This window comes from Vespa mandarinia, chromosome 2, assembly GCF_050613455.1.
Source record: "Vespa mandarinia isolate Hongniang chromosome 2, ASM5061345v1, whole genome shotgun sequence".
NCBI lineage: Eukaryota > Metazoa > Arthropoda > Insecta > Hymenoptera > Vespidae > Vespa > Vespa mandarinia.
The window spans coordinates 16,354,697-16,490,809 of NC_140811.1; the positions used below are offsets into that span (position 1 = coordinate 16,354,697).

Here is a 136,113-nt window from a genome sequence, read left to right on the forward strand (position 1 = left end):
GGGTGAGGAAGGTAACTTTTATATTTGATACTTACACTTTATATATATTAATTTGACTATGATTCAACTATGATTTATTACATTTCCTGCTAGTTTTCCCCGTCGATGTGAATGAAAATAAATTTGCATCTTTGTCCTTTATTGTTATACGAATCGCAAGTAATTTGTCGATTATCATATCAAAGGTTATGTCGTTCGTTATATATTTACGTATTGAAAAAATATACTTAACATATAAAGCAAGTGTTTAACCTTTAATATTCATGTCTGTATGCGATGTATCATATTATGTAAGTTGATATTAACTTTAAAAAATATTTTAATAAAATAAAAAAGACGCAAATATTAGATATGACATATTTAAGAATACACCATTGTGCTTTGTGCTTTGTACTTCCTTATATGTACTTAAAACTATTTATCATTTCTTTTCTTTATTTACATAAGCATGGAAATTAATTAAAATATTAGATTTATATAAAAAAGCTTTCTTTTATTTTATTATTATCAAAAGATTTTATTTATTTATATTATCAGAATAAATACAAGTGATGATGTTTTTCTTAATTAAATGTTATATATTATGAAATTGTATATGATTGTATGTAGTTATTTTTCAGTGACAATGTCAAAAACTCATATACCTGCTCGTTTTAATGGAGAAGCTGACAATTTTTATGATCCCAATTTTACTTTGGACGTTAATAAGAGAATGAGAGTTCCTAAAAGTATTAGAGTAAGTGGTGATTATACAGATGAAGATATTTCATCAATGAATGGTTCTGCTTGGAATCAAGCAAACTCAAATGAGAAGCTTGAAATGCATGTACCTGATAGGATTCTTGTTGTAGGTAAGTAATTCCATATATTTTTTTACATAATTATATTACTTTATATTAATTTCTATTATTTAAACAGGTCAGGAGCAACATATTGGTACAAAAGCTCCACCAAGAGAAATTACTCTAGAAAATGCTGTAATGCCACCTGAGCCAAATATTATTAGAGTTCAGGTATATAAAAGAAATTTCTATAATGAAAGGCAAAAATTAATAATTAATATAAATTATATATCCGTATTTCTTTATCCATTTAAGACACCACCAAGAATCTTAACGCTGGATGATCATTATTTTCCTACGGTTGATGAAGAAGATCCAACATTACTTGCTACTGAAGTTAAAGACTCATCTAGGATACATCCCCAATTTAATACAGAAACACAGATTGTTAGGCGTGGAAGGTATACACAATTTTTATATAAATATATTGAAGATATGACTAAAAATTAAAAAAAAACAAGTGAATGCCTATATAGAATTATATTTTTATGTTCCACAATGTACATATGTCTTTACTATATATTTCAGAGAACAAACAACATCTTACAGTTCAGTAGATGTATCTCTTCCACCTAATGAAGAAGTACAACACTTACGCCGTCAAGTGGGAAAATTAAATCGTCGAGTCATGGCAATTGAATTGGAAATGTTACAACGGCAACAAAGAGATAAGATTTTGTATACACTAACTTTAGCATATTTCATATTGAAAGCAATTTCTTGGTTGAATAGAAATTGAAGGTTCTATTTAATTGCATGTAGAAAAAAATACATCTTACACGGATACATGCCATGGTGCTCTTAACAGCATTCTATATGAGCTATTTGTGCTCTCGAACTGTATAACCAAAGATTTATTATTCTACTTGCAAGAATTTATCATCATTACAATAATAAAACATATTACTTAACTATTTTTAAATCATAAGAAAAATTCAAATACATACTAATTTCAAATTCATACTGCATTATAAGAGCAAACAGTGATAATGCAAAGTAACGGCATAAAATCTGTTGATCGATATTATTTGTAATATTAATTATTATTATTACTATTCTAGCTAAAGGACTGTAACTGCCAAAAGATAAATAACATTGGAATGTATTTTGCACTTCATATTGAGTTACGTATTAATATTTATTTCTGGTATATATACATATTATAATGAGTTACAAAACCAAAATAAATATTAGGTTTTTGAAAGTCTTTAAGATGATATATCACAAAATAGTATACACAAGATAATTATGTATATTGCACATCAATAGATCTTTTTTAACAAAACTTTTGATTTGAAGATATTTAGTAATGTTACTTAGATTTTTCAATAAATATGACATATATTTCAGCATACCTTTTTATGTATAAATTTCATGTCAATTTATTTGAATTGTTAAATATGTAAGAAAACATGGAATATTCAAGTAAATGATTAAATAAATAATAAAGTATTGTCGTTAAATATTTTTGTTTGGATACAATTAATAAAGGGGATAAAAATTATTCAAGTCATTTATAAAATCTAACAGTACCCTTGTTGAAAGAACTATTTAATTTTAATTATTTTTATTTAATATATTTACACAGCTTCTATAAAAGCAATATCTTTCACATGATATATATCATTTTTATAACAATTTCATAAGATAGATATAGAAATATATATTTATCTTCATTCTTACTCCTTTTTTTGAAAATATAATAGCATGCTTCACATCAGAGATAATTAATTTAAATTAGTTTAAAATAAATAAAATTAACATACAGTGTTAATTATTTATTTTTTTAGTTCTCACTAAAAAATGTTTACTCCCATAATATTTCTAATATTTACGTTATGACTATTAAAACTATACTTTTGGAGATACTAGGCTAAGTACTTTTCTTCTGACAGAAGATATGTTCAGCTCTATATTATATAAACATGAAAAAAAATTAGAAAATGATTTAAAGATCTTCTTTTAAGTGTTTTTTACGTTTTGGCATATTTTCATTAAAATTGATATTATTCCAGAAGTCCTGATTTTTTAAATTAGCATCATTACTCATATAATATTTTCCTGGTCCTGCAATGTGAAGAAAACGAAATTCTTTTTGTGATGGATCCACTGCAGTCCATTCAGTGATACCAATTTGAGGAATACTGAAAATATTTGATGTTAAATTCAATGAGAGGAAAAGAGGCCATGCATTTCAAAATATTGAATCAATAAACAAATTATTATCTTTTACTTGTTGAATAATAATTTTTCAACTATAGAATATTGTTCTTACTCTTCTTTGTCTATATGAATTGTAATTTTTTTGTGAACAGAAACTACTCACTTATTTATGGCAAAAGAAACCCAAAGATTAATTAATTCTTGTTGCATATCAATATCATCTCTTGTCGTCACTGGATTAAAGTAAGGAGTGTCCAAAACAAGGAATGCATCATCAGCATGACTAACTCCTATAAGAAAAATATAAATAACGTAAATGACATATCATAGGAGAAAACTTTTACTATCAAAAATCGGTTTTTTGTTTTTCTTACCAAAATTTTCTTTGCTTCCACTCATAGCTTCGCTTAAACTATGTGCTCCTCTGTATGTGAAATAATAGTACCAAACAGGTTGTTTATTTACTTTTGCCTGGATCCTTGCAGCTTTTATGCTATCGAATACGAAAAATCGATCTCCAGCCATTTGTATTAAAGATTTAATAGTCGTTTTATTAATATGTTTAGAATCAAAGTAATGGTTTCTAATAAGTGTAGCTGTTTCAACATGTTTCTCTTTTGGTATGGTATAATTAAAATCAAGGAAATGAGGTGCAATTCTATTCCAATTCTCATCAAGTTCCTTAAGATGTCTATCATCAGTAATAAATTCTGTATATTTTATATACTGATTATATTATTTATAAACAATTTTGTAGATTTTGATATAACTTCCAAATATTTAAACCCACCAGCTACAGGATAAAGTCCTTCTTCACTGGTAATACTTGTAATCCATGGAATATCTTGAACATTACCGCTTTGAATAATATCTATTGGTGATTGATCAATAAAAGGAGAATCTCCATGTTTCTCAACAACAGGTCCAAATGGTGTAAAGGGATTGTAAAGCCATGGCTATCAAGAAAAATTTACATCATTCGAAAGTAATTTTATCAAATTGTATTATTTATTATAGAAAAATGATACTTACTTGGAATTCTCTGGTTGCATGGACCAGAGTTTTACCTGGTCGATATCTTAAACAATGTACCATATCTCGAGTATTATTGGTAGGACAACCCATTATAGCACCTAATTTCTTGGCTTTTTCTAAGGAATTTTCAGTTTGTGTCCAACAATCAAATGCCGTACCACTAATAGATATACCTCCTATGTATTAAAAAGATTTATATAAAACAAATATATATTACATAAATATGTACAGGATAGAAAAAGAAAAAAATCTAGTATTGGTTAAACATATAAATACCTTGAAAAAGACCAGAGCTTAAACGAGATAAATAATGATAATGTACACTGGCACCACCAGCACTTAGACCTATTAGTGTTATTTTATTAGAATCACCTCCAAACCATTCAATGTTTTCAAAAACCCATTTCAATGCCATATTTTGATCCTTAAGTCCCATATTACCTGGTAAAACATCATCTTCTGTGCTTAGAAAACCTGTAGACAATATTTATTATGTAGAAACACTATAGTGGAACTAAATAATAAATAATCTGTGGAGATGTTGAATTTTTTATCGAACATACCTAACAGGCCTAAACGATAATTTATTGTGACAAATATAACATCTCGATCCATTAAAAATTTAGGACCCATATACATTCCGCTACCAAATTGAAAGGCCCCTCCATGAATCCAGAAAATTACTGGTAATAATGGTAATTGAGAATTATGTTCACGTGTAGGGACATAAACATTTAAATAAAGACAATCTTCTGAGCCTTGAATTCTATCTTCAGATTCAGTAATTATTTGAATATATTGTAAACACGGAGAGCCAAATTTAGTTGCTAAAAGTTCACCAGGCCATGCTGGGATTTTTTGTGGAGGCTATAAATCAAAACAAAAAAAAATGGTCAATTCAAAATTATAAATAAATGCATGAATGGTAAATAATTATAAATAGTATAAAAGAGGACATTAATGTTTAAACTGAACTTAAGAAAACATTAGAATCTTAACTATTTAAAATACAATCATAAACAGGAAAAAATTGATTTTATAAGTTGAAAGAAATATTCTTTAAAAGATTTTGTACTTTTACCTTAAATCTTAACTTTCCAACAGGAGGTATAGCATAAGGAATTCCTTCATAAGCTTCATAGGATCTACCATCTGCAGATATTTTATAATACCCTTGAATACCTCCTAAAGGTGTTTTAACTTTGGGTGCAATTCCTTCCGTATGAACCATACTTGTTAATCCCAAAAATGTCAAAATAATCGACAGCTTTGATGAAATCATTTTATTGCCTTTATAGATCTTTTGGCACATTAATTTTATACTGCTATTGTCCTTTATGACGAACAATTATTAAAATCAGCTTTACGAAGAAAACTATAATTTTACACTGATTAATTATCATAATAAAAATTAAATGATACCAGTTAGATATGATAAGCAATCATACAATGTAAGTTTCCGTTTCTATGTTATATATGTTCATATTTTTAACGTTCATTTCATATTGTTAAGATAATGTTCGATTTCAGAAATAAATTATATTACATAAGAAAATTGTGCAAACTTACAGTCAAAGAATAAATAATGATACTACTATTGTTATCTAATTGTTTCTATTTAAGTATGTTTACTCTTCCAATGTTTTCAGGTGTTTTAATAGAAATGAATAATGAACACATAAGAATCCTTTATTGATAGACGAGACACAGTATGTTTAACAGTATGATGCGCAATGTAACATCAGTAAAAAAAAGTTGAAAAAAAATCGACTAAAAGAAAATAATAAAAAAGTGGGATTATAAGTTCTGTAAACCAACTCAGCATATTTCTTGGAAAATAACACAAGCTATCAAAAATGTTTGACCTTCCTTATCAAGTGCAACTTAATTATATACGATATCGTTGCCATTATTTAAAGTAATTAAACATCCACAAAAAGACAAATTATTGTAAAAAACAATGCTACTTTATAGTATACAATTATTGATGTAAGCCATCAATAAAATTTTAATTACAAATAAATATCTGTGTATAATAATAATAATTCATCATTATATTTACAATTTGTCTCTTTTTGAAAGAGAAAAACATATAAGAAAACTAGTAATTAATAATATAATATATAATAATTTTGTTACAGATAACATAGAATTATTATTATCAAAGTCAAACTTTACCATTGCTTCTATAAATATCTGTTAGAATAATTTGCCATCTTAATTTTTTCTTTTACATTCTGATATTTTTTTTTGCTATTCTTGGCAAAAAATTTTTACAATTCCTATGCTTAGTTGACCTTAGATAATATTTAGGATTGAAACTGTTAAAACATTTATCGCTTACGTAAAGGGCATCTACAATTTATTATTTTAAATATTCTGATAAACATCAGTGTTAAATAAATAGCAGAGGTCAGTCGATTTGGTCCGAAATGTTTCGTTTTATGTCTGCCGAGTATGCTGATATTTGAGATACCCTTGAATTTAAATAACACTTATTTCACTAAATAATAAACTTCTAATTTCAGACTTTGATTTCGTCCATATAAAAGATATGAGAGTATCTGATTGAAATTTTTTTCAAAGTCTGATTTTTTTAGACGATTTTTTTTCAGATATAGACAAACAGCAGGGGAACGAGAGATATACATTTTAATCTCTCTAAGATTTTCTTGGCAAGGGATTTTTACAATTTGCCTAGAATGTGAATTCTACACATACTATCTTATTAAAGTGTATACATTCTTATGTACTGTGTATCTGAAATATAAACAAAAAATCCTTAATCTGTAGGAGTAGAATTCTTAAGTAGAAACTGATTAAATATACAATACTTATTACGCAAACGAAAATAATTTCGACCAACAAGGTATCCATATTATTATAACTGCAAAAAATTGATTTAGAAATGCACAGAATTATTATTAATTTCAGATACAACTTAGACATAGGAATTATCTGACCAAAAGTATAGCTCTATTGTTATCACATAATAAATCTATACATATATTTAATATGTATCTAGATATGTTTATTAGAAAATTATTTATGATTATATTTATTTATAATTAAATAATAGTGTTCTTAGATACAGAAGATCGATTTAAGTTGGTAATGAAATAATTGTTTGTCCAGAAAAATTAGGGATATTTATTGATGCTCCTTTTTCAATAAGTTTTTGTGCTATTGCAGAATGCTTGTTTTCTATTGCCAAAAAAAGCGGAGTTCTGCCAGATCTGTTTTCTCTTAAATTTACATTAGCACCCATATTTATTAATGAGATAACTCCTTTTAAGTTACCATATAGAGCACAGTAATGTAATGGAGCAAAACCTAAAAAGTAAAAAAATATATACGATTTAATTAAAATAAAAATATATAATAAAATCCATTCCTGTATAATTAGATTTTTCAGGGCTAATTTATATACTATTAATTATTTACCTGTAGAATCCATATTATTTAGTAGTTTAATACATGGAACATGTTTTACAAGTTCAGGTAATAATAAAGAATTTGTTTTACTGGCTATTATCAAAGCTGTCTCATGTATTGGTTTTAATGATACTGGATTTGCACCAGCTTTTAATAGTAACTTGACAATTTCGATAGATACATTATGCTTAACTGCCAATTCTAAACTTGTCTGCAAATAAATGTGTAAAATTGTTTACTATATAATTTCTTTTATAAATCTTTTATAAAAATTCATAAATTATTATCAATAAGTAATTTACATGCAAGTATTATTAATATTACAAAAAAAATTGCAAAAAATTTACCTCGTGTGACTCTGAAAGTATGTCTATATTTATATTACAAGCTTCAAGTACCATTAAATGTCTTTGAACATCATAAATTCTATTACTAATAACAGCTCTATGTATATTTAACATTCCGTTTTCATCCCATTGTGCAGCAGTTTCAAAGTCTCTTTGTAGTTGTTTAAAGATTTTGTTATAAAATGGATTTGCTTGTAATAGAATTTGTTTAACTCTATTGGCACCACTATTTTTATTACACACATCATCAGTAAATTTTTCAAGATATATATTAGACTCTTGTGATTGATTGAAAAGTGAAAAAACTGAATTTTCATTCATATCATTCAATAGATTCGTATTTGAATTTTCTATTGTGTTTGCAGGATATGATTCTTTTAATTTTTTTTTGGGGATACCAAATGTATTTTCCTTTTTACTAGTAAAATTCTTTGGTTCAAATAATGAATTATTTGTTTGTACTTTAATGTCACATACTGTTTTTAAATCTGTTGGTAAATGTGAAGAAATCTGTTGATTTATTACAATACAATCTGCAAGGGCTTTGAATGCTTTAATTCTCATTTGTTCATCTTTTATAGTCACTATATCTTTAAGAGTACTCCAACTAGAAGATAATGATTTTTGTAATGGTATATTATCATCAAAATGATTTTTTATTGAATGATTGTTGACATTTTGGGATTTAAAATGTTTATGACCATTTTTTGCTATGACAACAGGAATACTATCATTATTATATCTTAGAGAAACATTATATTCATTATCATTATTATGTTTTGCATCATAATTATCCTTTATTGTAATGTAGTTATTTGATAATGATATTCCATTATCATGTACAGTTATGTTTTGTTCAATCATATTTTGATGGTCAGAAATATTTTTAATCTTCTTTTTATTGTACGTAGTATTTGGAGTTTCCTCAAAGGATGTATCTATATCTTCATTATTCATTGATAATAAATATAGTTCTTTTTTTGTATTATTAAATAATACATTATCATCAAATATAGAATAACCTAAATCAGAATTTTTGTTTACTATTTTAATTATATTATTAGACATATTCACAGATTGATTTGAAAATGTATCAATAACATTTTCAGATTCAGAAATTAATACATGTTCTGATAATTCCGACAAGGAATCTGTATTTCCTAATTTTTTTATATTTTCTAATGCACTTTTATCTAAAAAAACATCTTTTGATTTTGTTTTTGTAATCTGATTACATTCGGATTCTTCATTCTTATAACATTCATTATTTGTAATAATATCTATATCCATATTTGTAGTATTTTTATTTTGTCCTTCTTTATGATTTTTATCAGTAGTGACAATATGTTTTAAAAAAACAGTTTTACCTTGGCATTTTTCATCGATATTACTATTGTCCTTTTTAGGAGAAACTGTATTATCTAACTTTGATATATTAATATTTTTGTTAACATTCGTACATCGAAGGGGTACAATAGTTACCAACTTGTTTTCTTTATCTTTTAACATTATATTTGATAATATAATAGATTTATTTAAATTTTTACATTTATTTTGATTTATAAGTGTCTTACTTTTTACAATGTTGTTATTAAAAGACAACATTTGTACATTAAATTCTCCTAAATCTTTACCACTTGGTAATTTTAGCCGTAATTTATGAAATCCATCTTTTTTTTGTACATTGATGGGTAACGTACATTCTGTATTTCTAGGTGATGATTGTAAACATGTCTTTGTTTCTACCCTTACTTTTGGTAGATTTTTATTTTTTTGTTTCGGAGCTATGCTTGGATACTGTTGCCGTAATTTAAATTCTCTTATGCATTCTGTTAATTGTTTATTATCCATATTATGCAACTTTTTGATAGTAAAAAATCTAATATATTTAGTTATTTACTTATATGGTAAATATATATATGTCTCAATATTTGTATATATGTATAGATGATATATCCTGTTATATATTCACCGTATAGTTCATTAACATATTAATAACATATAACTGATGAAGTATAATATATAATTTATCTTGATTTAACCTACGAATAATATTAATAACAAAATAACACTTCTAAAATTTTGTAAAATATTTCTTTTTGTACTATGTATTAAAACGAATCAATAACAATATCGTCAGTTATAAAACATATTATATAAATTGAAACAACAAGGAAATCACATATTCCAACTAAGAAAACTACTGATAATGCAAGTAATACGGGACATCCCTATGTTTAGATAAAATACCATTGCCAACTTAATCTGTATTAAACAAGACAATCTTTTATCAAATAGTATATACGTTCATAAAGATAATGAATTTTTATTGGTCGCTACGTAAACGTTAAAAATGATTAAATAATTAGATCTTTAGAACTTGTATATAATATAATACTGCAATGTGTACAGTATTTCCGTGAAATATTTCATCTTTATTAATATCTATGATATTAATAAAGTATATATAGCAGATAGTCATAAGAATTATAAAGTAATGTACATAGAAAATAATCATTAGAACATTGAATAAAAGGATAAATAAATGAAAAATTTTTATTTATTTATTTACTTTAGTTTAATTTAAATTAAATTTGATTTAGATTAAGATCTTCATTCAATATGATAAATAATATTAAATCCATTATTAATGATTTTTTTAAAAATAACAATAGGATTAACATACTATTAAATGTGTTTTTTTAAGTAATTTTGACTATTCATTCGACAGATTACTTTATATATTTATTCAAAAAATATATGTTATGCAAAGTTTGATCACAATATAAGATAAGTTTACATTTGCTTCAAACATATAGTACAAAAAAATGCGTTTAGCAGAATACGTAAATACGCATTGTAGATAAATAGAATAAGTATCGATGAAAGACATAATACGTAAGATGTAAGGAAATCCTTTGCAAGTTGTAAGCTATGAGAAATCTACTAATTAGAGTCGATTATTTCCCTCTACATTTTTTGACTTTGCTAACAGCATACGATTAAGGTCATATAGATGCATCTATCAAAGATTTAAACATAGCCTATGATTTCTTCTAGTCGAGGCCCTAATATGTATCTAGTAAGATGTAAGACCTAAACCATAAATCATTACGTAAGCGCTATTAAATATTTTGTTTAATTTTGCATTTTGACTCTGACGACAATACAGAGAGAATGAATAAATGGAATGGTCCATTTTGATTTTCTTACGGCTTACATATCACGTATTACGTTGATACATGTATGAAGGCCTTAATCCAATTGTTTGTTCTGCTGAATGCAACCAATGAATGATCAAAGAATAAAGCTTTATTCACTGTCGAGTTGTGTCAAATTTAGTATTATGCACAAAGTTTCCAATATATTATTCACGATTGTTAAGGTTGGTAAGATGAAAATAAAATGACGAAAGAAATTATCTTGTTTTAATATAAAAATAATTGTAATAAAGATTATCATAAATTAATTGTAATAAAGGTCTACCTCCTAACCTTCAATGACTGCGAGTGTTCCATTATGATAGATTAGGATTAATTTTAAAAAATTGATACATATACAACAACACATGAATTTTTTCAATTATTACTCACTTTTTTTTGTATTATATTTTTATTTTACTTAATTGTATTTTTGTTAATGTTCTTTGTAATTTTTTTTCATTAAAAAAAAAAAAAAAAAAAAAAAAAAAAAAAAAAAAAAAAAAAATTGTTGCCCTACTCTGACAAAATAAATGTAATAAAAAAAATTCTTATGAATTCGGTAAAAATGAAAAAGGATAAAATATGGATTATGAAATAATAACGATGTCTTATTATTATTTTATCTTTTTTTTTTTTAGGCGGGAAACGCACTCGTTATTAAAAAAAAAGAAATTGTGAATTATTTACTATGCGTTTATCAGGTGCGCATGTGCCAAATAACAGTTAAATGTAGAATCGTTTCATATCGTATCGTATCATAATATTATGTTATGTAGCGGCGCTCTTGACCGCCCTGTTTTTCTTTCTAGTTAGAAGACATGTTAAACGTATTGTATTATAGATTAATCTTTTATAAAGATGTAAACAAATTGCTATATAGGTGACTAATTTGTACAATGATCCATAGAAGATATGCAATATGTACGTAAATATACAAAGAGCAATTTATTGGAGTCTTCGAAGGTAGGTACATAATATATCAGTTTAACAAAAAGAACTTGATACGTGTCCTCTAAGAGTAGTCAATACGTTTCATGTAAATATTACTAAATATTGTATTGTGCGTAATATAATAAGGGTTTCTTCTACGTGACATATAATAATAGGATCGTGAAAATTCTTAATGACGTTCTATTTCGCCATATTACTTTTACGGTTATACAGTTCAACATTGCTGTTGTTTATTTTGTAAGATCGATGTTAATGATGATTTGACACCGACAACTTTATGTGTGCGTATGTGAATAGACTTCTTAAAGTATTCATAATCAACGTGACAGGTGATTTATTTTGTGAGAAAAATTACAAAATCTGGCATTATTCGATCAATCATATATTTATTATTTTCGTTCTCATTATTTTTTGTCTTTTGTTTAAGAAATTTTTTTTTTGAAATCATTATTAATAAATTACTACTGTATGAATTATTTCAATAATATAACAAATCATTAACTCTTACAGAAAGTAATAAAAGTGCAATTATTAAACAACAGCAATATTATTATCATAGAAAATTTCCAATATTATATGTTTGCTTTTACTTATCTTCATATGACCCAACATTTCTCGAGATATCCAGTATATACATCGATTTGATTCTGTGACCAATTTTTATGTCTAAAGTAAACAAAGAAAATTAAAAATTTTACAAATATCTGTACGTTTAAAAAGTAATATTTCTACTATGTTACTTATCATTTTTGCAGATGAATATTCGGCTGTATGGAATAGTTGGAGCCATCATAATATTTTTGATTGCCATTTTTGGCATAGGCTTGATCGTAAAACTTTTTGTTTGTTTGCTTGTTTTAATCATAGGGTAAATTTGTATTTTTTTTTTAACAATATTAACACCAATATACAATAGAATATTACAATTACATATAATATTGTTATCCTACATTAATTTTAGAATAATGATCTGTATAAATAGAATATCTACTCTCAGCGATAATAATGCTCTAATATCAGAGCGGGAGGATATAATCAAAAAGACTGATCACTTTCGGCAGGTATATTAATATCATAAGATTATTTTTTTTTCAATTTTATCTATTTTAATTTTTATCATTTTTGTTATTTACAGTATATTTTTAACTTATCCAAGGAAAAGATTAATTTTACATTAGATAGAAGAATTACTGGCAGTCGTATTATCGATGAATCTCTGCAAGTACATATACAATAATTATTAAAATCTTTATTTAGTTCATATCAAAGTAGGTTGTATCTTCATGTATATATTTTTTAGGAAATTTTAGACTTTATCCTCAGAGATTATGTGCAAAGTTGGTACAGCTCTATTACAGACGATAAAGAATTTCTCTATTCAGTTCGCAATAATGCTCAAAAAATTGCCATCAATATAGCAAATCGGTGTGTAAAATATTAAGGCAGCAAATACAAAAAAAAAGGTTAAATTGGATAGTCGTTAATTATCTGTGATCGGTCTTTGCATTATTCAGCATATTTTTTTCTAAAATAGGGTAAAAGCTGTTGACTGGATACCATATTTAACTACGCGTCTTGTTGATGATGCTGCTTCACACATGAGATTATATCGTCAAGCTCAACTAAGGATAAAAGAACGTAGAGCGCAGAAATTATATAAAGGCAGTGCTAGTTCTAGTACTTCAGGTGGAACGCCCAAAAGAATGCCCACACATCGACGGAATAAAAGTGAAACTGATATATCTTGGTATACACAGTCAAAATTTTATATTCCAAATTTATCATCTCTCATTGAACCTATTGAACTTGGAGACCAAAATGAGGAGGAATCTTTAGAAAAAATATTCTTTGATCTTGAAGTGCAAATGGAAAATAATTTGATATGTAGAGATGTCGTATGCACAAATAAAGCTCAAGAACGAGAATTATTATGTGAAATATCAGAAGGTCTCTTACATTTAATATTGCCAAAGGAAGATTACGATTGCTTAACTGTTAGATATTTTTTAAAAGAATTATTAGCAAATGCCATAATTAAACCATTACTGAATCTATTCTCTGATCCTGATTATATTAATCAGGCATTTATATGGCTGGTAAGCTTTAAATTTAAGATTAATTATAATAATATATTGTTTTTATATATCTTTCTCTAGTGAGTTTTAAATCAAAATTTCAGTGTAGTAAAGAAAGTGGATTGCCAAGTGAAATCTTTTTAACAGTAATTAGAATAACTGATAATTTGGAAGAACTAATGGCAACAAAAAATATTATTTCTAAGGAAATAACACATTTACGTTCAAAAGATTTAACTGGGGATGATGATTTATCAGCAAAACAACGATTAAATAGTTTACTTTATTTTAAAAAAATTTTGGAGGCAAGAATTGTTGGAATGCAAGAGGGTTTAGAATCAGAGGGAGATGGAATTGGTACTCAACCAGACTGGAATAGATTAATTGTTCCTGGGCAAAAATTAGTTAATCTGCCTTTAGATGAATTGTTGAAGAATAACATTGCACTTAGTTATTTTATTGATTATATGACTTCTATAAATGCTGAGGCATATCTGTACTTTTATTTAAATATATATGGTTGGAGAGTATCAGCAGAGCAACAGATAGCAGATATTCATTTACAAAAAATACAAACTGGTCCTTCAACCTCAAGTATCGTTAATACTAAACGTAAAAATATAGATCTAGAAAATTTAAAGGAGGCTGCTTTAAAAATTTATCAACAGTATCTGAGTGATAAAGCATCATCAAAGTTACAGTTAGATGATTTATTAGTAAAAAATTTAGTAACAAAAATAAAAACTGAAACTGTTAAGGAAATATGGTTTGATGATCTCTTAGTTTGTTGCTATGAAAAGTTACAAAATGAGGATAGATTTTTACCTAGTTTTAAAAAATCACTTGCATATATTAAACTTCTTGCTGAATTAGATTTACTGAAAGATCCAACCTCTGAGGATGATACAAAATCCTTAAAAAGTATAAATTTAACTAGTGTTAATGATGAATTAAATACTTTGCAAAATTTAACAGAGAGCTGTACTAACAGTGAAGCAAATATAACAGCAAGAAAAGAAGGCAAGCTAAAATCAAATTCTTCATTAAATTTGATAGATACTCTTGAATCAAGTGAATCTAAATCATGCAGTGATATTGAAAAAAAATCTTTAAGTAATACAAAAGATACGAAAAATATTCAAAAGGTATCAAGTATAGACTTGGATCAAATTAACGAAGGAAAAGATGTAGCTTTTTATTTAGATTCAAACGTAGATCAATGTATCGCGTTAGATGAAAAAAACTGTGACTTAAGTGTAATTAAAAAGCTCCAACAAGGTCGTTTTGAAATTACTGCAAAGATAATTGAAACTGGTATTGTTAATGATCGTGGTAAAACATATGGTATATATGCTGTGGCTGTTACCAAATGTTATGATTCAGGTTATCAAGAGAAATGGCACATTTATAGAAGATATTCTGATTTCTATGATTTGTATCAAAAAATAAAAGAAAAATATTATGATTTGGCCAAAATTCCATTTCCTGCTAAGAAAGCTTTTCATAATATGGAGAGGACTGTATTGGAAAAAAGAATGTTAATGTTGAATGCTTGGTTATATCAACTAACAAAACCAGCAGTTGTTGATGGCCACATGGGTTTACAAAATCTCTTATTAGCATTTTTAGAACAAGGAGATTACGATAAAGGGGTTACTGGAGGTCAAATTTCACGAACGGTAAATTTCATTTAAATAATTTTTATGATAAACATATAAACGTTTAAATTCTATTTTTTTTGTTTTTTTCTTTTTTTTTTACAGTTAGATAATTTAATGAATCCCCTAAAAACATCCATGAAGAGCGTGACGCAAGCTGTAAAGACTATGCCAGATAATATGTTGAGTACAGTAGACGGTGTTATGGATAATATAAGTAAATTTTTTGGTAATCCAAGAAAAAGTAATGTTTTTTATGAGCATACTAAAGTTGGTGCTAGCCTGGATGTAGAAGTAACGATATTTCTTTCATTTGTTGTATAACTCACCACATAACTATGTTATATAATTAATTCTCATGTCTTTTGTTTTTAGACTAATGATAATATCCCATTAAGAATAATGTTATTATTAATGGATGAAATTTTCGATTTAAAAGTAAGAAATCAGTGGTTAAGACGAAGGATCATTACTTTATTAAGACAAATTATTCGTACGATGTTTGGTGATATTGTGAATAGAAGAATAATAGAATATGTTTCATTAATAACTAGTCCCACAAAAGTTGCAGGATATTTACGTTTCATTAAGTAAATAATTAATATAACAATTAATGAAGTTTTCTGATACACATTTTCAATCAAACTAATGTATATAAGTTTTCAGGAATAGTTTATGGCCCAATGGTATAAAAGCTGAAAGTAAACCTATTCGAGATTCAGAAATAAAATATAGAACTCGAGTAGTAGCCAAAGTAGCATTGCTCTCTTGTTTTTCAGACGATTTGAAGCATATCATAGGTAGTGAAACAACAAGACATGGGCTCCTAAGGGTGTTTGAATTATTTCAACAACCTGTATTAAATAGAAGACTATTATATGTATTACTTGAAGGGATTCTAGAAACTTTATTTCCAAAAAACAACATAGGAGATATATTTAAAAAAGTCTACTGTACGTCTTCTCGTTTGAAAGATAAAATTAAAACGTAACAGGTTTTCGATGAGTGAACCAGCCAGATTGATAATGTAATAATACAATCCGGACGCAAGTGCATCTAATTTGGATTCGATACAAAGGTCTTGCATTATCAGATAATGAAGTCTAAATAAAATAAAATAAAGTTACACTTTATAGAATGAATCTTCAATAACGATCTAATATATTTATATCAGCTACGATATATTGGCAACGACCAATTAAATATTTAAGATAGATATATTGAAATATATGTTATGGTTTGTTTAAATTAACAATATCGCGCTATATTGATTTATATGTTTTGTTTCCTTTGTTTTCTTTTTCTTCTTTATTGTTATCTGATATTCGTATTTAGTATTTTGGCATTTAATAATAATTAGATTATAACATAAATAAATTCAGTTGCAAGTATAAACATAAGGTGAATATAACTGAATTTATTTATGTTAAGACCCAATAGAAAATTAAATTATCTAAAAAGTAATATCGTAGCAGCTATTGTTTAATCTAACGGGGATCAATGTAAGAGTCGGATAATCTTACAATTTTGGTAATATATATATATTTAATAGGAAGTAAGTACTTGTGAACTTATGGCCAAGAAAGTGTTATATATGAGTTGATGCCATCTGAACAGATCTTTATTGGATTATTATTCTAGATGGTATGGTGTAATAAGAATAACACAAACATTCCATTTGCATTTTAATATAATTATGGTTATGTAACAATCGTTTTCTTACAAATAATCATAAGATAAAAATATATGTAACTGTCCATTCAAACTCTCATGATATATGCAGAATATGTGATTATAAAAAATAATTTATATATAGGTATTTATTAAATTCATTAATTTATAAGAATACCAGAGTGTGTGTGCCATTAAGATAGCAGCAATAATTTTATTTATTAAGCAAATTACATGGTCTTCGAAATGATGTTTAAAAAAATTTACAAAAAAAAAAGAACAAGCATAGCATATATTTAAAGACTTATATATAATTTCTGTACAAATTGTTGTATATTAATGTTATATGTAATTTCTCATGTATATATACAATAATTTTTATTGCATCAAAGAGCTATGTTTAAAACATTTTACTTATTAAATGAATTGTTTATAATTTATAAATGTTTTATTTATGATATTTATGAAACTCTGCAAAGGTATATAAAATATATTAAATATTTTTGTTTTATAAAAAATATATGTAAGAATAATCTGCATTATTAAAACTAGAGGAATAGTATATCAAAAGATAAATTACACAAATTCTTTTGCAAGAACGTTTCATATACCTTTTCTTTCAACTAAAAACAGATGAAAAAAAGTATATCAATTTTTTAAACATATTTTTTTTTTAATTTTCTAAATTTTAATACATTAAAAATTATAAAATAATATATTATTATATTTGGTGAAAAATATATTATAGAAACAAATATTTTTGTACATATATAAAATCAAAATTCATTAATGTTCCTATTCTTTTTGTGTGATTTATCTTGTGGATAAAATATAAACAAACAATATTTTCCATTGAATGTAGTAATTTATATTTTACATTTTTTATTAGTAAATTCTTTTTCTTTGGCTATGCAATACAATTAAATCAGAATTATTCAAAATATCTTAAGAACTTAATTGTGTCAAGTATAAATTTCTACTACGTACAATACAAAATATACTATATAATCATTATTATTTGTATCGGCAATATGAAATGCTTCCTACTGAATGTGAAGGAAATGCAAAACTCAGTCTTTTGCCCATTATTTTAGACTAGGCGTGAGGTTCTTTTGGAGTATTTTGTAATTATTTTATTACTATGCCTGTGACACAATTTTTCATTTACTTAAGAAGAGTGTTAAAGCAGTCTTAGCATATACACTCTACTTAAGTTAATGGGATTCACCACCACATTAAGATTTAACTGTACTTTGCACATTTTCAACTTCAAATGACATTACTTACTTATATTGTTGGACAAACGCCCGCAATGACTCGTCCATAAGCTCGTTCTGGACCCAAATGAATGGAATTCAAATTAATGTATACATTATTTATGCAACCAACGTATTGAGATTGTGACGTGCTGCCACGTAATCTTCTACCCAACATAGGATGACCACCGATGAATATCGGATGCTTCGACAAAACTGCTGCTACGTTTTTACCACCAATTCCTATTGGAGCGGCCTTGTGATCAACGGATAAAAGTACAGCATTTTTCTGTTTTACAGCTGTTGCAAAAAAAAACAGAAGATAAGTATTTGAGAACAAATAAATAAATAATATATAACACACACACACACACACATTAGATATAAAAGATATATTACCTCGGACATTGTGCCAATTACCATCGCATAAAGAATTAGATTTGGATGGTTCAAACGAGGTTTCTATAGAACCCTTAGTCGTTTTAACAAGAAATTTAACAGTACCATTAATCATCTCCAAAACTAGATAATCTCGTTTACCATGAACCGACAATAAATGTCCAGAAGTTGTACGTGGTTTGATATCCATCTGTATATCCATAGTACGTCCAACGGTAAATCGATCCACTGAAAAGATTTTTCATGATTTTTCATTATTTTTAATAAATGAAATATGTACGTATGTATGTGCATGTAAAGTTACATCACTTACTTGCTTTGAACAGATTGCTACCATTCCCTGGGAAGAAGAACAATCCTGGCTCTATTCGCTTTGAACATGGTATTACACCTACTTTCATTGTAGGTTCACCAACAGATTGACCATTCATCATAAAATTGCTTAAACATCCGCTGAACATAGTACTTAAACCCTAAAAAAGTAATGGTATTTTATATACTTCTATCATGATATCATGATATATAAGTATAATTAAAGGTTGATTTAATACAAAAATAAACAAAAAAGTTTATATTAATATTCTTAATTACTTTAGTGTGTTGACACTATATCTAAAGTAATATTCACTTATTATAAATTACACTGTATATATGTGTATATATATATATATAAAACATAGTAATATATAATATCATTGAAAAAATATTGTAAACTCTTACTATTCTTGACTGTGTCGCGCTAAATAATTCTGGTAGTACACCTCCTACAAAGAATGGTGGATTAACATTGATAGTTTCAGTATGTCCTTGAGAAGAGCCAATTATTGGTGCTTCATTATCTACAGAAAGTTGTCCGATTTGTTTATTTCTCTTAAAAGCAATGTAATGCCATTGATTATCATTTATTTGTTTTTCGCTAATAAGTACAGCTGGTCCACTTCCACAGTCAAACTTGTGATGAATCTTGAAAAACAAGATATTATTTTTTATTTTATATTTGAATTAGAACAAAATAACGATTAAATTATTATACACAATTCCTCTTACCTTTCCGTCTAGAATATATAAGGCAATCACATCTTGTTTACTTAAATCCGAGGCAAAGAAAACAATTCCATTATCAGACATTGTTTTAATGTTAATTTGGAAATCATAATAGTCTCTGTATCTTCCATTTAAAGATCTATATTCCAATCGACTATTGTTTGTAGTACCTAGATATAATAATGAAAAAAAAAACTTTATTAGAATCCATAGAAATAATGTTTTCATGGATATTAATGTCTATGTACCGAATCTCCATTCATTTTCGAGATCAGGATCAGTAGCTGGATAATAAGGTAAATGACATTGGTCTACAGTTTGAGGTAGAATTGGTTTTGGAGTGGATGTTATAATTGTTTCAGTTGTTATTTCAATGTGATGACTGCGTCCTTCCAAAGTAGGTTCTTCGTCTTCATCTTCCTTTTCTAATTCAATGTCTACCACATCTGAAAATAAATAACAAATTTATTATTTCTAATAAATGTATATTTGATTTATGAAATTACTAACTAATCTGTGTTGCGCCTTCAGTTGTATCATCAGGACTTTCTGTAGGAAGCAGAGGTATCCAAACATTTACTTCTGGTTCGTCAACTGGAGCAATAGCTATAAAAAAGAACGTTTATTTAATAATATATTGTTTTGTAGTCACACTTAAAAAATTATTAAAAAGATTAAACATACGTGATTGTTCACCGCCTTTACACTTTCCCAAAAATGCATGAAGTTTTTCTGTCGTGTTAGCAAAATTAATAATAATTCCATTCAAAGTAGCGTCGCCAATACAACCGACAAACGGTGTTCTTGCATTATCTTGAGATCCTTGGAACAATATTGGTATACCGCCAATGTAAAGATCCCCATAAAGAATATGTAATGATGGAGGTGGTGAATCGGTGCTATAATTTTTAATATCATCAATATCAAGTCTTAAAGATGATTCATTATGCGTCGCCGTGACAACATGCCACTCATTATCATTGAATTTTATTTCAGTTGGATCAGTCCTTAATTCTTCGCCTTGACTTTTAAATATTAATACACCGTCAACCAGTGCCATGTAACTTGTAGATGTTTGATCTGGATTAGTGACATAAAATATAAGACCATCATTTGCCAATGTTTTGAATTTCAAATTAATCTGAAGGAAATTGGACGCCGAAACATTATTCCATTTTACATATCCTGGCATATTATCTTCAAAAGATACGAGACTTGCGAACTAAAATTAAAAATTTCTTGATATGTATCAATCATAGGATTAAAATAAGATAAATTTCGAAAAAAAAAAAGAAGAAATAAATAAATAAAAAATATATGACATACTCTAACTGGACAACCAGGCATAACTCCAAAAGCTTGTATATTACTACTAAGATCAACTGATGTATCGAGAATAACAACATCATCGATACATCCTTCGAAACCATCATTTGTAACTGGTTTATAAGGATGCTTAGCATTAGGTGGATACCCTCCAAAATAAATGTAATCCAAGGATAGAAGAGTTTTAGTACTGCCCTTAGCTTCATCTCGTGCAACCATTTTACCATCGATTTTAAGAACACCAATTTTTTCGAACCTCAATGCTTCTAAATTGTGCCAATTACCATCATTAAATTTATCAAGCGATTTTAGAGATATTTCACCATCATCAAGATCGTACTGATACAGTACCTATAAACGATCAAAAAAAGATATTTATTTTTATATTTTTCAAATATTATATAAGTCTAAAGTGTAAACAAATATTTATAGCCATACCTGACCATCTCTCATTTCCAAAGATAAAAACTGTTTACCCTTGCCCATTAGATATATTAAGCCATCATCCGCGAATGTTTTGAAATTTAATTTTATACTGAACTTTCTACTATCTGATGATATTTGAGAATTTCGTTTACTTAAAATCGCATATCCATGCTTGTCAAATCTATATCCTGTACTTGGTTGGAAATTTATCAATTTGTCCCTTTCCATAGCATCTTCTCTATTATTTTCACCATCTACAAAGTTCCAGAAAGAAACAGGTATATCGCCGATTACTAACTCTTCCATTTCACCCTCAAAGGAGGATGCCGTAACTGCATCTTGAATATTAAAAGAAGAAGGATATCCTCCTACAAATAGTTTTGAATGTTCTTGATCAACGTTAAATATAGAATAAGACCCTGGTAATACTTTTTCTGTTTCATATTCCTTATCTCTTCCCTCGCCAATATCCTCGCGTACTATTAATTTCACATTTTTTCCAGTCCTATTTCAATGATTTATTTGATTATTGACAATAATTTATTGATTTATTTATTATTCGTTTCATATTCATTAATTATAAATTTACTCACCTATCAATAATTATTTGACGCCAAATATTATCAGATACAAATTTGTTACTAATGACCTTTGTTGGTCCAGAACCAAGATCTAATATAAGTACTGGATATCCACTTTCTATTAGAAGTGCCATAAAATCATGCTGTAATAAAATTATGAATAATTAAAACTTATTCTAATATTGCAAATGTTGTATGATTTTTAAATTAATGATATTACTTACAGTTTTTGCACGTGGTAATTTTATTTTTTCTTCATTTCCAAGATAGAAAAGGAAGCCATTGGTTTTATTCGTACGGAAATATAATGAAATTTTGCTAGATGTTGCTAGTAAAGGTAAGCTTTCTGGATTTTTCAATTCCAATGTAGTATTTCGATAAAAGGTTAAACCTGTTTTAAATCTGTCTGCTAATTCTCTAGCATTTGCGATCTTATTCTTTAGCACATCAATTTTACTTTGAAGATCATTTCCTGTTCCTTCCATTGCTTTTTGATTTTTACTCAAATTATTTAGAAAATTATTAATATTAGGAACAATTTTATTTACAACATCCAATTGTTTCTTAGCTTGAGAAATATCTCGTATCGATTCGGACGTATCCTTTGTAAGTTGTTTAGTTTTTTTGAGATCATTTGGTATATTATCAATTGTACCATTTATACTTTGAATAGCATTTGTTATATTGGCTACCGTTTTAATAACTTCATCAACTGCATTGTGAGCTGCTGATGGAGATTGTGATGGAATATTTAAAAGTACTCTAGAAATCGAAATCACATTTGATATAAGGACCTAAATTTATCTACATATAGGATGTTGCATAATACACGATATATTTTTAACGATTTGCTTTCTATGAAGAAAATATGTTAATTGATAGAAAATAAGTATCTCTTACTTATCAATATAATCTAACAATTCTTTATTGTTTTCGTTTTGAGAATCTGTAAATGTTTCCTTGGTTTGTGCAATCTGAAGAATTCCCTCCGATTTTCCATCAGTTTTCTCAAATACTATTTCTGCAGAGGCAAGCAAATCTGCAGATTGATCACGAGAACTTCTTATTTTTTCTTCAATTCTCGAAGACTATTATAATAGAAAAGATTATATCATAATTAAACCACAATAATTGATTATAAATCATAATAAAGGAATATAAAAATAATGAATGTATTGTTAACTTACTGATGCCGTTGCATTTTTAGCAGCATACACAGCATTCAGAGCAGTATAGTTGGCAACTTGGATAGCCATTTCAATATCCCTATATGCAGAAACAGCACGTACAGCATTTGTATTGCGTGTATCTGTCAAGAGATTGTCCAATTCCAAAGAATGACTGTAAAGAGATTCAGCATGATCATGTGCCTTTTGTAAAGAATCTTTTAAATCATTAAGCATTTCGTCATTTTGCAAAATGGTATCATTTAAACGCATTACCACTTGTTGCAATGTATTAGACTCTGTGAAAATATAAATTCTCTAATGAATAGATATATAGTTTTTTGCAAACACTAATAAAATTAAAGTGAAATTGTAACAATGAATCTTACCTAAAATATTTATATTCGTATTTGTTTCGTCTAAAAGTTGACTTGCTTTTTTATTAAGTTGCTCACCAGCTTTTAGATCTTCTTCAGCCTCTAATGTAATATTTTTCACAATATCAAAATTTCCAGATTCTGCAGCTATTCTATTATCTTCGTTAAGATCTTCAACGTCAGCTGCTAACGCTTTAGCTTTTCCTGTGATTTTAAGTAAATCATCCATTTTTGTACTAATATTTTGTATTTTGTCATTTAAATCTGATGCCATTGAAGTCAGATTATTCACTGGAGAATTATATTGTAGCATTTCTGATACAAGAATATTTGCTTGATCAGCTTGATCGATTGCTTTATCACGGAAATTAACAAAAGATACCTCTTTGATTTTTTTTAGAATTTCTTCTGTCTTTCTTACAGTGTTTTCAATTTTACCACCTGGTCTAAGCTCTATATTGGAAGCTAATGATTGCACTTCAGATACTATAAAATTGACTAAATTTATTTCACGAATTACATCTTCTTCTAAAACATTCATATCGTTAAGCGTATTTTGAGCACCGTGTTTCCATTTGATGCTATCTTCAGCAGCATAATCAATATGACGTTTTTGACTCGACACTTCTTGTCCAAGACGCGATAAGTTTTGTTGTAGTGGTAAGAAATTAATTCTCTTTGGATCGAGTAACATAACTTCTGAATGAAAGTCATTTACTGTATCATTAATAAATTTTAGACGCTGATTCGTAAAATAACTTTCAGCTACCATCTGTAAAAATTATACAAAGTAAATTGAAGAGAATATAATGATGAAAAATTATTTATAAAAAATATTTTCAACCATGTAAAATAGTTTATATACAGAAAATAATAATTTTCGTATATAAAACTTACATTGTATTCTTCAAAAACTGGATTTAGAAGACCTGAGAGTATATCTGTGACATCAAGCAGATCACCGGTACAAGAATCACATGCAAAGCAACCTTGTCCTGGGATCAAAACATGACGATATGGACAATGATCACATTTTTCACCAATAACACCAGGAAGACATGTACACTGTCCAGTAGTTGTGTTACAGGATACACCAACAGAATATCCAGTATTGCAACCACATGCTGAAATTATAAGAAAAACGAGAAAATCAATGTATTGTTTCCAAAAATATTTCTTGTAAAAATTTATAATTATGATATATAAATATGTTTTATTATTTATTTCGTTTATTATACTTACATGTACAACCATCTGGACCAAAATTCCAATAACCAGGAGTGCATTGATCACATTTCCGTCCAGTAACACCAGGTTTACATTGGCATTGACCAGTTTTTTCATCACATTGCTTACTATCTGAGGCAACATCACAATCGCAAGGCTTACAACCTTCGCAAGAATCAAATCCGTAATGATTTTCTTCACATTGATCACATTGTTCACCGACAACATTTTCTTGACAATAGCATTGTCCATTATGGCTATCACAATGTTCCATTCCACATTCATTACATGAACAACTTTGACAATCTTTCCTTTCCACTGCATCTCCGAAATATCCAGGTGCACAATAATTGCAAGCTTGTCCATATGTATTGTTCAAACAATGTAAGCATTCTCCAGTAATAGAATCACAAGAATCAACTTGATTGGTATCAATATTACCAGAACATTCACAAGGTTTACAAAAATCACCATAGACTTCTGGATTTCCATAATATCCGGCAATGCAAGTTTCGCATCGTGCACCATAATAACCAGGAAGACAATTGCAGCTAATTTTGTTACCTTCTTCATTCACTTCACAATCAGATGCAAAATTATTTGATGCAGTAGGAAGTGGACAAGCACAAATTAAACAATCTGAAGGAGTACCAATAGTTGCATTCCCATAATAGCCTTGTTGGCAAAATTCACAATGATCGCCTTTAGTACCATTTTTACAATTCTGTAAAAAATTATTCATTTATAAATTTATTTATATAAATAACTTTTTCCTAATTTATTATAATTTGGGAGTAAATGTTTCTTTATATGAAAAATATGCAGAAAAGATCTTAAAGAAAAAAAGGAAGACATACATGGCACACGCCGGTATTCACATCACAAGTTTCTGCATGACCATTGCACTGACACCGTACGCAATATCCTCCATAAGGACCTGATTGTACTCTATAATATCCTGGAGCACATTCTTCACAAGATAATCCTTGATAATTTGGTGGGCATTGACATTGCTCCACACTACTGGCTGGAACACTATACTGAGCTGAGTATTGTTCTGTTGTAACATCAATGGTAACATAAGATAACCTAAAAAGATATATAAATACCAAATATTAATTAAATAAAAAAAAATATAGAATGATTTATAAATAATGATACTCACGATGCAATGATACTAGGGTTCCAATATGTTGCTCGAATATATATACCTTGAAGATTTTCAAGAACTACCATAATCTGTTCTCTAGTAACACTTAAACGATTTGGTGTAAAAAAGTTAGCCTCTATGAGTTCGACAGATCCAGCAAAATTTGTAAAGGAAAGTGGTTGTTCATCACCATAAAAAAAGAGAACTGTATCTGCACCTTGAAGAATCACATCAGCTGCACTTACTGCTTTTCCAAAGGGTCCAGTATCATAGCTTACAGTATAATTTAAAAATCCACCATATGAAGTCAACTTTTTGCCAAGATAACTGGCAGGAGCTGCAAAGTACACAACATTTTCAAATGTGTCATTAGTCGTTAGACCAATGACTATAGAAGTTGAATTAATTTCTTGAGGTATTGTTGTTAAAAATGTTAAATTTCCAGTATTTTCATTTTGTACAACAAGCTCCCAGTTATTCATATCCAGAATATGAGTCCTGTAGAGATTTGCAGAAGCACAACGTGTTGTCTTTCCAAAACAAAAGCATTTTGTGCAGCCTTCTTCATTGCTTGCTTGAATGTTAAAGGTTCCTTCTTTACAAACATCACAAGCAGAACCTTGAACATTTTCTTTACAGAAACATTCAGCTGTATACTGATCGCATATATCCAATGTTGTTCCTCGTACATCACAGTCACATTTTTCACAGTGAGGAAATTGTGAATATCCAGGTATGCATTTATCACATTGTCTTCCAACCACATTTTCTTTACAGCTACAGTTGCCATTAAACAAATCACATTGCATATTACCATCGACTACACCAAGAAAAGAACAATTACATTCTTCACATCCAACTATAGGATCAAATCCATAGGTGCCTGGTTCACATAGATGACAACGTTCACCTGTGACTCTTGTAGGACAAATACATTCACCTAAAAACATGAAAAAATTTGTATATTGCAATATTATAACATAAATTAAAAATAAATTATAATTAATATCATAATTATTCAAATAATATAAGAGAATAATTTAAAAATGTTCATTTTATTAATTGTGGACAATACTTACCAGTTCCAGGTCTACAAAGCACTGAACTAGGACAAGCACAAGTTCTGCAATTAGGAAATCCATAATATCCTGTTTTACAAATCTCACATCTTCTACCAATAATATTAGGTTTACAGGGACATTGTCCTCCAAACTTTTCACATTCAAAACTAGTTGTACCATAAATGTCACAATTGCAAGGTAAAGCGTGATTATTATAATTAGCAGTCAATGAAAAAATGGAATCTTTACAAAATCCTTCTTCTGTTACATTTACATAGAAATGATTATTACCACACTTTTTAAGGAATTCCTTAGTCTGATCAAATTGTATTTTTGTTAGGATTTTACTATTATATTGGTCTGCAGGTACGACCAAAATGTAATCCAACCAAATACCATTTCCACTGCTTTCTTTGAATGTAATCACAAAATTTTCGATTAACTGGAATCGAGTATTACCATCTACTTGTTGAACAATACTACGACAACCACTGTTACTAGGGCAATGAGGTACAGAAACTTTTGCTTCATAAAACTTTCCATTTTGTACTAGAACATCCAACTCAAACTCTGGATGATCTGGTTGATAATATTGTACAATGAAAACGTATTCTCCAGGTTCAGCAACTTTTGCATGAATATCTACCATTGCATCTTTATCATTCAAATAAATTAGTTTTGTAGCATTATCAAAAATACCAGATGGCCGACTACCCACTTCAAGAACTGCATTATTAGATTCAAATTCAATCTTTTTAGAATCAGCTGCACCAGGGAAAAATCCTTGTACACATTTACCATTTTTTCGAACACAAATAGATCTGGGTTTTATATAATCTAAGGACCAGCGATGATATGGAATAGCAACAATTGAATGAATCGCAATATTTGAAGTGGGTTCTCCAGTTAAGACTATGCTTACATAATTTGACTGAAAGTTCATAACAGCCACTCTATCATATGTATCAGTTACTACTTGTCGACAAATACTTGTATATTTGCAGGGATAAAGCGTAACTTTGCCTTTGCCGATGGTGTTTGCTTCAATCAACAATACAGAAGTCTCACTATCTTCCATAGAGGTAACATATGTTATAATAAGCACATGTGGGCCTGGTTTAGATATTCTAAGTTCAAAGTGAATTTCTTCTTGACTATCATTTATAAGCGGCATTTCATCTACATCAATCTCTCTAAGAGTATCCTTATCTGAGAAATATTCTGTTAAAGGTATTCTTATGTTGTTCTCATTCAGGAAACCTCCTGCCCCACGAACAGAATCAAAATTCATCAAGTTGGGATATCCATAATGACGACAGAGCTCTTTGTAACCAACTTTACAAGGTATGTTAACATCTTGAGTTAAAATAGTTGCTTCATAATATTCTGAAGGTAATAGAACGAAATAGTCTACGAAAAGAGTTTTTTTATTAGCAATACTAACAGTCCAATGTCCAGGATTCATCACCATAGGTGAAGGGTGATTATCATGAATCCCTGCAACTGTAACGAACGATGGTTTCGTCGTAGGTTTAAATTGAACTTTAAATTGTTGTTCCACTTCGACAGGACTATCTGGTGTAATTTTAATAGTTCCAAGAATTGGTTCATTGTTAGGGTTTACATACCGTATAACCATACGGTATAAAGAAGATTTATATATATAAACATTTTGGATAATTTCGTCTTGTAGAGCAGAAAATACAGCATATCCCTTCCAACTATAACCTGGGAAATACTCTTCTAAGAAACCATATCGTACTTGACCGTTACTGGAAGTTCTGCCATCTTCTACTTCATATTGAAATTGATGAAGAGTAGGAAAATAATGTGCTTTTAAAGGTTCTTTACATGTTAAACCCGTTACACGAGGCTGACATTGACATTGTCCAGTTTGTTTGTCACAAATAGAACTGACTGATCCACCAATATCACAATTGCAATCTATAAATTAGTATTTATAATATTAATGCCTACTTAAAAATATAATAAAAAATATGTTGACTGGATTTAAATAATTATCATAATTTACCGGAACAACCAAATAAATTGTTCTCTTGAAGATTATAAGTTCCATCAATGCATCGAGTGCAACTTCTATCAGTCACTCCAGGTTTACAAATACACTGTCCAGTTTTCACATCACATTCTCCAATACTTCCAATAACACCCGGAATATTACATTGGCATTCTAAAAAAAAAATAAATATTTAGATCATATAACTATTATATATTAGATATAATGGTATTAAAGGCTTGAATTACCTTCACATCCTTCTGTATTGTGCGGTTGTAAATTCCAATATAAAGGTTTACATTTATTACAAATTCTGCCTTCTACACGATCCTTACATTGGCAAAGTTCTCCTGCTGGTAAACTACCACATCCTTGAAAAGTTTCAACAATGCCTGCTGGATCACAATTACATCCTTCACAAGTTGGAAAATTATAAAAGCCCTCTTTACACTGATTACATCTTGATCCATCAAAGTTTTCTCTGCACTGACATTTGCCTTCTGTATCACAGGATACACCAATTGCTCCATGACTATCACAATTGCAAGCTACAATATGAAATTCAATAAAATCCTTTATATAAATAAGTACATATCCATTTTTATAAAAGACATCACAAACAAAAATTTCTATAAATTCAATTCGTACCTATACATTCTGGATACATATAATATCCTGGACTACATTGATCACATGTCTTTCCTGCAAAGTTGGCAAGGCATGAACATTTTCCTATACTGTCACAACTAATTGAAGAAGAACCGATCAAACTGCAGTTACATGGTCTACAGTTAGGATATCCATAATATCCATTGATACACTGATCGCACCTACTACCACCATAGCCTTCTTTACACAAGCATACGCCATCACTCTTATCACAAATTCCTTGTTTTGTACCTCTTGCGTCACAGTTACAATCTAAATAATATAGATAGTATTTATATTAGTTTTTTTAAAGTACCATATCTTTTTTAACATTTGTTTCATTAATTTACATACATGTGCACGAAGGATAATTGAAATAACCGTCCTCGCAGATACTACAAGTTCTTCCACCATAATTATTTTTACAAGTACAATTTCCAGAAACAACATCACAGACATTGTTCAGGGAACCAAGTGAATTGCATTCACAAGCTGTAAATTTATATTATTTTAACAATAACATTTTTACTTAGCACATTTGCTATCAGCATCACATATGTAAGATACATTGATTTCGATTGACCGTCACATTTGTGATTGTAACCAATGTAAAAAATAACAAATGTACTAACATCTTTAATATATTCATGGATGTATATTTTGCCGAATAAAATAATTTAGAAATGTTTTATTAGACATACTTACGTAAGCATTCAGGAAAATTATAATAGCTTTCTGCACATAGGTTACAGTAGTGACCTGCATAATTTGTTTTACAAGGACAAGGACCATCCTTTGCTTCACAATGATATCCATTGGTTCCTTGTAAATGACATTCACACTCGCGGCAATTAGGATATCCAAAGTATCCATGATTACAGGTATCACAATGAGGTGGGGTAAATTCCTTGCGACATTCACATTTACCAGTAGCATCAGCACAATTTCCAGTCGAATAAAAGAAATCACAGTTGCAGGCTATAGCAAAATATAATTGTTATAATCAATTATAATATAATTCAAGTTCCTTTAAAGTATAGAATTAACTTACGTTGGCATACATCAGTAGCATTGAAAGGTTTATTTTCTGGTCTATAAAATTTCGGTTTACATTGATTACAGTTGATACCTTCCGTATTATCCCTACAGTTTTTACATACTCCACCACCTTCATAGTTTCCATGTATATCCAGAGATAAATGCTTTTCGTCAATTATCGAATTATAAGTACATTCATCAGAGTGACCGAAACAATTACAAGCTAAAATATTATAAATTATAGCCAATATACAAGTATATATTTAATTTAATCAATGATACATACGTTCGCACATAAATTTTTTAAAAGACGTAGATTGTTGCCATTTCTTCTGTTCAAAACCTTTACAACATGTTGTACATTGAGGTCCACATGTATTGTGCTGACATCTACAGACAAGTTTATTCGGCACAGTAGGATCTTGGATATCGCAGGTATCCGCATGACCGTTACACATACATCTACCACCGATACTGATGTCTTTGATGGAATAAAAATACTAAAATGTATAGAAAATAAAACATTCTACTGTGTGTGTATATATATATATATATATATATATATATATATATATATATATATATATATATATACCAGATATATATATATATATATATGTATATATATTACTCATAGTAATAAGATAATAATAATAATAATAATAATAATAATAATAATAATAATAATAATAATAATAATAATAATAATAATAATAATAATAATAATAATAATAATAATAATAATAATAATAATAATAATAATAATAATAATAATAATAATAATAAAGTTAAGATAAATTTTGATCAATGTTAATAAGTATTTTTAATCTGAAGGAATTACAAAAAAGGATTCTTACTCGTCTTGTCACAGTAGGATCCTGACGAACGACCGACATAAGATGTCCCAGTAAGTTCTTTGTTCTGAGAAAACGAAACCGCACGTTGGTTGCCCTCGTCCATTCTTGTAAAATTGTTGAATTGAAATAATGCTTTGCCGATGGACGATTATTTAAGATAGAAATTGGTATTTCACCACCTTCTAAGGGTACTATCTTTGAATATTCAGTCGTACAAATTACACTATCATCTCTCGTAATAGGTTTATGACTGTCGACACCAAAATATGTTAAACAATCACTATCGGAATCCGCAAAATATTGCCAAGGTAACCACGTTTTTCCATAATCTGTCGATTTTTCAAGAACCCATAACTCGGGTCTTGGTGAATTTCCCATACGCACGTAAACGTACGCTACATGAAATTCCTAATAACGGAACAATAATAATACATTTTATATAATATAATATAAATATAGTATATAATATATATATACACGCATACACATGTATACGTACATATGTAAATGCAAACATATATGCGTACATCTTTATTAATTAAAAAAAAAAAAAAAACAAGTTCCGATAAGTGCGTAAAAAGAATGTTAACTTCCATTTTACTACGAAACTTTTCCTTGTATCGTATAAAATCATGACAATAGCATTAATAAAGATAACGACAAGAAGAGTCATTGATAAGCTACCATTGACCCTATATTATGATCTTCTCTCGTTACATTTCTTGCGATAGAATATAACCAAAATATAAGGGGATAACGACGAATCCTTCCGACAAAGAAGTTTTTTCGTAATAAGAAAAAAGAAGCACACTATCTTTAAACGGCAAATATATAATACGTTAATTTGCGAATATATCCTACGTGTTAAATACATGTACCGTTTGACAATATTCGCATCATGATTAGAAACTCATTACTTTCTCTCTTACTGCGGAAATAACACAAAGATAATTATTTCCGGCCTGCAGGAAAACGCCTACAAGATGATAAAACTTTTTGTTATAGATAAAATACGGTTGCACAGTAAATTTGTATCGTTTTCCTTCTTGTTAAGCCCGTCATGCTTGAGGATAATTTCTCGTAAGATTCTTTTTTATGATTATTAATGTTAAATATATATATATATATATATATATATATATATATATATATATAAATATATATGTATAAACCAAAGAAGGAACGCAAATGTGAATATATAGGCTTACTTTTTCTTTTGTATTTTATATTCATTCTGATATTTTTATAACTTACTTGACCCAAATTAATTGTCAAATTCACTTCGTTGTACTTCATGCCTCTAGAAAGTGGTGGTGATTGCCACCAAGTTTCCATACCATCGACGGCATATTCGGGAGGGTGCTTTTTTTCAGGACTATCTGGATCGCAAACATCGCATACCTAAACGAAATATATTATATACCAGAATGTATTATATTTTACAATATATATATAATCAATTATTCAAATATTTGTTTTCTTATCAAAATTTAATTGTAAATATAAAAGAAGAGCTATGAGAAGATTAATAAGAATTTTTTTGAAATTTATGGTGGGCCATTGATATTCTATGAAATTATTTGGATTCGAAGGAATGAAACTTTAAAGTGTATCGAGAGGTCATCCTTATCTCTCTTTTATCGGCCCTCTTACTTAAGTAAGCGTTTTAAACGTTTTATTTCGTTCGCTTACAAAATGGTCTTGCGATAACTATTCCATGAATATCTTCCTCGTTGAAAGTATAAAAGAAAAAAAAAAAGAATGTTCCAGATAAACATCGCATAATATTTATAAGATTTCGTTACATAAAATATATCATCGGGAAAGATCATTATTGAGTTCTAAATAAAAAAAAAAAAATGTCGCAAAAACTTTATTCGTTATGATCATAAATTATTCTATAGTATAAATAAATATAGACTGGTTCGTTTATTATCATAGAAATGTATCTACTTCATAAATACAATTTATAATCGATCGTTCGTATATATGATATCTACATCTATTGATGTGTACAAAAAATTGTTTAATGAATGAAAAAACTTGTTTGATGAATGAAAAAAATTGTTTGATGAATGAAAAATGTACCCTTTCTTTTTTATGTTTTTCATTCACACACGTTCTTCATGCGAGATAAATACTGATCTTTTTCTCTTATCATTTTACCAAGAAGTAATACGAATGAAACACGAATATTATTTCGTTTCAGATAATAATTCTTTATACAAATATTGTTATTATATGTTATTATACAAATATGTTATTATTATATTGCCTTTATTTATACGATCGTTCTTTTTTTTTGGCGGATGATGACTACAAAAAATAAGGAAGTAGTTGAGCAAGCAATCTATAGTCTCTTCTAACCGATAAACTCTTGGACTCGAAGAATCAACGTAGATAAAATTCAGTTCAATAGCACGAAATAGATTTCTGTTAATAACTATATAAAAAAGGGAACTTGTATAAAGAAATTTATTTATATTTAGTAATGGATTCATTTAAACAAATTGATTTACAGATTTAAACAATTAAAGGACGACTCAAAACGAAATTTATAAATTTAAATATATGTAAATATAAATAATAAATATAAATAAATAAATAAATATATATATATACTTAATTGATTATAACTTATCTGATAAATATATGACAATATTTTTCTGATAAATATTTAAAAATCTTTCATCTTTTAAACCCTTTAGTTTTTTTCCGGTTGTTACATTATTCGCGCTTACCTGTCCTTGAATCAAATTGATGTCTTCATCTTGATCAGCATTCGCGCCAACGAGTTTACAATAAAGTTCAGGTCCAGGAGTATCGACACCGCACGTGGCGGAGGCGATGATGTCCTTGCCTTCGGCAAGATTGAAATACGGTGGCGTTAAACTTTCGGCCCTGGAATTTTTTACCAATAGACCGATTAGAAGATGTATTACAAGTAACCACCACCCTGACATCGTGACAGAAACGATGAACGATCCACCACTGCCGGTCCGTCCGTGGACGACCGACACAGAGATCTTCGCTTTTCTCAACGATTCTGTTAAAAAGTAGAGCTACTACGGGCCTTTTCTTTCCTCGCTCTACCCACACTCCACTCCCTTCCGTTCTTCTTTCCGCTCTCTCTCTCGAGCACGTACCGAAAATTGTGTGAAAGAAAGAGAAAGAGGAACCAACGCGAAGCGTCATGAACGATAATATAAGATGTTCGAGCGGCTTCTCGATGCAGACTGTCAAGCGCAAGGGGTCATCGAGAAGCAAACGTTTCGAAGGAGGGTGGGGGTGGCTCTCTCGGAAGATGGTCCACACATGCTGGAACCACATGGTATCCTTCGTACACGTGTGTATATACATATCCTCTTATGTTATAGCCATTAAACTATATGGAGCATGTACTATACCAATATCAACCATTATCCTTTGTTCGTTCGTTCTTCTTTGACTAAGTTCAACCTAGTTTAAGTTTTAATTACAAATTATGACGTACAAATGTTTTTTTTTCTTTTTTTTTTTACAATGAAATGTATAAATAATAACATACATACATTCACACACATACACACGCGCGAGCGCGCTATATATATATATATCAATCAATAGATCGATCGATTTCATATTCGATAAAATCTTTGTGATAACGTTGAACATCTGATTGCACAGCCATCACGAGTTATTATATTTTACAAATTTTATTTTATTTGTCACTTCAAATAAAATCTTCAATACTTTGTTCTTCTCTGTATTGCAAAAATCATTAGCCTTTTACTGTTAATAAATGTTAATTGCACAAAGTCACTAAACGGGAATGTCTATTCAATTTTACTATACTGTCCATTCGAGTTAATTAAAATGCGTACAATTCCAATTATTCATTTTTTAAATATATAAATTATTATTTTTATATTTCTCACCAAAGAAATTCTGTTTGAAATATTTATTATATAAAAGCAATTTTTACATTTTAACTTACTTGCTTACATTTTAAAGATGTCTATTTGAAACTACTCAGGTATACAGAATAATATTGTTCTTTTCAATCCTGTTTTACATTATAATATCTATAATACAAGGAAGAAAACATAATACTAGAACTTAAAAGAACAGATATGATAAAATTTCCTAATAGTAGAAAGTCAGCAGAATCCATCCATATAGTAAACACTCTTGCTAAAATTGCAAATATTCAGATTTTAGTTTAAATAATTATTTTCAAATTCATTATTAATCTAATTGTGCAAAAACTTACTGGAATTTGTTAAAGCTGATATAAACCATGTAAGAGGTGAAACGGAATCAGCATTTTTAGCTCTGACAATTGCCAGCAATTGCATTACTTTACTTGACACAGATATTGGCGTGCACATAGGCTAAAAAGTAATATTTTGATGAATGAAATAATATAGAGACAAATTTGCAGGCAAATATTGCATAACTATACTAACCATTACGAATGTAAGAAGAGTTTTTGGTATAATCTCTAATAGAAAACAGAAGCTTGTTGTAACATAAACAATTGTAATCAATAAGCTCCATATATTAGTTTGTCTCGAATATATCATTACCAGAAATATTAAAATATATTCTTGTATTAATATAATTGGATATTCTAAATACGATAATAGGGAATAACCATTAACATAATTATAACTTGCCGTGACTGTATAACTGCAATATTAAATATAAGTATACACTCATATACATACGTATATTATATGCGTTATTAAAATAAAATATTTTTCTTCTGATAAAATATTATATATATCCTTCAATACAGGATATAAAGTATGATCAAACATTACCTTGTAATTTCTAATAATAGTCCTAAGGTAGATATTTGTTTGGCAGACTTTAAAGAAATTAAATTAAAGATTTGTGGAACTTTTAATATGAAGCACATAGCTATGGTGAAAATGCTTAAGAGATCCGCAAATTGATTAAGATTTATTTCCATTTTATTATTTTTTAGACACTGTAACAAATCAAACCTTTTAATTTCAATTAAAAATTAATGTTATATATATATATATATATATAAAATTTTTAAAACAATTCTATTGTTATAATATTGTAATGATTAATAAATATATTATAAAATATTTATTAATATTTATTAAAAATTATAATAAAATTAATATTAAGATAAAACTAAATAATGATAAGAATTATCTACATTATGTAATTAATTATGATAAAGATTATTATCTATTAACTCACAGTATTAAAAACCTATATACTTTTGATATATTAATCATTTCACTTTTTCATTATACATTAAAAAAATAGATATCCATCCTACACTCAATTATACCTAACTTTTAATAGTGAAGCCCACAATATGTCATATTTAGAGCTATTTTTGGAATTTCTATATGGCATCCAAAAATATGTAATAATAACTAAAAAAAATCTATATAGTGGCGTAATAATGAAATTACATTATATATAGTCTTGTTATCAAATTTGAATATATAATGTCATAAATGGCTATGATAAAATTTTTGTCAGACATCTTGACTACATAGTACACGCACATAATATAATTTAAATCAATTTATTAACATCAGTAAACGCGGCAACTACTACAATAGTCATCAACAACTAATAATAGCTGGTACTATGTTATGTAGATTAAATATAAATATAATTTAATGTAAGAAACATTTTTACGTATTTTTTTTTTTCAAATTAATTATGAAAAATATTGAACGAAAATAGCAATTTATATCAAACTCAGTAGGTAAATGAGTCATTAATTGTAACTAAAAAAAAAGCTTCGGGAATTATTGCCTTGTGAAACCAAAATACTGATATGTAAAAATTTGTCTCATCTATGATTGAAATGACCAATCAATTTGATACTAAAGTCATCAAGAGATTTGATTGGATGTTGGAAATCTACTCGTAAATATAAACTTTTCAAATCATTTTCTGATTTTACTATATCTTTTACTATCAAAAGAGTTTTATTATGTCCTTTTATTACATACCATTTATATTATTCATATTTAATAAAATGGCTTCATATAGTTTAGAATAATAGTTAAATAGACTATATGAGATGTTGAAATACACACTATAGACATATTCTCCCTTCTAAGAAATTCATCTTTATTCACCGAATGTACTCGAATGGAATCGCTTACTTTGGATTATACTTGACACAGGGAATGTAGGAACAGAACTGACATGGAGTAAGATGAAATGTGTAGTCCTCGCGGTTGTCTTTTAAATATTGATTTGTCTCGCGAATGGAGATCGTGTGGCAATCATAAGTGTTATTTTAATATGCAGCTTGGACAAGGAGAATGTTATAAATATGAAAAGGCTATAAACAACGAAACATAAGTACGTAAATGTATATTTTCTGGCGAAACGTCAAAGGTGATCTACTACCTACGATGCAAACATTAACCCTGCCGGGATGTGAAACTTATTGTAGTACGGCATGCCTTTTGATCAAGACATTTAAAATATTTGAAATAATACTTCGTTATAACGTGAAATATAAACGTTAGAGTATTTTGATCTTTCAAATGTTACTTCTTTATCTCTTTAATCTTTAAAAGAATTCATATTTCTCACTTATGTTCTATAGTACAAAGCAGATAATTTGGAATTTGTATGTCATGTTTAAATATTGTTATTAACACGATATTGCGTAATATAATGATCATACTATCAGTATTATGTTCTTTCGTATATATACATTACAGTAATCCTATATAGATTTTTATATTTTTTCATATTTTGTAATATCAATCAATTATGTTCGATTGCATTATAATAGATCTTAACAAAAATAATAGATATGAAATAAAATAATTAAGCCATAAATATTCTTTTAATAATTTATAATGTTTTTATAAATTATCTTATTATCTTATTTTAGATATAAATACTCTACTTTGCAAGCTTTATGGCTTATAGATCTTGTATCAAAATGGACCATATAATGAGTACAATTGGATATGCAGATACGAAGATGATAAGGTATTCGTATATTGTTTACAGTTGCTATTTTCAGGTAAGAAAATAGATCATGGTAATCTGTCTTTGATTATAATCTTGTTTAATCTTGTTTTAGAAAAAATGATTAATTGTGTTGTAGGGAGTTACTTGGGACTTCCAGAAATTTTGGTTATTATAAAATTTATAACAGACATTTAAATACATTTTGAAATGGATTCCCCACCGTCATGTTCACTCAGTGCTACCGGACCTTTGAGCGATCTTGGTAGCAGTGGACTAGGGGGTTCCATTTCTAGTGATTCTGTACGTGCTCATCTTGCTATCGAGGTATAATTTTTTATGATTTTAATAAAATTTTATAGAAATTGAATTTCTATAATTACAGATATTTTTACCTGTAACTATTTTTAGATGCAAGAAAGCGATATAGAAAGCAAATCTTTATCACAAGATTCCTTTGATTATTCAGATGGTATGTGTGGAGAAAATTTTAATACATTAAAGAAGGGGCCAGGTTGGAATGATGCTGATGGTAAATTAGAGGTTGAGGTTGTCGATGTTGCTATTAAACCACCACCAGAATTTCAAGATAGTCCTTCACCAGCTGATTCTGAATCCTTTTCTGCACCCATTCTTAGTTACGAACAATTGTTGCAACATAAGGTTCCACAATGTATAGATGAATTTGCAAATAATTTTGTACAGTCCATTATTGAAGAAGCATTGGTTATATCTTGTAGAATATCATGGCCAGAAGGAAGGATAGTAACTGCTTCACATCCTGTTCCTGTGGTAACACATAACATACATAATCCTAAACGCATATGGGCAACAGATTTCCTGACACCTTCTTCATGTCAAGGAACTACAACCATTACGATCACTCCATATAATACTTTAAATCGTCCAAATTCACGATGTTCTTTAGCTTCTTCACGTTTGTCCAGTTCGCATAATTCTATAAATACTACTGGATTAAGTCATAAAGCTGATGACAGCAGTTTTATAACTTCTGCTATGTCTCATGATGTTTTAACAACAAGTGAAATCAGTGATATGTATAATGTGCCCTTTGATTCTGATATTTACACTGTACCGATAGATGTAATCAGGCCATTGCATGATCTTAAGACACCACAAAGGCCTAAGCGTCATAGACATCATCGTAAGAGAAGAAGAAATGTATCTGCTAGTTCACAAAGTGAATTAGAAACGCACATTCAACAAGCCAGACATTATTGTGGAAAATCTCGTGCTATAACACATGTTATTAAGTCACAAAGACTGTTGGCTGAAATGTGTTGCAATGAAGCTGGGAATGGAAAACGTCATAGTGTTCCAGGTACTTCTGGTCGTCATGGATCTAGAATATCAAATGGACATACACATAATATTGGAGAACCAATTCATATGACATTACATGAAGTTCGGCAATATTTACAAACATTGTATTCAAGCTCCAGTGATTCTAGTGAAAATAAAATTAAGCGTGATAAAGCTCCCATAGGTCATACGCCTATACATCTTGCAATGCCAAAAGGTGTTACTGTAAATAATAATAATAGATATAGTAATACACATACTGATTCTTCAACTGACACACCAATTTCTAATAAGAGTAGTAATGGACTGATTCATAATAATAATAATAATAATAATAACAATATTAATAATAACAGTAATATTAAGAAGCACAAAAAGAATTCATTTGTCAGTATTAAACATAAGAAGGTAAGAGAAGAACCACATAAAGAGAAGGGTGATTCTGAAAGAGATAAAATAAAAAAGAGTCAACGAAACTTTTCATTAAATTTAAAACAAACACTTTGCAATATCTTTAGATTCAGACGCTTGGGTTCACCTGATCATTTTGTAGAAAAAAGAAATAGTATTGTGCAGGGTGAAATAGTCGAAGAAGAGGAAGGAGTTGATTCTGATCAACATGCAAACAATAACAATACTACGTCAGAAGTAGATACATCTGCACAAAAAATGCCTTTTTTTAAACGTGCATTACCACCTCTGCCAAAAACTAATGGTCAAGTAGGAATAGAACAAGCAGAAGAAGCGCTTACAGCTATGGTATCTAAATCAGAATCTCCGAATTCCATACAACATATGCCAACTTCTGCTCCTCGATCTGAAGAAGAAACAGTGGAAGATACAAGTATGGATTTTGCCGCTAGTATTGAAAAAGTTAAAGACGTAAGTTAAACATTCATTTAACATGCATATATATAAAGTAAATTTAACTTTAAATAAGGAAAGGTGTAATTTATATTATATTTTTCTATAATATTCCTTGTTTAATAGTATGGCTGGTATTGGGGACCTATATCAGGTGAAGCTGCAGAAAAAATATTGTCTAATGAACCAGATGGATCTTTCATTGTTAGAGACAGCAGTGATGATCACTACATCTTTTCTTTATCATTTAGACTTAACAGTTGTGTGCGACATGTTAGGATAGAACATGATCAAGGTAATAAAAAGTTATTTTTCATACAAACTAGCTTCAATAGCTTACTCACATAGTTTTATTGTTTTAGGTAATTTTAGTTTTGGAAGTTGCACGAAGTTCAAATCCCATACAATCGTCGATTTCATTGAAAATGCAGTAGAGCACTCAAGAAGTGGGCGTTATCTTTTCTTTCTTCATCGACGACCAGTGTTGGGTCCAATGCGAGTGCAACTTTTACATCCAGTATCCAGATTCAAACAAGTTCAAAGTTTACAGCATACATGTAGATTTGTCATTTTAAAAATGGTACGCAGGGATCTCATCCCCACGTTACCTTTACCTCGTCGCCTCATCGATTATCTTAGCACGCCTCATTACTACAGTGAACAATTGGCTGAACAAGATGAACGAGCAGAATCTCCTGTTAGTTCTTCAACTGGTGAATTGGAAAAGATCTGTTTCACACCGCAAGGCCTATCGTGAGGTACAAATATGTAATCTTACTTTTCATCTTGGTGTGTATATGCCAAATGTTTAGTGCTAACAAAGAAACTTAAGACAATGTTATCTTGTGCAAGAAACATAAGTATTATAAATTAGGAGTTGCCGGTAAGGGTAATTGAAGTATGCTTCATCGTTTACATCTGTGATTATTGTTTTTACAATTTTGGTGTATGACTTTATAAGTGGATATTGTGATTAAGGAATGTTCATGTATACTGCATATTGACCTTCAATTTTCTAATATCGAAACAATTTTTATTTGTATTGAAAGGTAGTAAATGTTCTCTGTATGAATTTATAGAAAATAATTTATACAATTATTTATGATTAAAAATAATAGAGGAAAATTACAGAGTACTATAGAAAGACTACATATAGCCTATAAGACGCGTAAGATGCGATATGATCAGCATCAATCTTTTAAAAAGTAATTTTGATCTCAAATTGGCAACAACATTAGTACATTAAATGTACGTAATTGGGCTGTCAGATGATTGTTAAATTTATTATAATTTATCTATGATAGTGCTCATTTTTCATTTTGATTAGCAAACTTATAAAATTAGTATGGCCAATTTCGTATAATGATTTATGTTTAAGTTCCTTTTTTTTTTGTCATCTATGATAGTTGTCTAAGATAACATTACATACGATATAATAAGTGCACAATATTTATTTATAATAACAGATCGATGATTTGATGATAACTCCTTTTGTGCCATATTTTAATCCTACCTTCCAGTCTAAAGGGTTTTAACTTAAGAGTAATAGAATTTCATTGGCTAAGCAAAATTTTCAAGTATATAAATATATGCAAAGAGCACATTTTATGGACAAACTTGAAACATATTTCTATTTTTGGATTATTTCATTTTTTGAAATAATCATCTATGAACAGTTGATTACAGAATTCCGATTACGATACATGTACAAGCTATTATATAACATTTTAGATCAATACTATGTTATAACGTTTCTCGAGATATATTATGTCATGAAGTCAACTGGGGAAAAAAAAGAAAAAAGAAAAAAAAAAAGAAAAAATGTGCTTCGGACTTTTCAAAAGATATTCTCAAGATTTACAAACGAAATAATTTAATGAGAAAAATTCAATGAAAAAATAAATAATAGATTTAAAGATATTGTAGTCATCAAAGATAAAACAAAATTTAACAAGTGAACAGTTTTATCAAAGCTTGGACATAATGGTAAATTAATTCTAAAAAAATTAATGATTGGTGCTATATAAAATTAAACAGTTTTTATTTCTTATATTAAATAATTTAATTAAAATATCCAGAGTTATCAAATGCTTTTTATGATCAATGGAAGTTGACAAAAAAACAATGTGATACATTTGATTAATTTTTACTAAGTTATATCACTAAAATTATAAATTTCATGCACAACTATTCCTTACGATTCAAATTGGTAATACTTATTTAAAAATATTTCTTTTCCTTTCTTTTAATTTATTTTGTTAAATTAAATTTTGAAAATCTATATTAAATTGATCATTTATGATTTGCAAAAGTAAGGAATATAATTAATTAAATAAGTAAACCTTCTATAACTTATAATATTTTTCAATATCTTATATTTATTTCAGAAAAGGCAAACTCTGTAAATCAAACTTTCCTCTTGTTATGTAATAACATAAGTTGTGATTGTTATAAACCCCTTAAAAAGGAAAAAGTTTTTATTCCTTGATGTTACATAGAATTTACACAGAAATATGAGTAGTATAATAGATTTTTCAAAAAAAAGTTTTTATACAAGATGTACACTTGATGTTGAAAAATATGCTAAATCATGCGTTGTTGTTTTGTTGCATCTGTTTAGTATGATAATGTAATATCATATTATGCATTTATTTAATTTATTCACTTCTATAAGATCTATATAATTAAATTTATCATAATGAAATCGCAAATTATATGTCCAGATTTGTAATCAAAGAGCAGCAAGGCTATACACATATATTGCTCAGAATTTTGTTTGCATCTCATGAACTTTAGAGTAGCACATCGATTTTATACCCAGTATTCGTGTGGTAGATTTTCCAATATGATCCATATTATAAGATTATCTGAAAGGTCTAATTCTAACAAATATGAGAAGCATGTACGTATAGTTAATGGTTACAGGCACCTGAGTACCTCAACCACGAAGGGAGGTATATAGAATGAAATTAGTAACATTTTATAGTGACTGTAATTGACATTAATATATGTTGCACATATTTGTTCTTGTACGAAACTTAGTGTTACTAAACAGTGTAATTATTTTATTTAATAGTACTTGTTTATTATTCATAACATCATAATATGTAGCATTCTATGCCAAGCAGTAAGTTTTTTGTGTTTTATTTTTTTTTTATGTTGTACATACATATAAATATTTATAATTGCAATATATCAAAGTAGAAAAAACAGATATTAATTTACAATTGTATTGTATAGATTATTTATAAAATTTATAAAGCACAAAATGTAGTAATTGATATAAATAAATTTCCTTTAAATGCAGAAGAATCGTATATTATAAATCTTAGTTACAAATTCTTATTTATCAAATCATGTAACTGTTTCTTACTGCATATTTGTTATTTACTCATTTTATTGAGTATATATGTTTTAAATTAATAAAGAAATACTTTTGCAAAAGGATATTCATTGTATCATTATAATTGCTTGGCACAGAATAAAATTTTATTCTTGAACAAACCAAAGTTAGTAACTGTACTCAAAGTACAACATTTTATTAATTTAATATAATACAAATACAAAGGATAATACAAGTTAATTACAAAAAGTTTTATATTTTTATGTTTTTAAATTCACAATATATTTTTTAGCATATTTCTTGATGATCATATATGACTTCATATGGTGCATTAATTAGATTATTATATATATTTGAAATAATTAAGAATTTTTACACAAAAGTGAGATATGAAACTTATTTATTATTTATTACACAAGAAATTAAAATTTGTACTTATATATATTTTATTATTTGTCTCTCTATAATTATAAGAATAAATCGTTCTTTAATACACAACGTATAATAAAAATGCATACGTAACATTACATATGAAGTGGAAAGCAATAATGTGTTCAGACATAATATATATCTAAAAGAATTTATTTAATACATGCAAGGTGAGTCACTAATTACTATTGTTTGGAATATTTTTGTTATTTCGTGTATATTATTTTTAAATACAATATAAAGAGAATATAACTTTATTTATTATTAAAAGGATAAAATGCATATAAATAAAAATATGCAAAAGTTTTGCTAAGTGCTATATAAAATATTTTGAAATAATTTTGGTCACTTCTTATATCTGTTATATATGAATATTATGATTAAGATGCAATGCATTTTTTTACACATTTACAAAGTTTTTTAAATTAAATATTAACAAAAATAAATTAGTTTGAAATTTATAATACAGATTGATGAAAACAAACTTATATAAGACCGAAAATAATATAAACATTCCAAATAGTAATAGTGACTTGTTTAGCAATTGATTTAATTGATAAAAATAAAAATGGTTTAAATGCATGTTGTACTTTGACTAGAGAACTGATAACATTGATAATCGTCTGTTAAGTGTAATCAACAAATGCTAGTCATAAATATTGCATTTTAAGTTGGATTTCAGTATTGTTTCTTAATAAATATCTATATGCAAACTTATATTTATTTTCAATTATTTTGTAAACACAATCCAAAAGATATCATAGCTTGTGCGAAAGAAATGAAATAAACTTTTAAAAATATTAGTGTTGTCATTATCTTAATAAGAATTATTTTTAACAAATAATAATAATAATAATATCTTAAAGTTATATATGTAAATGTAAATGTGGGCTTCTCTAGTCTAATATATTTTGTCACCAAGTTCGATTGTTGTCAGGGTGAAATACATAATAATCGGCTTTTTACGAACGGAGTGTTAAATTTTTTAGGGAAAAGTAATACATTAAATATAAATTATAATATATATATGAGATAATAACAAAATTGGCAATCAAGTAACTTAAGTTGCACAAATAAGTTACTATAAAATTGCTAAAACTATAGAGTAGAATATTTTTATTAATATAGCATGAAGAAGTATTTTTTATTTTTCATATTATTGTATTGTTTCACTTGTTCCTATGATTTATATTGTTTCTGCTAAATACATAATATGAATATTCTGAATTTGTATCTGACTCAATAAGTTTCTAAATCAAATTGTGACAAAAAATTTGATGTTATAATTGCAAGAAGAATATTATCGTCAACAGTTGAGTCATAAAAACTATTAAATTATATAAAATATATTATATGAAATAATAATTAAAACAATCCTGCTTCAATAAAATAAGACCTATGAGAAATTTCAATATATATGACATCAATTTTATGTCAATATTGAGAACAATAATTTTTAAACTTTAAAACTATTATCTGTGTAATTTATCTTTCTTTGATATTATTTAAAAATATGATTTTATTTCAACAAAAATGTGTATTTCAGCACAAGTTATAAGTTGTCTGTTATTAATACAATATTAATATAAAACAGAAACACATAAAACATAAAAAATGGTATGTATTTCATTATTCACATTTGTATTGTAATGTTATCATGATGAAAATAAAATACAATTTTCAAAATTATAACTGTTTATATTTTATAATAGATAGATAAGAATAGTTACATCAAACACAAAATGTACACCTTCCTATATATACGTTTATACAATTTACAACAAACAAAATAATATAATGAACTATTAAGACAATCATTTTTTACTTTATTATTTTGCATTATAATATACTACATAAAATATAAAAGCAATTGTATTTAATTGGAAAGTTTAATTCACGCATAAAATAATATTCATTGCCTAATAAGTAATAGACAAAATAATCATTTAGTGTATAATTCCAATAATTATATTTGTATTAATAAAAACATTTCTTGGCTAGTTGAATTTTTTTAAAGTGATTTATATATCATTATATACATAAATAATAGACAAAAGTAGACAATGGTCTGCTTCATATTTATTTAAAATAAATATTATTATATGGATTCAAACAGAAAATAGTAGAGAAAGATAAGCCACTTTTCTTCAGTATTACTTCTAAATAAAATTAAATTAACAAGATAAATAATTTATTAAGATGGAATTCCAAGAGTTTTTCTAACGAGTTTCTGTGCAATTCTCTCGAATTCAGATCTATCTTCTCTCCACATTTTTGCAGCATCAACGTTTGCTCCACTTTCATCGTTGGGTTCAGCTAGCATACTCACTACGCTTAACAATATTTTTTCTACACTTTGTACTGGACTCCATCTTTCTGCGCTACTCTCATATCCCATAGGATCATCGCCAGGAGCATGTAAAATACTTATACATACTCTTCCATCTGCATAAACTATATGAAGATAAAATATTCATAATAATTATACATATACATTACCTATAAAGCAAATTTATTATTTTATACGACAAGATACTAACTATTTGGATGAAATATTTCACAAGTAAACTGCATTTTTGGTGGACTAAGTGGATAATCGGATGGAAATATCAATTTCGCTGGAAATACTCCACCTTCAAAACATGTCCCTTCTGGTCCTCTACGAATATATTTAATATTCTTAAAAAATTGTATATATATATATATGTATATATCTCATAAAAGATTTTTTTATATATTCACTTTTATGTTTCTATAAAAACATTTTTATAAGAAAAAAGAATCTTATTTTATACTTATTTTATATATCTTTTGAGAATATATTTCATATATAATCATTTGTTGAATATGTATCTACGGCAAATGAATGATTCAGCACTAAATTGTTAGATAATATTATATTATAAATACGTACGTAATTAATGCTTCCCATTCAAAAAAATTTTCTTCGCTTAATGGTCCAGCAATTATACCTTCTGGTGGATTTAAGGTTAATTCTATAAGGATATTGTAACGATATCATTGATTTTTATGCACGAGTATAATGCTATAAACATTTTACAAACATATGGAATAGACCAATGTAATACGATTAAAATAACGAAACAATTATTATCTTACGCTTATATTCGGCCATTAATCGTCTTAACGCAGATCCAGCCATTGTTTTGATTATACAAATGACACTCGTATCATCGAACTGACTTACCGGAGTATTATATACGATTGACACGAACTAAAAGCATGTAGTTGATACTTTATATTTGATAGTAGAATTAACTCAGAGACAAATTGATTATATTACTGCTATTAATTACATTAACAAAAACTTTTTTTACAAAATCCTTAACAATCTCAATTATTGATGAAAGAAATTATCAATATTTAGTAATATTAATGAAAAGATTGAATAAAAAAAAATTGAAAATTGGAGATCTTTTCTAAAGACCGTTCATCACCTTTCGCTCGAAGCGTGTGCGACTTCAGCGACAGGTATGGATAAAATATGAACTACAAGCGCAAATGGAGAACATTGTATCGACCATGCATTTATCGTGTCGGTGTACAGGCTTCGTCTTGTAGGTATATTGGCATCGCGTTGTTTAAAAGATATCCACGAAAATAAAATCGATGATTTGATTTATCCTGTGGAGCTATGACGTTATATTTATTTTTCGGATTTTCCAACTTTATTTTCACAATAATGATACTTTTTTTGTCTTCTAACGTTGCTCTAATTAATAGTTTTCCGTTAATTAATCGTGTTCGATTGTATTTCGTCGTATATACGATTTTCATATACGTATACGTATAGATATCTTTTTTAGGAACAAATATAAATATTGATAAATCCTGTACGCGTATAAACATTCGTATGCAATTAATTTTCTACTTTACTAATATCGATCTAATATTTGTCAGCTTTCCAAGTTAATTTACAAAATAAGAAAATTTCTTACGCTTATGAAAACACTTAGTATGCTAAAAAATCATTGAAACACAATTGTCTTATACACACACGTAAATTTATTTGTTTTTAAATAAATATTCTTAATAGAAAGAAAAAGAGAGAGGGAGAGAGAGGAAGAGAAAGGAAGAAAGGGAAAAAGAGAGAGAGAAAGAAAGATAGTATTAAGATATAGATAACACTTTAAAAGTTTCTCCATTAATGTTTATTAATTTCCATTCTGACAAGTACAAAAACAAGAAACAATTGCCATTCATGTGTTTGTATACATATTATTACGTGAACTTAGAACGAAAATACATACCGGCAAAAACAGATGTAAACAATCAAGATCGCTCAGGAACCTTCACATAGGTCTTTCTTGTTCGTTCTTACTAACATGTTACGCAATTATCGCCCGTACAAGCAGCTTTCCAGACGTATTTCAGACATTCCGATCTGTCTAGTTTTTCATTTATAATATAATTTATTTACAATATAATATTTTAATTATATTTATTAGTATTTCTGTATTTATCGCAAAACAAATACATACCGATATCGTATTTAGCACATATAACATACATCGGTACAACCCGAGAATTATAAATAACAATAAATACGAGAAAATGAGAATAAATGGGAATGTTTGAGAACATAAGTGTGATAGAAAAGCTTTTTGTGCTTTTCTCTAAATATTCACTCTAGTGTTCTATTACATCTAACCATTTATTTATTTGAAGTTCTTAGAAATGTAAAAGGGAAGAACGTTAATGTTTAGTTAGAATTAGATTTAAAAAATTATGGAAAAGTAATACAATATGCAGCCATTCGCTCGGTAATATTTGCATTATAAGATTTACAATTAGACTTTGCAAATATTAACGACCCAGGTCTCACTACGTGGAAGTTGCTGCATGTGGAGACCCACGGGCTGACGGTGACTCTACTCTAAAATCCGCGTACCACGATACCGATCCGCGATACCTTTCCGCTTCAATGCACTGGCTTCTTAACTAACAGGGTATGCGTAGCTTAGCTACTACACACCTCTTACAGATAGCTCCACCATTTGCACCGTCTGCTTCAGACATAACGGATTATTAAGCACATTCGAATTCGTGCTTTCCGAATTTCGAACAAACAAAGCGCACTCAGAAATACTAATCGCGTCGCGACACTCACGTGTGTGTTATAATTACGTAGATTCTACTGTTAAGCCGAAATTCGCGAAGTACCCCCATCGAAATTTTGAAGAAATCAAACGAAGTCCACGGTAGGACCTTTAATCGCGCCCGAACACCCACGCGAGTGTTAGGGAAATGGTGACTCTACTCTAAATTCGCGTTTTCGATTCGAACAATCAAACGAAGTTTAATCGCGCCCGAGAACACCCACGCCTGTGCCCGCCGACACGCGCGCCAGTGTTCTTCCTATCCTTCCCGTATTCGCGCGTAGAAATCGATGATGAATCCTGCCATGCGACGAATCATCCCGCTGCTGATGAACTTATCCCTCGATGACCTATCCTGTAAAAGAAAAAGATAAAGAGGAAATAAAAGAACAAAAAAATATATAAAACAGAAAATAATATATATACACATATATAAAATACAAATAGAAAATAAAAATATATAAATACATAAGAGACCTAGAAAAAGAAACGAAAAGAAAAGCAGCATGCACTAACCCATGGGTCCTACCTAAAGCTAATAAAACATAAGTAATAAAAATATATTAAAAACATAATTAAAAACATAAACACATAATTAAACACATAAATAAATACATAATTAGAAAGATTCAACATAAATAAATATTAAGAATACATAATTAAAAGGAAATAACATAATAATAACATAATTGAAAACATAAAAGAAATCAAAAAGAAAAATATGAGATAGAAACAAGAGCCGGAGAAAAAATAGAGAGCCCCAAAAAGAGAAAAATAGGGAGTCCCAAAAAGATAAGACAAGAGAAACAGTTCTATATGATGCTGAGACAGCAACCCGCACAGAAGCCCTCGCCCACAGGCCCCACCCGTGGGTCCCACCCGAGATATATAAAGGATAATTAATGAGAGTAAATAAGAATTAATAGAAATGACAGTGGACGTAAAAGAGAGATAGAAAAATTTCCTTTTCGTTTCTCTGAGAAATTATTGTACAATAGAATTCTGCCATATTCCTTCGTTTGAAGTATTATAGGCGACATAAAGTCAAAAAATATTAATGTTCAGTTGGAATTAAATTAAAAAGATATTGGAAAAGTAAAAAAATATGCAGCCATTCGCTCAGTAATACTTGCATTATAAGATTTACAATTAGATTATGCAAGTATTAACGACGCAGGTCTCACTACGTGGAAGTTGCTGCATGTGGAGACCCACGGGCTGACGGTGACTCTACTCTAAAATCCGCGTTCCACGATACCGATCCGCGATACCTTTCCGCTTCAATGTACTGGCTTCTTAACTAACAGGGTATGCGTAGCTTAGCTACAACACACCTCTTACAGATAGCTCCACCTTTGCACCGTCTGCTTCAGACATAACGGATTATTAAGCACATTCGAATTCGTGCTTTCCGAATTTCGAACAAACAAAGCGCACTCAGAAATACTAATCGCGTCGCGACACTCACGTGTGTGTTATAATTACGTAGATTCTACTGTTAAGCCGAAATTCGCGAAGTACCCCCATCGAAATTTTGAAGAAATCAAACGAAGTCCACGGTAGGACCTTTAATCGCGCCCGAACACCCACGCGAGTGTTAGGGAAATGGTGACTCTACTCTAAATTCGCGTTTTCGATTCGAACAATCAAACGAAGTTTAATCGCGCCCGGGAACACCCACGCCTGTGCCCGCCGACACGCGCGCCAGTGTTCTTCCTATCCTTCCCGTATTCGCGCGTAGAAATCGATGATGAATCCTGCCATGCAACGAATCATCCCGCCGCTGATGAACCTATCCCTCGATGATCTATCCTGGAAAAGAAGAAGTTAAGCAGAAAATAAGAGAAAGAATAAAAAATACATAAAAGAAAATATAATATATATATATATATATATAATATAAACAGAAAATAAACATAATTAAAAACATAATTAAAAACATAAACACCTAATTAAACACATAAATAAATATATAATCAGAAAGAAACAACATAAATAAATATTAAGAATACATAATTAAAAGGAAATAACATAATAATATAAAGGAAATAACATAATTAAAAGGAAATAACATAATAATAACATAATTGAAAACATAAAAGAAATCAAAAATATGATATAGAAACGAGAGCCGGAGAAAGAAAAGAGAGCCCCAGAAAGAGAAGAATAGAGAGCACCAAAAGACAAGAGAAACAGTTCTATATGATGCTGAGACAGCAACCCGCACAGAAGCCCTCGCCCACAGGCCCCACCCGTGGGTCCCTCCCGAGATATATATAGAGTATAATTAATGACAGTAAATAAGAAAAAGAATAAAAATGACAACCGGACACAAAAGTGTGATAGAAAAATTTCCTTTTCGTTTCTCTGAGAAATTATTGTACAATAGATTTCTGCTATATTTCTTCTTTTGAAGTATTATTAGCTATATAAAATGAAAATATGTTAATGTTTAGTTGGAATTAGTTTGAAAAGATATTGGAAAAGTAATACAATATGCAGCCATTCGCTCGTTAATACTTGCATTAAAAAATTTACAATTAAACATTGCTAGTATTAACGATCCAGGTCTCACCACGTGGAGGTTGCTGCATGTGGAGACCCACGGGCTAACGGTGACTCTACTTTACTCTAAAATCCGCGTTCCGCGATACCGACCCTTATACCTTCCGCTTCGGATATTTTGGGCATGGTTCAAAGCTAACAGGAAGTATCTAGCCTTAGCTACAGGGACTCCGCTTACAGAAAGCTTTACCGTTCAACACCCTCCGCCTCAGGTATAACGGATTATTAAGCACATCTGAATTCGTGCTTCCGAATTTCGAACAATCAAAACGAATTAATCGCGTTCGCGACACTCACGTGTGTTATAATTACGTAGATTCTACTGTTCTATCCTAATTCGCGAAGTAATCTAATCGAAATATCGAGGAAATAAAACGAAGTCCTCGTTAGAACCTTTAATCGCGCACACGAACACTTACGTGAGTGTTAGAATAACGGTGACTCTAAGTTGAAATCCGAAGCGAACTCCGAATTTCAACACTAAAACGAAGTCCATGATAGGACTTTTAATCGCGCCCGGACACCCACGCAAGTGTTCGAAAAACGGTGACTCTACTCTAAAAAAACTAATCGAATATTCGAGCAAACAAAACGAAGTCCCCGGTAGGACTTTTAATCGCGCACGCGAACACTCACGTGAGTGTTAGAATAACGGTGACTCTAAGTTGAAATCCAAAGTGACATATGCTAACCGGTATTTAGACTGTCCATGATACTTGTCGGGATTTCCGCCCCGCTACCAAATATGAGGATTGTCATAACATCAGCCAGCTATGTACAGCACTACAAGGTAAACCGTTCGCGCACCCCGAATTTCAACACTAAAACGAAGTCCATGGTAGGACTTTTAATCGCGCCCGGACACCCACGCAAGTGTTCGGAAAACGGTGACTCTACTCTGAAAAAACGCGTTCGCGAGGTAATCTAATCGAATATTCGAGCAAATATAAACGAAGCCCCCGGTAGGACTTTTAAATCGCGCCCGCGTTCATTCACGTGAGTGTTAGAAAAACGGTGACTCTACTCTAAATTCGCGTTTTCGATTCGAACTATCAAACGAAGTTTAATCGCGCCCGAGAACACCCACGCTTGTGCACGCCGACACGCACGCCAGTGTTCTTCCTATCCTTCCCGTAACCGCGTAAATATCGATGATAAATCGTGCCCGGCGATGACGCATTCGACCAGAGATGAACCTATGCCTTGATGATCTATCCTGAAAAAGAAAAAAAGAAGATGAATAAAAGAAAGATAAGAAAATAGAAGTAGCTCTGCACGCTGCTGAAACAACAGTCCGCTTCATCTCATGGGTCCTACCTAAAACCTGTAAATCATAATTAATAAGAATATATTAATAACAAACCTAAAAACATAAAAACATAATTAAAAAGAAATAACATAATAAATATCTGAAAAGACATAATAAAAAGAAATAACATATTAATAACATAATTAAAAACATAATTAAAGAAAAAAAATATGAGTAATAAAAGAGAGCTGCTGAAAGATAAGAAAATAGAAGTAGCTCTGCATGCTGCTAAAACTACAGTCCGCTTCATCTCATGGTTCCTACCTAAAACCTGTAAATCATAATTAATAAGAATATATTAATAACAAACCTAAAAACATAAAAACATAATTAAAAAGAAATAACATAATAAATATCTGAAAAGACATAATAAAAAGAAATAACATATTAATAACATAATTAGAAACATAATTAAAGAAAAAAAATATGAGTAATAAAACAGAGCTGCTGAAAGATAAGAAAATAGAAGTAACTCTGCATGCTGCTGAAATAACAATCCGCTTCATCTAATGGTTCCTACCTAAAACCTGTAAATCATAATTAATAAGAATATATTAAAAACATAATTAAAACCATAAATCATAATTAAAAAGAAGTAACATAATAATAATCTGAAAAGACATAATGAAAAGAAATAACATATTAATAACATAATTAGAAACATAATTAAAGAAAAAAAATATGAGTAATAAAACAGAGCTGCTGAAAGATAAGAAAATAGAAGTAGCTCTGCATGCTGCTGAAACAACAATCTGCTTCATCTAATGGTTCCTACCTAAAACCTGTAAATCATAATTAATAAGAATATATTAAAAACATAATTAAAACCATAAAAACATAATTAAAAAGAAGTAACATAATAATAATCTGAAAAGACATAATGAAAAGATATAACATATTAATAACATAATTAGAAACATAATTAAATAAGAAAAATATTAGATAGAAAAGAAAGCTGCAGAAAGATAAGAAAATAGAAGTAGCTCTACACGATGCTAAGACAGCAACCCGCACAGAGGCCCACACCCATGTCCCCATCCCATGGGTCCCACCCGAGACTAATAAATCATAATTAATAATAGTAAATAAGAATGCAAAATATGAAATAGAAAAAAGAGCCCCAAAAGAAGAAGAAAAAAGAAGCAGCTCTATAAGATGCTGAGAAAGCAACCCGCACAGAGGCCCACACCCATGTCCCCATCCCATGGGTCCCACCCGAGACTTATAAATCATAATTAATAGAAGGAAATAACAATGAAAAATATGAAATAGAAAAGAGAGCCCCAAAAAGAGAAGAAAAGAGAAGCAGCTCTACAAGATACTGAGAAAGCAACCCGCATAGAGACACACACCCATGGGCCTCTCCCATGGATTCCACCCGAGATATATATAGAGGATAATTAATGACAGTAAATAAGAAAAAATAGAAATGACAGTAATTATACGAACGATAAAATGTTGTATTTAATTTGATTAAACTTAAGAAAAATAAAAGATTAATTAAAAAGAAATGAAATATTCTGAACACAGATATAAATAAATATTATTCTCTCTGAAAGAAATATTAAATTTATTAATCGATAATATATGATAATATATGTACATGTTGTCTATAACTTTGCTAAGAATATCCTATTGTTTAAATATTAATTAATTATTCCTTCACGTGTTTGGGATCCCACGACTCGGACCTAGCTGAAAAGAAATAAGGAAAGAAAATAGAATTAGTATATATGTATATTAATTGTACGAACGATAAAATGCTAAATTTAATTTGATTAAACTTAAGAAAAATAAACGATTAATATAAATAAATATTATTCTCTCTGAAAGAAATATTATTATATCTATTAATCGATAGTAAATGACAATACATGTATATGATTTTTATAACGTTGTTAAGAATATCTTATTGTTTAAATATTAATTAATTATACTTTACGTATATTGTACATTGTTTAAATGTTAAGATAATCCTATTTATTAATTATTCCTTCCCGTGTTCGCGATCTCACGACTTAGACCTAGCTGAAAAGAAATAAGGAAAAAGAAAAAATATGTATATATGTATATTAATTATACGAACGATAAAATTCGGAATTTAATTTAATTAAACTTAAAAGCTAAGAAAAAAAAATATTAATTAAAAAAGAATGAAAAATTCTGAATACTAATCTAAAGAAATATTATATTACTTTTACATTTCATAGATATGTGATTTTAATATAGAACTCGATTTTATTAAAATTAAATTATGAATTGAATTGAATTTTAGAAAAGAAGAAATGTGCTAAATTTATCAATCGACTTTAATGTAAAATTTGATTTTATTAAACTAGAATCATAAATACAATTAAGTTTTAAAAACAAGTTTAATATTAAAAAGACATAAAATATGAAATAATCCTATTCGCGTACACGTGGCAATGTGGGAATATTATTTACGGAAAGTTACTTCGTCTCAGTTTTTTAAAGTTACACCCCTACACCCATCACCATAAGAGCATTTTGAGTGACAACATGGTAAAATTAAAATACTAATATAGTAAAACTAAGAGCCATTCTCGAAGGTTCTTAGTGAACCTTCGAAAATAACTCAATAGCCTAATAGTTGTCCTCTTGAGCTACATGTTGTCTTCGGCATATAGCCTCTTCTTTGTTTCGTGCCTCAACCTAATCGATTATCACTCTAAAACTGTAACGACAAAATTTGATTCCGAATTCTAAGATATGAAAGAAAAACCTAATACAACCCTAACAAATCTGAAAACTTATTATTATCCTTTCGAAAGATACTTTTTCGCTGCGTGGGAGAAATTAGATATTAATTATAAAAAAATTAGAAATTAAATAATAGTATATTAATTGCTGAAAATCCTGAGCTAAAAATTAATTAATTTATCATCTAGGCTTACGGATTACGTCTCTTTGTTTTTTAGCAATCATTCTACTCGATTTTTCTCTTTCAAAACCAATGACTCTATCGAGACTTTTTTTGTATCAATTTAAATTGATTAAATATTTAATTAATAATTGTTTAAAAATATAAAGCAAATCCTTGGACGTTCCTTCTTACAAACGAATATTTTAATTATTGTAATGAAATCATCCACAGTTTCGTTTGTAATCCAGAGACTATCCATCGCGAGTGTCTTCTTACTCGTTCCTTATTAGAACTTATGAATATCGATTCATTACTTATTTCCGCGCGAGTAAAATATTTAAAAATGTATTAAAATATTCAAAATCTCAAATAATTATAAACGCGTTTGAGTAAGAAGACCCTATCCTGATCTAATAAATAAATGAAAGAATAAGAAACCATTCACGAGTAAATCTCCGAAGAAATTTACTCGTGGTCACTCAATGCTCTTCTACTAATTAATTACAACCAATCACCCGTGTCGATTCGGACCTTTCGTCCACGACATGATTGAGTGATTGGAGGGACTTAAAAATTCACTCACTACTTAAGAAGTTCTGCGATGGCTCCAAAACACTCGTTCAGATCAAAATTCAGAGTGCATGGTTCGTATGTGGTTGAAAATTAAGTAGGTCGACATCGAAGTTCATCAAGAATCTCTTCAATGATGCACTGACTCTATATCGCGATAGTTATTTTTTAACAAACGGTCACTGAATTTACTTCGCGAAACTCTACTGTCTTTTATAAATACAACCTATGCGACTGTTAAAAAATTAATAAAGTTTGCGAACAAACACTGACTCTAACGACTGCATTGCACGCAGACGTTGCAAAAACTTTTGCTTTTTAAATCGCGAAACGCGAACGAACGAACACTGCTTCTACTTCGCGATATTCATATTTAAGCGATATATTCGATTACATCATTGGTTCCCGAGCGATTGCAATGACGTTCTGAAACAACAAAATAAAAACAAAATTATTAACATCACCGTTATAATAAGAAACTGTATAAATTATTGAAGAAACGTAAGATATAAAAATATATTTACCTTAATATTCGTTGATACTTATAGAGAAGACATCCTGAGACACTTTAGATGTTTACTCGTCAAAAGACAAAGGAGAAATGATTCGGTAATCGCGATTTAGAATTTTTAATGTTTAAATACATGTACTATTGTTTCAATATTACTCTATTCTATCCCGCGTGCAATAAAAAACGTATAAATAATTATAAAATTACCGAAAATATTAATTTATAGGCTTCAGCGGTTAGAAAAGAGGATCACGATGTACACAGGTCGGAGAGCAAGAGAAAACTAAGTCGCGAACTGTCAAAGTGAAGAAAAAGGCGTTGATGTTTATATTACACGAGGCAACTACACCGAAATTAAAATTATAAAGTACTAAAAGTTTATTTAAAAATTATTCAAAGACCCGTGCGAGATCCGGACTTTTTAATGTTTAAACGAATGAACTATTCTTTAAATATTATTATATTGTACTATGTGTACATTCAAAATTGTTTAATTAATTGAAAAATTACCGAAATTATTGATTTATAAGTTTTCCCGATTAGAAATAGAGAGTAATGATGTTAACTAGTCGGAGTGCAAAAGTAAACTAACTCGCCAATCGTCAAAGTTAATCGAAGGTTCGTTTACGTTTATATTACACAAGGCCAACAACCGCGAGATCAAATTTTTAAGTATTGGAAATTTATTCTAAAATTATTTTTAGTTTCTCGCGCGTTCCGGTCTTTTTAATGTTTAAACGAATGAACTATTCATTAAATATTATTATATTGTACTATGTGTACATTAAAAATTGTTTAATTAATTGAAAAATTACTGAAATTATTGATTTATAAGTTTTCCCGAATAGAAATAGACAGTAATGATGTTAACTAGTCGGAGTGCAAAAGTAAACTAACTCGCGAATCGTCAAAGTTAATCGAAGGTTCGTTTACGTTTATATTACACAAGGCCAACAACCGCGAGATCAAATTTTTAAGTATTGGAAATTTATTCTAAAATTATTTTTAGTGTCTCGCGCGTTTTGGTCTTTTTAATGTTTAAACGAATGAACTATTCATTAAATATTATTATATTGTACTATGTGTACATTAAAAATTGTTTAATTAATTGAAAAATTACTGAAATTATTGATTTATAAGTTTTCCCGAATAGAAATAGACAGTAATGATGTTAACTAGTCGGAGTGCAAAAGTAAACTAACTCGCGAATCGTCAAAGTTAATCGAAGGTTCGTTTACGTTTATATTACACAAGGCCAACAACCGCGAGATCAAATTTTTAAGTATTGGAAATTTATTCTAAAATTATTTTTAGTTTCTCGCGCGTTCCGGTCTTTTTAATGTTTAAACGAATGAACTATTCTTTAAATATTATTATATTGTACTATGTGTACATTCAAAATTGTTTAATTAATTGAAAAATTACCGAAATTATTGATTTATAAGTTTTCCCGATTAGAAATAGAGAGTAATGATGTTAACTAGTCGGAGTGCAAAAGTAAACTAACTCGCCAATCGTCAAAGTTAATCGAAGGTTCGTTTACGTTTATATTACACAAGGCCAACAACCGCGAGATCAAATTTTTAAGTATTGGAAATTTATTCTAAAATTATTTTTAGTTTCTCGCGCGTTCCGGTCTTTTTAATGTTTAAACGAATGAACTATTCATTAAATATTATTATATTGTACTATGTGTACATTAAAAATTGTTTAATTAATTGAAAAATTACCGAAATTATTGATTTATAAGTTTTCCCGAATAGAAATAGACAGTAATGATGTTAACTAGTCGGAGTGCAAAAGTAAACTAACTCGCCAATCGTCAAAGTTAATCGAAGGACCGATTATGTTTATATTATACGAGGCCAACAACCGCGAGATCAAATTTTTAAGTATTGGAAATTTATTCTAAAATTATTTTTAGTTTCTCGCGCGTTCCGGTCTTTTTAATGTTTAAACGAATGAACTATTCTTTAAATATTATTATATTGTACTATGTGTACATTCAAAATTGTTTAATTAATTGAAAAATTATCGAAATTATTGATTTATAAGTTTTCCCGATTAGAAATAGAGAGTAATGATGTTAACTAGTCGGAGTGCAAAAGTAAACTAACTCGCGAATCGTCAAAGTTAATCGAAGGTTCGTTTACGTTTATATTACACAAGGCCAACAACCGCGAGATCAAATTTTTAAGTATTGGAAATTTATTCTAAAATTATTTTTAGTTTCTCGCGCGTTCCGGTCTTTTTAATGTTTAAACGAATGAACTATTCTTTAAATATTATTATATTGTATTATGTGTACATTCAAAATTGTTTAATTAATTGAAAAATTACTGAAATTATTGATTTATAAGTTTTCCCGAATAGAAATAGACAGTAATGATGTTAACTAGTCGGAGTGCAAAAGTAAACTAACTCGCGAATCGTCAAAGTTAATCGAAGGTTCGTTTACGTTTATATTACACAAGGCCAACAACCGCGAGATCAAATTTTTAAGTATTGGAAATTTATTCTAAAATTATTTTTAGTGTCTCGCGCGTTTTGGTCTTTTTAATGTTTAAACGAATGAACTATTCATTAAATATTATTATATTGTACTATGTGTACATTAAAAATTGTTTAATTAATTGAAAAATTACTGAAATTATTGATTTATAAGTTTTCCCGAATAGAAATAGACAGTAATGATGTTAACTAGTCGGAGTGCAAAAGTAAACTAACTCGCGAATCGTCAAAGTTAATCGAAGGTTCGTTTACGTTTATATTACACAAGGCCAACAACCGCGAGATCAAATTTTTAAGTATTGGAAATTTATTCTAAAATTATTTTTAGTTTCTCGCGCGTTCCGGTCTTTTTAATGTTTAAACGAATGAACTATTCTTTAAATATTATTATATTGTACTATGTGTACATTAAAAATTGTTTAATTAATTGAAAAATTACCGAAATTATTGATGTATAAGTTTTCCCGAATAGAAATAGACAGTAATGATGTTAACTAGTCGGAGTGCAAAAGTAAACTAACTCGCCAATTGTCAAAGTTAATCGAAGGACCGATTATGTTTATATTATACGAGGCCAACAACCGCGAGATCAAATTTTTAAGTATTGGAAATTTATTCTAAAATTATTTTTAGTTTCTCGCGCGTTCCGGTCTTTTTAATGTTTAAACGAATGAACTATTCTTTAAATATTATTATATTGTATTATGTGTACATTCAAAATTGTTTAATTAGTTGAAAAATTACCGAAATTATTGATTTATAAGTTTTCCCAATTAGAAATAGAGAGTATTGCTGTTAACTAGTCGGAGTGCAAAAGTAAACTAACTCGCCAATCGTCAAAGTTAATCGAAGGTTCGTTTACGTTTATATTACACAAGGCCAACAACCGCGAGATCAAATTTTTAAGTATTGGAAATTTATTCTAAAATTATTTCTAGTTTCTTGCGCGTTCTGAATTCACAATGTTTAAACAAATGTAGTATTGTTTAAATATTAGTTTATTGTACTCCGTGTACATTAAAGATTGTTTAAATAATTAAAAAATTACCGAAAGTATTAATTTATAAGTTTTCGCATGTAGAAAGAATAAGAGGCGATGTGTAATAGTCGAAGTGCAAGAGGAAACTAACTCGGTAATTGTCAAAGTTAATAGAAGGACCGTTTGTGTTTATCTTACGCAAAGCCAACTATACCGAGATTAAAATTTTAAAGTATCATTATTTTATATTAAAATTTTTTTAAGTTTCTTTTACATAACCATTTTGTGACATTTGACATGAATATTGTTATTTTTCCCTTAGAATCATGTCCAAAAAATGATCGAACTATTTACCGCAACTTCTCCGTATAATAATCGTGAATTCCATTTCTTTGCGTTTGAAAATATTCAAATAATCTGACCATAAGCTTTTTATGGAGCAACCAAGTAGGCAATCGCTAATTCACCGACATAAACCATACATCATTCAAGCCTCATATTAAAATCAGTAATGGTGGCACGAGCTTCATCTCTTGCCGCAATTTTCGAAGGGCGCCACAGTACTAAAGTTTTACTTTGTAGAAAAATGTCGAAAACAGCATTTACGTCATCAATGAGAACGGAAGTTATTCATGATCAATTGTGAGAGTCATGATCTGATTTTATAGTCGAAATCTCATTCTAGATCATATCTTTTTCGAATCTTTATAATAGTTTTTTATTTGTGCATAAACTATTCTTCAATAATATCATTTTTTAACATGGTTTTATTCAAAGATAATGAAGCTTTTTCGAAAATTCGTAGAAGATATGGTCTAAATTAAACCTGCTTCTTTAAAAGTAGATCTTGTTTATCAAAATCAATTAAATGTTACGCCTTTTTTGATTGTTGGTATAAACTATTAAAAAACTAGCGGTGATAAACAGCCTTAATTTTTTAGCCAATCAATAATCAGCATAGATTGATCACTGATTTGTAATTAACATAAATTAGCATATTATCATTTAAATAATTGTTGAACTGATAATAAGTTTTGTCAATTTCAAATTTTTGTGTATTATATTAAAAAAAAATAGTTCCTACATTTTATCAGATGATGGTAATATTTCGTTTAGTGTGATTATATTATAACAGAGAGCGTGGATAATAACAATATTAATGTGTTTCTAAAGCCTACCTTCTTATTATAAAGTATATGAGGGAGTATTTTGCATTCTTTATATATATATATACATATATATATAATCAGTCAACAATATTTGTAATTTGAGATAGATGTATAAAAGTAGATGATGATATTCGGATTTTATTTTTTGCTTTTATGTACCTTATTTTATCGGTAAAATTTTATTATATAAAATGGCTTATATTGAAAGTATTCAAATTGATACTAATTCATGTATCATTCTTCAATTGAAAACAACTGAATGTTTATATAAACCTTGAATTAAGTTTATAATGTTCTCTACGTTATAAGACGATGATGTGATTGAAAGGTCGAATAATATAATATTTATAAAATATTGTATTCATCTATATATACTGGGTATATAAATATACGCAGTCATTTATTCTTGTGAAGGTGAAAATTATATACTACGAATGTTTTAAAAAAAAAACTACCTTCGCTACGCTACTATTATTTATGTATATTTTTACCAAATGTTGATCCTATGTCACTTTTTATTGTAAAGAATATTATTTCTTTACAAAAATATAATCATATAGTTGAACTTAAAGTACTTTCCCGCTAAATTTAGAAATAAAATTTAATAATTATTTCAGGTTGATAAGAAGTTTAATATATCATGTAAGTATAACAATTGTATAAGATACTTGTAATATAATATGTTCTTAAAATATAAAAAAAAAAATTAACATTTATACGTATATTTATTTACTAGAGAAAAGTAAAAGCATTTGTTACAATGTCAATCAACGTTGTGAAGTTTACTAAATTAAGAACATCAACAGACCCAACATTCTGGGCAAAATTTGCTGAATTGAAGATAGATAAACTTCGATTGGATGATAAATCTGAAGTTAAATTATGGGGAAGGTATTCTTTTAATGTTCCAGAAAGTGAAAAAAATAATCCTTTAGTACTGGATTATATGTCGTTTAATGAGTAAATAAGAGTTATTAAATATGTTTTTGATATAATTTTCTGACATATACATGACATATTAACTTTTAACCATTTAATTTTTAGAAATGTGGAATCGAATTCAATTAATAACTCAATAATATGTTATGGTTATATGGTTAATACCAATACGTATGAAGCATTTCGAAAGATTAATCCGCAAAATTTTATTGATTCAGTGGGAAAATGTATTATTAATGATATTACGTCTGGTGCAGCATTAGCAGAACCTTGGAAACTTGCTATATTCTTAATATTTTCTTATGCTGATTTGAAAACATATAGGTTTCATTATTGGGTAGCACATCCAACACCTTTGTCTTTACCAGAAATGTATCATGAAAAAATACAGAGATCTATAAATGACAATTTCAAGATCAATCAGTTGGATAAATTGTATGAAGGTTTTCAACAATTGGATTATAAACAGAAATCATTTTTTTCTGTTTTTGTATTCGGTAATGATAATGTCAAAGTTAATACTTTAAATGAAGGTATAAAATATATTAATGCACAAGAAAGTACAGTTGAGGTAATATATAATTTATATTACTTATAATAATATATTCATTATGACATAGTATTTATAATAGATATAGATATAGATAGTAATAGATTATTTATGTTTATGTTTAGACAGATTGTGAAATATATTTTGCATTCTATAATCCATGCAAAAGTTTAGAACCTGGTTGGCAATTAAGAAATCTTTTATGTTTATTATTTTGGCATTGCTCCACATTTTGTTTTACAAAGAGTATACAAATATTATCTCTAAATAGAGATGATTTTAAAACGGCTATTGTATATACTTTGAAATGCAAAGATTATGCAGAACAAGAAATTGTGAAAAAATCTATTTTTGACAGTCATTTAGTTGGATGGGAACATAATGAAAATGGTAAAATGGGTCCTCAAATTGTTGATTTATCTGAGACTTTAGATCCAAATAAGTAAGTTCTATAAATATTATTATTTTCTTAATCTGTAATTTGTACATTATTATTGTTATTAATATTATTATTATGATCAATAACATATAACACACAGGCTAGCAGAAAAAGCAATTAATTTAAACTTAAAACTAATGAAATGGCGCCTTGTTCCTGATTTGGATCTAGAGAAGATTAGCAATCTCAGATGTTTATTGTTGGGTGCTGGAACATTAGGATGTTCAGTAGCTAGAGTACTCATTGGTTGGGGAATTAGCAACATTACTTTTGTGGATAAATCAACTGTTTCTCACAGTAACACAGTAAGACAAAGTCTTTACATTCATGAAGATGCTGTGAAACGAAAATTCAAAGTAGATGCAGCTAAAGATGCTCTTCTTAGGATTCGTCCAACTATGGTAAACGTTTCTAATATGTATTAGTTTTAGTAAATATATTTTCAAAATATCATATATTTAGTTTATGTTACTAATGTCTTTATTCTATAGAATGTACATGGCATTAAATTACAAATTCCAATGCCTGGACATGTCGTTGGACAAAGCATGTTAAATACAACTAAAGAAGCTGTGAAAAAATTAGAAGACGCTATTGCTCAAAACGATGTAGTATTCTTATTACTAGATTCACGTGAAGCTAGGTGGTTACCAACTTTATTATGTGCAGCAATGAATAAAATAACTATCAATGCAGCTTTAGGTTTCGATTCTTATATGGTACAAAGACATGGTGTAAGAAATTTAACAGATATTCCAATATCAAATGTGACCTCACAAAATCCTGATGGAAAGAATCTTGGATGTTATTTTTGCAATGATATAACACAACCAGGAAATGTAAATTTGTTTCTTAAAAATAAGATAATCATTAATTCGTATGTTTCAAAGAATGATTGTAATGTTATTCCAGTCTCAAACAGATAGAACTCTTGATCAGCAATGTACAGTAAGTCGTCCAGGATTGTCTCAAATTGCTGCAGGTTTAGCAGTTGAATTAATGATCGCAATAACTCAACATTCACAGGGGTTTGATATTTTATTTTTTTCTTATAAGTAATAAGCATATCAGTAAAAATTATTTAAAAACTACAAATGTTTATGTAATTTATAGTTTAGAAGCTAAGGCACTAACACCTGGAATTAAAAATAATGTCAATTCAAATATCAAAGATAATGCATTAGAAGGATTACTTGGAGATATACCACATACGATAAGAGGATCTCTTTGGGGATATGAATCCTATTTAACTATTACACACAGATTTTTCTCTTGCACTGCGTGTTCCATACCTTTGATATCAGAATACCAAAAGCGTGGCTTTGAGTTTATACTTGATGCTTGCAATATACCAAACTATTTGGAAAAATTGTGTGGTCTAGAAGAACTGTTGAAAAGACCAGACTTGGACGAGGTAAGAGAGGTAATCGTATATAAAAGAAAAAAAGAAAACATGATTTTTATTAGAAAGTTTGTTATCTTTTCAGCTTTGTAATTCTATAGATGCTTCTAGCGAAGAAGAATAATAGAGCCAAATTGATAACAATCAATTACTTTTTTATCCTAATTTTTGTGTATATCTAAAATATATTTGTATATTTACCAAATTGAACGTTTAAATATTAATTATTACTTAGACATTTATTATATTACCTGTGTACTTTATATACTTGCGATATATTGTATAACATGAATGTAAATATTGTTTATTTTAATCGTATGATAATAAATGTGATTAAGAAAAATAAGAAACGAATATATAATTATTCACGTTTAAAAATGTTTATATTAAAAAACAAAGAATACCAATATTAACAATGTCAATTAATGTTCATCTATATACATACGCTAAACATGAATACAAACTAACTCGTCACCGTCTGTGGGTGGTATTAGTGGCTTCTACGTACAACTTGAAGATTTTGCCAGTAGAGTGCGTTAGTTAAGCTTGAATGCCATGCATTCCAGTGTAATGTCGAGTATTGGTGGGGGTAGTGAGCCTACCTCTCGTGTCAAACGGGTTGGACTTCGTGTGTCCGCCCGCATACCATTAGATTTCCATCGTTTTCAATGAAAATACATGTGTACGGTATTATTATAAAGTGAAAAATAGTTCGTCTCAATGGTTTTAGTTTACGTTTATCTAAGCATCATTGTAATCGTTTTGGGTAAGTGACATTATCTATCACGAAAGAATATAAGGTACTCCGACTTTACAACGAGGAATGCGTGCCTTGCTTTTTTATGGCACGCCACACCGCATTCCTCTTTCAATTCCCGCGAACGCATCGTAATTGCGAAAACGATTATTTTTTAATCGTTCAAAAACGATTTGATTCATCATTTTCAACGTTGAATTTACGTTAAAGTTAATTCCACACACGGTATATCAATGTTTCTGAAATAAAGAATTATCTTCGATCATTGTGATATTAATTCTGACTTACAAGGATAGGTAGAACGCAATGTTCTGTAATCGATTGCAACGATCGGCGCATCAAGATATCTAAAGAATGTGTATTTTAACGAACGTGTAAGAAAAGTATCATGCTTTTAAGATAAATTTTTCTATTGGAAAATAAAAATTAAGAATAATATATCCGTATGAAATTTGTCCTCTTGATTACAATAATCATCACATAATAATAATTCAAAATACAAAGTTCCTTTGTGATGTTCCACAGTTAAGATTATAGTATATAAGATTATATACGGGAACAATGGGTTATAGTTGAACTTGAAAGAAATTAATATTACGAATAGAAGAAAGAGAGAAAGAAAAAAAATTTAGATAAAGTTTTGGAGGGTGTACAAAAGGAAAAAAAATAGATAGTAGGAAGAGAGCAAACTAAGTCTAGACCAATAATGATGATGAGAATCGTCGATACTCTAACGAAGAGAAGGAGGAAGAAGTGGGGGAGGAGGAGGAGGAGGAGGTAGAAGAGGTAGAAGAGGTAGAGGAGGTAGAGGAGGCAGAGGAGATAGAGGAGGATGAGAAGGAGGAGAGGGAGGAATAGGAACACGATGTCGGCGAATTGGTGGAAGATTGGTGGAGGGTCTGAGGGGGTACCAATGGGGGGACCAGCGGGGGGTCGAGGGAGCGATATCGCGTGCGCGGGAGGGACGGGGGATCGGGGAAGAGACGGGCCTCGAGTGGTGAGAGTCCGCATTCCACAGACAATGTCACGTTTTTTAATCCCCGTTTTACTTTATTCGTGCTATCCTCAACGCCCGAGTAAACGTTCAAGAGGATCGTTTTAAACTTCATTTTCTACTTCCTTCCTATAGCTGAGACTTCTATTGACCATTTGCGTAAACAAAGGAGATAAAGGTCACCGAGGACTATCCAAAAGCTAGCGTGCGAAGACCAACTAACTACGTTTCCTTTTAAGAGGCGCGCCAATTTTCGCGCCTTTCTTGTCATAAGAAGAGAAAGAGAAAGGGGTTAGGGAGGTGGAAAGAAGAAGAAAGAAAGAAAAGCAAGCTATAGAGGGAAAGAAGAAAGAAGGAGAGAGAAGAGACGTTCGCAATTGTCTGTGCAAAGAAAAAGTGAAAAATTATCGAAAGTGATATGTCGGCCCTTGAGAGTGCATTGGATGTCCTATCCAGAGCGGCAACGATGGTGCAAGGTCAGTTGAAGTTAATAATAAATTTTAGAATTTAATAATAATATTTTTAATGTCTTTCCCTATTTAATCTAATAACCAGTATTTGATTTATTTTTATACTATTCCTCATCTTCGTTTTTTATACTTCTACTCGTTCATTTATTTTTCTTCCTATCGCGATTCTTTCTTCTTTTCCTTATCTTTTCGATAGAATCGTTTTTTTTTTTTATTTTTTCATTTATCCATTTCTTTCAATATCCATCGGATAATAATCCATGTTTTGCAAGACGATTTGAATTTTTTAAATTCGCGGGCAACAAATTGCAGCGCTATCTAGTGAAGTAACGGAGAAAAACTCTTAAAAACAATTTTGCCTATATTAAGGTGTTCACCCATTATCAAGAATTTTCGTGTTTCAATGCTGACGATTACGAATGACTTTACTTTTTCATAAATATATATATATACATATATACATACATATATACATACATATATATACACACACATACATATACATGTATGTATAATAATGTCGATAATGAGAGGCAAAACGATTTAACAAGCCATAACTTTGCTCGCACAATTTATGTATATGTATACATATTTATTTTTAGGCAAATAACGTTGCTTTTTTTTGTCGATAATTTGCTTATTATCTTTTCAAAACTAATATTTAGGTTTCTGATATTTCACTTTAAAATAACGCGAGCAATTAACGATGAATTTTATTGAAAACATATCTTCTAATGAATAAGGGACAAAAGAATAATCATATAGTCGAAATATTAAATGAAGGGCACAATCGAGATAAGCGTTTATGGAAAATATTGACATTGAATGTTAGAGAATAAGAGAGAGAGAGAGAGAGTAAGATAAAGAGAGAAAGAGAGAGAGTGAGAAAGAAAGAAAGAGAGAGAGAGAGAGAGAGAGAGAGAGAGAGAGAGAGAGAGAGAGAGAGAGAAAGGGAAATAATGTTATCTAGGTTTAAATTTCGGTATTTATATTTGACTATATAAAAATAGCACAACAGACGAGAGATTAATTATCCGTGTTCCTTTAAAAAAATATACATACTTATGTATGTATGTATTATAACGAGAACACACTATGTTAACTTCCTAATATCATTCTTACATATATATGTATAGTTAACGTAAGAACGCACGTACGAATTGGCAACGAATTTGTTACGTGATTTTGTAATATTAGTAAATCTTTTCTATGGCATCAAATGTGTTCTGTCTAAAATATAATAAACATGTTACTTATTTGCAGGTTAATGCCTGCTACCTTTATACATCATCATATTCTTCCTTAATATGTAATTTTATACACGAGATCTTTCATAAACGTTTGTCCGTTTTGATTCGTCTATTTCATTGATATTTCGTTCAAAATGATTATTCTTTTTCTTTCAGAAGAAGAGATTCGTGAGAATGGATAACTCCAGTAGACGATGAATCGATCGCAGCTCTATCGAAGCATAAATCTGTGGCAACGACAGCCATAGTCATGCGGGTTGTCTGGCTAAATGATAAACAACCACTACGGTCTGACTTGAGAGAAGATATTTATTTTTGTAAGTAAATTGCAGGGCTTACGAGACATTAATGTACACTTATGTACAGTGTTTTTATCGACCAAAATAATAGAGTGTAAAAAAGGAAGACGTACATCTTCTACGTTGATTATAAAGAGATTACAAAATTTGTGTTCTGTATGCCGAACAATAAAATTATTTTAATCATATAAAATCAAATGTACGGAAAAATGAATAATTTAAAAAAAAAAAAAAAAAAAAAAGAAAAAGAAAAAAAAATTTTCAAATTTATCTTCATTACTTTTTGTTATTTTTCGATGGATCTTCGCCCTGATCATACTATTATTTTTCCTAGAATTTGTCGTTATTATTTGCATTGTTATAGCAACAATATTGCTATGTTCTTGCATATATAAATAATAAATATGTTCTTTTCAAAGAAATAATAATGTTCGAAGGTGCTAAAAGAGTGACAATATAGTGAGCGAAGATAAATGAATTAGAACGGTAAGGCAGATATTTACTTTTCCTTTAAAGAAGCTCGACTGGCACTTACAGAATACACTGATATTAAGAGATTGAATGAATTTAACTTGTTTATTTTTTTTTTATTTTTTTTTTTTATTTTTATTTTATTTTTTTTTTTTTTATTAACCGTAATTCGTGATTTTTTCTTCTTTTTTCTATTTTTTTTTCTTTTTTTTTCTTTTTTTTTTTATTTTTATGAAAGATAAGAAAAGATAGGACAAGTAGGATGAGAATAGCACGATAGGTGTATTTCTATATAAATTTTAGGCGACACATGTGATATTTTCAAAGTTCGAATTCTGCGGTCTTGCGTGTTAGACAATTCGTGAGATGAAACGAACGAATAAATCATAAAGTAATCGCAGGGAAAGTATTTACGAAACCGCATACTGCTTTTGAAAGGGTCGTTCGACAGAAAGAGATATACCAAACTTCGTATACTTTTATTCCACATTTTTACCGGCATTGTATATCAGATCTTTGTCATTCACAAAATCCCACACGATCTTAACACAGAATTTAAAATCGAACTCTCTCTCAATGCTGGATATTCTCATGGCTTTTGCGTCTTTTTATTCAATTTCGCGAATTTGATATTTGCAGAAAATTGAGCCCGCGGAACATTACGTTTTCGCACATTGTGGTTGTTAAGATTCGATACAGAGCTCCAGCTTCCACACATCCACATTACTTCGTTCTCTTTAGCTTTTTCCGCTCTCAAATGCTGGTCCTTTGCCTGTAAACCTGTTTGGTTGTCTTTCTTGACGATCCTCTCACGGCTATTAGGCCGTTTCCTGTCTCGTCTTGAGAACCAAACTTGTTCTTTCATCCCCACCTACATTTTATCGGTCAAAAGGACCATAGTTGCGTCGATTTTTAATTTAAGAATGTTCACAATTCAGATAAATTTAATTACACCCATAAATTCTATCGATCGCTTGTCATTCTACAAATGTCTATATATGTATATATGTACATTTTTAATCCAATTCAGCAAACGAAAGTCATTCAGTCGTGCATGCATTGGAAAGAGAAGAAAAATAATATCGTTGCTAAGACAAATAAAAAAAAACTACATCGATCGATTGGAAAGAGTTTTTCTCGATGCAAACTTCATGAACATTGTCGATAAAAATTGCAGAAATTATTGTAATTTTTTATTCATGAAAATAATATAATATATTATTAACCAAGTTCATTCGCTTTACAGAAGGAGGACCAAAGTCAATGGATTTGCATCGTAGGCAAAGCAGCACGAGGCGTAAAGAACGCCGAATGGATCCTATTCAAAACGAAGCACTCGATATGTCTACGAATAAAACCGTCACTACGACGTACCTCAGACCCAGTGTGATTATATCTTCTACGTCGCAGCCTGGTAAGAAATTAAATAAAAAAATTGATGAATATTAAAAAATAATAAACATTTTATTTTCTTTATTATTTTGAAAAGCAAAATAATATTTCTTTTGAAAATCTTCATATTCGAAAGATTCGATTGATAAACGTTAAATACTTTTATAATTTCGTATCGGAATATTTAATCGCTATAAAAAACAACACATAAAAGAAGTTATCGAATTGAGAACAACGCTCTGCTCTTTCGCCTTTGTAACGAGTTCTGAAGTTTTATTGTCCGTCGTAAGGGTGACATTATGGCTCGACTGAATACAGTTTGCCTGGCTGAATACAACGTACTGTACGTAATGCAGATGTCGATTACGATGAATAAAAACATGATTAGATATTCTTACGATAAAAATGTTTGTAGGGATCAGTGCAGAAAAATTAATATAATTTTGTATATTTCTGTGATATGAGAAGAACAAAATTTAGAGATAAGAAACGAACAAAATTGTTAATTCTTTTTTTTTTTTTTTTTTTTTTTTGTTCTTTTTAGTAAGGACAAATAATTGGGATACGATAAATAGGTCTCAATCATCGTCGACGTCTGACACCGGTAATGTTAGAAAAACGTGCAGTATTTATGATTCTGCAATAGACGAACATTTTAAACGATCGTTAGGTCCAGAAAAATATGCGGCAGTTTTTCATGCTACCGGAGCCGATAAAGAAGTCGGTTTGAGCGGTAAGTTTCACAATATTTGTATCATGTCGTTGATTTTCGTAGAATCATATTACATCTCTCATTGCAGTTGACGATCACTTTGCAAAATCGTTGGGTGATAAATGGACAACATTGAAGGAACCAGTGGATCCAAGGACCTCGTCTAATCACGTTTCAGTTCCCACGAGAGACATCAATTCGTTTCCTTCCTTTCACTGTTGCCCTTCTTGCGTTTTCCCCGATAAAGTCGGGCCACCGTAATGGAACTTCTTCGCTTTGATTCGTTATACGGAAGGGTAGAACTGTTATACATTACCCGTACACTAAATATTTTAGAGAATGAATTTTTCATATAGTGTATATAGTAGAATATTTTGATAAGTCGCGTATTTGTTGAAGTTATTATTTTCATTGTTAACTCTCGTGCAAAAGTAAAAAAGTATTTATTAAACTTGTCGGTGAACGACTTGTATATGTATTTATGTAAATAATTGCATATATTGCTCACGCACTTAGTGTATATCACAATATATATACTCAAACGTGTACACACACACACACACACACAGAGAGAGAGAAAGAGAGAGCATATGCATACACATTTACACACAGATACATAACTCTGACAACGAAAAAAGTAGTATATAAAAGGAGCACTGCACAATTAAACGTACAAATAATATACGTTTTATCCGTCGTTAGATTAAACCACGAATCGTATGTTGGAGAGATACAATTTAGAATATACAAAAGAACAGTTTGTATATCTATTGCTGACCTATCAGGTATTGTTCAAACATTAATCACGTTCGCGATACAAAATAATGCTTCGTTAATAGATGCCGGAGGTTGTAGTTTTCTTCGTCATACCCAAAAACTTGTCGTTTGAACGTCGAAAATGTAGATTATTTAAAAGGAGGAGTACTGATTTCAAATGGTGCTAGGAAGTCCGACACAAACCCCAGCACACATAGAAGTCAGTGCTTCTATCCTTCTATCCTTTACGATGTTATATCTTCCTCATAAAGATATATTTTTTCATAAAAACAGTAATTTCTAACGAAATGACACTCCTCACAAATTCCATATCATTTCCATTTTATATCATAACGCGAAATAAAAGGAAATGATTGAAACGTTATCGTCGTCGGGTTGTATGTGAATAAATAAATAAATATTCATTTGAGTAGCTTTTATATACGTGCGTGTTAACGCAATTATTTAAAATGACCATAAAGCTGTCAAAGCAATGTGTATCAGAGCACATCGTATATTCGTGTTTGTCGCTTTCAAATAAAAGCTTTAAGCTCTATATACAATATTTTCAAATGTGATTTATATATATATATATATATAAACTGATATCGATGGATATCGATGGATATCAATGGGTTTATTTATAATTGTTACATTTGGCATGATGTTCTTCAAAGAGAAAAAGAAAAGGAAAACTGCTGGGATATTTAATAACTGTACATATTTATCATTCACGTTGATTGGATGGAAGCGAACCCGCTTACGTCGGCTACAATGCAACCTTAAAAATTCTTACCGAAAAGATCAAAGGGCATCAAAACGATCGATCGACTTAATCGAATCCTCAAAATAAGAAAGCAAGACATATCTAATCGACACAAGTATGTGAAGTCTTTTCAATAAGCAGTGCCAACTAATATCGTATCGAGAATTAAAAAAGAAATCTATAATGTTTCCCGTTTTGAGTCAGCCGCAATCACGATAGACTGCAATGATCTACCAATAATTCTCATCTAATTTATTTCCCTCTAACTTGGTACATGCATAAATCGCGTTCGTGATTCGTAAATGAGTCTTCACTACGTATGTACGTACCGTTTCCGGCGATGCATGCGATTCGAACTTGGAATCGAAGGAGAGGATATAGCCGCGAGAAAAACGAGGACGTAGGGATATCGGAAAGAAAGAATTCTTTTTTTGTATTTCTTTTTTTCTTTTCTTTTTTTTCTCTTTATATACGAACACGAAGATATAGCGGATGAGCCGAAGAACGACAGAGAGGTGCTTGGATTTAAGTATCGTCGGTGGGCCCAAACTAACGAGCCAGACTGTCTCAGGAGCGCTCGGATGGCTTCCTATATGCAGGCAGCCTGTTCACTTGCCGTAAAGCAAAATGGTAACTTAATATTAGACTTGAATATAAGTACGGTAATCCCACACCAGAGTCCAAAGTAAGTCTACACCTACCCCGCCCCATATACGCGTCTCGTCGTTCTGCCATCTCTGTTCTCCTCCGCGTCCCCCTTGGACACGAACGCCCTGAAGCGTAATAATGTAGCAGGACACTAGATATGTCTGTGCTCTTTCTTTCTTTTTTTTTCTTTTTTTCTTTATGCTAGGTGTAAATTCCGATTGCCGCAAAAGTGAAAAGTGTAACGTGCCCGAATTAAATCTCATCGATGACGTATTATTACGTTAGGAAAGTATACGAGACGATAAAAAGAAGTAGGAATAATAACAGGGAGCATGCACGATTGTTTCTAGTAGAACCGAAAGCAAGGATATGCGCATGTGCGCTCGCGCAAATTCCGCGTTGTTTCACGCGTGCCGAGCTAATAAAACCAATCCAAACGTGCTTTGCGACATCGTGTATATATATGTATATATGTATATTCATATATATATATATATATATACATATATATGTATGTACATATACACATATATATAATGGGATGCGCAAAGCGAAACCACCTGTTATTGCGTTTCTCCTTTTCGTCCCGCTTTTCCATAGACTCTTTTTCATTACTTCTGCAAAGAAACTGACACGGTAATTAGAGAACGCAAGTTTTAAATCTTTTTTCTTTTCATCTTTTTTTTTTTAAGCTCTCTTACAAAATGAGAGCCATTCCTTGATGACGCTGTAAAACGAAAGACTGTTCATGCGTATGTTCCTTCGAAAATAAAATGAAAATATCAAAGTGCATATGATTGTTTAAATTCTCGTATTGAATGTTTTTGAATATATATTTACCTTCGAAGTTACATCTTTTCTCCAGAATATATATTGTACGTATATAGATTAAAAGTACGCGTGAACGTCTGTGAGTATTATTATTCGCGCGGAAGGTCGCCAATACGCATCAAACTATTATTACCTACGTAGAAGTACCGATACTACTGTTTGTTCGTTTTAAGTCTCAGGCGTATCTTGTTTCGGAGCCAAACCCAGCCGACCGCAACTTGGCATCGTTTTCTCATTTTATTCTCTTGCATTACATCGATGTTAGTGCAAATTAAACGAAAAAAAAAGAAAAAATGCAGATACCAAGAAAGAACGAAAGACGAGAAGAGATTGAATTAGAAAAGCGTTAGCAAAGCGAGGTGAAATTTTTTGCCTTAGAACGGCTATTATCGAAGGATAGAAAGAAACATTTGTTAGATCGATGCGTTCTGAGAAAAATTTGTAAATAATTACTTGTGAAGAATTCGAAAATAATTATGAAAGTAGAAAGAATACGAGGAACGATATCTCGCTATCAAATGGGGATAGCAATAGAAGTGACGGCGGCGCACGTTGCTCGCCTTGCATCGAAATCCCTAAAGTACTTGGTAACGCGAAGAAGCTCCCGAACTTCTATGCGTCGTATTCGAAGAGGGTCTGCCAGATGCGAATCGATTTGTTACGAGAGACGACACGTGCCTCTTCGAACGATCGATTTTTTGGCTGCTCGACGAAGATGCTCGACTTTCTCGTTGCTTTCTCGTTTCCTCGTTCGTGAAACGAAGCGTTTCTCGTCGTGTTAAAATTAAAACAAAATTCTTCGACAAATTTTATTCGAAGATGAGAAAGTAAAAGATGTGTTGTCAATATATATGATATGTATATATATACATATGTATGTATGTATGTATGAATGTATATGTATATATATATATGTATGCGTATATATATACATATGTATGTATATATATCTTCTTAAAAGGAGTTTCTCCTCTTCAGGGAATATTCCAATTCGGATTTCGTTGTAAAGATAAAGCACAATTAAGACAGTTGAGATAAACTCGGTTTTCCGCGGTTGTTCGCGAATGCGCGCGTCTACTTGGCCATATATTCGAATTCGCGGGAGGCGTTGGCGCGCGCCGTTTATCGCGTCGTCGCCTCGCGCGCGTCCTGACGCTTCCGATTTACGAGAACGAGAGACGTTTGAATAGCGTGGAGCTTATAACGCTGTGGGACTTCGGACACGACTGATCGAGTGACCGAGGGGGTAGCATCATAGGAATACCCCTCTTCCTATCCTTGTGTGTTTCTCGTCTCTGTATAGAATTACGCCTCTGTCCGTAGACGCGACCGCTTATTCCATCCCCACCATTCACCCTTCCTGTACAAACGCAAAGAGGATGAAGGAAGAGAGTCTCTTTTTCGTTCTCTTTCGCTCTCTTTGCACCCTACATCCTACCCTTCTTTCCCCCTCCCTTTCTTTCCATAGTACACGCATAAAGAAAATGCGCTCGCACGCACGCACGCACGCATTCATGCACGCACACACTTGTTTTCTCTCCCTCTCTCTATCTACAGTTTCCCCTTCTCCCTATGTAAGAACCCTACCAAACCCTCCACCCCCTTCCAGTGACTCCTCGCGTGCGTGAATCATGCATATCGATTTTGTTTCGTTGGTACGCCGTTCGGTATTCGCATACATACATACGTCTCTTTTCGTGTGTATCACGTCGTCCACCCGTTTTCCTCCTCCTTCTCTTCTCTCTTCTCTACTCTCTCTTCTCATCTTTTCTCTTCTTTTCTCTTTTCTTCTCTTCTCTTCTCTTATGTTCTCTTCTCCTCTCTTCTCTTCTCCTCACTTCTCTTCTTTACTCTTCTCTTTTCTTCTCTTCACTTCTCTTCTCTTCTCTTCTCTTCTCGTCTCGTCACTTCTCTTCTCATTCTGCAAAGCCCCGGGGTCCACGCGTTTTCGACCCCCTCTAGTAAACTATGCGCGCACGGCGAACGTGCTTACGATGAAGCGGCATACTATTCTTTTTTCGACAATGCTCCCCATTCCTTCTCTCTTTCTCTCTCTTTCTATCTGCCCCCCTCCCATCATTACCCTCTTCGTCACCCTGCTCTCTCTATCTAACGTACCCCTCGAGTCGTAGCTCCACTGCCCCTTTTATTTTACTACCCGGACAAGATGTCCTCGCGTAAAACGAAACGTGGTCGAGAGCAGAAATTCTCTAAAGTAAGAAGCTGAGGAAGGATAACAAAAAGAATAGAAAGGAGACAGGGGAGAAATATAAAAAGAAAGGACAAATTTCGTAATGGTAAGAAAAGAAAAAAACGTTTTTAAACTTGATCGTTTTATTTATATTATTTTTGAAAAGACGATACGAGAGAGATAATGCAAGGACGACATGACCAAATATAATTTCAAAAGATACAAATAATCTTTTGATACTTTTTTCGATACTTTCAATGTCATCCATCGAATATAAGTATTTCTTGATTCATTCGATTTCAAATGGACCATTCGAATCTACATACATACGTGTACGTATTAGAAACAGCATTTCACGACGTCCCTTTCAGCCCTTCGTCATCATATGAACAGAACCGCTGCAGTGCTCTACGCTTACTACTACTGAACTTCGTAATGAACTTCTTTTGTCTTTGTTCACCCTCTCTTTTTTCTTTTGTCCTTTTTGTCCCTCTTTCACGCGCTTTCTCTCTCCTCGCACAACTACTTTACTCATCGACTACCATCCATTCATTCCTCACTTTCCAGCCAAACCAAACCTCCTTTCATTTCGTTACACTTTTACTTTTTATTTCTATGCCTTTTCTTTGCTTTTCCTTTTTTTTATTTTTTTCTTCTTTTCTTTTTTGCAAATCCAATTATTCGATAAAATTTCAATATAAATCTTCGTAAAATATTCAAAAATCATGATACAAATACAACTGGAAAGAAAATTTTCGATGCTCGATAAAACAATAAAGGTCACGCCATTTTCTTCATAATTTTGTCTCTTCTTATTAGAAATAGAATAAAGTTTTTTTTTATAATAAAATATTATCTTTTTAATCTCATGAAAATATTCTCGTCTTAACGTATAATAAATTACAAATATTATAGCTTAGAAATTATTTATAGTATAATAAGATGTTAGAGTTGCAAAAACGACTTTCTTTCATATTTCGAAAGATTTTAAGAATTATCAAATAAGTAATTAACTAACTAAATTGACAAGTTGACAAGAAGGAAAATTAATTAGTATGATAAATTTATGAATAGAATTTTATTTATATCGGTTTAAGATACAAGCGTCTTGTATACAAGTACAATTATTCGTACATAAAGTTAACGTATAATAGAAAAATTACGCCTGAAAATCAGCAACGATCTATACATCTATGTATACATGATATAAGGCTGTGTTACATACTTTCAGGTCCTATAGTCGCATATCGATATTTCGATGTATCGATTAAAGGTCGATATTACTATCGATATCTTTTCCTCACGCTGCACGGACATTACTATGTGTATATTGGACCAACGGCAATGCATTTGTATATATAATACATATATTGACTGATATTGACATTATGGCTAGTCCACGTACTCGACAAATTTTAAATCAATTAAAAGTCAAAGATGAAAATAATGTAAGACATTAATATACAAGTTTATCTGGAAAAAATGATTCCATTATGTACTATATCTTTTTATTTCTCAGAAATGTTTCGAATGTGGTACACATAATCCTCAATGGGCTTCGGTTACATATGGTATTTGGATATGCCTTGAATGCTCAGGGAAACATAGAGGACTTGGAGTTCATCTGTCATTCGTGCGATCTGTTTCTATGGACAAATGGAAAGACATAGAATTAGAGAAAATGAAAGTTGGTGGAAATAAACTTGCTCGAGAATTCTTTGAAGCTCAACCGGATTGGAGTAATTCCATGTCCATTTCTCAAAAATACAATACCAAAGCAGCTGCATTGTACAGAGATAAGGTCATATATTTTAATAAGATTTTATTTAATACAATTTCTATAAATCATATCAAAATTAATGTTATAATTTATAGATTGCTACATTAGCGCAAGGAAATTCTTGGAGTCCTACTGAATCTAAGATAACGGTATTTCAATCTCAAAAACAATCAGAACTACAAGAAAATTCTACTTATCAAAATGATTTGACTGCCAGTTACCAGAATGCTAATTCACCTGCCATTAAAGCACAAACAGAATCCTTTTTTGCTAGAAGGCAAAATGAAAATGCTAATCGTCCTGAGTAAGTAAATATTGTATCTTTTTATCGTTTTATTCTTATTTTCTAATTTTGTAGAAACATTCCGCCCAATCAAGGAGGTAAATACAGTGGATTTGGTTATCAAATGGAAGCACCTCCAAAAAGTATGTCCCAAGAATTCTTTGACAATGCAGTATCGTCTTTAACAAGTGTGAGATAATTTTATATCATTAAATTATTTTTTAAATTTATCTGTTTATGAATTACTTATCAAGTTTCCATAAGTATTCAAAAAGTTGTCATTATAGGGCTGGCAAATATTTTCTTCTAACGCATCAAAAATAGCATCTAAAGCTACAGAAAATGCTATTAAAATTGGAGAACTTGCTGCATCAAAGGTAAATACATAAAATTTTACATCATTTATAATAACGTTAAATATTTTATAATTAAAAATATTTGACAGGTAGGAGATTTTGGAAGGAAAGGCTGGGGTGATATTGGTGGTACAAATACAGCAGAGCAAAGTCAATATAGTGTTGGAGAACATTATCAAAATTCATCAAACACTTATCAAAATAATATTGATAAACAATCATGCTCTAATGAAAAATCATCTTTAATAACTGGTTCTAGTATGAAGTAAGTATATCAAGAAATATTTTATTTTATAAATTTATACATACATACATACATATGAAAACTTGAAATCTGTTTTAGGAATTCTCCCACTTATCCAAGTTCAGATAATTCTAATTGGAATTGGGGAGATGAATCAGAACAATCAAATGATACATCAGCTGATATAAACTTGTCTTCAAAAAGTTAAAAATAGAAATTTGATAGCACTGTAAAAGTATAACTGTCTCTATTTCTTAAGCAGATAAATGGAATTCCGAATTTAAAATAATTTCATAGAATGAAATTTAAAAAAGCTAATTGTATTATCTTGTGTAAATTATTTTATCAAAGTTTATAATATTTAGTTATTTCTTGCATTTATTATGAACAGCATTAGACTAGATTGAATATAAAGTATAATTTATTCTCTTATAAATTCATGTTTTTATAAATATGTAATGTATAACTTACTAATATATATATATATATACTCATTTTGCAGTGCATGTACTTTACGATAATTTTAATGGTTTTATGATAAATATTTTTAAAGATAAAATTATAATTATCATTTAATAATAATAGATATACAATGATAAATTAATATAGTTATTTCATCTTAATCATAAAATCACTTGCATATGTAATCTATAAAAAGAAATTGTACAGCCGCATGAAAGTAAATGTTAATGTCATATAAAAATGTTTATTACAGTTATAAAATACATTATAATATCACAGTTATCAAAAGTAATTACATTTTATTATAAGTCTATATTAAACACCCAATGAATGGTTTCCAATCATATTACCATTATATTATAATTCACTTACAACTTTTGTATAATTTTGAATACAACTTTATTTTTTATATAGTTTATTTAGAAGTTTTTCTGTAAAATAAAGAAAGCAATTAAATACATATATTTTATACAAATTTCAAATAAATGAGAATAAAATATATCAACCTAAAATTACTTACTTGCCCGAATAAGTTTTTACATTTTTCTTTTGGTTAAGAAGTTTTTCAAGATATAATATGACATCTTGATGATGTGTATTTGTAATTTTTTGAATTACTTCTGACAAACTCTCATAAAGTATTTCTTGATTCTGTTCTGAAAGTTTAGGTATTTCACAGCCACAAGACAACTTATAAAGAAAACGATAAATTTCTCTGAAAAAAAATATAATTTTGATAGATAATAAAAATAAAACAACTATTTAAAACTATTTAATTATAATACCAATACATTCGAGTAGAATTAAACCTTAATAACAACTTAATTAAACATAATATTTTCTATCTATATAATCACCTATAATCATATATCCTGTCTGTAGAGGACGAATGTTTCTCAAATAAACATATAAAAAGTAATGCTTGTCGAATCAATGTATTTTTGTTTTTAAATGGTTCACTCTGTAGCCAATTATTTATTAAAGGTTGTTTATCTTTCTTTATAGCTTTTGATTTAATCTTTAATTCATTTATCATAGCTTCAATATTTTCTTGAGATCTGTTTGGTATCAATGTAGATATACTGGCTACATTTTTATGACTATATAGTTTAAGACCTTTTAACAATAATAATTTTTCACTCCTAGTCCATCTTTTTTCAAGTGAGGAGCTGCATCCGGCATCCTTATTTACTGTATCACTCATTTTAAATATTAAACAGAAAATGCCACATATAATTATTTGTTTATAATCAGCTGTTATACTATGTTACTGAATTGTATCATGTAATTATACTATAGTATACTGAGGCATACTGACTAAGATATGTTCCTTCTTTCACATATTATAGAACTTTTAAAAAACGTCAAATAGTCGTTAGAGTCTGCGTAATCTAGCGGCAAACTGTAAAACTTTTTTACAAGACCTCAGTATACGAAATACAGAATTTTTCGATAGTAAATTAAATTAAGAAAAAAAATATCCATAATGAAATTTTAAACGATGAATATTCGCTTGTTTAAGACTCAGAGCCTATATCAAATATTACTAATAAACAACCACAGTTTATATAACAACTTATGATAAATAGAATATCTCTTATTCGTAATAGATGAAGCTTAACTAATTTTAAGGATTGTTCTCAAAAGTCACAAATGAACGAATGAGATTGGTGACTTAAATATCTTATAAAACAATCACTTTCGATCGATTGCACCACTCAGGAAACAAAATTAATTTCAACATTCGATAATCTCATTAATTTGATACTATATTACAGAAAAATAAAAATAAAATTTTGTACATTTTTATCAAATATATAATTAAAAGAAAATTATCTTAAGAATATTACATGATCACTCGCATGAATATTAGCATGCGCAAGTGATATGCGCAGTAGAATTATAATGCATTGCGCACTCGCAATGTAGCCAGAGGATATGGACTGCAGTAGCGAAGAATACTTTGATCATCTTTCCTCACTTGACCGGCCATGATGTTAAGCGCCGTATCGAGGGCAGCCGCTGGAGCCCTAAGGGCCGTCAAACCCACCCTTTTTCAAAATGAAGTTGTGAAAGTAGCTACTACTGTTTCAGTAGACAGTAAGTACATTAAAGTTTCTTTTCAATACTTTATGATATCTTATAGAAAATTATGTTAACATCCTTATCCCATTTTCTCTATTTCGTTCGTCATATAATATTGTAAGAAGAAACGTAATCTATTTGAAATGTATTCTAGTTTCTGCTATTATCGTAAAAAAAAGAGTTATGCGAAAAGAAATCATAATTAAAATTGTCATTTACGAATGTTAAAAAATGTGTTCTGTGATTCGATTATATAATCTATATTATTTGAGCGGATCAGTAAGATACTATTTTACCAATATGGCGATTATATAGTCTTCTGAATTATTCTCTTAAAATAATATTTTTGAAACTTATTGAACATTGAGAATATTTATAACTATCTGCGATTTCTTTAAAATTCGTTATGTTGGAAATATTTAATGTACTGGTTTCATTTTTGTCGAGTGACAAGTTAAGTATTTTTCATTTGTTTGAAATTTAAAATCATTATAACTATATATAAGAAAAAAGAAATAAATTATTTATCATTGATTATAATAACCAAAGGAAACTATATAAAGAATTCTAATAAAAAAAAACACTGTATATGTTTTGTATTATGTAACAACATTTTCACAAGTGTTATGTAGTCTATTTCTTTTTTCTAATTATCAGATTACTTTATAAATTTTTTATATTTATTAATACAAACTTTTACATACTGTTGATTTCTAATATTATATTAATTTATTTTATTTTTTAGAGAAAAATTATGCCAAAGCAGCAGCTTCTAAAGGTGGTGCTCAGGGTAAAATTGTCGCTGTCATTGGTGCTGTTGTGGATGTACAATTCGAAGATGCTCTTCCACCTATTCTTAATGCGTTGGAGGTACAGAACAGAAGCCCTAGGCTAGTACTAGAAGTAGCCCAACATCTTGGAGAAAATACTGTGCGTACTATTGCTATGGATGGTATGTATATATATTTAAAACATGAATATATAAAACAATCATAAAATGTATGTTATTTTTATATAACGTCAAATAAATAAGTTGATATATGCGTATCATAAACTGTTCTGCCCCGATGTATTTATAGGTACTGAAGGTTTAGTACGTGGTCAGGGTGTTTTGGATTCTGGTTATCCCATCCGTATTCCTGTTGGTGCTGAAACCCTGGGACGTATTATTAATGTAATTGGTGAACCAATTGACGAACGTGGACCCATTGGTACAGACAAGTTAGCCCCTATCCATGCAGATGCACCTGAATTTGTAGAAATGTCCGTAGAACAAGAGATCTTAGTTACAGGAATTAAAGTCGTAGATTTACTTGCTCCTTATGCCAAAGGAGGAAAGATTGGTAAGATTTAAATTCTAGTTATAACCTTAAATATATTATAGTCCTCTTTATTATACATCTCGCTTATACTTTGCTTTTGTTAAATAAAGGTCTATTTGGTGGTGCTGGAGTTGGTAAAACTGTGCTTATTATGGAGCTTATCAACAATGTTGCTAAAGCTCATGGTGGTTACTCTGTATTTGCTGGTGTAGGAGAAAGAACGCGTGAAGGCAATGACTTGTATCATGAAATGATAGAATCTGGTGTTATTTCCTTAAAGGATAAAACTTCTAAGGTAGCACTTGTCTATGGTCAAATGAACGAACCACCAGGTGCTCGTGCCCGTGTAGCTTTAACTGGTTTGACAGTAGCAGAATATTTCCGTGATCAAGAAGGACAAGATGTACTATTATTCATTGACAACATTTTCAGGTTCACCCAAGCTGGTTCAGAGGTGTGTTGCTGGTAGTTATGTATAAAATTTAAACACAATTCAATTGATATTTTAATATGTTTTCTTAAAGCTTATTAAAATTATTTGTTATTCTCTTTTTTTTATTCTTTTTTTTTTTTTTTTTTTTTTTTTTTTTTTTTTTTTTTTTTTTTGTAGGTATCAGCTTTGTTAGGACGTATTCCATCAGCTGTAGGTTATCAACCAACCTTAGCAACTGATATGGGTACCATGCAGGAACGTATTACTACAACTAAAAAGGGATCTATTACTTCCGTACAAGCCATTTATGTACCTGCAGACGATTTAACAGATCCTGCTCCTGCCACTACCTTTGCCCATTTAGACGCAACTACTGTACTGTCGCGTGCTATTGCTGAGCTGGGTAATAATATTTTTGTTATAATATATATTTTGCTTAGGACTACTACATGACATATTTATGAAACCTTATATATATATATATATAATTTGTAATTATTTTAATTATTCATAAATAGGTATCTATCCAGCTGTGGATCCGTTAGATTCGACATCTCGTATTATGGATCCCAACATTATCGGCCCTGAACATTACAATATCGCTCGTGGTGTACAAAAGATTTTACAAGATTACAAATCCCTTCAAGATATCATTGCCATTTTAGGTATGGACGAATTGTCTGAAGAAGATAAGCTTACAGTTGCACGAGCACGTAAAATTCAAAGGTTCTTGTCTCAACCCTTCCAGGTAAAAATTATTTCGTTTATTTCTCTTCTTTCTCTGTATTATGAGATATTCATCGAGAAAATGTCGTTAAATAGGTTGCTGAAGTATTCACTGGCCATGCTGGCAAATTAGTACCATTACAAGAAACCATTAAAGGATTCCAAAAGATTTTAGGTGGAGAATATGATCATCTGCCAGAAGTTGCATTCTACATGGTGGGTCCGATTGAAGAAGTAGTAGCTAAAGCTGAATCATTAGCGAAACAATAAATTGTATTTGTTAAAAATCACCATAAACATACCATAAGTCTATGAAAATCATCCAATAGTTAACGTTTATCTTTTATTTATGGTAAATAATATGGCATTTTCGCAAAAAAATAGTTAATATTTTAAAATTGTTTAGTTTTACTTTAAAGTAAAATATAATATTGAAATATACTATATATAATAAAATTCATAAAATTGTTAAACTTTCAAAAACATAAGTAAACAAATTTTATACAATTCGCGATGTAAATTTTGTTTTAAAAAATATCCTTATTCATATATCATCGCAGTGATCATATTACCAATAACATATACAATTTTATAGTATATGTTAAATATAAATAAAAATAATTAAAAAGAATACGCGTTTGTAACTTTGAACAAACCTATATAACAAACCATAATCTTTGTATTTATTTCTTTTGGTCCTTTTTGATACAATATGGATATACATAAAAATATGTATTTTGAATGATACAAGGTGATTATTTCTTATAAAATTACTATATGAATTTATTCATATTTTAAGAGCGAGAGCAAGGAGTAGCCCCAAAATCAAGCATAGGTTTCTCTAGTCTGTATGTATCCTTTAGAATCTAAAAAGAAATCGGTTTTATAAAATCAAAAATTTTAGATTTTTATTTGTATATAATTAGATTAATGCTAATAATTACTTTCCATTGCTCCATATTTAAAGACATAATATTCTGAATATTCATGTGTGTCCCAATTTGTTTCCTTTGTAATGTCATTTCTTTAGAACATAGTTGAATGACAAGTATTCCTGTATTATCTACAATAATAAAATATAAATATGATTTCTCTCATAGAGAATAAAATAATTACCTCTTTCCAGTTTTATAATACCATCTCTAATAAGAAATGATACATATAACATATTTTCAATTGTTTTTCCAAAATCATCTGGATGTAAAATTAAACAATAAAAATCCAATGGCTTTTGATTTATTTTGTAATAATATTTGATAAATTTCTTAATTTTATCTACTGTCTCTTCTACACTTTCCTCATCTTTATTAACAACTACCACATTTTCTGGTGATTTCATTATAGCTTGAGCTTCTTTAATTGTTGATTTTTTATTAACTATTTCTTTTTTTTCTAGTGGTGTCAATAAACCTAAAAATAAATAAAATTATTATTTTTATCTTAATTTCACAATTATTTTTATATAAGTATCTTATAAATTACCAAGTAAAGTAGTATATTCAGGTATCCTTTTAAAAGATCTTGTTACTTCTGTTTCTAAAACAGACCAATCTGGATTTTCTAATAATTCATCTGGGAGCTTACGTGTATATTGTAACTGAGATATAAAAATATATGTTATTACATTCATGATACTATCCCTGTATCTGTTTATTATATTTCATTAAATACTTACAATCTTTTTTGCAAAATCTACATGATTATATGAACTTATATTTTGCGTTAAAGATTTAGTACATCTTGTCAAAATTTTGGATGAAATATTTATTGCTTCAGAATCCAAAAATATTTCTTCCTGATTGTTCACTGAAAAAACAAGCTACATTTATATTAAAATATTTTTCTTAATAAGATAAATCTTTATAAAAAATAATACTCTTTTCATTAAGGCTTGTTTCTAGAACAGCATTATCGCCTTCTTTCATAACTTCTTCCAAAGCTCTAAGATCATTAACACCTAAATGTTCATTCCTTTCTCCTAAAAAAATAAAATAAGATTACTAAGAAAATTAAATTAAAACAAACAAAATATTACTTACGAAGAGACAATGCACAAGACAAAGCATTCCATAGAATTTCTTTCCGTTGTTGAGGTGATCGAGTTACCGATGACCTCTCTGATTGATTGGCACTATCTGGCATATTTTTATAACTTATTTTGTGTACAAAATAGAAACTTTATATATATATAAGCATATATAATCCTTTCTGTTGATTATTTAGGGACCTGAAAAATTATTGAAAATACAAAGATTATAAATAATATTAATAAAGATTGTTTATTTGTATATTGTAACTTCCAAATATATAATAAATGCTATAATTAGAACCTTCCATATACCCAATATAAATATTTTAATAATAAATGTTATCACAAATTAACAAATTTAAAAATTAACAAATTTTATCGAAGTTTATCAATTTTATAAAGAATCTTAACAATATTATAGAATGAGATAAATAATAAATGAGGCAAATGTATACTTAGATGAATTTTTAAAAACTATGACAAAAATATGCAACTTTGTGATTCTTGATTACATCAATTTATTTTTATCATAAAAATGAAAATCGAATAATTAATTAATTTATTTATTTAAATTAACAAAAATAGATTTAAATATACTTGCTAAATAATTATTTTCATCTGATTCGATCTTCATCGATCTATTGTACTTTTTAACGACTTCGAGAATCAAAATTAGATTCTCGAATTGTTTCTAGTTAAAAAATTATAAATAAGAGAATATCAATCTAATCAATCTTATGATTTTATTAAATTAATAAAATATAATCAATCGAAAAAAAAATTAAATATCGTAAATTATATACTCACACGCTTTGTTTTTAATTGATCGTAGATATATTATAGAAAGGAACGAAGTTCACAAAAGCAGGTGGGCTTGGATGGAATCAAAACGTGCTGCAACTTTGACAGTTCGTCGTTTTGTCGTGCGCATTCGAAGTTTTATCGATAAAAATTAAGAAAAAATAATGGAAGAAAATAATGCTAAAGTAATATGTTTCGAAAAAGATATTAATGAAATAATAATAATATTATTTACAAAACGTTAATAGGGCGTATTTTTAACAAATTGAATTTTCAGACTGATCAGAACAATCAAGATGACTCAGATTCCGAGGTGGACGAAATTGAGCCAAAACTTAAATATGTTAGAATGCGAAATGATTTGGAACATATTTTACAAAATGATGCTGCTAGTTGTATCGCTGTGCATCCTAAGGTATGAATAATGCCTTTTCAATAATATGTCTTACGTAGAGAGAAATTATTCATAAATATATTTGATTGGAGAGGTTAACTATTGTTCGTATATTTATCTTCGCCATAATATATTTCAGTTTCTTTGTTTGGGATCACATTGGGGAATGATACATCTTTTAGATCATCAGGGCAATAATATACAATCAAAAACTTTACAAGCACATATTGTTGCTGTCAACCAAATTTCTATTGATCATAATGGTGACTTCATTGCATCTTGCAGCGATGATGGCAAAGTTTTTATTTATGGTTTATATAGCACAGAAAATAATCATAATATAAATCTTAGTAGACTTGTCAAGAGTATAGCTATTGATCCTAATTATTATAAAAGTGGTAGTGGAAGAAAATTTATTACAGGTATTTCAATTTGTCTTATAAAAAGTATTAAAAGTAAAATAAAGAACATTATAAGATAATTGTATTAATTTTTAGGAGACGACAAATTAATTTTATATGAAAAAACATTTTTATCCAGAATGAAGTCAACAATTCTTTCTGAAGCAAAAGATGGAGTAAGATCTATAGCATGGGCTGGTCAATTCATAGCTTGGGCATCTGGTACAGGTGTCAGAGTATATGATTCAAATGCTAGATGTTCTTTAGGTCTTATTAAATGGACTAAAACCGAAGAGTAAGTAGTATATTCTAAATTATTTCACTTGCAATCTATATATAAAGATATTATTTCAGAAATGTTTTCAATGCCATGTTTCATATAGAGCGCTACCAGAACACTATAGATGTAATCTTCGTTGGTCAGATGATCGAACATTACTAATTGGATGGGTGGATATAGTGCGTATTTGTCAAATAAAAAAGAGATCAGTACAGGAAATGGTTAATAGAGATTTACCTGAATTCGTGGTAGATCCAGGTAAATTATTTATTATTTATATTTGTTTAATAAAAAAAAATCATAAACTTATATTTTATAATATGATTTTAATTTTAGTTTCAACATTTCAAGTGGATTTTTATATATCTGGTATTGCACCTTTAGACAATCAACTGGTATTGTTAGGATGCTTAAAAGAATTAGATAATGATGGGAAAAGTCAAAGACCAATTTTGCACATTGTTGAGCCAAAGTGCGAAGACTTTTCTGTAATTTGTGCAAATCCATTGACTTTGCGAGGTTATAAAGAGTATAGCTGTAATGACTATCATTTAGATTGTTTAACAAATGAAAACAGGTAAGAAATACTTCATAATATTTTTATTATAAAGTATATGATTTATTATTTAATAGAAATAACTTAAATATTTTATATATCTAGGTTTTTTATCGTAAGTCCAAAAGATGTAGTTGTAGCAAGTTTGTATGATTGTGATGATAGGATTGAATGGTTAATAAGCCATCGAAAATTTGAACAAGCATTAGAAGTTGTTAGTGGTAGTGATGGAAAAGATTGTAAAAGATATACTTTAGTCAATGTGGGTCGTCTGTATTTGGATCATCTATTGGCTTGTGAAAAGTATGATGAAGCAGGAAAATTGTGTCTAAAAGTTTTAGGCCGGAATAAAAAATTATGGGAAGAAGAGGTTAGTTGTTTTACATGATAATTAAATTTTTGTCATGCTTAGAATTAAAAATATTTTATGTTAACAGGTATATAAATTTGCAAGGGTTCATCAATTAAGATCAATTTCTTCTTACCTCCCACGAGGTGATGTAACTTTAGATCCATTAATTTATGAGATGGTTTTATATGAATATTTGAAAATAGATCCAGATGGTTTTCTTGAATTAGTTAAAGAGTGGTCACCAACATTATACACAGTTGCAGCTGTTGTTAATGGTGTTTTGGAACATCTTATAGTTCATAATCAACGACAAAATGTTCTTTTAGAAGCTTTAGCAATTTTATATATTCATGATGGAAAATATGATAAAGCATTAGCAATGTATTTAAAACTTAGACACAAGGGTGTATTTTATTTGATACAAAAATATCAATTATATTATTCTATATATGATATGATTGAAAAATTAATGGATTTAGATGCAGAACGTGCAATACAATTTTTTTTGGAAAAAGAAAAAGATGAAACGCAGAAAAAAAAAGAAAAGTTCAGAGTACCACCTGAAATTATTGTTCATGAATTGCGACACAAATATTTTTACTTATATTTGGTATGTTAATAATAAATATATAAATTACGAACAATTGAAAGAAATTAAACACATTTATAATATAATTATATGATTTTTTAAATACTACTTTATAGTATCTAGATGCTTTAGACAAAAAAGATACAAATGATTCCAAAGGCAAATATCATGGATTACTGGTTCAACTATATGCAGATTACGCTAGAGATAAACTACTTCCACTTTTACGTCGTTCTGATAACTATCCGATACAGGAAGCATTAGATATTTGCAGTCAACGAAAGTTCTATCCAGAGATGGTGTATCTTTTAGGAAGAATAGGAAATATATCTGAAGCTTTGGCTCTTATGACTAGAGAATTAAATGATATGGAAAGTGCTATTGCTTTTTGTCAGGAACATGATGATGAAGAATTGTGGAATGATTTAGTAAATTATTCTTTGGATAAACCAAGTAAATAATGACTTGCAATATATCTTAGATTAATGTTTTTTAAGTTTAATTAGATTCTTTAGATTAAGTAGATTCTTTTTCTTCTAGAGGCTATCACATTTCTTCTTCAAAAAATTGGAACATATGTTGATCCTAGATTAATGGTACAGAGAATAAATCCATCTTTAGAAATACCTGGCTTAAAAAAAGCTTTGGTTAAAATGATGTGCGATTATAATTTGCAAGTATCTATACAAGAAGGATGTAAGAAAATTTTATCTAATGATTATTTTGATCTTCATGAAAGATTGGTTCGTTGTCATCAAAAAGGTATACTTATAAACGGTATGTATTTTGAGTAATAGTTCGTATATCTATAAGAAATATTTGTAATATATCACTATGCTTTAATTAATCTTTATTTTTTATTCATTTAGATGATCAATTGTGTGGAGCTTGTCATAGAAAAATAATTATGGGAGGTATAAATGATAAATATATCTTCTTTAAAATAATTTGAAAAATATTTTTTGTTTCTTTTTTATAAACAAAATAATATTTGAATTTTTATTGCAGAATCAAAAAATTTAGTCATATTTTATTGCAAGCATTCATTCCATGAGGACTGTTTACCAAACTTCAAATTAGTGGTATGTAATGTTATTGTACATTAATTATAATATTTCTTTTTGAGAATTATAAAATTTTTTATATGGTTATTAAATGTTTTAGGAAAATTGTGTAATTTGTAATTCACAAAAAGAGACTTCACCAGGTAGGAAATGATACAGGTAAGATCTTTCAATAAATATTGTTTAAATCATGCATATAGGTAAGACACATTCACATAGCTTAAGAATATGTTAATTTGTTTAATAACACAGTCGACTTTTTTTGATAATTATCATTGCTTATATTTATTTGATATAAATGTTTCATTTCGAAATATTTTCTTCATTGTGAATTAACTTATAAGTCATAATCATACCAATTAATAAATGGTTCTTTATCAATTATTATAATTAATAAAAAAATATATTTTCTACTTCATAAGAATGAATGCAAAACAAAAATAATAAATTATAATATATATTTTGTTTCGCATATACAATAATAATACATATAAAAATTATTTAATAATAATTATTTAAAAAGTTTATGAATCTTTAGAATTATATTTGAAATTCTTTTTATCATTTTTTAAATATTTTTATTCTCTATGGAAGTATCAAAAGTTAATATAGGTGTGTTGTCGCTTTCGTTTTTTTTTGTTCGGTAGAAATCATATCATTTGAGGACAGTGAATCAATAGAATAATGAGAACTTGTTGATTCTTTGAATAATTGATTTTGCTATAAATATGTAATTAACAAAGTATAGCATATTTTTCTACTACTTTAAAATTATACCTAACTATGATAAATACTTGCCATTCTGCAACTTGTGCATAAAGGATAAAAATCACACATATTTGAATGTCTTTGTTGTGTAGGTATAGTGATCTTTGAAATTTGTTCCGTTGAAATAAATTCCTGACTTTCTGGACATACGGAAAATGCCTTAAAAAATTGTATTGTAAAATCTACTACATGGAGAGGTTTCACTGCAAAAATTAAAATAAAGTATCAGGGCGCTTGAGATAAGTATATCAGTAAATCTCTTTGTGTATTTGTATAATATATATATTAATTAATGTAAAAAACACTCTATATCGAATAATATTATAAATATTTTATTGTATTATATATATATATATATATATATTCTTGTATAGACTGAATTATTCTTGATATTACCTTGCATAAATTAAATTATTGCTAAGTTTGCTTACCAATTAGTAATGTTTGTGTATAGTCAGCTATTAAATGCTTTACTTCAACATGATTAATTAAATATTCTATGAACTTTGTTACTTCATTACACTGTAAAATAACTATCAATCATTATACATAATTGTATAATCAATTGTCTAATATACATTGATAATGTAATCTATACTTTTTCGTCTAAATATTTAGAGAATATCTCCATATCCTCTGCCCAATAATTATTTCGTATCGCTATTCTAAGTTTTTGAGTCATTGGATTTACATTTTCTAAAGATTTGCTTTTTAACATGTAAGATGTTGACAACCAATTGTGTTCTAATATTTTTCCTTTTGGTGTTAAATACGTTTTCATACTTTCTACATTTCCATTTTGATTTTCTATTAAACGTTCAATTGTGTACACTTTTATGTAACTTTTATATAATTTCATACATTCTGCAGGAGTGCACTTCTATATTGAAAAATTGAAGTAATTCATGATGAATAGAAAATTGGGTATTAAAATAAATATAAATGGAACAATGTAATAATAAAATGTATAATAATGTGTCTAACATATTGACATGTAGTGATATTTCCATCAATCATTATGTTTTGAAATGTTAATGTTCCATTATAGTTAATTATTGTGAGATATCTCATAAGTAATAAATTTGTGCCTTCACTTAATAGTTTTATATTCTGTGGATATATTAGATTTTTACAATTCCTAAATCTGTTATGTTGATATGTTTGACTTGTTTCTACATAATAACTATTGTCCTGAATTCCCATAAATAATGTTTTTTCATTTAAGCTGCCTTTATGATATACATATCTGGGAAAGAAATTATTTTTATAATAATAGAAAAAAAAAATAGTAAAAAATATTTATGATAAACCAACTCTGTCCTTTTTTCTTCCAGGCAGTTGAATTTGTCAGTTGATGAACAAACGACTTTTGATCCACCAAAATAATCATCAGTATTTATGCAGAATTTTGTATTAATTAAAAATTCATGTTTTTGAGGACCGATATTTTCTACAGAAATGCAACAATTTCCTATCGAATTTATCTGCGTGATTATTTCATTTTTGAGACAAATCAACAAAGTTTCTTTAAAACACAATGCTGCTAATCTGTTATGATCTAATGAAATATAACAAGAGTATTAACTTTCTAATTAACATTTTCTTTTTACATTATATTTCTAATTGTATATTATTCACAAAGTATTTCTATATAAAATAGATCTTATTTAATTTTACATATATTTATATTTTTTTTTCAATCAAATATAGGATTAATAAACATATCTAAGAGTTTTTATTAATTCTGAATTTAATATTAAAAAATTATTTCTCATGCAACATGACGAAAATAATATAAATTAAATTTACCAATGGGAAATTTGAGAATCCATTCCTGTGGATTAGACGATTGAATAAATGTATCAGCCATTGAAACAAAAATGAGGTTTGTTGATACACTGGTCTGTTCTAATCAATACTATACGGTTTATATTAAAACAAATGATGTTAACAGTAATTCTATTGTTTTCAAAAGTTAAAATTGTGGACGTGTGTGTTCTATATATATGGATGTAAGAAGAATAATTGGTCCAACAAACATTGTTGAAGTTCAACATTTTTTTATAAAAATTAAAAAATAATTTTTTTATATTCTATTTAATTTTATATTATTTCACTTATTAATACTGATCTATTTAATTATAACAATTTTATGTATTACAAAAAAATAGAAAATCAGATGTTTATATTACTTTGAAAAATATTTGAAATTCAAATAATTTCATCATTAATAAATTATAATAACCATTGTACATAAAAGTTTTCTACATAAATGGATTTCTAAAATACAGTCATGTATTAATTGTACATACAACATATAAATTTCTACAACAATTTTGTATTCGACAAAAAAATCTCCCGCCAAATGATTCAAATCTTTTCATATTGATACAGTAAAATCTAAGAACGAAATTATTACTGTATTATTAATAATTTATAAAAATAGAAACAAAAAGTTTATCAAGAAGAAACAATAAAATTATTGTAGAATACTGATATTAAAAAAATTATTTCATAATATTGACTAGCCAAGTAAAGTGACATGACTTATGTAGTCTTGTCATATTTTGAACGGAGATAAAAAATATGAAATGAGAATTGGAACATCGTGAAGTATTTCAAAAGTAAAATAAAGAATTTAATAATTCTTAATTATTAATTTGAGACAGATTAATTGATTCAGAGAAATTAATAATTTATTTTCGTACACAAAAAATGAACGATTCTAATTATGAATATATTGCATCAATTCCGCATAAGAGTGAATTACGTTGCATTATTTGCGAAGTTGATTTTATGAAAATTCAGGACTTACCAATAAAATCGAACTATCATTGGCAAATATTAAAATGCCGGTAAAAATGACCGTAATTTATTAAATTATCTGTAATATTAATAATTTTTTCATTAAAATGTAGATGCACTTTTTTTTATATATATAATGACGATTATTACATTACATTTTAAATTATATGATCAACGTACGTAAATTTATATTTTAGAATGATAATTCAAATTATTCAGGAAGTAATAGCGTCGCCAATATTAGGAACACCTGGTTTAATATATGTTATTGCTACCAAAGAATTCATTGAAAGCAACAATCTGAAAACGCATTTAAAACATTTGGATATTTTAGTAAATCTTTTATTTATATATTTAACTATATTTTATTCTAATAATTTCAATTTATTAATATTTATAATGTTTTAAATAACAATGTCATTTTAATTTACTTCTTTTTGTAAGTATGTGGACTCACAAGAAGTTTCCATGGATATATATGCAAAGTGCCTTAATTACACAATGGAATGTAAAATAGCACCATTGTGGAACAAAGTTGGGCAATATTATGTTCATGGAATGAAATTTTATATAATAACAGAAGAGTTTAATGCATTAAAAGTAAAAGTCGTTATAAATGGTACTGTGCCGGTCATTGTTATTATTTATACTTGGTTCATATAAGTTTCATATATATATATGTATATATATATATGATAAATTCTACTTATAAATGACATTATGATTAAATAGAAAAAAAATTTTAGATGAAAATACACAATTATACTTCTATCCAATAAAGATCAAAATACCACTTATACAACTAGAAGACTTAGGCTTATTAGATTCATTGATAAGAGAATTTCAAGCTGATGACAATGGTATTATTGATTTAAGTAAATATTGCCATTCTGTACATATTCTGCCTAGGTATTCATTTATTATATTGAAAATATTTGGTTTTTATATATGAATAATATACTTTGTAAATATAATTAATAATATTTTCTATTAGTATGAGAACGGCGAGACTAGTATCTATATCTAAAAAAATTCCTTCTAAATGCCCCTTTGCAAATTATGATGAATTACGTAAATATTGGATAGATATGGTATTTATATAATTTGTATACCATTATATTATTATTTATTTTTATAAAACTAATACGTACTATAATATTATGAATATCATATTTAAACAAAATTTAAATTTTTAGAATGGCTATTATTTACCAATTACCGAAGATGGTATTATGTATTACGAAGTCAAATTTCATTCATCTGAAGCTAATAGTTTTATATATCCCAGTGTATGTGTAATAAAAGGACCTATTCAATATATCCCTCGTAAAGATGCAAATAACATAATTTCACAATTTATTAATGACTTATATAATACATTGAACAAAGTATGTGATAAACAGTTGTATATATACAATAATAATAAAGAAATAGATCATCAATTTAAATCATCAGACGAGGTATTTACAATTAAATAAATTAATTTTACAGGACTATATTATAAGTCATTTTATATGTTTTCATAATTACTTAACAGAATACAAGTAAAGTACAAAACCAACATTACTTATTATTAACAAGGAACAAAGAATTAATCGGTAATAATGTTACCAATAATATGATTAATAATATGGACAATATGATTGATAAAAATTTTAACCAACAATTAGAGCCTAGAACTGGATATGGATATAATACTACGATAAACTTCAGTAAATTTGAATATCTTGTATTAAAACCACTTACTGTCTTATCTAAAATCCATGTTATTAATTTGTATTATTAATCTAGGCAAATCTATCAAAACCACGAGTTCATTAAATGTTAAAGAATCAAATGATAGAGAAAATTGTATTTATAATTTAGAAACATGTAAACAACTCATGAAATTTAAAAGAAATAAACAAATAAGTCAACCCTTTTTAAATACTTCTTTGACAATAAAAAATGAAACTCAAACTGTCGAAAACGAAGTACAAATAGAGAATGAAAATACCTCTGCCTTTTTTAAAGAAATAAACTTATTGTTAGATCAGAAAACGTTTTACAAGGTAACTACTTGTTTATTATTTTCATTATTTTATTATTTATTTTTTTTTATTATTTACTTTTTATCGATTACTATTCATCCATTTCAAAAGTTTTAAATAAAAAAAATTTAATGTAAGATATGTTCTATTTAAACAGTCTCAAATGAAAAATAATACATTTGCTAATGCAACATTAAAACAAAAACTATCAAATGCAATGTGTACTACCAAATTTGTGAGTATTTATTATAAATTTTATATAATGAACATAAGTTTACAAAATAATAATCGAAGTTTTTAATGTATAGGGAAAAACTATTGATTTAGAAACATTAGCAAAAGATAATAAGTTAGGTGAAGTATCAAATATTATTTTAAGCAATTGGTTGTATAAACACCTAATTCCACATAATAGACAAGCAAAAAAGGCTGACTTAATTGAAAAAGTATTAACACAAATAAGAAGTACGAAAAAATATGTATAATTTATAACAAAAAATATATATTTTTTCCTCTGTAAAAAGGTTTAATTTAACAATAACAACATTTTCTTTTGAATCAATATCATTGTAAATGGTTTTTATTCATACATTAATAAATAAACATAAAAACTACGTTCCTCCCATAAATGTTAAGATTAATTTACATCTACATTATTCTGTAATTAGTTGGCAAAAAGAGATCTGTTATATTAATGATTGAAATATTAGTCAATTTAAATAATTTACAAAAAGAAACACAATCAATAATTATATTCATATTAAATAGGCATTTTCAATCAATATATTATCAATACTTATTTGCCTATTTTTACTTTTTCATAATATAACATAACATAACATAATTGAACACAATCACCAGTTTAATCAAAATGAAAATATTTATTTTATGGAATTTGAACAGAATTTTTTAAAGAATAAATTTTTTTTCTTTTCTTTCTTTTCTTTCTTTCTTTCTTTCTCTTTTTTTTACTTTTTTTTTGTTTTGTTTTTTTTTTCTTTTTTTTTTTTTTTAATATAGGAAATTGTATATTAAACTTAAATCAAGATTTACACAGATAAAAGATAAAAAGAGAACGAAGATTCAGTACAAAGATTCATGGTTTTGGTCATTAATTTAATAATTAATATTAATGATAAATATTTATAAAGAATTTTTATAAAAACATTTATAAAGAATATTTATCATTATTATTAATTATTTTGTGTGTGTGTGTGTGTGTGTGTGTGTGTGTGTGTATGATGTGGTGTGATGTGTATATTAATATAATAAATTTTATATAGATACATATATCGTTGGAAATACTAAACACTTTTTTACGTTAGTGGCAAATAATCGAAACTGTATAAATTGTTTCAATATTCTTAAATTAATATTATTACACTAATTTACTCGACATACGTGTTTCGCTTATATATCTAATGTTATAAATTTCAATTTAAGTAACACGCACCATCGTCAGGAAATTTACCATGTGGGACGCAATCAGAGTTTAGATTATAAATTGTTAGAGTTACAATTTTGACATTACTTTTCCATTCAAAATTATATCACTTGAATGGAAATTATGTGCACTACATATTGTCTTAGGTCCATCGTTCCTCAATCAATTTATATATACAAAAGTTCAGCACATAATGCTATTTCAACTAGGTTTTAACACATACATACTTAGGCGCATGAGGCACAAAAGCTGTATGTATATGTGTTTGCTCATTTATTATTTTATACAAAATTGGTATATTTTGTAACTTAAAAGCTGTTTGATAAGTAGCGATGATGAGAAAATAAGACATAATAAAATTATGTAATTATAATTTGAAGTAATAGCTAAAAATAATGATATTTTTACATTATTTATTTTACTTGTATCATTTCTTAAATTGTAAATTTAGTAGAATAATTATTTATGTAGAATATTAATAATAATAGATATTAAAACGTATAGCTGTTCTTCCAATAATTAAATATATTCAACAGATCATCTAAAATGCATCTATCGATGAATATACTTTGTATATTCGTCTCTTCTTCATTAGAATATTCTTAACACAAAATCTTGACATATTTTTAGCATTTCTTTTTTTTAGAGAAGAGACCTCATTTTATTACTATTAGAAGTCATATTAATACAAAATCTTACCATTAATTGTATACAAATTAATTATATATCATTATAACATAAACTCAATAATTTTAATATCTTGTAGGCACGTATGATCATTGTCGTGATTATAATCTGATTATTTATTATTATTTCAAAATAGGTCCAGCCGTATCAAGCTACACGGACGGCATGAGAAGAAATCGAGGACCAGTGTAATATACACATTGAATATATTATTATCAGAGCGTGTTGATACAGAATGATTACAATTTTAATAACAAAAAGAATATCTCTCTGGCTTATTCCTGACGATAGCGCGAAAGGAAGAAAGGGGACGGTGGTGTCAGGTTGGCTCGGTTTATGGGTACAAATAAATTTAACTTTTATCTATCATTGAACTATAAAGAAGGATAAACAATTTTACAATTTACCATATTTCTTATACATTTTTCTACTATTCAATATATTTGAAGCAAACTGTATTGGATATATTTAAGAAAAATGGTAGATCGAACTAATATGCCTATTTTTCACTTGAGTAATGTAAAAATTAAAAAAGAAGATATATATTTCATACATAATTGAAAATATAATAATTTCATAGAATATAAAAAGTGAAATAAAAGGAAAATAAAAACAATAAATAAATAAATGATTGATTTGTACACTTTATTCATTAATATAAAAGATAGTAAAATGTTGAGAAAATAAAATAGAAAATATAACAAAAATAATGTCAACATATTACTGATGAATATATGAATACGGCAATTCATATTCATATACAAAGAATATAATAATGACTGGACAATAAATTACTGCCATGTCTGACAGTTATCATATGCATTTAAAATTGATAAGAATGTGACCATAAAGTAATGGTACCTGATTAATAATATATAATTTTAATAGAAATATATACTTGAAATATCATTAATATTACTCAGTTATTCAAAACGTTAAAACGATGATAATAATCACAATGACAGAAATAGAAACATAGTAGCAATTATATCAATAGTAGCGATATCAATAATGGTAGTAATAACAATAACAATAATAAAATAGTAGTATTAATAATAATAATAATAGTAGTAGCTGCAGCGATAATAATTAAAATGAAAATTATTAGTTAATAGCAATAGCTATAATAACAAATTTGACTTAAAATCTTGTATTGTAGTTTTGCACATGCACACATGTTTGCAGAATGTTCCATTACATGAAAAAATAGATACATGTATTCCACATATATTTAATGATTATTATTCTTATTCTAATTATGCATTTTTTATATTAATCATTTTATTAATAACCATACATAATCTAGATTATATAAACAGGATAAAAAAAACTTTTGTAAATGCTATTGTATTTTATGAAGTTTGTAAATATTCTATACATTTATAATTGTAATTGAACATTCTGCATTGAAAAACTTCCAATACTGTTACTAAATCGTAAAGGAATTAGAACACACGATCTGTTTTTGTACAAATAAACAATTGTACAATAAAACAAAAATAGAACAGTGTAATAAATAATATTCGTAATAATCCTATTTTTTCCGTCTTACATACGCGCGCAGCATACATATACATTTCTTTTTTTCTTTCTCTCTCTCTCTCTCTCTCTCTTTTATCATTTTATAGGACAATAATAGATCAAAAACAGAATATAGTTAATTTTTTAAATTTAACAAGTAACACACGATTTGATAAGAATTTACTCATAAAAAACTGCAGCTGCGTAATATAAAAATTTCTAAAGAAAGAGAGGGAGAGTGGAATATATATTATTTAGTAATGTCATGCATAAGAATACTATATAACTGGATGGCGCATTAACATTTGTGATTTAAAAATCGAATTAAAATGATGTGCAATTCAATTCATTATTCAAATAATATCTAAACAAAAAAATTACACAATAGAACAATTATATTGATCTTATTATTAGATAAAAAAACGTCAATAACAATTAGGCAAAGTAAATGTGTAAATGGATTCCCTACATTCACATTACTTTTGCTTATCCCTCAGTGTTATTTCTGTTTTATTTTTCTTCATATATACATATCTATTACTTTGTGTTCTACTTTGATTATGGACGCTACTGTATGGCGTGTTTATTAACACTGTTTCTATGATATGCAATGCTATCATCTTTGCGTCTGAAATATTATATGTTGCATAATGCAAGTTTATCAATAAAGTAGAAATTGATGCAACCATGTCTAGTATGAAGTAATTTATACATTCACTTTTCTTATTGATACGATTCATGAATCCACGAAGGATGCAAAAACTATGACTTTGACGACCCACGGGTGACAGAACTCATTATGAACATAAAATTTCATTAAAAAAAAAAAAAAAAAAAAAAAAAATAAAATAAATAAATAAATAATTTTACATAGATATATATATATATATATATATATATATATATATATATATATATATATATTATTGTTATTAGAAATGAACCAAATCAATACACAGCATGACGTCTGATATTTACAAATAAGTTTCTCTGAAAAATATCTTGGGCGTAGGTCAGAAAATCTATAAGGCTCCACGCATCTTGTGGACCAGTCACAGCAAGATTAAAAATTCTCAGCTTATTACAATTGATGTTCTTTCTGTTCCTTGTTAGAATTTGTTACTAAAATAGAGATAATATAAGGCAAAACTCTGATAAATTTTAGACAAAAAGAGCATCGTAAAAATTGTCAATAAGTCTATCATTCCATGTCTCAATGCATTTAAAACTCATTCTCATAATGAGGACGGCGTCACCAGTTCCATTAATAATTCATCCCTGCCCACGGTCGTCTGTGTAAAAATACTTGTATGACATGGAACAAGAATGTTTTTAAGAATATAATAATAAATAATATAGATAAGTAATTCATATACGAATATACTTTGATAAATAGATTAATGAACAGTAATTTGGTATCAATTTTTCACTAAAAACCTTACAAAAAAGTTTTTCGTTTTTACTATTCAGGGAAATTTTTAAATAAATAGTAAAAACTTCAAAGGTGTTCAGAATTTCATATTTTCTCAAAATATCTTGCTCCACATCTTCATCATTTTCTAGAAGAAATCTCTGCCTAAATGTGGACGGTTTGTTTGTTGTAATAATCGCGCTCTACCTCGTCCATTAGCACCAGTAGCATGTCTTCTGGTATTTCGCAATTCTCTATCAACTTCTAATTCTTCAAGCTTCATCGTGAGACAAAGCTTTTGTTGCACTGCGAGGCGTAAAAGTTGATTCAAGGTCTTCCTTTCATCCTCTGCTATAGTCAGCTGACGTTGTAGTTCATCCACTTGAGTAACATATTCTTCACAACGTGCAGCGAACATTGCACGTAAACCTGAGAAGTATTGTTAGCAGGATTTTAACACGAGATAGGTGAGTAGAAGATTAGAAAGGCAAGAAAGAAATATATCAAAAAATAATATAAATGTAACATATAACAATGTCCAACCAAACAAAAAAGTAGTTATATCTCACTTTGTTATATAACATTACTAATATAAAGAAAAAGCAAAAGAAGAACATAGTAATAAATATAGTAATATAAGTAAATATAGTAAGCATGTGAATGTATTATTTTTTATGAAAAGTTAATAAAATTCTTTATACTTAAAATAGAATTTGATTAATATATTAAAAAAAAAAAAAAAAATAAATAAATGGAGATAAAGCGTACATTTGTTTAACAAATAGATCTCATAATTAAAATTACATTGATTCACCCTTTTATTTACTGAAATTGCAAATCTGATGACATGCAAGTAAAGCAGTTGCAAAATCTATTGTTGCACAACTTAATATGAATAAGAATGTATACATTAATTCTGATATTCAACATGTTTATGATTAATGCATTAATAGGTGCATGTTAGTAAAAAAAAATGAAGAAAATGTTATATTACTAAATTTGCTTCGAAAATACACTGAATTCTTAAATAAAAATAATTAAATAATAATTATCTACTGTATAATTCCCTTTTTTATGAAAGATCTTCTCTAATATCGAATACGTCAAACTAATCACAATGTTCAGCCAAACTAATTCATATAATTAACACAATTTTCATTAAGAAAAAAAACTTACTTGAAAATGTCGCTGCATTTTCTTTCAACATTCTAAGTTCATTTCGTAGTTTCAGCATGGTTTCATTAACAATACTTTTCTCATTTTCATATTTACTCTTCAAATTTGTTAATGCTACTTCAGCCGTGTTTTTATTTGACTTTAATACTGTCCTTAGAGTTGCTATTTGTTCACGTTTAGCAGACAACATTGCCTTTAATCTTATAACTTGTTCTTGCAATTCTGCCACTTCGGCCTTATTCTCATTTACAGATGCTACAAAAATAAATAAATTAAATCCATATAAAAAAACATTAATAACTATTAATTTTGACCTATGCACACACACACATACACACACACACACAATTATTCTAACTTACCTTCACAAACATTACAAATGTTTGATTGTACTCCCTTCTTCTTAGATAATTGTATTGTATGTTCTACTGCACTTCTCAGATGTTTTATTTGATCAATAGCAGTTTCTATATGCTTAGCAATTTCTTTTGCTTTGCTAAGACTTTCTAAATCCTTAATTTTAATATCTGTTTTGAACAAAGTTCTACACCATTCAATTTTACCATTTCCTTCTTCTTTTTCAGGAACAATTTTTTCATGGTCGAGAACAACACGTGAAGGCATTTCTCCATTGACTGCACACACATGATGATAAAGGTACACCAATTCATCAGAAATATTTTGCAAATCATTTTGCGCTGAATCAAGAAAGCCTCCAGCTTCTATAGCAAGTTTTGAGAGGGTACAAACATCAGATTCGAGTTGCATACTTCTTTGTTCAGTATCTAAAAGCTGAAAGGAAAAAATCACACTTCAGTAATGATGATTTAAGGTCTAACAACCCTTAATAATTATTATGCATTGCAAATTTGCTGAATATGTGAAGAAAGGATGAATTCAAGTCAATTTGGAAAGTCAGTTCTAGGATCACATTTGTAACAATCATTTAATCAGCAGCCTAGAACATAATATATTCCGAAAAATGCACGTTAAAATATATAGTTCGTATTTGAGCATCGTGCAAACAGGCTTTATGAGTCTGACTCATGCCGCGTTAGACGTATATAAAATACATAAGAAGATGTAATCGTTCGATATTTTATTTTTAAGCACATTCTTTTCAAAGCCACGGTGCATAGCCATTAAGATCCGTATGTTTTTTCTATGGACCCTTAATAATTATATATGTGTATACACAAATTCTGATACATGGAGTCACATATGAAAGAAATTTTCATTATAAATACGAATTTCATAGATGATTCCATATATCATAAAAGTGTATAAAATTGGCTAATAAATTTGATATCATGTACAGTTAAGATTCATTAAATCTGAAGAAGCAATACACGATAGGCTGTTAGAACACTGAAAAGCAAAATGTATGAATAATTAGAGGAGCCAAAGACAAGTTGTTATTAAATAATTGGTAAATACGTCAAGACGAGCACACTTTCCAACCTTTTCTCGAAGCATCTTCTCTGATTCTGGGATCTGAAATGCCATAATTTCTATTCTAGGTTAAATTTTTTTTCAATGATAGCGTCATCAGAGTGATACTTTATATTCTTGCCTTTATAAAAATAGAGCTTTTCGTTTTAAAGGAAAAACATTAAACAATTATATACCAGCAATTTGCCTTCAACCGTATAAATAATATAATTTGTTTCATTGAAAATATCAACACATTTTAGTAGAGAACGATATAACAACGTAATATAAGAGAATATATACCTTATTTCTCAAATTTGTTAATTCCGTTCTTAATTGCTGTGTTGCATCAGATACTGTTAAACCATTTTCTAATTCCGTTAAATCTTTCTGCAGCTGATCTACTTCACGGGCAGACATTGTACTCCATTGATGGTATTGCATAATAGCCTGAAATATTAATTTATATGTAATTACATAAATGATTTTAACACTCTTACCGTATTTATTATTCAAATATACCTGATTCAATTTTTCCATTGTAACTTCTTCATTTTCCTTTCCAGGTAATTTGGAATGAAGATGTTGCAATGATTGCACATGTGCTGTTAATTGCATAATTCGTGCAATAAATGTTTGTAACTCTCCTTGACTTTTTTCAACTGCATATTGAGATTCCCTTAAATTCTGAGTTAAATGAACTTTTTCAGATTCAGCAAGCTCTAATTGTTTTTCTAATTTTTTCAATTCATTCAAATGAATTTCAGAGAACAAGTCTACTTGTTTATCTGCTGCAGAAGTTCCTGGTTCTTGAGTTTTCAAATCTGCCTCAATTCTACGTAATGCAGGCGGATCATCTTCACCATCACTACATATTGTTTGATCTTCAGTAATTCCTCTAATAGAAAGAGCAAGATTACTGAGATTATAAATGGATTCACTATTAATTCGTTGATCCAATTCCTTCTTAAGTGCATATTTAGCTTCACGTTCAGCTTGTAAAGATTCTAATGCCTCTTCCATTTGTTTTTCAGCAATCCTTTTTAAATTAGTTAATTCTTCTACTTGACTATTTAAAAGTTCTACTTCCTCTGTTAATCTTCTAATTTCATGTTTGGCACCTTCAAATTCTACTTGACTGGACCGCAGACCAGATACTTGTTTTTGTAGCGAGATATTTTCATCTTCTAATTCTGAATAATCTTGAAGTAATCTAGTTTCACGAAATCTACATTCACGTAATTCCGTTCTTAATGTTTTTCTTTCTGTTTCTGCTTGTAGATGATCTTTACCTATTTCCTCTCTTTCCTGAAGTGCATGATCACGCTCAGCTTGTACTCGTTCTAATTCATGACGTAACTGCAGAAAAAGTTAAATTTACAAAGTTTAATTATGTTATATCACATTTTTTTTCTGAATATTGAAGACATAGTATTATTATAATATCATTTACAAAATATATGAAATGTCTTGTCTTTATTAATTAAGTTTGATAAATATAAAAAAATCCACAAAAAGAATGGTTGCTATCAGAATTAATTTAATTTAAAGTACCTGCTTTGTTTCATTTTCCAGTTCTAATATTTGTATTTGTAAAGAGGTTTCTCTTGCTGCACTTTCACTTAAAAGACTCTCCTCTTGTTCAATACCACTTTTTGTAGTCAATATAGTAGTTGTTTGAACTTTAGTTAAGGCCTGGAAACATAAAATTCATTATTTTAAATATTAAAATATTTAACATTTTAAATATTTTATGTAATATTTAAAATATCTGATAAACATTTAGAAATATAAAATACTAGAACTATATCATGCAAATTATATTACAAAAAAAAAGTAGATGCATTTAGCATACAAGATGACATAAGCTATATAATTGAGAGCTATAAATTGCGATATGTTAAAAAATATATATCACAATTTACACATGAAAATTTATTCAAATTGACAATTTTGTTTTAATCTATATCTATTTTTTATCCATAAGAAAATGTGTCTAAAGAATAATTTCATAAATATAAATTAAGTAAATGTCAACTAAAATAGATAGCATTTAAAACATAATCGTAGAATCGATATATTAATATACATATTATTATTTCTATAAAATCAACTCAGCACCAGTTGTGCTATTAGAAAAGTGTATTAACCTCTTGTGCGATCTCTAACTCATGCTTCGTGTTTTCATAGAGGGCCTCGAGATCATTGCACTTTTGTTGTAGAGCCGATTTTTCTTCGAGTAATGCAAGACCATATTGAGCGGATTGTATCTTCTCCGTGGAAGCTAAATCTAATTCTCTTGAGAGTCTTTCAATCTCCGTCCTGAGATCCTCTACTGTAATGCCTTCAACTGTAGCCATTGCTGAATACCCTGACGAGGATCTCTTTGCCTCTTAACTTGTATGCCTATGCGTCGTTACCGTGTATAAATCGAAATACCGGCTGCTACGATGGAAGATGACACATTCGCAAACATTATTTGCGAATTTATTGTTGAATATCTTTATTACATATAAGCACACCGTGCATTCATATACTGGAGGCTAATAGTAGTTTTGACATAGACAAGATTAAAGTACAGGGAAACGAAAAAGATCGAATAAACCGGATGCATGTTCTAATACACGTTCCACGTTTCTCCTTCCGTCGTGTTCCAACGTTCCGCTGCTATGTTGCACAAAAAATATTTACGTAATCAGAAAGAGAATGAGAGAGATAACAAATCCCCCATACTTGCTACCGTAAATGCAATAACGCCGCCTACATGCGTTTTATATAACGCCTAATTATTGAAAACGCGCACGTGAAAGTATGAGTCGGTAAAGTAGAATTCTAAGTCTGGAATTCTATTTTATAGTACATCTCATCGTTACGTTACAAATATATAAATAATCTTAACTATTTTTATATCATAGAAAGGTTTATTGATATTAGAAAAACACAATCTAAGCTTTTACCATATATATTATTGATATTCAAAATAAAAAAATATAATTTACAATTATTACAAAATTCAATCATAATATTCTATATTAATATACAAAATATTTTATATTAATGTATAATACGATAATTATTTATAATAATTTATTAAATTAAAATTGTTAAATTAATACTTATAGATAGATTAATATTCTTTTCTCCATGTTTTTTCGATGTTAATTATATACCACTCACTTAATTAAACGGAAGAGAAAAGATATCATTCATATGTAATACATACACGCGGTGAATAACAATTATGCTTCTCAAATATTATTTACTAATGAATCCATATCTACATCTAATATATCTGAAGGTAAAATCATTTCTTCAGAAGTATCATTATTTGTAACAGAATTATTTTTGGCTGCATCCAATGTCTGGCTGGATTCAACGTTTGGCTTTTCTTTGGATTGCATATCTACAGTATCTTTGGATCTAAAAAAAAAATATAAAATTTATTATATTCAAACTTAAATAAATAAAAATTTAAACTATTACTTTTTATTCTTTAGCATAATTCTTACGTTTGTATATTATCCATAGTATCATTAGGTAAGTCGAACAATATTTTGATATTTTCAATATTACTTTCTGTTATTTCTTGATCAGATGTCAACAAGTTTGTTACTTCAATATCAACAGGCGGCAATGGTTTTTCTGGATTTAATGCACGATATGATAGCATATTAAACGCATTTTGTTTCATGGGATTTGGAACACATCCAGGCATAAATTTTTTAATGGAAGAATTACTGTTGATTATTTATAATTATTAAGTAAAAATAATTTAATTAAGCAAATAAAAAAATTATTAATAAAATTTATAAGGTTTTTCAAAAATGTGACTTACTTTGTATCAATTAACATAAAAGCATCTAATAAATCATCTACAATTTTATTTTGTTTTTTTGATAACTTTTTAACGAAAGATTTTAAAGGTTTGAATTCTATTCTTCTTATATCTTCCGCAAATGGTAGTATGATCTCTACAAAACACTGAAATAAGATAAAATATAAATATAAAAATTTAAAAATTAGAATACAAAGAATAATATTACGAAGTACGATAAACAATGTTTTATTTTACCCAAGGTTCATCTGGAATATTAATACGTGGAAATAGTGCTACTATATTTGGATTTGAGTTATTTCTATATACTTTTCTAACAATAGCAACAACATCTTTATTAATCATAGCTTGCATTAAATTATAAAATTGTGGTGCTGCGTTCTAAAATATAGAAAAATTTTTACATAATTAAATGAAACTTTTCTTACAACTTTATTCATTAGAATAAAAATTAGTTGATCTTTTATATTATAATTTGGTCACAATATTTCTCATTTAAATTATATGCAATACCTTATCAGCAGGCAAAATTATGTGATTACTGGTACTGCTACACCAATATTGAATGTCAACATGATTTTTCTTTGTAAAGTACAAAAATTTATAACTTTTAGGGCCACTTTTATACAGCATAGCCTCTTCATCTTCCTCTATTATATAAATTAAATATTTTCGTTAGAAAAGATGATGTAACACAAATTTCTAATGCATACATTAAATACAACAAATTATTTACTTGAAAATGGTATAAAAACACCACCATATATATAACCATGTATTATATGTTTCGAATTATGAAATTCCCTTTGTCTATCTTGGTATTCTTTAACACGTTCCACTTTTACAGGTTTATTAGGCTCTATTGTTTTACTTTGCGAAGTTTCATTAGTCATATTTTCCCATGATGGAAATCTTGATTCCTTTGTTACCTAAAATAGAATTATCAGAATGTCGTAAATAATTACCATTAAATTTTAATAACCGTAGTACTCATAAAGTAAATAAAAAATTCTTAATAATAAATTTTCTAATCTATAATTATTATTATTGTATACATTACCTTGACAAATGATTTAATTGGTATTTTTACATCAAGTAATTCTAATAAGCACGTCCATGGTAAAAGCCTAGACTGTGTTTTTCTAATAAACTTTACATCATCAAGTGCTTGATTAACTCTCTTGTATTTCCCATTAGCCTGCCATAAATCCACAATATAAATATTACATGAAACACTAACATTAAGAAATCAAAAGTACAAAGGATATAAGTAATACTGTTATAACTATTTTATGTATATATATACATATACATATATATATATATATATATATATATATATATTCGTAATAAAATATAATACTTGTTTGTAAATATCGAGAATGAGATTTTCACTGGATGTAATGGTGTTTTGAGGTTTATTAAATAATGGTTCTAAGCCACTGGAAAAATATAGAAAATAAGAAATAATGCACTGAATACAAAAGTATATAAAATTAAATAAATGCTAATACTATACATAGCTAGTAATGTAATTTCTTGGTCTTTTAATGCTGGTATTATATCACTTATGTCAAAATCAGTTATTTTTGATACTTCCTTAAAATCAGAAAATAAAACTATTTTTTTATTTGTTTTATCTCTGCAAAAGAAAATAAAAATAAAAATATATATTGTTTTTTTAATATATTATTATTTTATACACACACGCCACACACACACACACACACACATTTGTAATTATACTTACACACATTCACGTTTAACATAATCAATAGCAACATAAAGAGCTTTTATCCAATTTGATATACAATCTGTAAGTTCCAGATTTGAAACAATCTTTATCAAGTTCCAATTTGGTACTTGCATGCTATGAACTTCTTGAATATTTTTGAAATCAAGTCTATTGAATGAGATAGTTGAACCTGATAATATCAAACCAATTTCATCTTTTGGTCGATAAAATATCTAAAAATATAATTTTTATTAATTAGATTGTAAATTATGATATAACAATATCTAATTATTATATTTATATACCTTCCTTTCTATTAAACGCCGAGTAATAACTTTTGCTTTGTCCAACAGAAAAGAATTAGATAGAGAATCCTTTGATGATACACCCACATCAATTACAAATATCAATGATTCCTAATACATGTTATAATAATAACAATTTTTAATATTATAATAATATAATTCAACATAACATGACATGACATGATATATTTAACCAAATAAATATACTAATAATAAATTATAAAAATGAACCTTTTTGTTAGCCATTTTGGATGTTTTTTATTAATTTACTTTAACCCAAATTAATTTTCATCCAAAAAAAACTTTTCGAATAACTAGATATTCAAAATATTAAAATGTTTTTGAATATATTTCAAATTTTAATTTTCATTCAATATGCGAATTATCATATATATACAAATTCCAAGATCGATCAATATTACTCAACTCTATGAATTTCAGGGAAAATAATCGAAGCGCTACGTAGTAGTAAATTGTGAAACTATTATCCTTAAACAAGCGTATCTATAATGATATAATAATAACAATGTAAATGTAAGAGTATCATAAAATGTTGAGTTGAGAGATAATGTAGATATCAATAATTTTGAACTTGGATTACGTTGTAATAGCTAAATTATTTCCGTTATATTTAAAATTCGAGATTCTTGGATTTATTTGACTATAGTAGTACAAGTGTAATCCTTAATAAGATTTATATTTAATTTAAAAAATTTTTTTTCTTCAATAGTTCCTAAATAAAAAATTATTTCTTATTTTCAAAATCAAAAATGATAGTTCCTAAATATCTATTTTAATAGTAATAAAGTACTTCAATGGCAAAAGTTCGTAAGTCCATATTCTAAATTATATCAATCTTTAAATTAATTTTATGAAGAATTAATATTAATAGTACAATATGAATATTATAACAGAGGATGATAAATTTGTCCCATTACATTTTGTATTTTGTAATTTTTATGGTGAAGATACATGTTTTTGTTGGAACGATGATAAATTTGTTATGTTTCCATACATACAAGAAAAATATACATCTTTGCTGCCAGTTTTGATTGCACCGAGGCAAATAAAAACTATACAATGTTTTTCCAATAGAGTTTTCTTTACATGTTTACCCCATGGTGTATATAAACTTTCAAGAGATAGAAGATTCAGTGTATTAAGTAAAAGTGCTATAAGTATTGGTTCCATATTTTTTGAGATACTTAAGACAAAGGATGATCACTTATATTTGGAAAATAAACAGAACAAATCGAGTAAGATATTACTCCATTTGCCACTCATGTCAAAACAACTAGAAGAATTATGTACTTTTCCTTTGAACATGGAAAATTCAGAACATGAATTTAGAAACATATTACTAGATGAAATTGATATGGTAGATAATTTATGTTTGATTGGTAATGGTAAAAAGTTATTTACTTTAACAAAAGAAGTAATTCATTTAATTCATAGTTGTGATAATAAAATAATAAACATTGTACCTATACAAAATGACAAAAAGATTAATGGATTAGTACTTATAACAAATACAGATGCAATTATCATTGTGCATTCAAAAAATAATATATTACGCTATAAAAAACTTTATCTAGGAGTAAATGTTAAAACCCTTTGCGCAGGACTTAATCATCAATGTAGCGATAAAATATGGATTGTTTATTCCGATGAATCCAAATTGTATTACATGATAATGACACTTTCTACCGAAATATATAAGAAAGTAAAAATAGAAGAAAAAAATTTTATTTGCCTGCAATATTATGAAAAAGATAAATTTGTAGGTCTAACTAAAACAAAAGAACTTCATGAATTATCCATTAATACAATAGAAAATTGTGTAAATGAAGAAATTTCCAAAGATGATTTTATAAATCTTCATAAAGATATGTTAAAAGGTACAGATTTAATTGTTGAACAAATCTATGAAAGAGCAAAAGAATTAGAATTGTGGAATAAAATACTTCTTACTGAAGAAGATAAACTTTATAGAATAAATCTTTATGCTTGCAGAAAGAAAATACAAATGTATCCTAAAATGACAGTATATAGAATAGCAAAACAATTATTTCTTAATATAGATTTTCAAGAAAATTTACCAAAAAATGTTTATATTGTTTGTTTCTTAGTATCCAATCATGAAACAACTTTCTCTATCAAAGAAATAGTAAATAATGAAACTTCAATCGATTTACCTATAGTAACAAAAAAATTATTTAATTCTTTACAAATCAGAATGGATTTAGTAACAATCATAAACGTAGAACAACCATGGTTTCTTATAAAAGATTTTGTAACAGATCCAGTTATAGAGAAGAAAAAGAAACAAAAAGAAATGCAAATTAAGAGAGATAAAACAAATTTTATAAATGCTAAAATAAATCTTATAAGGAATTTAATGTTGACAAAAAACTTAACTATGAAGAAATTATCAGAGATGAAAAAGAAGATAAGAAAAGAAATATGTGACTTTTAATTTAATAATGTAAGCAATCATTTCATAACATAAAATGTCTTATGTTATTACTATCACAATTTTTTAAAAAAGTTTATAAAATCGTTTATGTAATTAAGGTACATTATCATTTATCTATAAGAACACAAGTAAACTTATTAATAAATATAATAAATATGTTTAAATTTTTTCAGAACTGGGCATTTCTATTATACTTCCAATACTGCAACTGGAACTCTTTGGTTGTTTCACAGAATTTCTAAAACTATTTTGTATTCTGGGACCACCAAGTCGATCTTGAAGTGTATCTAATGATTTAGCACTTTTCTTCGAACCATTAGCACTACGATCTTCTTGTTCATCGTTTTTATTGGAACGACGTTGTAGAATTTTGGTAACACAGACTTTAAAGTTTTCTGAGAATATACCATAAAGAATAGGATTGACCACTGTATTCAATTGAGCTGTAATAAGTGCCCAAATGAAATGATGCGATCTCATGAAAAAATCAGTTTGTTTAGGTGGTCTCTGAGCATCAATGAAAAGCAAGAGAGCGATGATCGTTATTGGCAACCACATGACTAAAACGGCAACTACGTTTAATAATAAAATCCGCATGACACGTATATGCTTGTGAAGACGGACTTCCTCGTGTTGTGACATACTACCAGTTCTACCAGTACGTTCTATAACTGATGATGTAGATAATTTTCTTCCAACCCATGGTATTAATGATCCTACCACCGATAATTCCGAATCTCTTCTGTTTCCTTTACCAGTTGTTAAGTCCTATAAGATATAAAATTTATCAAATTAAATTAAAAAGATTTAGCAATTTGTTAAGACTTAATATACCAACTTGAGCTACACAAGGTACAGCCCATCTATCTCGCGTATTAAGAATCTTTTTAAATATCTGTTGATAGTGATACACCAAAAGACTCATTGGTAACAGACAAGTAAACGTGAGTGTTACTATAGTAAAAATAAGTGATATTTTCACCATTGATTTTTGTGGAAAGACAAGAGTACATATTTTAACACCACCCGAGACTGCCTGTAATAATTAAACGAAAATACAACTTCAATATAGTTTTTATATAAGTATAATAATTGGACAATAATACGATAATGTAATCGGACATTTACCCTTGGCTTAAACCAAATTGTAACAGGAAGAAAGACAAAAAAAGCGACGATCCATGTTGTTAAACAAATAAAGAGCACTCTTTGATTAGTTAGGATGCTTCTATATGGTGCTACTGCTAAACATTTGTGTCTGTCTATTGATATAACTGTGAGCGTCCATAAAAGTACGAAGCCACATACGTACTGAAATAAAACAAAAGAAAGCAAAGATTGATATTAAATCAATTTTAATTATCAGCCTTAGTTTCGTGTTGTTAAATGTCATCTAGCGGAATTAGTTTTCAAAATAGGAACATTACTTTCGTTATACACACGTTAGCGGCTACGAATGAGTATTTATAGTCACCCTTCATAAACAGGTGTGACCTTGATCTGTAAGGGTGAGAGGTGTATTGTGTCACAGTAATACACCTCTCGTCTGCCAACTAAAAATATACTTCTACATATAGTTGCTGTTAATTTCAACTTACATAAAAAAATGACACGTTAAACTTTCATTATTATTATTTTAATTCTTACTGTAACATCGAGCGTATTTTATTCTAATCGTTAAAAAGATAAAAAATTTGTATATATAAAAAATATTATGTTTAAGAGAATCGACATTTTTATGTTTAGATAATTATAAGATTAGATAATTAAATCTAAAAAAGGATTAAAATTTTGATAATTTAGATAATGAAATTATTAAATGAGAGAGAAAGAGAAAGAGAGAGTAATTTTCTAAACGAATGAAAAAAAGTATAACGATTTTTGATATATCTTTCTTAAAAATGTAATATATGATCCTAAAAAACAAATAAAATCACATTTTACTTTTCACAGGAGCATTGACTCTTGCGATTCTTATCATTGTAGTGACAAGAAGAGATTTGTGAGCAATGATAATAGCAGATAGGGAGAAAAGAAGTAGAATTACCTCGGAATATGGTAATAATGCGCAAACTACGTCACCGAGTTCCCAAGATTGCGTCAATCTGGTGTAAGCAACCACTGGGATACCAAGAGCAAACAATAGATCCGCTGCAGCCAAGTTCACTAGGCACAAGTTCGTGGGCGTTCTAATCTCCTTGTACCTGAGCACGCAAACGGCCATTCCAACATTGACAATGATTGCTGCGAAGAACGTAATGAGAAGTACTGTCACCTGAAGAAAGAAAAAAAGAGAACTCCCTTTTTTTTCTTTGTTTTCCTATTTACTAGGTCGATATGGATCACATGAATTTTTAGTAATATTTATTTTGTATATTTTTATCCTATATCGTACCTCTACAACAGCTGCTTCGTACCTTTCACCGAACTGACTATAATAAGAAAAATGATATTTGCTGCCATATTCGTTCTTCCCCCATCGGTAGGACGAATTCATATTTGTCTTCTTTTCCTCCTTCTCTCTCTCTTTTGTCAAATTTTCTTGATACCTACTACATCTGTCATTCTTTTTGCAGAACAATCTACCTTCATAATTTACAAAAGATTTTTTCCATCTATGCTGCAATAAATGAAGAAGAGAAAAAATAAAAAAAGAGATATATTTGTTATTAATTAACAATCTATCAAGTTCATCAATTAGGTTCATTTTCGAAGCTTATCAATATGCAAGCTTGCAAGAAGAGGGTTCTCGATGAAAGACTTTTTTATTGGCCTTCGAGGTATTTTTAAAAGTAATTACTCTTAAATCCATGAGATGAAAGTTCGACCTTCGAACTAAATATCTACAATAGAGAAAAAAAGACAAGATGTCTACCATCAGGGTCATGGTTTATCTGAAGAAGCTATACCACGTCCTTCCAATTTACTATGCTTTCGTTCTAAGCTTATTAAGTTATTATTAGATACTAACACGCGACAATATCTATGTATGCTTGACTTTACTTTTCTTAGACACTACGATATATTCACTTGGTGCTCTATTTACGAGTTTATATATCGCAAACATTTATTTTACCTATCGGTATAGTACCTTAGCAAATATAATTTTCCCTTTATATATATATATATATATATATATATATATATATATATATATATATATATAACAGAATATATGTATATATATATTCTGTTATTTTCATTTAAGGTAACAAGAAATTCGTTTTCCGACATAAAAGTCAATCCTCTCCCTTTTTGATTAAGAACAAAAAGCTTGGAGAAGCAAGAAGAAAATCGTTCGGTAATAAATCTGCAAAAGGAATCTCGTAAAAGCTTTTTTTAATATCCGATAGAAACGATTTTCGACGAAATCGAAGCTTCATTCCTCTTCAACAAATTGTCGTTTACTTCTTGGTATTAACTCTATAATTTAGACGCACCCCCGCACATACGTATAGATATCTATTCTTGTTTATCTTACCGCAAACGACTAACTAGACATTTAAACCGGTAAACATTGCTTCGAAGATTTATCACCGTTAAGAAATCCGTATGCATCACTGATTCTCGCTTTTCTTTACCTATATCATCAAATTTGAGATCTTCGTCTATCATTCGTTCGATCTTTAGTAAATATATCAATTTTACATTTTATATACATTCATAGAGAAATATTATAATTAGTCGACTTATTAATATTATAATGAAGTTTTAAGCTTTTTTAATTTAAAAAAAAAACAGACAAACAAGAAAAAGAAATGATCTCAGATGAAATAGTTGCGCAAGAGTCATATTTTAAACCTTTAATTTCTATATAAAATTAAAGTTGTCATTTTATCGAAGTATGAACTATGGAAATGTGACAAGGTGATTGACCCTAATGCTTTTAATTAACTTTCATAAAGAAAATGTCCTTTGGTTGAATTTCAAAAAGAAATATATATATATGTATGTACATAAATTGCGTTATTAAGAATTCATCATTGCGTGATGGTTGCATGATTAAAACGGTATGAGACATCGACAAGTTTATTGAATAGTAAATTTCTCGCGTTATTTCATTAATAGCTCGAATGGCGGGAATCAAAGGCGCCATTTTGCAATTTACAATAACGATGTTAAAATGAAAAAAATTGTTATTTAAATTGTTATAAAATGAATAGAACATTTAACTATATCGTCGGATAATAAAAGATAATTTAGTTCATTAAATGCTTTTAGAAGAAAATGTAATTACTTTATCGAATGATAATTAAACGTCAATTAGATGAGAGAGGGATAAGTAATTATTCCTAATACGAATTGACAATTATTATTCTACGCCTATGTTATTTGCTCGTATCATTGCCGTGCGATAAGTGATTACGATTTTCTATATCTCTGCATATATGTTCTCACATTAAGACTACAAATATATACTTTATTTTATTACCATAATGTAAATCTTGTCGAAACATTTAAGCTTAGCTTCGTACATCGTTGTTAATTAATTACATGCGAAATTGAAATTAAAAACGAGAAAGATTCTTAAAAAAAAAAAAAAAAAAAAAAATTTCTTTTCATTACCATTTACCTCTTTGAATTACTTCATCCGTAAATTTCTATGAAACATGTAATCAAAGTATGTACATCGATCATGAATCCTGTTTTATTTTTTAACATGAATACACCAAAAAAGCATCAACTTTTGTAATTAATAGAGTGTAAAACCATCATGTATCTATGTGTATTCCTTACATCTAGGCTCTTTCTTTATACATTTGTACAGACACGCTAAGTAATTAATCACTGGTAATCAAGCCATGTGTTCGTTCGCCATCTTTCTTTTTCTTTCTAAGCGGACTTTGAAAAATCGATCCTTATACAAAAAAGAGATATCTACTTTTGTAAACCAGGAAGATTCTTGCCTTTTTTTTGTTTTAATATTTAAACTATTCATCTATTGCTACGATGAAATAATAATAATATACATATAAATATAAATAACTTCAATTCTTCATTAAATGTGCCCAATTTTTAAAAAGATATAATAAATGATCCTTGAATTTTTGTTAATTTTTGAAACTGATCGATCGATGGTCGACGTTTTTTGCTTCGAAATAACAAACTAAAAACTTCATATGTTATTAAACTCCGATTCTATTAAAATTGTTTTGAAGGACAATAAGAAAAATTGATTTTCTAATAGTAGAATAAAAAAAATAATATATTCAGTTTGATACGAAGATTAGTTAACGATTTTCTATAAAAATAACAATGATAGTTCACTTGCGGTATTGCGTATCCCGATCTGGGGGTTAATAAACGACTTTATTGCAATTCAACGTTCTGACGTTGCTTTCACGATTTATGTACGTACATACATCTTTCCTCCTTTAACCAACGAAAATAGATATCGCGTTGAACTTGAGAAATCTTGTCTTTCTACTCTTATTCTCTTCGAAGTCGAACGTTTCTCATTAAAATTTGTATGAAAACGTATAGATCGTACCTTAAGATATTAAGTCGGTGTAGTAGTTCAAACGAATTTATGTCCTCTTGTAAGAAAAAATAAATTTCTTTTATATCATCTAAATATTAATATTTTTCTAATATTTAATATGACACTTCAAGATATTACGAGGATTTTAAATTTCCCGCCAATTAAAAAATTCAAATACCGATAGTCCTTTGTCAAACGGATGATTATTAAATTTTACACTTTATTTAATTGATCTTAAATATAATGAATTAATTAATATCAATATAAGGATATAAAAATTGTTGAAAAACACAATCAACCAAAAGATACAATGAACGTTACGAGTGTCTCTAACGAACGCTTTTCACTGACTGACCAACTTCGAGCCACCATCGTTCGTAGGGTGAGCTTCTGCTTCGAAGAAAAGCTTTATAAAATATGCCGCGCAAGTCATTGCTGTACCTTGAAGACAGTAATGTCACAAATATCATTGGACTCTTTTTAATGACAATAGCGTATATAGTTGATTGTTTTTTCTGAACAAAAATACCGCGGAAATTTAAATACAATCAAATCAAACGAACTTTTATATGAACTTTCAATGATCGCTCGTTACTTATACACATCGTTAACAATAATCAAATCGATGGTTGAAGTAATTGTTTTATTTTTATATTACAGACCGGATAGATTTTTTTCTTTTGTTTATGTTTGAGAACATATTTCTATTGAATCGGAACAATATAAGATTTGTCAAAAACATGCATAAGTACTATCTATTATTGCATGTCGCATGTAGCAACATTTTAATGATTAACTATGGAAGATCACAAATTTCTTTTTACTTAAACCGATTTGTACAGATCGCGTTGTTTGTCATTTTTGTCTTTATACGCATATTATGCGTGTATGTGTGTGTGTATATATGCATGTATATATGTGTACATACACGAACACGCCGCACGCACTCACACACGCACACACACATACACATGTATAGAAAGTATAAGAGAAAAAGTGAGTAAAAATCGGCTTCTTATTTTTTTGTAAATAGTATGTAATAACACTTCCCCGACATAACTATGTTTAACTAAAGCTCATTACATTGTCATAAAGTGCTACATACAATGTATTAAAAATAACGAACACACACACATACACACGCGCGCACACATATATATGTATTATATACAATAAACATGCAATAGATAGTACAGAAAACTAAGTAAAAGATCATGATGTAATCTCGTAAAAATATATAAAATCTTAATAGGTTTAACATCTCTGTAAACATATTTTTATATCACTAAGTACGATTTATCTTTTTATATTTTAGCAAATGCATCAGTATCAATGTTTTAATTATCTGATAGACGATTAGAAAATAATGCAATTGCTAAAACATTTTACAAATGTGTGTTATAATATTTCTGGTCGTGTAAGATGTGCACTGTAACTCTTTGAAGCTTATTATATGAGGTTTATATACAATCCTACTCATATATCAACAGCAATATAATGTATATTTACTGCTAAAATAGCACCTTATATGTACCCCCTCCAACTTAATACTTGAGGAGAGAATTTCTCCAATAAGACTGACCGAGTTATTCTATTTATAAATTTCAACAAGAAAAATAAATTTTTATTATTATATGTGAAACAACTTCAATGTAATACTATGACTATCGTCATGCTTCAAAGAGTTATATGTAATATTTTTCAATATGCACACACTGAGTTGACTTTCATACTTTTACAATATAAATCTAGTATAGAGTATATAAAATAGTTTATAAGTATAGAAACAGAATCAGAATTAAAAATGGTTATTACATGATAAGTTGAAATAATATCAAATTTAATGAAATTGCTACTATCATTGTTGTTATAATTATTAATTTTGGATGAAGAAAAACACATGCGTATATTGTATCGATAAAACGCACCTAAAAATTTACTTATAGAAGCATTTATAAATCGATATTAATTTATCGCATTTGTAACAAATTGTAAATTCAATTAATCTTTGATATTTCTGAAAATCTTTCAGAACACAAATAAAATATTTATAAACTTAAAAAAATATTTCTCTCTCTATTTCGCAAAATGATTTCGATTTATATATAAGATAAGTACAACTGTATTTGTTAAAAAACAAAATAAAATAAAATAAAATAAAATAAAATAAAATAAAATAAAATAAAATAAAATAAAATAAAATGAGTATAAATACTAAAATAATATCATTAAAATAATGTCACAAACATTCCTTCAATATTTCATGAATTGACAATGTGAAAATTAATTTTAATGATCTTTTCATGCATATATTCATGGCCATATAAGTACTTCTATTTGTATCTGGTATACAAATTATAATCAAAAAGAGATGTACCCACAACCAATATTAATTATTCTTATTTAATTTCAAAAATAAATTAATTATTAAAATTTTGAACGATAAAAATTGTACTATATTAAATATATGGCAGTTTCTATAATTATATTATTTAAAAAAATTAAAGTAAATAGCAAAAATAAAATAGATTCTTAAAATCAAACAGTATTTCGCTCTACATTACTTTTCTATTAAACAAACTTAAGATATTATTTTTTTTTTATTTTAACAATTGGGAGATATGTTTAGAAATTGCTTTCGTTATTAATTCAGGAATAATGTAATCCGAGTCTTATTTTTTTTTTCTATATTGCAATATAAATTATAGAAGTGAAGAAATATATTTTTATTAATTATTTCTATTATTCATTGTTTGTATATGAAGATTTATTTAGATTGGATTATATTTATACTATTTCATTTTTGCAATTAATTTATAATTCATTAAAATATCTCAAGCATACAATAATTTCATTGATTTATATCTTTTGCAAGTAATACTACCACATTTTTTAGTGATATTTAGTAATAACTTTGAATACGTCTTTTACGTATATGCGTGAAGTGTAACATAATGTTCATAATTCTTCTCTAATGTTAATACACTTGATATATATATACATATTGTGCGAAATTACAAATAAATGTTCGAGGGTTATAAAAAGAAATAGAAAATAAATTAACAGATATATTTTTCAAATGATTACTAAAATATTTTTTAGGGCAACACTTGGTCTAGTAAAGCTGATTAAACAGGTTTATATCTACCAGATATTTTAAGGCACAGAATAAAAATACGATTACATTAATTACGTATCAAATATATCTTTTTACCACTAATTATTTTTAGGGCACCTATTACTCAATGTAAAATATAAAGGATATAATTTATAAAGCAAAACTAAAGACCGTTGCACCAAGAAAAATACTTAATAATTCCTTCAATCATATATATACCTACAAATTTATTATTTTGTACTGTTTTTTCTTAATATCTGCCTGTGTTTGGTCATACAACGGTATTTTATAATATTGTTAAACAAACTTATTTTCACACAAAAGTTTTCAATAATAATTATAAGATTTTAATTATTAATAAGATTAATCATCCTGTTTCTTTTACTAGATCAGCAAAAAAAACTGTACCCACAAATCTATTAATTTTGATATTAAAAATCATTAGATCAATATTTAAAGGAGAAAAAACAAGACATTTTCATACTATATTCACAGTAAGTAGAGGGAAGTGCTTGTTGTAGAAAAACTTCTTTCAAAGAATATTAAAGGAGTTTTTCTCTTAGATTGAATTATTCTCCTCATAAAATCCATAATATGATATATATATATATATATATATATATATATATATATATATACTACATAAATAATATAAATAAATAGATCATAAAATCTTTTATAAAATAAAAACAATCTTAAAATTAACCCTAGAGCGCTCGTAGATAAACTTAATTAGATTCTATGGAAAAAAGAAAAAAAATCACTATGTAAGTACATAGTGTTACTGCGCTCAAAAGTATTCAATATTGTATCTAAATGCTAATACAGAGTATATTAGGAAATATATGGAACACAGAATCTAACCACACGATTAATATTCAGTATTTCTTTTCCTATTCTTTCTAATTAAAATATAATGCAACCAATCTACGAGCACTTATTCTCTGAATGGGTTAATGAGTTATTACTTCTATTTATATACATGTTCAGTCTTTACTGAACACTTTTGTAAGTACTTAGCTGCTTAATGAAAAGAGACTTGATGGAACGTGTGAGATTAAGTCGGAATATTTTTTCTACCATGCGCTAAATGCAATTAAACAGTGGTATGTGATGCACGTATGATTGTTCATGAAATGAACTATTCAATGAATAATGTTTCATGAATATATATATATGAACATTTTTGGCAACTTCCCCTGAGCAAAATAGATATATTCTTTATCGAGGAATTGGGTACAGCTTCTAAGCCAATCGCGATGATATAAAATGCATAAGAATCTCATAATTGGATTAGTATCGTTTACATTAGATATTTAAGTAATTTGTTAAGTACCTAATGCCAAAACATCTGTATATGTCATAGACGTATGTTCTGTCCTTCGTTGCTTAGTATCTTTAATACTATTCCAACTGCCGACATTATTGTACATCGTCGGCCATTCTGTAAGCGTTAAGAACGATCTTGTTTAACTAATAAAGTTGTCCTTTCCTCATCATCCAATGATTTCTTCCCAGATAAAAGTCGGACAGCTTCTGATTGACTTATATGCACATCAGAATCTAAACTGAGTTTACCCAATCCTGTTGGAGTGGCTGCATTTTGTGCCTTAAATAAATCAATAACATCAAAGTTTCTGATGATAAAGACTTAGAATAAAAAATTATACAAACTAAAAGTGACATACTTTTATCGGGGAATTTTTTATCTTTCCATTATGATCGCTGTGTGATGAAACAAATTTAGAATTTGTAACTGGACTTGCACTGACTGGGAGAGGAGATGTTGGAGCAGTTGCACTTCGAATTGGTGATTGACTTTTAATATCTTTATCTTTACTGGTTTCATTTTCTTTATCTTTTGGTAAAACTGGCGATTCTGGTACGCTACGATCATCCTCATCCAAGGAATGTAATAACTAAAAAAAAAATATTTTCTTGTATTCCCTAATTAATATTAATTGATTTTGTATGTGTCATTGAAAAATTTATATCCTACGTACTTTCTCTACTTCATCGTCAAATTGATCCTGACTAGGTAAAGGATCTTTTTGGCTTCGTTCCAAAAGAGTGGCACGTTTGGCAGCAAGATACAAAGATCTTTTGACTTTGACATAAAATACTTCTGTTACCGCCCGAACAGTATAGTCTGGTATAAATGTATAACGTAATATAGAATCTAAATTGATCGATTGAATGCTTCCAAGATTTTGAGGATTTCCATTTGTGGGGGATTCAGCTAGAATATAATAAATATAATAAATATAAATATTATTAATGTGGACATGCATAATTAAGTATACAAATATACGTTCTTTGTTTTTTTTTTTTACCTATTCCTATATTCGTAGTAAGTGCTTGAGATCCAAAGTATGTAAATGGACCACTTTCGAACATCAAATTTTCCTTGCCAACTGTAACTTCTACTCGACCTTCTAATATCAATGCAAAATAATCTACTGCTTTTCCTTGCTGATAAATTACCGCAACGGGATCATTTCTGGCTTTTTCACGGGTCTTGACTTTGATGTGATAAATGATATCTTGTTTAAGTAAACGACGTAGAATAGTTTCGGATATTGTATCAGGTTTAAAAGCATCTACAGCTGTGAATCATATGTTATGCTCAAATATATATTAAATGCTTTATAATAATGTCTACACTAATCTCAAAGTAACACTTCTTCCTACTTGTAGATAAATACTGAAACATGGCCAAAGTTAATTGAGGAGATATATGAATACGCTGATTTTCTTTCTTCTCCGCGAATACGGTAAAGTCCTGCATTTTTGTCCGAGCCTGCCTTTTACGTTTACTTCTATTATCGGCTGTAAAAAAATAAATGTTATGTTAATAAATACAATTTATTGCGTTTGAATTTAGATATTTTGATCTAACTTACTAAATACATCTGTTTCATCTATAATTTCTGCTTGAATTAATTCTTCTATAACATCTTCCAATGTAACTAAACCTATCACTTCATAGAAAGGATCACCTTCACCCTTATTATTAACTGTTTGAACAAATGCCATGTGACCTTTATGACCTACAAAAATAAAGGATTAATGAAAAATTTTTTATTATAAAAAGTTGTAAATAAAGCTATTTACATAGAATTATATTTATTGAGTATACCTTCTTTAAATTGTTTAAACATTATATCTAACGTAACATCTTCGAAAACGAAATTACATGGGTTTTGATAAAACTGACAAAGTGTTTTAAGTGGCATATTGTCATCAGGATCAACAAATGCAAGATCTTTAATATACAACATTGTTATTATATTAGTTCTAGCTCCCTCGTATACAGGTATTCGTGAAAAACCTAAATAAAATATAATTAGTTAATCACGTATCAATAATATCATTTAACAATATTTCTAATTTTTTTCTAAATAATTAATTATATACTACACTCAGTGTAAAGTAAAAGTACTTGATAAGATATGTAACATATTAAATTAATTCTTGATTAATCTATATATCAATAAGAGATTATATCTTATCTACATTAAATTTTGATTTGTTGAGTATGTTAAAATAATATAATAATGTCACCAGAATAATATCACATTCTTAAAATTCTTAACATGCATATTGATAAAATCATGGTAAACTAACATAAATGCGATAAAATATAAAATAATTAAAGCAATATTAGGTAAAAAAAAACAAAACAAAAAAAAACAAAAAAAACAAAAAAAAAATAATGTATACCTGATTTCATGATTTCAGATACAGTTTCAAAATCTAAAATTGCATTATAATTTAGCATATACACATCTTCAATTCTTGTCATGACATCTGCAACAGTCTTTTTCCGTAATTCTAGCGCTCCAGCTATAATGTTAACTTCATCTTTTTCTAGATCATTATATCCCGTTGTAACCTATAATTTATGATATAGTTATAACATAGTATTATTCATAATAGAAACTTTATACTAATTAAAAATATTATTAACTTATCAAATTATTACTTTTAAGTAAATAAATACCTTAACAAGTTCTTTCAATCTTTCCCTGTTATAAACATTACCAATCTCTTCACCAAGAAAAACATCCAAAATTTTACTAATTGGATAACTTAATGGAAATGTTATTATCATAGTTAATTTTGTAATATAAATTGTTTTAGCACCAACACATAGGCCATGTCTGCTACATATGGCCTATAAAGAAAAACATTAAATGTTAATTTCATAAGTATTATAATTGCTACACTACATTTTAAAAAATACATACTTGTGGTGAAATTTCACCGAAAATAACAATAGCAAGTGTTGAACAGATGACTGCAACTAGTCCAGATGTTAAATCATCTAACAGAATAGTGAACAATGAATTGACAAGAACATTTGAAAATAAAATAGAACAAAGCAAATAATTTCCATGGTTTCTCACTGGCTGTATTGTCCTTGCATATTGTTTTTCCTAAAATATGATAAAATTGTTTAACAATTTAAAAAACAAATCAGACATTAATATTTTAATAATAAAGTAAACAATTCTATAACATTCAAAATTGAAAAAATAATATATAATCAACTATATTTATATAACATACTTTTTCTGTACCAGTGTTACAAAGTATTTTTAGTTCAGTTCTATCCATTGCCATCAAACCCAAGTTAAGGCCGGAAAATAAAGCAGAAAAGCTGAGGCACAAGAGAATGATTAAAATGCTAAGCCAAAGAGGTAACATTTTTTCATATGTACGAATCTGAAATATATTGACTGTAAATAGTTAATACTACATTTATCTTAATAATATCAAAATGTATGCGCATTTAAAAGAAAAGATATAACGCTTACTGTATTCCATGATGCTCTGCCTTGATGTCTAAAAGGCACATAATCATTTTGGGCATCTTCATATATTGGTGATTTTGCACAAATAAAAAATGGAGATCCAAGTGGTAAAACTACATCAATGGTTGCTGTATTTTTCTGTACATTTTTTACCTACAAGTAGTAAAATGAAAAAATTGTCTATTTTAATTACCTGTTTAGAAATTTTACATACACAAATATATGCACGGAGTTTTTAAATTCTTTTTCGCATGCATTCAAATTATAGAATTGATTCTATATGCTTTTGAATTAATTTTGGTATGTAAATAATAACTTTCTCTTACTTGAAACTCATTGCTCTTTATTTTGTCACAAATAGAATCCCTCTCTTGTGGCATATCCGTAAATGTGATTAAAGTACCTTCTGTAATTCCAGATCCGAATAACCGTATTACTGCTTTGCCACCAGCCAAAATCTCTGGAATACCTTCTTCGGTGTAGCTAGGATCCTTATCAGCTAACTCTACTCTCAGGCCTTCAATGTAAATGTTTGTACGGACTTGTGTCGATGGTACATTTTCATTATCACCGATGTCAGGTACATGTGAATTGGCACGACGTGTGCGAAAATATTTTCTGAGAATGAAATATTCAGTCGCTATAGAGAATACAAATGGTCAAGAAATAATTATAAATTGAAAAATTATTCAATTTTGTAGATGCTACACCAACCATACTTGTTACTCTCTCTTGCAATGGTCCTCCTTATCTTAAAGGTTAAAATAATTGTATCAATTGAACATTGATATATGAATCAGTGTAGAGGGACAAATATACCATGTTTACACAAAAGATAATAAAGTCTCCAATTCTTAATAAAAAGTATATGATACAAAATGAGTACAATAATGACCTACTTAAAAAATATCAGTATTTTTCTTTATAGAGACAAAAAAACGTAAGATTTATAATTGAAAAGCGTATAAAAATTATAATATATTTGATAAGCATTTATCAATGTTACATAAATGTAATGTAACTAACTAAATAAATATTTCAAATAATAATCACTAGCAAACTTGCAACGTATATGGTATAAAAAGTAATTGGATACACTGATACAGATAATTAGTCATCAGTCTGATAGCAAGCAATCAAGAAGTATGTAAAAGGAAACCATGGCTTAATACAGAAAACATAATAAGCACAAAAAATGTTATACACTACAAAGAGCTTTATTAACACTTATATATTTCACAAAATTAAAAAATAGACATATTAAAAAAAATAGACATAAAATTTATCTATAGATAAATTGTTAATTCATTGAAAAATTTGAATGAAGTGGCCTTATATATGATTTTCTTTCTTAAAATATTTGTCCAATGCAAAAATATTGGAACACTTAAATGTAGGTCAAACATAAATCTATTTTTATACATCCAACCTAGAGTGTCTGAATAATGGTCAAATAACGAGTATAATTTCAAATTATGATACTAATAACAAATTAAAATTCTTAACAAAAAAAATAATTTGTAATATTATATATACATTAATAATACATCAATTTTATTACGCTATTCAATGTTAATAAAATATAAAATTCTTATTATACAAATTTATATTATATTTATTAGAACAATCTGATTAATTTACTTTGTATATATTTACATTTTATATCGATTACATTTTATTTATTTATAAAATAATGTTCATTGTTATTGCTTATTGATAAACAATTATCTCAAATGAAGACAAAAGAGTGATTTATTGTCAACAATAAAACAAAGTACTATGCACATGCAAAGCAAAATACATGCAAAGTAAAATGTATGCAGTTGTCCTCTATAAATTAATGTTCTAATGTTTATGAAAACAAATGTTGATGAAGATTAATCTATAGTACACTTAAATTTGTTGCAAATGTATACAATGATAACGAGACGTTCGTAACTTTCAGAGATTTCTAAATCATTTATTCGCACATCAATTCATATTTACAATAGAATAAAAATTACATTAAAATGTTATATATATATATATATATATATATATATATATATATTTCTTTTTGCTAATATTCTAAATTTAGTTCCAATTTCAAGTTATATAGATATCACAGATGGAATAAGTATTACGTGGACAAAAAAATATATAACGTAAGACATAATCAAAGATACTAATATCGCGATAAAACTATATTATATGCGATAATCTGTTAAGATAGTAAACAAATAAATGTGAAAGTTAACGAGAGAAAAATGGTGAGTCTTGCACAATGAGGAAAAAAAATCACATTATATCATATAACCGGCATCTTCTAACGTTGCAACGTAGGTAGACAGCAATTCGTCCTTTTTCTTTTTCTTTTTCTTTGTTACACGTAAGGAAAATTACCCCCGCATACCGATCGTACCATACACATACGTACATAAACATGTATATATATATGTATATATATACTTACTGCAATCGCGAAGGTAAGTTCACCGTAAAATTACTTCCAAGATTGGTCCATCGTTCGCCGTTTTTCAAGCAAAAATAGACCGTGTTTACTTTAAAGTCCGGAAGTTCGAGAAACGTGTATATTGCACGATCGCCTGACATCGAGATCCAAATGTTCTTGAGTACATTATTCCGTTCACAATCACTACCATCATTCGACCAATGTAATGATAAGTTACTTTCGAGGCCGGTCCCATATAGCTCTATCAAGTACTCGGAACGAAACGAAGGTGTTTCATGGAAGAACGAATCCCGTAGATTTAACACGCTTACAGCGGTCACGTTAGGATTATTTAACGGATTCACTATGTCTGTCAGTGTATTGCCTCTTGTTAATCGAATAACTGCAATAACGAATAATAGAAAAACTGCCGGTGGTGTGTATGAGCGACCAACATGTCGCGCCATCGTGCGACTAACTCAACTCTGACAACTTTACTCATCCACTAGAAGTGAGCTGTATTTATAACCTTCAAGAATCGGCGCCGCGCATGCGCAAACGTGATGACTCTTGCGATATCTCGAGATACCATCTACGTGTAATCAAGTAGTAAGAATGACTTATCTTTATTTCGGTCTTTCCTGTTTGAAAAATTAAAATAATTAATTTTCAATGGAAAATAAAAAATCCGGTTTGATGTATATGATAGATCAATGAAATAAACGTATTCCTATAACGTACAAAAATACAATGAAATTAAGACATTTCTTAGGTACATTAGAATGAACCAATCAACGTTGATATATATTGTCCAATCAGATGTGACGAAAATGTGTTTAAGTTCACTTCATACTTTCGATCTTTGATCCGAGTGATCTTGACAACCTATCGATCGTGATGTAAGAATACGGCATAAAGTATATCGGAAACTATAAACGTGTGTAAAATCTTTTCCATTAATTTCGTTCAAATTTATTCCGATATTTAGAGGTAGAAAGTGTAAAAAATATTCTAACAAAATTACGAAGCGTTCATCGATACGTAAACATATAGAAAATGTTTTGAACTTTAATTATTCGTAAAGATCGATCAAGATGTATCCAACTGCTTCAACAACTGGACCGCAAGATCAAAATGGAGGAACTGACGGATAGATCGATAATGCTCAGTAATGTTAGAGAATATCATTGATCACTTTGCTTGTCAACGTGATTGTAAGTAAATCGTTTTCGCAATTTTCTATTATAGAAAATAATGTAAAGTGTTTGTTTCCTTTTATTGACAGTTCGTATTCGTATATCGATATGCGCGCGAAATTTAAGAATAAAGCAGGAATTTTTTTTCAAATTAAAAATTTTAAACGTTTTGAGCCATTAATAATAAAAGAATTTGTTTGGTAAATAAATTTTGTTAATATTATTCTTATCTTGAATTTTCATAATATTTTAACATTTTAATTAAAATAAGATTTTTCTTTCTTTTAAATCAGAGCATGGAATGGATGGATCCTGTCCACTCCTCTTTCCATCTTTTGGGGAGAAAAATAACTCTGAACGAGGAATCGGATATACAGCACAGAAAGTGTCTTTATACAGGCCATCCTCTGATGCAATTGACCTTGGATACCATACTCTTGACAACAGTGGTTGCCGTGTGCCTTCCTCATCTGCTATTACATCTGTACCTACGAGACAACAACCGCTGTCACAACAGAAAAGAGCATATGTTACAGGTCTTTACCAACTTGACGATGAGTTGTTACTAAAAATTTTCTCCTGGCTAAGTACTAGAGATCGTTGTGCTTTGGCGCAAACTTGTAGACGTCTATGGGAAATAGCGTGGCATCCATCCTTATGGAAGGAAGTTGAAATACAATATCCTCAAAATGCGACTATAGCACTAAATGCTTTAGCACAGCGAGGATGTCATTCTTGTATTCGTCGTTTGATATTGGAAGGTGCCACAGGTCTTCCTGGAGTCTTTCGACAACTGCCATTTTTAAGTTTAACTTCTCTAATTCTGCGTCATTCGCGACGCGTAACGGATGCTAACGTGACTGCCATTTTAGATAATTGCGTGCATTTAAAAGAATTAGATTTAACTGGATGCGTGAGTGTGACTAAAGCTTGTAGCCGGATAACATCGTTGCAATTACAGTCGCTTGATCTAAGCGATTGCCACAATATTGAAGATTCTGGTTTGGTATTAACGCTCTCCCGTATGCCACAACTTGCGTGCCTTTATCTACGACGATGCGCACGTATAACCGATGCCAGTTTCGTTGCTATTGCATCTTACTGTGGAAATTTACGACAACTTTCTGTATCTGATTGCGCAAAAATAACAGATTTTGGTGTACGTGAAGTGGCCGCACGTCTAGGGCCATCGTTAAGATATTTTTCTGTTGGTAAATGCGATCGTGTATCTGATGCCGGTCTGCTTGTGGTAGCCAGACATTGTTATAAATTACGTTATTTGAATGCACGTGGTTGCGAAGCACTCAGTGATAGCGCAACATCGGCTTTGGCACGTGGATGTCCACGGCTGAGAGCTCTTGACATAGGAAAATGCGATATCGGTGATGCCACACTCGAGGCTCTTTCCACGGGCTGTCCTAATTTGAAAAAGCTCTCTCTTTGTGGTTGCGAACGAATCACAGATGCTGGACTGGAAGCATTAGCATATTACGTGCGTGGTTTGAGACAGTTAAATATCGGAGAATGCCCTAGAGTAACTTGGGTTGGATACCGCGCAGTTAAACGTTATTGTCGTCGATGTGTTATAGAACATACTAATCCTGGTTTCTCCAGTTGATCCATATTTACTTTAATCTCCTGCTTCTACTATCTGCGATATATTTATTAACAAATATCAATTTCATTGCTTAATTAAATATTAATTTATATATATAGAGAAAAAAAGCGACGTATACTGAAATAGATTGTAAAAATATATATTTTGCGTCTTGCTTAAAAAACGCATTTGCTATTTATTGTTTTTTTTATATTTTAATACATTATACAAGGGTAATAAAATGTTAAATTTTATACTTTAATAAATGGATGTCTTATAACCTTCATTCAATGTTATCGAAAAAGTAATTACATTTAATTAGTTTGTCATTTTCAGTAGGTATTATCATATTAGGATATCAGATTTTCTACTTTTAGATATTTTATCCAGAATAATATTTTAAATCACATAATAGAAATAGTATTACCTTATTAATTAAATCAACTGGCTATAATACAAATCTTTCATTCAACAGATTCACGCATTTCTCACTGATCCTTTAACAATTTTAACATCATCGATAGGCCTATCATTTTTATCTGTTTCAACAAGACCAATTCTTTTTACTATTGCCATACCAGAATGAATTCGCCCTGCTCATAGAAAGACACATGATATCATTTAAATTAGAATCATTCTCATGAAATCATAATTGTTATACATACATAATAATATTCTATCTTACCAAATATAGTATGCTTTCCATCCAACCATTGCGTAGGTGCTAATGTAATAAAAAATTGAGATCCATTTGTATCTGGTCCAGAGTTTGCCATGGATAATATCCCAGCACCAGTATGTTTCAAATCATCATGAATTTCATCATCAAAACTATCTCCATATATAGACATACCACCTTTTCCTGTAGCGGTTGGATCTCCACCTGTGGGGACGCATACATTTATAATATCATATGTAATATTCAATAAGAATTCTATAAAACACAACCTTGTTTTACCTTGTATCATAAAATCGCGAATTATTCTATGAAACTTTGTACCATTGTAATATCCACGACGTGTCAATTCAGCAAAATTTCTACACGTTATAGGTGCATGTTTCCAGTATAATTCAATGATAATTTCACCCATACTAAAACACAAAAAAATGTATCACTGAAAAAAAATCATACAATAGAAATGGTTAATTTATATATTCGCATGTCTTACGTTGTCTCAAAAGCCACAAAGGGAGGTTGCCAATGTTTATCTGGTATTCCTGATATATTTGAAAGAGTCATTATTACACTATAAAAGTTATTAATAAAAATGAAAATATTACAAACAACAAATTAACCAACAAATAACCAAACTAAATTCAAACTACAAAATTGTATGCGAATTGTATCAGCTGTTTTTAGAACGCTATCTATATTAGCTTCCTAGAACTATAAGCGGTACTGAATTGATGTGTTAAAGTCGTAATGCCGGATCCTGCAATGGTGTTATAAAAATGTGTTAAAGATAATATTTACAGATTTTATAAATGTGGACCATTTTGTCCATCAGTTTTAAACTTGATCACATTCTTTTAATGTCTTCTGGCTCACTCGTAGTTTATTACGTATGCCAGAACGACTTAACCTCAGCAAAAACATGTTTTCTCCCCGGGATTTAGGTAAAACAGATTATATTAGTTTAAATATCTACGATAGTGCGGCTTTCACACGGGGGACATCGCGTAGCCTTTGGAGGGTAATTATTTTTCAAACATTATGTTCTGTATCACAAACAAACGATGATATTTTTTTTAATTATTAAATTATTAAATTATTTATCTTAATTATTTATTATTTTATTCCAGCAATGGAAACAGTTATCAAGGTTTCAAAGAAATATTTTCTACTTTGCTATTGTAACAGTTTTACTTGTGATATTTTATCTTTTGCCCGGTGAAACCAAAAATGCTATTCTACAAAATAACAGTGATTATAATAATGTTGATATAATTCAAGAGACAGTTAAATATGAAAAGGTAAATAAAGTATTAAAATATTTTTAAACTCTATTATAATTAATAGGTAATTTTTTCAGGTGCCGGAGGATATTGTTGTAGATAATGTTAATCAACCTGCTGGTGGTGGTCATGGTGGTGATGTCATTGAAGAACCAGAATTTCAACCAGAGATCAATCAAGTAGATGATGATCAAATTGGGGAACCACCTCAACCCAAACCAATTGCACTTAAATTTGAAGGTATATTTAATGTATAAACAATAGATTAATAATCTTGATAATTTATAAACAATTACATTCTATAGGACCACAAAATAGTAGACAAAGAGCAGTAGTTGCAGCATTTAAACATTCATGGAATGGGTATAAACAATATGCTTGGGGTCATGATAATGTTAAGCCGATATCAAAAAAATATCATGAATGGTTCGGCTTAGGACTTACTATTGTGGATTCCTTAGATACTTTATACATGATGGGTTTGAATGATGGTGTGTATAATATATATTTACTTTTATCTTCTTCCAGTATTATGAAATTAATATCCTTGATTTTTTTAGATTTTGCAGAAGCTAAATCGTGGGTTGAAAGTAGTTTAGTCTTCACCATGAATCGTGATGTTAATCTGTTTGAAGTAACAATAAGAGTATTAGGAGGATTGTTAGCTGCATATCATCTTAGTGGAGAGAAAATATTTTTAAATAAAGCGGTAAATTCAATATTGATTCTTTTTAATCTTTTAGTCCATTATTTTATTTAGGTAATCATTGAGTCTTTACAATTTAAGATCGATCTGGGAGATCGTATGATGCCAGCATTTTCCACTAGATCTGGTGTTCCATATTCTGATGTCAATTTAGGGACTAGAGCAGCACATAGTCCTAAATGGGGGCCTGATAGTAGTACTAGTGAAGTAACTTCTATTCAATTAGAATTTCGTGATCTAAGTCGTAGTTCAGGACAACCTAAATTTGAGGTAATAAGAAAAGAAGTATGAATAAAAATATCTTTATGTAGTATTGCTTTCGAAAATATACTTTATATTAATTAATAATTGTGTAGGCAGCTGCTGCAAGAGTCTCAGAACATGTGCATCAATTAGAGAAACATGATGGTTTAGTTCCAATTTTTATCAATGCCAACAATGGACAATTTAGAGAATATGCGACAATTACATTAGGAGCTAGAGGTGACAGCTATTACGAATATTTATTGAAACAATGGATACAAACTGGGAAGACCATAGACTAGTCTGTATTTTTTTTTAAGCATGTAATTCCTGATCATTCGCAGTGCACGAGATAGTAGTAGTGTCTCTGATAGACAATTGCTTCTCTTTATTTACAGTTTACGAGATGACTATTTATTGGGCATTTCTGGAACTAAGAAACATCTAGTCAAATATACAGCTATTAATAAGTATCTTTTTATAGCAGAATTGGTTGGTGCGCATAAAGATACAAGACCAAAGATGGTAATTTCCTTCTAGAAACATATTAATATTATATATAGCAACATTAAGAAATTAAAAATACTTATAAATATATTCTACAGGACCATCTTACATGTTACTTAGGAGGTACATTAGCCTTAGGAGTCCATCATGGGTTGCCACAAGAACATATGGCTTTTGCAAATGATATTGTCAAAACTTGTTATCAAACTTATGCAATACAACCGACTTTTCTTGCTCCCGAAATAACTTATTTTAACATTCAGGTAAACTTATTAGAAGAGTTATAAACATATATTAATAATAAATCCTTTTATTTCCTTTTTTATCATTCACAGAAATTAGAAGGAGATAATCAAATGGATATGTATGTGAAAACAAATGATGCACATAATCTCCTACGACCTGAGTTTATAGAAAGTCTCTTTTATATGTGGTATTTCACAGGAAATAAAACTTTCCAGGATTGGGGCTGGCAAATATTTCAAGTAAGCTTTAACATGCTTACTTTAAGATGATCTTGTCTATTCATAATTTTACCATTATATGTATACATATATATTAATCTCTTTATATATAAATAGGCATTTGAAAATTATACTAAAGTGGAAAATGGATACACAAGCATTGGAAATGTTCGAAGTATTCATAACATACGACCACAAGATATGACAGAAAGTTTCTGGTTCGCCGAAACTTTGAAATATTTATATTTGTTATTTGATGATACCAGACAGTTAATAGATTTAGACAAATGGGTATTCAATTCCGAAGGTCATCCATTGCCTATATATGAATCATAATACGATGTAAAGAAAAATTTATATTCGACAAATTCGAAACTATATCTTTAATTAGTTGAATTCATTTGCACCGATTTATTAATCATTATTATTAAAAAATTGCACCT

At 28.6% G+C, this 136,113-nt stretch overlaps 25 protein-coding genes across 59 annotated transcripts in view; 12 read left to right on the plus strand and 13 right to left on the minus strand.

The window, feature by feature from the left end:
* The window catches only part of Tango11 (transport and golgi organization 11), a 2,344-nt gene extending 102 nt beyond the window's left edge, over nt 1–2,242 (plus strand). The window contains exons 1-6 of one of the 3 annotated variants that reach the window (XM_035863792.2): nt 1–11; nt 94–290; nt 621–851; nt 919–1,013; nt 1,098–1,243; nt 1,371–2,234. The exon at nt 1–11 is cut by the window's left edge and continues 34 nt beyond it. In XM_035863792.2, the coding sequence (XP_035719685.1) occupies nt 272–290; nt 621–851; nt 919–1,013; nt 1,098–1,243; nt 1,371–1,581 (702 nt within the window). In that variant the 5' untranslated portion in view covers nt 1–11; nt 94–271 and the 3' untranslated portion in view covers nt 1,582–2,234. Of the gene's footprint in view, nt 12–93; nt 291–609; nt 852–918; nt 1,014–1,097; nt 1,244–1,370 lie in introns of all 3 variants that reach the window. The other 2 variants (XM_035863802.2, XM_035863812.2) reach the window with 2 other exon arrangements.
* A 267-nt stretch (nt 2,243–2,509) lies between these two features.
* On the minus strand, nt 2,510–5,757 carry LOC118440545 (venom carboxylesterase-6-like). 2 transcript variants are annotated; one of them, XM_085655468.1, is made up of 9 exons: nt 5,610–5,754; nt 5,122–5,373; nt 4,604–4,907; nt 4,317–4,514; nt 4,038–4,216; nt 3,796–3,961; nt 3,380–3,715; nt 3,169–3,295; nt 2,510–2,986 (listed from the first exon to the last, which is right to left on the minus strand). In XM_085655468.1, exons 2-9 carry the CDS (start codon nt 5,350–5,352, stop codon nt 2,791–2,793), a joined length of 1,737 nt encoding a protein of 578 aa, XP_085511594.1. In that variant the 5' UTR covers nt 5,353–5,373; nt 5,610–5,754; the 3' UTR covers nt 2,510–2,790. The 2 variants fall into 2 exon arrangements, with proteins under 2 accessions (XP_085511594.1, XP_035719666.2); XM_035863773.2 differs by having other exon boundaries at nt 2,511–2,986; nt 5,122–5,415; nt 5,610–5,757.
* A 344-nt stretch (nt 5,758–6,101) lies between these two features.
* LOC118440542 (uncharacterized) lies at nt 6,102–10,063 on the minus strand. Its single transcript, XM_035863749.2, has 3 exons — nt 7,823–10,063; nt 7,485–7,686; nt 6,102–7,373 (listed from the first exon to the last, which is right to left on the minus strand). The coding sequence occupies exons 1-3, from the start codon at nt 9,671–9,673 to the stop codon at nt 7,144–7,146; spliced, it is 2,283 nt and encodes a 760-aa protein (XP_035719642.2). The 5' UTR covers nt 9,674–10,063; the 3' UTR covers nt 6,102–7,143.
* A 1,679-nt stretch (nt 10,064–11,742) lies between these two features.
* Nucleotides 11,743–17,509, plus strand: LOC118441598 (sorting nexin-13). Of its 6 annotated transcripts, XM_035866241.2 has the most exons (11): nt 12,014–12,305; nt 12,487–12,647; nt 12,732–12,844; nt 12,938–13,037; nt 13,112–13,198; nt 13,277–13,401; nt 13,511–14,072; nt 14,156–15,730; nt 15,815–16,003; nt 16,085–16,299; nt 16,376–17,507. In XM_035866241.2, exons 2-11 carry the CDS (start codon nt 12,639–12,641, stop codon nt 16,698–16,700), a joined length of 3,300 nt encoding a protein of 1,099 aa, XP_035722134.2. In that variant the 5' UTR covers nt 12,014–12,305; nt 12,487–12,638; the 3' UTR covers nt 16,701–17,507. The 6 variants fall into 6 exon arrangements, with proteins under 6 accessions (XP_035722128.2, XP_035722118.2, XP_085511308.1 ...); XM_035866235.2 differs by lacking the exons at nt 12,014–12,305; nt 12,487–12,647 and adding an exon at nt 11,743–11,988 and having other exon boundaries at nt 12,959–13,037; nt 16,376–17,509; XM_035866225.2 differs by lacking the exons at nt 12,014–12,305; nt 12,487–12,647 and adding an exon at nt 11,743–11,988.
* Nucleotides 17,510–17,712: 203 nt separating this feature from the next.
* Nucleotides 17,713–35,639, minus strand: LanA (laminin subunit alpha). The gene is made up of 32 exons (XM_035874076.2): nt 35,505–35,639; nt 34,695–35,412; nt 33,208–33,354; nt 31,954–32,361; nt 31,383–31,596; nt 31,110–31,319; nt 30,764–31,036; nt 30,413–30,550; nt 30,059–30,331; nt 29,659–29,958; nt 29,426–29,584; nt 27,412–29,337; nt 26,348–27,272; nt 26,040–26,271; nt 25,198–25,906; nt 24,853–25,079; nt 23,968–24,727; nt 23,600–23,877; nt 23,313–23,500; nt 22,637–23,174; nt 22,425–22,555; nt 21,844–22,336; nt 21,406–21,756; nt 20,764–21,301; nt 20,590–20,685; nt 20,328–20,525; nt 20,083–20,249; nt 19,756–19,998; nt 19,349–19,508; nt 19,036–19,263; nt 18,668–18,936; nt 17,713–17,851 (listed from the first exon to the last, which is right to left on the minus strand). Exons 2-31 carry the CDS (start codon nt 34,914–34,916, stop codon nt 18,668–18,670), a joined length of 11,001 nt encoding a protein of 3,666 aa, XP_035729969.1. The 5' UTR covers nt 34,917–35,412; nt 35,505–35,639; the 3' UTR covers nt 17,713–17,851.
* A 252-nt stretch (nt 35,640–35,891) lies between these two features.
* LOC118445128 (solute carrier family 66 member 3) lies at nt 35,892–38,219 on the minus strand. Of its 5 annotated transcripts, none has more exons than XM_085655184.1 (5): nt 37,273–37,700; nt 36,759–36,928; nt 36,402–36,624; nt 36,206–36,326; nt 35,892–36,126 (listed from the first exon to the last, which is right to left on the minus strand). In XM_085655184.1, the coding sequence occupies exons 1-5, from the start codon at nt 37,333–37,335 to the stop codon at nt 35,993–35,995; spliced, it is 711 nt and encodes a 236-aa protein (XP_085511310.1). In that variant the 5' UTR covers nt 37,336–37,700; the 3' UTR covers nt 35,892–35,992. The 5 variants fall into 5 exon arrangements, with proteins under 5 accessions (XP_085511310.1, XP_035730059.1, XP_035730038.1 ...); XM_035874166.2 differs by lacking the exon at nt 37,273–37,700 and adding an exon at nt 38,103–38,219 and having other exon boundaries at nt 35,930–36,126; XM_035874145.2 differs by lacking the exon at nt 37,273–37,700 and adding an exon at nt 37,947–38,087 and having other exon boundaries at nt 35,930–36,126.
* LOC118445106 (uncharacterized) lies at nt 38,165–46,095 on the plus strand. Of its 4 annotated transcripts, XR_014981833.1 has the most exons (7): nt 38,165–38,304; nt 38,849–38,983; nt 39,068–39,255; nt 39,340–41,133; nt 41,242–41,410; nt 41,478–43,101; nt 43,503–46,092. XR_014981833.1 is itself a non-coding variant. In XM_035874098.2 (6 exons), exons 3-6 carry the CDS (start codon nt 39,139–39,141, stop codon nt 41,870–41,872), a joined length of 2,475 nt encoding a protein of 824 aa, XP_035729991.2. In that variant the 5' UTR covers nt 38,165–38,304; nt 38,849–38,983; nt 39,068–39,138; the 3' UTR covers nt 41,873–46,095. The 4 variants fall into 4 exon arrangements, 3 of the variants coding, with proteins under 3 accessions (XP_035729991.2, XP_035730015.2, XP_035730009.2); XM_035874098.2 differs by having other exon boundaries at nt 41,478–46,095; XM_035874122.2 differs by having other exon boundaries at nt 38,849–38,949; nt 39,044–39,255; nt 41,478–46,095.
* Nucleotides 46,096–46,838: 743 nt separating this feature from the next.
* Ubc7 (ubiquitin conjugating enzyme 7) lies at nt 46,839–48,223 on the minus strand. Of its 2 annotated transcripts, XM_035865432.2 has the most exons (5): nt 48,205–48,223; nt 48,008–48,122; nt 47,802–47,883; nt 47,428–47,546; nt 46,839–47,341 (listed from the first exon to the last, which is right to left on the minus strand). In XM_035865432.2, the coding sequence occupies exons 2-5, from the start codon at nt 48,048–48,050 to the stop codon at nt 47,082–47,084; spliced, it is 504 nt and encodes a 167-aa protein (XP_035721325.1). In that variant the 5' UTR covers nt 48,051–48,122; nt 48,205–48,223; the 3' UTR covers nt 46,839–47,081. The 2 variants fall into 2 exon arrangements, with proteins under 2 accessions (XP_035721325.1, XP_035721316.1); XM_035865423.2 differs by lacking the exon at nt 48,205–48,223.
* Nucleotides 48,224–62,604: 14,381 nt separating this feature from the next.
* Atg7 (Autophagy-related 7) lies at nt 62,605–66,132 on the plus strand. 3 transcript variants are annotated; one of them, XM_035865347.2, is made up of 10 exons: nt 62,605–62,919; nt 63,123–63,147; nt 63,242–63,465; nt 63,550–64,015; nt 64,120–64,436; nt 64,534–64,834; nt 64,925–65,272; nt 65,346–65,461; nt 65,547–65,847; nt 65,921–66,129. In XM_035865347.2, the coding sequence occupies exons 3-10, from the start codon at nt 63,266–63,268 to the stop codon at nt 65,957–65,959; spliced, it is 2,088 nt and encodes a 695-aa protein (XP_035721240.2). In that variant the 5' UTR covers nt 62,605–62,919; nt 63,123–63,147; nt 63,242–63,265; the 3' UTR covers nt 65,960–66,129. The 3 variants fall into 3 exon arrangements, with proteins under 3 accessions (XP_035721240.2, XP_085511163.1, XP_035721231.2); XM_085655037.1 differs by having other exon boundaries at nt 62,605–63,147; nt 63,242–63,396; nt 65,921–66,132; XM_035865338.2 differs by having other exon boundaries at nt 62,605–63,147; nt 65,921–66,128.
* A 291-nt stretch (nt 66,133–66,423) lies between these two features.
* Nucleotides 66,424–72,631, plus strand: LOC118441235 (uncharacterized). 4 transcript variants are annotated; one of them, XM_035865386.2, is made up of 6 exons: nt 66,459–66,601; nt 67,722–68,062; nt 69,463–69,623; nt 71,323–71,490; nt 72,013–72,201; nt 72,269–72,631. In XM_035865386.2, the coding sequence occupies exons 4-6, from the start codon at nt 71,340–71,342 to the stop codon at nt 72,439–72,441; spliced, it is 513 nt and encodes a 170-aa protein (XP_035721279.1). In that variant the 5' UTR covers nt 66,459–66,601; nt 67,722–68,062; nt 69,463–69,623; nt 71,323–71,339; the 3' UTR covers nt 72,442–72,631. The 4 variants fall into 4 exon arrangements, with proteins under 4 accessions (XP_035721271.1, XP_035721279.1, XP_035721288.1 ...); XM_035865395.2 differs by having other exon boundaries at nt 69,466–69,623; XM_035865371.2 differs by lacking the exon at nt 69,463–69,623.
* Nucleotides 72,632–78,663: 6,032 nt separating this feature from the next.
* Nucleotides 78,664–80,454, plus strand: ArfGAP1 (ADP-ribosylation factor GTPase-activating protein 1). The gene is made up of 7 exons (XM_035872230.2): nt 78,664–78,820; nt 78,892–79,173; nt 79,248–79,456; nt 79,511–79,625; nt 79,723–79,812; nt 79,881–80,056; nt 80,135–80,454. The coding sequence occupies exons 1-7, from the start codon at nt 78,761–78,763 to the stop codon at nt 80,241–80,243; spliced, it is 1,041 nt and encodes a 346-aa protein (XP_035728123.1). The 5' UTR covers nt 78,664–78,760; the 3' UTR covers nt 80,244–80,454.
* Nucleotides 80,455–80,787: 333 nt separating this feature from the next.
* LOC118444214 (uncharacterized) lies at nt 80,788–82,348 on the minus strand. Its single transcript, XM_035872280.2, has 3 exons — nt 81,355–82,348; nt 81,018–81,212; nt 80,788–80,928 (listed from the first exon to the last, which is right to left on the minus strand). Exons 1-3 carry the CDS (start codon nt 81,699–81,701, stop codon nt 80,913–80,915), a joined length of 558 nt encoding a protein of 185 aa, XP_035728173.1. The 5' UTR covers nt 81,702–82,348; the 3' UTR covers nt 80,788–80,912.
* An 86-nt stretch (nt 82,349–82,434) lies between these two features.
* On the plus strand, nt 82,435–86,155 carry ATPsynbeta (ATP synthase, beta subunit). Its single transcript, XM_035872218.2, has 7 exons — nt 82,435–82,597; nt 83,328–83,534; nt 83,662–83,925; nt 84,015–84,358; nt 84,515–84,740; nt 84,856–85,085; nt 85,160–86,155. Exons 1-7 carry the CDS (start codon nt 82,489–82,491, stop codon nt 85,331–85,333), a joined length of 1,554 nt encoding a protein of 517 aa, XP_035728111.1. The 5' UTR covers nt 82,435–82,488; the 3' UTR covers nt 85,334–86,155.
* On the minus strand, nt 84,958–88,051 carry Nse4 (SMC5-SMC6 complex kleisin component Non-SMC element 1). 3 transcript variants are annotated; one of them, XM_035872247.2, is made up of 8 exons: nt 87,900–88,050; nt 87,103–87,290; nt 86,940–87,041; nt 86,739–86,869; nt 86,546–86,660; nt 86,180–86,473; nt 86,008–86,126; nt 84,958–85,929 (listed from the first exon to the last, which is right to left on the minus strand). In XM_035872247.2, exons 2-8 carry the CDS (start codon nt 87,203–87,205, stop codon nt 85,858–85,860), a joined length of 936 nt encoding a protein of 311 aa, XP_035728140.1. In that variant the 5' UTR covers nt 87,206–87,290; nt 87,900–88,050; the 3' UTR covers nt 84,958–85,857. The 3 variants fall into 3 exon arrangements, with proteins under 3 accessions (XP_035728140.1, XP_085511570.1, XP_085511571.1); XM_085655444.1 differs by lacking the exon at nt 86,008–86,126 and having other exon boundaries at nt 87,900–88,051; XM_085655445.1 differs by lacking the exon at nt 87,900–88,050 and having other exon boundaries at nt 86,739–86,882; nt 87,103–87,121.
* Nucleotides 87,925–99,752, plus strand: lt (vacuolar protein sorting-associated protein light). 7 transcript variants are annotated; one of them, XR_014981890.1, is made up of 14 exons: nt 87,925–88,078; nt 88,171–88,308; nt 88,427–88,709; nt 88,785–88,983; nt 89,072–89,545; nt 89,630–89,894; nt 89,962–90,486; nt 90,582–90,918; nt 91,006–91,242; nt 91,335–91,379; nt 91,474–91,547; nt 91,630–91,688; nt 93,632–94,182; nt 94,273–94,408. XR_014981890.1 is itself a non-coding variant. In XM_035872140.2 (14 exons), the coding sequence occupies exons 1-13, from the start codon at nt 88,058–88,060 to the stop codon at nt 91,681–91,683; spliced, it is 2,574 nt and encodes an 857-aa protein (XP_035728033.1). In that variant the 5' UTR covers nt 87,926–88,057; the 3' UTR covers nt 91,684–91,688; nt 92,390–92,714. The 7 variants fall into 7 exon arrangements, 6 of the variants coding, with proteins under 6 accessions (XP_035728023.1, XP_035728013.1, XP_035728004.1 ...); XM_035872140.2 differs by lacking the exons at nt 93,632–94,182; nt 94,273–94,408 and adding an exon at nt 92,390–92,714 and having other exon boundaries at nt 87,926–88,078; nt 89,072–89,226; nt 89,305–89,545; XM_035872130.2 differs by lacking the exons at nt 93,632–94,182; nt 94,273–94,408 and adding an exon at nt 99,400–99,752.
* LOC146873239 (ciliogenesis-associated TTC17-interacting protein) lies at nt 92,133–94,167 on the minus strand. The gene is made up of 7 exons (XM_085664213.1): nt 94,107–94,167; nt 93,612–93,855; nt 93,282–93,543; nt 92,896–93,177; nt 92,729–92,819; nt 92,328–92,500; nt 92,133–92,249 (listed from the first exon to the last, which is right to left on the minus strand). Exons 1-7 carry the CDS (start codon nt 94,165–94,167, stop codon nt 92,133–92,135), a joined length of 1,230 nt encoding a protein of 409 aa, XP_085520339.1.
* Nucleotides 94,758–97,617, plus strand: LOC118444171 (uncharacterized). The gene is made up of 9 exons (XM_085655443.1): nt 94,758–95,435; nt 95,547–95,721; nt 95,849–96,011; nt 96,097–96,193; nt 96,299–96,562; nt 96,640–96,814; nt 96,894–97,153; nt 97,290–97,367; nt 97,441–97,617. The coding sequence occupies exons 1-9, from the start codon at nt 95,301–95,303 to the stop codon at nt 97,615–97,617; spliced, it is 1,524 nt and encodes a 507-aa protein (XP_085511569.1). The 5' UTR covers nt 94,758–95,300.
* Nucleotides 99,753–102,274: 2,522 nt separating the features above from the next.
* On the minus strand, nt 102,275–107,492 carry BicD (Microtubule-associated protein Bicaudal D). 2 transcript variants are annotated; one of them, XM_035872162.2, is made up of 8 exons: nt 106,953–107,492; nt 106,357–106,497; nt 105,325–106,161; nt 105,106–105,252; nt 104,833–104,865; nt 103,734–104,163; nt 103,372–103,626; nt 102,275–102,624 (listed from the first exon to the last, which is right to left on the minus strand). In XM_035872162.2, the coding sequence occupies exons 1-8, from the start codon at nt 107,160–107,162 to the stop codon at nt 102,344–102,346; spliced, it is 2,334 nt and encodes a 777-aa protein (XP_035728055.1). In that variant the 5' UTR covers nt 107,163–107,492; the 3' UTR covers nt 102,275–102,343. The 2 variants fall into 2 exon arrangements, with proteins under 2 accessions (XP_035728055.1, XP_035728063.1); XM_035872170.2 differs by lacking the exon at nt 104,833–104,865 and having other exon boundaries at nt 106,953–107,491.
* Nucleotides 107,493–107,896: 404 nt separating this feature from the next.
* LOC118444098 (DNA repair protein Ku80) lies at nt 107,897–111,247 on the minus strand. The gene is made up of 12 exons (XM_035872013.2): nt 110,909–111,247; nt 110,678–110,788; nt 110,388–110,605; nt 110,157–110,279; nt 110,001–110,079; nt 109,698–109,835; nt 109,374–109,566; nt 109,151–109,287; nt 108,875–109,018; nt 108,638–108,783; nt 108,312–108,539; nt 107,897–108,222 (listed from the first exon to the last, which is right to left on the minus strand). Exons 1-12 carry the CDS (start codon nt 110,921–110,923, stop codon nt 108,051–108,053), a joined length of 1,704 nt encoding a protein of 567 aa, XP_035727906.1. The 5' UTR covers nt 110,924–111,247; the 3' UTR covers nt 107,897–108,050.
* Nucleotides 111,248–111,352: 105 nt separating this feature from the next.
* On the plus strand, nt 111,353–113,464 carry LOC118444101 (uncharacterized). 2 transcript variants are annotated; one of them, XR_004838883.2, is made up of 2 exons: nt 111,353–113,251; nt 113,327–113,464. XR_004838883.2 is itself a non-coding variant. In XM_035872026.2 (2 exons), exon 1 carries the CDS (start codon nt 111,576–111,578, stop codon nt 113,151–113,153), a length of 1,578 nt encoding a protein of 525 aa, XP_035727919.2. In that variant the 5' UTR covers nt 111,399–111,575; the 3' UTR covers nt 113,154–113,162; nt 113,327–113,464. The 2 variants fall into 2 exon arrangements, 1 of the variants encoding a protein (XP_035727919.2); XM_035872026.2 differs by having other exon boundaries at nt 111,399–113,162.
* LOC118444106 (free fatty acid receptor 4-like) lies at nt 113,144–116,881 on the minus strand. Of its 3 annotated transcripts, none has more exons than XM_085655211.1 (6): nt 116,029–116,161; nt 115,549–115,773; nt 115,201–115,428; nt 114,282–114,464; nt 113,992–114,189; nt 113,149–113,921 (listed from the first exon to the last, which is right to left on the minus strand). In XM_085655211.1, the coding sequence occupies exons 1-6, from the start codon at nt 116,038–116,040 to the stop codon at nt 113,313–113,315; spliced, it is 1,455 nt and encodes a 484-aa protein (XP_085511337.1). In that variant the 5' UTR covers nt 116,041–116,161; the 3' UTR covers nt 113,149–113,312. The 3 variants fall into 3 exon arrangements, with proteins under 3 accessions (XP_085511338.1, XP_085511337.1, XP_085511340.1); XM_085655214.1 differs by lacking the exon at nt 116,029–116,161 and adding an exon at nt 116,635–116,881 and having other exon boundaries at nt 113,150–113,921; nt 115,549–115,768; XM_085655212.1 differs by lacking the exon at nt 114,282–114,464 and having other exon boundaries at nt 113,144–113,921.
* Nucleotides 116,882–122,426: 5,545 nt separating this feature from the next.
* Nucleotides 122,427–129,522, minus strand: uex (metal transporter uex). The gene is made up of 14 exons (XM_035871983.2): nt 129,023–129,522; nt 126,897–127,188; nt 126,574–126,723; nt 126,326–126,481; nt 126,004–126,192; nt 125,757–125,930; nt 125,477–125,648; nt 124,893–125,084; nt 124,657–124,803; nt 124,445–124,582; nt 124,087–124,359; nt 123,757–123,992; nt 123,442–123,672; nt 122,427–123,362 (listed from the first exon to the last, which is right to left on the minus strand). Exons 1-14 carry the CDS (start codon nt 129,466–129,468, stop codon nt 123,207–123,209), a joined length of 2,952 nt encoding a protein of 983 aa, XP_035727876.2. The 5' UTR covers nt 129,469–129,522; the 3' UTR covers nt 122,427–123,206.
* An 867-nt stretch (nt 129,523–130,389) lies between these two features.
* Nucleotides 130,390–133,106, minus strand: Cypl (peptidyl-prolyl cis-trans isomerase-like 1 Cypl). 2 transcript variants are annotated; one of them, XR_014981834.1, is made up of 5 exons: nt 132,964–133,106; nt 132,753–132,886; nt 132,480–132,677; nt 132,222–132,387; nt 130,390–131,848 (listed from the first exon to the last, which is right to left on the minus strand). XR_014981834.1 is itself a non-coding variant. In XM_035872098.2 (4 exons), the coding sequence occupies exons 1-4, from the start codon at nt 133,032–133,034 to the stop codon at nt 132,272–132,274; spliced, it is 519 nt and encodes a 172-aa protein (XP_035727991.1). In that variant the 5' UTR covers nt 133,035–133,106; the 3' UTR covers nt 130,390–132,271. The 2 variants fall into 2 exon arrangements, 1 of the variants encoding a protein (XP_035727991.1); XM_035872098.2 differs by having other exon boundaries at nt 130,390–132,387.
* Fbxl7 (F-box and leucine-rich repeat protein 7) lies at nt 130,499–131,815 on the plus strand. The gene has a single exon (XM_035872083.2). It carries the CDS (start codon nt 130,499–130,501, stop codon nt 131,813–131,815), a length of 1,317 nt encoding a protein of 438 aa, XP_035727976.1.
* A 74-nt stretch (nt 133,107–133,180) lies between the features above and the next one.
* The window catches only part of alpha-Man-Ib (alpha-Mannosidase class I b), a 3,366-nt gene continuing 433 nt past the window's right edge, over nt 133,181–136,113 (plus strand). Inside the window, exons 1-11 of the mRNA XM_035871998.2 lie at nt 133,181–133,488; nt 133,598–133,768; nt 133,828–133,990; nt 134,056–134,241; nt 134,311–134,459; nt 134,538–134,726; nt 134,813–135,000; nt 135,098–135,224; nt 135,305–135,469; nt 135,542–135,691; nt 135,788–136,113. The exon at nt 135,788–136,113 is cut by the window's right edge and continues 433 nt beyond it. Coding sequence (XP_035727891.1) covers nt 133,360–133,488; nt 133,598–133,768; nt 133,828–133,990; nt 134,056–134,241; nt 134,311–134,459; nt 134,538–134,726; nt 134,813–135,000; nt 135,098–135,224; nt 135,305–135,469; nt 135,542–135,691; nt 135,788–136,006 — 1,836 coding nt within the window. The 5' untranslated portion in view covers nt 133,181–133,359 and the 3' untranslated portion in view covers nt 136,007–136,113. The remainder of the gene's footprint in view (nt 133,489–133,597; nt 133,769–133,827; nt 133,991–134,055; nt 134,242–134,310; nt 134,460–134,537; nt 134,727–134,812; nt 135,001–135,097; nt 135,225–135,304; nt 135,470–135,541; nt 135,692–135,787) is intronic.

What these genes read in the sequence shown, in the direction of transcription:
- Ubc7 (XM_035865432.2), bottom strand. Translation starts at nt 48,050, where the DNA reads ATGGCTGGATCTGCGTTAAGACGATTAATGGCCGAATATAAGC. An exon ending in ATTAATGGCCGAATATAAGC is followed by an intron (nt 47,884 to 48,007) that starts GTAAGATAATAA and finishes ATATCCTTATAG; the next exon opens with AATTAACCTTAAATCCACCA. An exon ending in TGAAATATTTCATCCAAATA is followed by an intron (nt 47,342 to 47,427) that starts GTTAGTATCTTG and finishes ATCTTCATATAG; the next exon opens with TTTATGCAGATGGAAGAGTA.
- LanA (XM_035874076.2), bottom strand. Translation starts at nt 34,916, where the DNA reads ATGTCAGGGTGGTGGTTACTTGTAATACATCTTCTAATCGGTCTATTG. An exon ending in TAATTTTCCTGAATGCTTAC is followed by an intron (nt 30,551 to 30,763) that starts GTAAGTATGTCT and finishes ATAAATTTACAG; the next exon opens with CTTGTGAATGCAATTCACTT. An exon ending in TGGAAATGAGAGATGGTCAG is followed by an intron (nt 21,757 to 21,843) that starts GTATGGCTATAA and finishes GATCGTTTATAG; the next exon opens with GTACTGTATCAGTACGATCT.
- LOC118440545 (XM_085655468.1), bottom strand. Translation starts at nt 5,352, where the DNA reads ATGTGCCAAAAGATCTATAAAGGCAATAAAATGATTTCATCAAAGCTG. An exon ending in ATGCAACCAGAGAATTCCAA is followed by an intron (nt 3,962 to 4,037) that starts GTAAGTATCATT and finishes TTTTCTTGATAG; the next exon opens with CCATGGCTTTACAATCCCTT. An exon ending in TGGAAGCAAAGAAAATTTTG is followed by an intron (nt 3,296 to 3,379) that starts GTAAGAAAAACA and finishes TTTTTCTTATAG; the next exon opens with GAGTTAGTCATGCTGATGAT.
- LOC118441598 (XM_035866225.2), top strand. Translation starts at nt 11,938, where the DNA reads ATGCAATATGTACGTAAATATACAAAGAGCAATTTATTGGAGTCTTCG. An exon ending in TTGCTTGTTTTAATCATAGG is followed by an intron (nt 12,845 to 12,937) that starts GTAAATTTGTAT and finishes CATTAATTTTAG; the next exon opens with AATAATGATCTGTATAAATA. An exon ending in GCCATCAATATAGCAAATCG is followed by an intron (nt 13,402 to 13,510) that starts GTGTGTAAAATA and finishes TTTCTAAAATAG; the next exon opens with GGTAAAAGCTGTTGACTGGA.
- Atg7 (XM_035865347.2), top strand. Translation starts at nt 63,266, where the DNA reads ATGTCAATCAACGTTGTGAAGTTTACTAAATTAAGAACATCAACAGAC. An exon ending in ATATAACACAACCAGGAAAT is followed by an intron (nt 65,273 to 65,345) that starts GTAAATTTGTTT and finishes ATGTTATTCCAG; the next exon opens with TCTCAAACAGATAGAACTCT. An exon ending in AAAGACCAGACTTGGACGAG is followed by an intron (nt 65,848 to 65,920) that starts GTAAGAGAGGTA and finishes TTATCTTTTCAG; the next exon opens with CTTTGTAATTCTATAGATGC.
- LOC118444171 (XM_085655443.1), top strand. Translation starts at nt 95,301, where the DNA reads ATGATAATTCAAATTATTCAGGAAGTAATAGCGTCGCCAATATTAGGA. An exon ending in TAAAACATTTGGATATTTTA is followed by an intron (nt 95,436 to 95,546) that starts GTAAATCTTTTA and finishes TCTTTTTGTAAG; the next exon opens with TATGTGGACTCACAAGAAGT. An exon ending in AATTTAAATCATCAGACGAG is followed by an intron (nt 96,563 to 96,639) that starts GTATTTACAATT and finishes ATTACTTAACAG; the next exon opens with AATACAAGTAAAGTACAAAA.
- ArfGAP1 (XM_035872230.2), top strand. Translation starts at nt 78,761, where the DNA reads ATGGCTAGTCCACGTACTCGACAAATTTTAAATCAATTAAAAGTCAAA. An exon ending in AAGTCAAAGATGAAAATAAT is followed by an intron (nt 78,821 to 78,891) that starts GTAAGACATTAA and finishes TTTATTTCTCAG; the next exon opens with AAATGTTTCGAATGTGGTAC. An exon ending in CAGTATCGTCTTTAACAAGT is followed by an intron (nt 79,626 to 79,722) that starts GTGAGATAATTT and finishes TTGTCATTATAG; the next exon opens with GGCTGGCAAATATTTTCTTC.
- Cypl (XM_035872098.2), bottom strand. Translation starts at nt 133,034, where the DNA reads ATGACTCTTTCAAATATATCAGGAATACCAGATAAACATTGGCAACCT. An exon ending in TTTGTGGCTTTTGAGACAAC is followed by an intron (nt 132,887 to 132,963) that starts GTAAGACATGCG and finishes TTTGTGTTTTAG; the next exon opens with TATGGGTGAAATTATCATTG. An exon ending in TGGAAAGCATACTATATTTG is followed by an intron (nt 132,388 to 132,479) that starts GTAAGATAGAAT and finishes TTCTATGAGCAG; the next exon opens with GGCGAATTCATTCTGGTATG.
- LOC118444214 (XM_035872280.2), bottom strand. Translation starts at nt 81,701, where the DNA reads ATGAGTGATACAGTAAATAAGGATGCCGGATGCAGCTCCTCACTTGAA. An exon ending in GACAGGATATATGATTATAG is followed by an intron (nt 81,213 to 81,354) that starts GTGATTATATAG and finishes ATTTTTTTTCAG; the next exon opens with AGAAATTTATCGTTTTCTTT.
- LOC118445128 (XM_085655184.1), bottom strand. Translation starts at nt 37,335, where the DNA reads ATGCCATATAGAAATTCCAAAAATAGCTCTAAATATGACATATTGTGG. An exon ending in CTCTTCTTACATTCGTAATG is followed by an intron (nt 36,327 to 36,401) that starts GTTAGTATAGTT and finishes ATTACTTTTTAG; the next exon opens with CCTATGTGCACGCCAATATC. An exon ending in ATCAGCTTTAACAAATTCCA is followed by an intron (nt 36,127 to 36,205) that starts GTAAGTTTTTGC and finishes TTGCAATTTTAG; the next exon opens with CAAGAGTGTTTACTATATGG.
- lt (XM_035872130.2), top strand. Translation starts at nt 88,058, where the DNA reads ATGGAAGAAAATAATGCTAAA. An exon ending in TGGAAGAAAATAATGCTAAA is followed by an intron (nt 88,079 to 88,170) that starts GTAATATGTTTC and finishes TTGAATTTTCAG; the next exon opens with ACTGATCAGAACAATCAAGA. An exon ending in TAGAAAAATAATTATGGGAG is followed by an intron (nt 91,380 to 91,473) that starts GTATAAATGATA and finishes TTTTTATTGCAG; the next exon opens with AATCAAAAAATTTAGTCATA.
- LOC118445106 (XM_035874098.2), top strand. Translation starts at nt 39,139, where the DNA reads ATGGATTCCCCACCGTCATGTTCACTCAGTGCTACCGGACCTTTGAGC. An exon ending in GTATTGAAAAAGTTAAAGAC is followed by an intron (nt 41,134 to 41,241) that starts GTAAGTTAAACA and finishes CTTGTTTAATAG; the next exon opens with TATGGCTGGTATTGGGGACC. An exon ending in TAGGATAGAACATGATCAAG is followed by an intron (nt 41,411 to 41,477) that starts GTAATAAAAAGT and finishes TTATTGTTTTAG; the next exon opens with GTAATTTTAGTTTTGGAAGT.
- uex (XM_035871983.2), bottom strand. Translation starts at nt 129,468, where the DNA reads ATGGCGCGACATGTTGGTCGCTCATACACACCACCGGCAGTTTTTCTA. An exon ending in GTAACACTGGTACAGAAAAA is followed by an intron (nt 126,193 to 126,325) that starts GTATGTTATATA and finishes ATCATATTTTAG; the next exon opens with GAAAAACAATATGCAAGGAC. An exon ending in TAAAAAATTCCCCGATAAAA is followed by an intron (nt 123,363 to 123,441) that starts GTATGTCACTTT and finishes GATTTATTTAAG; the next exon opens with GCACAAAATGCAGCCACTCC.
- ATPsynbeta (XM_035872218.2), top strand. Translation starts at nt 82,489, where the DNA reads ATGATGTTAAGCGCCGTATCGAGGGCAGCCGCTGGAGCCCTAAGGGCC. An exon ending in TACTACTGTTTCAGTAGACA is followed by an intron (nt 82,598 to 83,327) that starts GTAAGTACATTA and finishes TTTATTTTTTAG; the next exon opens with AGAAAAATTATGCCAAAGCA. An exon ending in GCGTGCTATTGCTGAGCTGG is followed by an intron (nt 84,741 to 84,855) that starts GTAATAATATTT and finishes ATTCATAAATAG; the next exon opens with GTATCTATCCAGCTGTGGAT.
- LOC118444106 (XM_085655214.1), bottom strand. Translation starts at nt 116,768, where the DNA reads ATGATAGACGAAGATCTCAAATTTGATGATATAGGTAAAGAAAAGCGA. An exon ending in CATTATTACCATATTCCGAG is followed by an intron (nt 114,465 to 115,200) that starts GTAATTCTACTT and finishes GTTTTATTTCAG; the next exon opens with TACGTATGTGGCTTCGTACT. An exon ending in CTGTACCTTGTGTAGCTCAA is followed by an intron (nt 113,922 to 113,991) that starts GTTGGTATATTA and finishes TATATCTTATAG; the next exon opens with GACTTAACAACTGGTAAAGG.
- LOC118444098 (XM_035872013.2), bottom strand. An exon ending in CAATTAAATCATTTGTCAAG is followed by an intron (nt 109,567 to 109,697) that starts GTAATGTATACA and finishes ATTCTATTTTAG; the next exon opens with GTAACAAAGGAATCAAGATT. An exon ending in TAATTTTGCCTGCTGATAAG is followed by an intron (nt 109,019 to 109,150) that starts GTATTGCATATA and finishes TCTATATTTTAG; the next exon opens with AACGCAGCACCACAATTTTA.
- Nse4 (XM_035872247.2), bottom strand. Translation starts at nt 87,205, where the DNA reads ATGCCAGATAGTGCCAATCAATCAGAGAGGTCATCGGTAACTCGATCA. An exon ending in GTCTTGTGCATTGTCTCTTC is followed by an intron (nt 87,042 to 87,102) that starts GTAAGTAATATT and finishes TTATTTTTTTAG; the next exon opens with GAGAAAGGAATGAACATTTA. An exon ending in AACAAGCCTTAATGAAAAGA is followed by an intron (nt 86,870 to 86,939) that starts GTATTATTTTTT and finishes TTGTTTTTTCAG; the next exon opens with TGAACAATCAGGAAGAAATA.
- LOC118441235 (XM_035865371.2), top strand. Translation starts at nt 68,005, where the DNA reads ATGTCGGCCCTTGAGAGTGCATTGGATGTCCTATCCAGAGCGGCAACG. An exon ending in ATCTTCTACGTCGCAGCCTG is followed by an intron (nt 71,491 to 72,012) that starts GTAAGAAATTAA and finishes TGTTCTTTTTAG; the next exon opens with TAAGGACAAATAATTGGGAT. An exon ending in TAAAGAAGTCGGTTTGAGCG is followed by an intron (nt 72,202 to 72,268) that starts GTAAGTTTCACA and finishes CTCTCATTGCAG; the next exon opens with TTGACGATCACTTTGCAAAA.
- LOC118444101 (XM_035872026.2), top strand. Translation starts at nt 111,576, where the DNA reads ATGAATATTATAACAGAGGATGATAAATTTGTCCCATTACATTTTGTA.
- Fbxl7 (XM_035872083.2), top strand. Translation starts at nt 130,499, where the DNA reads ATGGATGGATCCTGTCCACTCCTCTTTCCATCTTTTGGGGAGAAAAAT.
- LOC118440542 (XM_035863749.2), bottom strand. Translation starts at nt 9,673, where the DNA reads ATGGATAATAAACAATTAACAGAATGCATAAGAGAATTTAAATTACGG. An exon ending in TACTTTCAGAGTCACACGAG is followed by an intron (nt 7,687 to 7,822) that starts GTAAATTTTTTG and finishes ATTTATTTGCAG; the next exon opens with ACAAGTTTAGAATTGGCAGT. An exon ending in AAATAATATGGATTCTACAG is followed by an intron (nt 7,374 to 7,484) that starts GTAAATAATTAA and finishes TTTACTTTTTAG; the next exon opens with GTTTTGCTCCATTACATTAC.
- BicD (XM_035872162.2), bottom strand. Translation starts at nt 107,162, where the DNA reads ATGGCTACAGTTGAAGGCATTACAGTAGAGGATCTCAGGACGGAGATT. An exon ending in CATTTGTAATGTTTGTGAAG is followed by an intron (nt 103,627 to 103,733) that starts GTAAGTTAGAAT and finishes TTATTTTTGTAG; the next exon opens with CATCTGTAAATGAGAATAAG. An exon ending in AAATGCAGCGACATTTTCAA is followed by an intron (nt 102,625 to 103,371) that starts GTAAGTTTTTTT and finishes AATACTTCTCAG; the next exon opens with GTTTACGTGCAATGTTCGCT.
- LOC146873239 (XM_085664213.1), bottom strand. Translation starts at nt 94,167, where the DNA reads ATGGCTGATACATTTATTCAATCGTCTAATCCACAGGAATGGATTCTC. An exon ending in CTGGAAGAAAAAAGGACAGA is followed by an intron (nt 93,544 to 93,611) that starts GTTGGTTTATCA and finishes TTTCTTTCCCAG; the next exon opens with ATATGTATATCATAAAGGCA. An exon ending in TATGCACAAGTTGCAGAATG is followed by an intron (nt 92,250 to 92,327) that starts GCAAGTATTTAT and finishes ACATATTTATAG; the next exon opens with CAAAATCAATTATTCAAAGA.